Source organism: Strix uralensis, chromosome 2 (genome assembly GCF_047716275.1).
Source record: "Strix uralensis isolate ZFMK-TIS-50842 chromosome 2, bStrUra1, whole genome shotgun sequence".
NCBI classification, from domain to species: domain Eukaryota; kingdom Metazoa; phylum Chordata; class Aves; order Strigiformes; family Strigidae; genus Strix; species Strix uralensis.
The window spans coordinates 35,158,669-35,300,675 of NC_133973.1; the positions used below are offsets into that span (position 1 = coordinate 35,158,669).

The 142,007-nt window shown below is 40.5% G+C and overlaps 5 protein-coding genes across 15 annotated transcripts; 4 read left to right on the forward strand and 1 right to left on the reverse strand.

Moving 5' to 3' along the window:
- Nucleotides 1-1,660: 1,660 nt before the first annotated feature.
- SETD4 (SET domain containing 4) lies at nucleotides 1,661-13,548 on the reverse strand. Of its 5 annotated transcripts, none has more exons than XM_074858300.1 (11): nucleotides 13,391-13,548; nucleotides 12,407-12,509; nucleotides 11,858-11,953; nucleotides 10,868-10,905; nucleotides 9,245-9,333; nucleotides 8,287-8,716; nucleotides 7,387-7,561; nucleotides 6,647-6,728; nucleotides 6,324-6,404; nucleotides 5,195-5,318; nucleotides 1,661-4,268 (listed from the first exon to the last, which is right to left on the reverse strand). In XM_074858300.1, the coding sequence occupies exons 2-11, from the start codon at nucleotides 12,474-12,476 to the stop codon at nucleotides 4,134-4,136; spliced, it is 1,320 nt and encodes a 439-aa protein (XP_074714401.1). In that variant the 5' UTR covers nucleotides 12,477-12,509; nucleotides 13,391-13,548; the 3' UTR covers nucleotides 1,661-4,133. The 5 variants fall into 5 exon arrangements, with proteins under 5 accessions (XP_074714401.1, XP_074714400.1, XP_074714403.1 ...); XM_074858299.1 differs by having other exon boundaries at nucleotides 13,013-13,548; XM_074858302.1 differs by having other exon boundaries at nucleotides 13,496-13,531.
- A 25-nt stretch (nucleotides 13,549-13,573) lies between these two features.
- Nucleotides 13,574-21,588, forward strand: LOC141939142 (carbonyl reductase [NADPH] 1-like). Of its 2 annotated transcripts, none has more exons than XM_074858306.1 (4): nucleotides 13,574-13,712; nucleotides 14,606-14,925; nucleotides 18,071-18,178; nucleotides 20,320-21,588. In XM_074858306.1, exons 2-4 carry the CDS (start codon nucleotides 14,640-14,642, stop codon nucleotides 20,754-20,756), a joined length of 831 nt encoding a protein of 276 aa, XP_074714407.1. In that variant the 5' UTR covers nucleotides 13,574-13,712; nucleotides 14,606-14,639; the 3' UTR covers nucleotides 20,757-21,588. The 2 variants fall into 2 exon arrangements, with proteins under 2 accessions (XP_074714407.1, XP_074714406.1); XM_074858305.1 differs by having other exon boundaries at nucleotides 13,654-13,728.
- A 5,553-nt stretch (nucleotides 21,589-27,141) lies between these two features.
- Nucleotides 27,142-82,882, forward strand: DOP1B (DOP1 leucine zipper like protein B). Of its 5 annotated transcripts, XM_074858296.1 has the most exons (38): nucleotides 27,142-27,393; nucleotides 28,020-28,115; nucleotides 30,902-31,076; nucleotides 41,482-41,663; nucleotides 41,761-41,931; nucleotides 44,336-44,525; nucleotides 45,368-45,466; nucleotides 46,191-46,314; nucleotides 47,017-47,117; nucleotides 47,572-47,686; nucleotides 50,202-50,322; nucleotides 50,823-50,942; nucleotides 51,544-51,649; nucleotides 52,139-52,330; nucleotides 53,173-53,866; nucleotides 55,411-55,682; nucleotides 56,501-56,653; nucleotides 57,669-57,769; nucleotides 58,458-58,648; nucleotides 60,348-61,962; nucleotides 62,538-62,649; nucleotides 64,056-64,241; nucleotides 65,274-65,399; nucleotides 66,016-66,150; nucleotides 66,818-66,873; nucleotides 67,697-67,801; nucleotides 67,888-67,954; nucleotides 69,075-69,216; nucleotides 69,598-69,680; nucleotides 69,909-70,018; nucleotides 75,974-76,120; nucleotides 76,542-76,603; nucleotides 77,529-77,657; nucleotides 78,171-78,307; nucleotides 78,659-78,714; nucleotides 79,145-79,294; nucleotides 79,749-79,878; nucleotides 80,571-82,882. In XM_074858296.1, exons 3-38 carry the CDS (start codon nucleotides 30,939-30,941, stop codon nucleotides 80,826-80,828), a joined length of 6,876 nt encoding a protein of 2,291 aa, XP_074714397.1. In that variant the 5' UTR covers nucleotides 27,142-27,393; nucleotides 28,020-28,115; nucleotides 30,902-30,938; the 3' UTR covers nucleotides 80,829-82,882. The 5 variants fall into 5 exon arrangements, 4 of the variants coding, with proteins under 4 accessions (XP_074714397.1, XP_074714399.1, XP_074714398.1 ...); XM_074858297.1 differs by lacking the exon at nucleotides 27,142-27,393 and having other exon boundaries at nucleotides 27,846-28,115; nucleotides 55,414-55,682; XM_074858294.1 differs by lacking the exon at nucleotides 27,142-27,393 and having other exon boundaries at nucleotides 27,847-28,115.
- Nucleotides 82,883-86,091: 3,209 nt separating this feature from the next.
- MORC3 (MORC family CW-type zinc finger 3) lies at nucleotides 86,092-116,783 on the forward strand. The gene is made up of 17 exons (XM_074858307.1): nucleotides 86,092-86,233; nucleotides 91,195-91,267; nucleotides 94,969-95,101; nucleotides 96,225-96,439; nucleotides 96,714-96,861; nucleotides 99,769-99,916; nucleotides 100,870-101,001; nucleotides 101,263-101,382; nucleotides 101,811-101,908; nucleotides 106,196-106,300; nucleotides 106,411-106,533; nucleotides 106,667-106,741; nucleotides 107,579-107,621; nucleotides 108,896-109,083; nucleotides 109,672-110,503; nucleotides 110,961-111,124; nucleotides 114,277-116,783. The coding sequence occupies exons 1-17, from the start codon at nucleotides 86,195-86,197 to the stop codon at nucleotides 114,428-114,430; spliced, it is 2,790 nt and encodes a 929-aa protein (XP_074714408.1). The 5' UTR covers nucleotides 86,092-86,194; the 3' UTR covers nucleotides 114,431-116,783.
- Nucleotides 116,784-119,086: 2,303 nt separating this feature from the next.
- On the forward strand, nucleotides 119,087-140,566 carry CHAF1B (chromatin assembly factor 1 subunit B). 2 transcript variants are annotated; one of them, XM_074858308.1, is made up of 14 exons: nucleotides 119,087-119,136; nucleotides 119,967-120,097; nucleotides 124,761-124,893; nucleotides 125,009-125,126; nucleotides 126,660-126,763; nucleotides 128,964-129,060; nucleotides 130,757-130,841; nucleotides 131,872-131,965; nucleotides 132,596-132,665; nucleotides 132,754-132,845; nucleotides 134,328-134,487; nucleotides 135,647-136,069; nucleotides 137,451-137,542; nucleotides 138,052-140,566. In XM_074858308.1, the coding sequence occupies exons 2-14, from the start codon at nucleotides 119,972-119,974 to the stop codon at nucleotides 138,171-138,173; spliced, it is 1,716 nt and encodes a 571-aa protein (XP_074714409.1). In that variant the 5' UTR covers nucleotides 119,087-119,136; nucleotides 119,967-119,971; the 3' UTR covers nucleotides 138,174-140,566. The 2 variants fall into 2 exon arrangements, with proteins under 2 accessions (XP_074714409.1, XP_074714410.1); XM_074858309.1 differs by lacking the exon at nucleotides 119,087-119,136 and adding an exon at nucleotides 119,807-119,843.
- The last annotated feature ends 1,441 nt before the right edge of the window (nucleotides 140,567-142,007 follow it).

The window sequence follows — 142,007 nt, forward strand, 5'->3', positions numbered from 1 at the left end:
AAGTTCTGTTGGGACAATTTCCCTGTCCTACAGTTCATTATCTTCATCACTGTAGTCATAGATGTGCTGAGTGCAAACAAACACTTCAAATTATGCTGAAGTGTGGCACTTCTAAAGGGGTATTCTTTACCTTCTAGGTGGGGAGGGGCTACATACCCTGGCAGACATCACTTTTAAAAGCTCTTTCTTTGGGAATGTCATCTTTGAAATGTTTTCATAGTGTACCTAAAAGCTTTAATTATTAGGGTATGAGAGTTGATACTCCCTTATCTTGTCCTGAAACAGACAGGTCTAAAGGCACTTAGCAATGATGGATGATCTCCACACATTACAGCTGAAGAAAACTGTAAACTAGAAGCCACTCTCTGTAGAAGATCAAAGAAAATACATGTTGTATTTACATAAATTGACACAGGAAAGATACTGTCATGATGTTTCATGTTTACCATTTTTCAGTGACTTCAGACTGCACTGAATCAACTCCCCACTCTCAAAGAAGAAAAAAAAAAATCAAGCTGTGCTATTTGTGTCTCACACTGTTATCACAAGAAATAAAGCTTCCCTCATTACACCTACCCAAAGCCAGTGTCTTCACTGCAGTCACAGAATGCAGTCCTACTTTAGCTCTCTTTGAGTAATACTGCACAAGCTGGAAGAGAACCTAGCTCACTGCCATGATCTATATAAGGTTTGCATTGCTAACAGTAAAAAGATGGGGTTTATTGCTACTGTTGCTGAGATTTGCAGATACAATCTGAAAGGAAATTTATACGAAGAGGGAAATGCAGTCTTTCCACGCTAAGATCTCAGCTAAATCTCTTCTTAGAGTAACAGAGACAGAGCAAATGTTAACAGCACGTCACTAAAGCAAAGTGATTAAGATGTTTGCAGCTCAAAGGGACTCTAAAGCAGAGGCTGAAAGTCAGCATCTTTTCACTCTTTGAAAACTTGATTTAGTGTTCTGTAAGACAGCTGGAGAGCGCTCACAGAGCAGTTACTTCTTCTTACCCAAGCTCTCAGCCCAGCTTAGGATGCCCGATCTTGCACATAGTTTAGGTTTGATTCAAAAAAGAACTTAAGCTTTTGCTGACTAGGCATATATATAGATATATAAATGCTAAATCATGACCTGTATTACACTGTTTTATTCCTGTTAAAAATCTGTTGCTATTGATGTGTGCCACAAAAGCACTAGTTCCAATTCCATAGTTTATTCAGGCAGGATTTTGTCTCTGACATTAGACACATGGCTCTATTTAGAACACTTGCTACAGTGCTTAAGGTAAAGCTAGGGGCTTACTGCTGTGCTTACATGCAAGAGACAGACAAGCAATTCATACTGCCTACTCTCCTGCCCTGCCAGATCCCCCTCCTACACTCTCTGGAGGGTGTGTAGGAGTTACAGAAGGAGAGCCCATATTCAAACCACCTGGTATAAATGTGTAGTCCATAGTGCAATACTGAAGCAAATAAACTTCTGTCAACCTAGTATCCATCTTTGCAAGACACATCGTACAGAAGTTGTTTTTAAAATAGCCATCTCCAGAAAAAACAAATAAACAAACACCAAAAAAACCCCAAACAAACAAAACCATCCTTATCTTCTTTAACTCTGGTACCATCTCATTATAAAATTATAACATGAGAAACACATCTGTGCTTAGAGAATGAAAAAGTTTTTATTAAAAGAAAGAGATCAAACAGTTCAACTGTAATCATCAAAATTGCAGGACATGTTCAAAGCAAGAATCCCTCTAGCCCAGTACACTGTTTCCCACAGTGTCCACCAACACCCTGAAAGAGCAAGCACAGGGCGAATGTATACAGTACTTGCCATCAATACCCTCTCAACCTTCAAGTATCTTGAGATCGGGGGACTACGTAAGACCAAAGTTGTCTGGCTGGCTGGGAACTGCCGACAGCTCTGTCTTCCCTGTGTATGTGCTCTGCACCCATGTCAACTTTTGTATCCATATTCCTTAGTAACATCAATAGATTCATTACCATTTTCTGTTAGTTTCAAGCCTGACTTCTTCAAGTTTCCTTTCAAAGCCCTTCCTTCTTGCACTGTGAATGAATGCTCAGTCACCAGCCACCCTCTTCATGTCACCCATGACTTCTGTAGACCTTTTTGCAGTCCTGATCAAAATGAATGGGCTACAGCCACAGGGTCAGGGGCTCAGCCCCGCTTATCTCTGCTGTAGCCAGATTCAGCGGTACAGAAGGACCCTTACACGAGCTGATGAGAATTGCCCTTGGTGAGATGAGATTGCATTCCCAAATCCAGACAGTCATCTCATCCCAGGAGGTATTTCATAATGGAACTGACTAGAGTATAAAATATGGTGCCAAGTGACTTGCAAGGGTTAAAACCACAGTTTAGGCAAATATGAACGTAAGTTGGCACAAAGGTTGTAATAAATGTGCTTCTAGCTCCAGAAGGCACTTGCTCCTCTCCCACCCCATTCACCCTGCCCTCTGCTCTGAAATGTAGAGTAACCACACACTGTCAGCATCTCCACGTGAATAATACAGAAAGCCCAAGAGTACAAAAGTCTCAGTGCATTAGGGTAAACAAGGCAGAAAAAAAACTTATTTTCAGAATCTCCTAATCCTCGGAAGAGGTTATGAAGATGGCACCTCAAAACCAAGAATTTTTGTTTTTGGAAACTGTGTAACAACAGATACATTTCTCAGCTCCCCCAGTCTTTTGAACATAAACCAACATACCCTTCTGTGTAAGGAAGAGCCCTTCTCAGAGCTCCAGGTATCAAGACACTTCCTGCCCCAAATAGACTGAGGCAGAAAAAAAAAAAAAGAAAGCAGGAAAAAACCCTGGAATCCTCAAATCCAAGCCAGTTTACACAATAACATTCTTGTTCACAAGGTACCAAAGAAAGTCTGAAATTGCATTTGAGCTTGAATACTTCACGGTTTTCACTTGTTGCATTTTTTCCTTAAATTATAGCATTAGCTAGAATGCCTTTACTGCTGTATACATTTTCATTTATTTCAAAGAGAAGTCTTGTAGAACATGAAGCAATATGTTTACAAAAATAAACTTTTTAAAAATACAGTTCTTAAAAAATGCTAAAAATAGTAATGAAAAATTCTATGAAATGTGATTCCCTACAGAATGGAAAATAATCACAACACAATCACAATTAAGTTTGTAGAGCTTAAGTAAGGGTCCTGCCCTGAAATGCTCTTTGAAGAAGTCTCTCTCTTCTCTAAACAACAGAGAGAGCTCAAGCTCTGAACTTAAGTAGAACTAATACTGAAAGGCTGCTCATGAGACTATCCCCCTGTAGACAGGATAGGAACATTTCTCAATGTAATCACCAGAACTGAATGGAAACACAATTAATTGCCTGGGTAGTCTTCCAAACAAGAAACAGAGTTCAAAGTGATATATCCTTACAGCTCTCATTCCCACCAGGAGGAGTCAGAACACAAACTAGTGTGTCTGGAGGGAGCTTTGAGAGTAAAGGAGGGAAATTCACACTTCCTTACATTCAAGAAACACTTGGGCTGAAACTGCGAAGGGAATGATTTGGAGTTGGTCACAACAGGGCTGATCTGTGCTCTAGTCCGCATTTATTACTCCAACAATGAACAGGCATTACATGAACTGCTAAAACTTGGAGACATGTACAGATCTCAGGGAAAAAGAAAAGGATCGGTACAGGGCAAATACAAGCAGTTCTGTCCTCTTCCTCTCCACCAAGTGCCAGAGTTCAAATACATGCTGAGGAGTATCTGCTTGACCCTACAATTCACACTTTAGCCACACAGGTAGCTGTAAAGTCTAGGACTGCTGGAGCCCACAGTCCTGGGGCTGCTCAAATTACCCCAGAAGCTGTTTTGCTCACAGCAGTCATGGTTTCAGTGAGATGTGATGAAAGTCACCTGTGCTCCCCTCACCATTTGGGCTAACCTTTTGTATTACTGAAGAAGGTCAGCAAAGACCAAAATAAGACTCTGGGTCCTGGGTGACCCCATAAATAAAACAAGGCATATTCTGATGACTTTTTATATTATTCTTTGCTGTCAGGTCCACTAAAACAGTTGAGCAAGGCACATCCATGACAAAAGAGCTCCAATCCGCCACAGCTATCACAGCTCCAGATACATCAAGTTGTTGCGATATTCAAGTTGCAAACAATCTCAGCTGATTTTTGTAGTATCCTCAAATCTTCCAAGCGTAGTGCTTCTACCAAAGCCAGGTGTTTTTTGAGGTTCTCTTTGTTCCTTTTCAACTGGGAAATCTGAAGTGTACACAAGCAGGATGAAATTACTCAAAATTTAGATTATTTAATATAGGACGTGAACATAAAATTTGTGCAAAGCTTATCTGTGGTAGGGATTCCATGAACTATGTCAAAATACTATTTATTTTAATCTTCCACAAGAGAAACTGTAATTGTAAAAGAAAAAAAAAAAAAGGGGGGGGGGAGGGAAAAAAAGGAAAAAAATCATCATGTGGATAGGAAGGAGACCAAAAACAAGGAGAGGAAGGGTAGGGAAATGTTTACCTGATATCAGGCTCCTAAGTCTATATTATATGCAAGATGTTGCTCAAGACCAGATTCACCTCATACTCTGTGCATATATGTGTTTCCTTTGCAAAAGCGTGGGTTTAATAACCCTTTTCCATGATAGCTATTCAACTTGACATTAAGCACACATTTGCTTGCCAAAATTCAGAAAGAAAGGAGAGTTTGTTTTTCTAAGAGCACAGACCTCCCTCACAGGCAACTGGCTGACATGGGTAGTTCATTTGACTTGACTGGCTTTAATGAACACACAGAGTCAAGTGCCTTGTTCTTTCTGCAACAAGGCACTCATGGCAGGTCTGCAACATCTTATGCACCCACCTCATACAAATCTGCATTTTCTTTTAAGAGGTAACCTCAACAAACACATTGGTACTGTAGGCAGAGAAAGGTTAAATACTTCTCACTTGTTTACAGAGCTTCATATAAGCTCTGTAACATGGTTCCTTTCTTTGCTGCAGTCACAAATCCTGCTGAGCAATTCAGTGCTGTCAGTCACCCTTGAAAAAAATTCTACACCACCCCAGTGTAGTCAATTCCCTCCATCACTCTGTTCTCACCCCAGAAAATTACACTGCTGTACATTTATGCTAGGAGAGAAAGGAATCTGGGCCACCTTGTTCTTTCAGTCAAATTACCTGGAGAAGGACATGCTGTGTCTCCTCTATTAAAAAATGGCATATTTTTGCTGTTATATTCAAAGTCTGCTGTTCATTTCTGGCTGAAATTACATCTCCAAGCAGCGTTCTCCTCCAGCAAGTACTAGAACCAAAACGTTTGAACAACACACAATCATTTGCTGTATTGCCCAGCTGAATGATAAACATATGGTTACGCTAAGAATAACATCGGTGGTGTAAGGCAAGTAAGGTTAGCGTACGTGAAAAAGGCACAGGGCATTCAGACATGAGACTGATAAGGCAAGCAAAAGAGAAGAGAGATTTAATGGTCTGGAGCTCCAGACCTGCACCCCTACCCTTTCAGCCAAAGACACAGGCCACGCTTAGACCAATGCTTCTGCTCTTTACTGCTCTGCCATGCTGCCACCAACTTCAGCAGCACCAGTGAGGAGTAAAAGTTCACTCTGAACTTACTAGCATGGCTTCTGCTAAACGTCACCTCACCTGGGCTTGAAACCTGTATCATGGGGATTTATTTTTAGTTCTTATAATCAACTTATTCCACTCGGCAATGAATCTTCAAAGCATAAACAGCTTTGAAGAAGAGAAAACTTTTTTTTTTTTTAATTTACTATTACAAGCAAAGCCCAGGTAACCATTTTCTATTAATGCTGTTTGAGGTAGATTTGCCATTTGGAACAAATGATCAAACCTGTGTTGTCAGTCACTGAAGATGAATTTCAGCAACTTACTTGGCCCTAGAATTTCAGAAGCAGCCTGTGGAACACATGCTTCAAAGAAATCAACAAAGGTCAATAGCATTTAAAGTCCCATCAAACCAACAGGAAAAAGGTCTGGAGTCTGAATCTTAAAGTAATATCTGGTTCTTGAAATAGAAAGGGAAAACAGTGGGGTGTGTCTAGTGTTTAATACAAGAAAGCAAAAGACCAAAGCAGCAAATAGGCAATGACTTTACATTATATGGTGTTCTCTGCCTTTCTTCTTTTCACTTGTCAAGTGGACTCAATGAGATAGACACAGGAGATCCAAAATAATTATTCCAGTATCTCACACACAGCCAGCAAAGAGCAAATAAAGGAAAACAGCACATGCACACTGTCTAAATATTCAGAGGACTGAAACTTACAATTCATCTGCTCCAAGACTTAACAACTTGAGGGCTGTGAGGAGTCTCCACGATGGTCCATCCCATCCAAAGGTCAGGTTTCTAAAAAGTCAGAAGTGATGAGATGCAGAAAGTATAGGTGGTCTTTTACAGCGTGATAGCTTCCTGACAAGTGTCAACAAGGAAAGATCTGCTCTTTGGAACCAGAGCAAACAGCAAGCAAATCGGTTTGTTAAAAAAACAAATAATTACTTTATGCTGGTTTTGATACTAGAAGCAAAATCTGACTCTCAGAAAAACTGAAAAAAAAGCTCACAGGGAAACAAAAAACTCCATATACCTACTGTAAGAAATCATGATCCTTTAGAATGGAAAGTTTTGCATTCCTCTGCTTGTCCACTGGTGGAAAATATTTGAGGAGAGTATCTGCATAAAAACACATTTTAGATATTTAAATAAATGGTATGTAGAAGAAACTACAATCCTCAATTCCAAAATGACATTTCAACCAACTTTTCAAGTAGCTACAGGAGAAAGATAAATCCTGCCACATTTTGGTGAACTTTAATGTAATCAGAAATGCATCTACTTCTCAAAAGCTATCAGTAATCTCTAGGATTGTATCCTTATAATGGAAATTCTGACTCAAATTGAAGTCACGAACCACTCTTAGCAACGTCAGTTTGTGGGGATCAGGACTGCAAGCCTGAAGACAATGGTACAATCTAAGACATCCAGTTGGAATCTCTACATATATGCTGCTAAAAGAATCCCAATTTTACAAAAGGAAAAGTTATCAAAGAACACTGCCAAATTTAAACCTTAAATGCTATGCAATTCAAAGTTGTATCAAACCCTATTCCACTTCTTGGAAATACATACAAATGTTTTGATGGTACTAAAGAAAAAAATTATAATGCTTTAGTATGCATTTTGCATGCTGTGCATTGGGCATATATGTATATGCACGTGTGTGAACTTCTTCAGCATCCTTTAGTTATCCCTTTTACTGACATTAACATACTCAGATGTTCTGTTCTCTACTATTGTGCCTTTCAATGTCAAGACAATCTACAAATCCAACCTGATGAGACATAAACACTGCTGTGAGGGTTATCCATGGCAACAAATCCATATTCTAGTAGCAGTCGCTGATTATCATGAGGCCCATAGCAGATAAATACTTCTTCATATTTTCTGCACTGTGAATTTGTCCGAATTTCATAGCTTCTTGTCTGTTCATTAAATGCTGCTTTTACCTTCAAGAAGTTAAAAATGAAAAAAATTTTACTCTTGACAGGAAGACAGGGTGAAAAAGGAATCAGACCTTGAACATTAAAATCCAACAGTATTGAGCACTTCTTTAACACTGGAAGAAAACAGATAGTGTTACCGATGTCTGAAAAGGCAACCCATTAGTATGAAGAAGAACAAACATCAAAACCTTAGTCCACAGGATGTGCCACCCAGTGTGTAGACTTATTACAGAGGCCCCAAATCTGCCAATAAAGATGGCTTCATGCAGAGTTGGCTGCTTTTGTTCTGTCCCAGTTCTGTCTTGGCGAACTGCTCTACACACTTTCCTAAGGCTGTTCAGAAGTTTCAGCCAGAGGTGAAGTAACACAGGGAGCTGAGCCTTTCGGGAGAGCAAAGTATGTTTATATGTACAAGTGGCACTTGTAAATAGCTACCCTGGATACAAATCTCACCCAGCCATTGTGGGCCCTCCTTGTAACTTTGCTTTGCTACATAAACTGAAACATTTAAATCATCTTTACTCAGCTGCCTTGGGCTGAATAACAAGCTCCAGGATATATATGAACTGTGAGTACTTGGCCTGCACGTGTCCTCAATAGACATTTTTCCCACTATGGGATCTCTCACTGACTTCCAGACACTCCTAATCCATCACATAAATGCATACCGTATTGAGATAGTGCTTCCACAAATAAAGAAATTCAGTGATCTATTCTTAGTTTCTTACCTGAACATTTGGACTGTGGTTTAGCAGATCTAAATATGGTGCCAACGCATAAACATCTGGCTCAAGAGAAAAACATTCCCTCTGTGAATGTTTCATGTATATTGTCCTGGTATTAATAGTGCACCAAGCCCACTCTAGAGCACTGTAGTTAAAAATAGTTCCTGTGTTCTCAGCAAACACAGGTTGCAGGGAAGAGAAAAAAGCCTTGGAAGACATGTACAACTCATGGACCGTCGTTCTCTGCTCCTGAGACTTCTTTCTTAAAGGTTCAGGAAGAAAGCTTACTACATCGTGTTCCAAACAAACGGGGCAAGTGTATGTCTTGGGTAAAACATCAAGATATGGCTTCCACAGAGATTTCTCACCAGCATGCTTCTCTGCTATTAAAAATGTGCACATTGCTATCAAAGGAGATACAGGAGGCTTCCATCTATTAGAAAATAAAATAAAAATATCAACACAGCAGACACACAGAGGTGAGATAGGAAATGGATGTAGCAGTATTTTATCTCTCTTCTAGTTCTTTTAAATGTTATAAATAGCTTCTATTATAAACTTCTTTGTAGTTCATCTCCAAGTCCTTTTGATGATTTCAAAGGGGCTATAAAAGCTGGTTTGTGGTAACAACAGGCTCACCTCTTGGGTTGTTTTTTGAAGCATACTCACAAATTCCCAAGAAACCATTCATAACTCGCATTTAGGTCCAAGCTGACTCTAGACACAGGTCAAGTTCAAGCCTGTACCATCCTTCCAACTCAGCTTAGCTAAAAGAGGATGCACTGCATCCAAACCTTACTTATCTGAGCATTCTACATGCATCAAAGTCTACAAGAAATACTCATACAAGTTGGGGTTGTTTAACAGTTTAAAGCCCTACCACCACTTCAGATGATTAATGTACTAACAAGCAACCCACAGTAAATGCCAACATGCCCATAAAGTGTCACTTTTCACTCACTTCATAATGTATTCTCCCAAGTAGCTACTAAGGACAGTGCCCGTGGTGAGTAAGCATTTCTCAGGCAACGAAATAATCAGATCCCCTGCCTTTGAGGGAGGAAAAAAAAAACAATCACACACAAAGAATAGTAAAGGTCAAGTGTAAATGACTCATCTACTACACAATTTCTGAACAGAGAGACATTCCCCAGAGAACACTAATGTCAGGAAGCAAACAGATGTGATGTTGAACTTGATGGAAACTTGCATGGTTTTAAGACAGTCACAGTCTAGGGAATGAATACGATTGCAGTCATTAGGAACTGTGATCTACAGAAAGTTAGCTGTTCACGGAAAGTTTGGTGCCTGGCTACACACTTTGTACTGAGATATATTTCAGATTAGATCTCACAAATAGCTGAATTTCTATCATCATAGCAGTATGGGGTAGGGATATTTTAGGTCATGTCTATCCTGACCTTGTTTGCCAAGCTGCTCTGTGTGTAAATTAGCTTTTGTGCCTGGCTTGAGCCATATGTGTCCATGCCTGTAGGGAGAGGACATGAATCAAGTCAGTACTCTCCCCTTCCGACTCCTCTCATGAGTTTTCCTACCCTGCTCAAGTCCAGTTGAGACTACCTCTCATTTCACTTACTGCAGACTCCCAGCACTGTAGATAACCTGAGCCTCTGTCTTCCAACTGCTGGCTCTAACCCTGAACCAGCATGAGAACGTACACTGTTCTCTACACATGAGTTCTCCACTGCACCTCCTTCCTACCTCTTGTTCTACTCTATTTTACAAAAGGTTCTGGGTCTGATTCCCCATTATTTGATATACTATTCTCATACCAATTAGGAAACTTCTCCAACAAGGCTATTTTCTGAGAGGCACTTTTCAGTCAGAGTTCAGTCTTTCTGTGCCAATACCTGAAGGGTAAGGTATTTTTTCTATTATTCCCCTTTTCTGCTGGAAGTATCTGAGAAATTATGTTTCTATTAGCTGGTCTACCAACAAAGAAGGTGGCCACCAAAGTGAGGTTGAAGCTGTGGTTTCACATTATGGCTAAGATAATCGAAAGCCAAATGCTGCTTAAAAAGCCCCATCCCTTTCCTCCACCCCCCACATTGATATGCCATTCCTCCCTTTGTACCAGTACTGGTCTGACCAAGGCAGGAGATTTCAAGCAGCAAAGCTATCAAAGCTAATAATTTTTTTGAAGAGAGTTTTCTGTTAGTTTAGCTTCCCGATGCAACTTGCCACACGAATGGGGAAGACTGCTATAACCAGTGCAAAGGAAGCTGTGGGAGCCAGTGGCTGAGGGAGAAGGCAAACAGGAGGAAAGGGGCATGCTCCTTCTGGCTTCAGTTAGCCACTGATTGCCTTAAACTGAAACACGAGACTACATACTAAATCTCTATAAATGAGTACCAGAATGCCTTCATCCAACAAGCCCTCAGGGTTCATAGGACATCATCTTACAAATATGCCAACACTGAAAATTCTGGTATTAGAGCAGCAATTACATTCACAACAGGGACTGTGAAGACTTTGTCTGGAATTTTGAGCTTTGCTTGTTGCAAAAGTCATTATATCACAAAAGAACCTGAGGAGTTCTTGCATTAGAATCAACATTACTAACCTGAAGAGTTTTTGTCGTCATCAGTCCTCTTCCTGTATCTGAAGTAGGAACAAAGAGGATGCTTAAATACTTGTGTATATGTAAAATACAGGAGATTATGATAAGCTGCAATAAATCAACAGGCTAGCAAGGAAAAGTGCTAAAAGAACATACATTATCTCTTATAAATCACAAAAGCCAATTATGGATTTTTCCAGATATATACCTCATTTCTTTGTTCTCTGATTCTCTTTTTATTTTTCGGGACCCTGTGAAAGCCCTTCCCCCGTATCCCCTGCAATACTTGCTGTCCAGTTCTAGCAATTACTCAACTTCTTTTTCCCAGTTTTTTCTTTAAACACATCTTTCAACACTGGCTGCTCTCCTTGGTTTCAGAGTTTTAACTAAACTTTACAATTTCTATTCACAATATTTTCCTGATTCATCCTATTCTCTCTACTCTCTAATACTGCAAAAGTTTTTGAAACATAATCTACTTAAAGAGAAAAAATACAAGTATAAACCTTTACTGTAAAGAGTACTAAGTAAGTGAATCGCAGCTCTAAAAACTTTTACTTATCTGTATCACTAGAGCTACTGAACTTGCACAGGGAAAAAAAGATGAAGAAATGCTAACAAGGTTAGGTTCCAATACTAGGAACACTTATAGAGCTATTACTTTCTTCTTTAAAACTGTGCTACTAACACTTAAAATCTCGATTTCTACAAGGAATTCAGCATAGGTGTGCATATTTTGCAGCACACCAGAGTATTCTTATACAAGAGTTTTACATGAGATCATTTTTACATAAGAAACTGTTTACACTACTTCAGGCCGCCATATCTACTTGTTTATGTTAAATTACATTCACGTGCATTTGCCACAAGTCTTTAAAAGACTAACAGTAACTGGCTTTTTTTCTGATGTCAGCCGTGTGATTCAAAATGAAAGCAGGAATCAACATTCTTAGAAGAATCGGAAATTTGTACCACCAATAATTAAAACATTACCCCTGAACTCTGCTGGCCTTAAATTATTGTCTTCAAATCCTCTGTCTTTCAGCCACTTCTTAAGTTTAATGTATTCCAGCTTGTGACTGCAGTTTACTAAAAATAAAAAATAGGGGATTAATGCTATAAAATAACACTCTGTTGGAAAAGAAAGGAAATTGAAAAATTTTACTGTATAGTCAGAAAAAACTGTATTTTGGACATTTTAGTATAGCATAATAGAATAGCAAGAAAGGCTCCCCTTGAACTAGCTCACTAAATTCTGGGCCTCTGGGCACCAGGAGCTCTCAGAATTGCAGAAGTTATTCAGCATATTCACGGGTCAAGGAATTTAAGAATAACATAGTGATTCCCATTAGCCAGAAAAGAGAGTTTACAATAGTTCACCATGCTCTGCTTGGGACTGTAAAGTAAAGCTAGAATATTTGCATAGAAAAAGCTAACATTTATGAATGCTATTTTCAAAGCACAAAGGTGTTTGACAAATATACACAATAAAATGACATCTTGACAAACAATATTATCGAGCAATACTTCCAGGGATAGTACCTCCATCCATAAAACTCTGGAAATGTTTTCTTCTTCTCTTTCGACCTGTCCGACCTCTGCTTTTCTTCATATTAAGTAAAAGATTTTGCCTTATTTAGACAACCTGAATTTAAAAAAGAAAAAAAGTTACTTAAAAATATTTAAAGTCACTTTCAAATACTGCATGTTTATTTTATCTCAGCAAGAGAAATCAGAGCCTGTTTAACAAGCTGCCTCTTTAAAGTTTAGAAAATGTAGTACAAGCAAACCCCTAAACGAGGGTGGATGATAGGGATGAGGGAAGACAGGAAGCTTTGATCTGCAAATATCATCTTGGCCAAGGTATAGCCATAATCCTCTAAAGAAAATGAGACACTGGTGTTTACATGCACAGAACTAGAAGTTTTCAAACGGCAAATGTATAACAATTACAGAAAATTAACTGGCATGAACAGCCTCTGCAGTTTATTTCTTCCAATAACAAGAGCAGAATGGAGCTCTCTGATCACATATACCAGCAGAAAACAACCTTACCCCACACCAACACCACCAAAAACCCCATACCACACCGTGACGCTACACCTCAGCTCAACCCCCCACCGTGCATGAGAGAGAAACTGCATCAACCTTATTAGTCCTTCTACTTCAATCTGTCGTTGAAACGTGTATCTCACTTCCCCTCGCCCATACCGCCTTCAACTGAACCTCAGAAGCGCGGGCTTTGCCCGAAATGGGGGCGCGCCAAGGAAGCCCGGCACACCGGCACCTCCAGCCGAGGAACGCCCCGCCCTCAGCTGCCTGAGGGTGCTAGCCAGGAGGCTCACAAGCTCCCTGCCCCCACGGGCCGGGGAGGCTGTTTTCACATCACCTCCCTCTCCAGCTCGACATAAACTAGGCCGCTCCCCGCTTCCGGCCTGACAAACAAAACCCCGGCTCGCCCGAGCGAAGCGAACACGGCTTCGGACCGCCTGGGCCCCCTCGCATCTTCAGGCGGTCAAGACCAACCCCATCTCCCCCTGGGCAGCGGCTCCGGCTCCCGAGTCCCTCCCGGGCTGAAATCGCGGGAGAGGGCAAAGGCGGACACGGCCGCACAACCCGCCGCCAGCTCACCTGCCGGAGGGGCGGGAAGGGACGCAGGGACCGCCGCAGGGACCGCCACACCGCCGGCCCGCACCGCCCCTGCGCGCCGCGGGAGGCGGGGCTCCCCCGCCGCCATTTTAGGAGCGTTTGCGTCTCCCGCCCCTCTACTGTGCGTGATCGCCTGCGGCCGGCGGCGGCTCGTCCTCTCATCGCCGCGCCGCGCAGCGCTGGGGAGCGAGCGGGAAAGGTTCGTCGTGCTGGAGGTGGGTGGGTGAGGGGGAGCGGGGTGTCCCCTGAGGCGTCGGGCTTCGTCGTTTGCTTCACGTCCCCGTTAAAGAGAAGAACCGGCTCTGGGGAGGTCGTAGTAACGTGTGCCGGGTTGCAGCGGGGTGGCGCCTCGGCTCCTGGCCCTGGTGAAGTCGGTCAGTAGCTGGGCAGGCCTTTAGGAGCTCGGTAGGATTTCATCCTCGCTAGATGCCTGCTCGTGGTTACAAGCTAATTTGGAAGGGTAGTGGCAGTTAAATTTGCTTTTATGGGGGAAGTACACCTTTAAATATGCTATGTTTGCGGAAAAAAAACAGCAAGCAGGTTTTTTGTCTAGAGCTGACTGGTGTGTTAAACAGAAGAAGCATTGTGGTCAATCTATGGTCTGCTGTTTCCCTCTAAAAACGCTAGAATTGGTTCTCCTGCCTGACACTTGACGATCAAGCTGCTCCTTCCCCTTTTTTGAGCCTGAGTTTTTCCAACTTTGACTGCATCAGTGCTTGAACTGAACCAGTTGAATATCCTCAGAAGAAGAAAGTGGTATTCCTGTAAAGTGTTTGTGCAGAAGAGCTTAATCCCATCAAAAGTTAATTTAGTACTAAAGAGATTAGTCATTGACTAGCTTTCTTTTGGTTTTGTGGTTTTTTTACCCCAATCGCTGTTTGGACTTTCTTCAAAACATTAACACCAAACATGTATTTCTCTGCAAATACTTAATGCTACTTTATTAAGTTACAGTTAGTGTGCACTTTCATGTAGTTTACATAATTCAGAGTAAATTCTAAATAGGATTTTAAAGAAAAAACACTTTAATTCATTTTCAGATAGCTGTCTTTGTCCATCTGAGTGTGAAATTCTCTCATTTGGTGTTTGCAGTTACTGTCACTTTAGCATACATTCAGAGAGGACAATGTCCAACGTGCAGGTGGCTGTGGTGACCGGGTCCAACAAAGGGATTGGTTTTGCAATTGTGCGGGCTCTGTGCAAGCAGTTCCCAGGGGACGTGTACCTGACAGCCCGAGACCCCAGCCGTGGCCGGGAAGCAGTGGCAAAGCTCCAGGAGGAAGGGCTGCATGTACTCTTCCATCAGTTGGATATCGATGATCTGCAGAGCATCAGAGCTCTCCGTGACTTCCTAAAGGAGAAATATGGAGGGCTGAACGTGCTGGTTAACAACGCAGGGATTGCTTTCAAAGGTAGGAAGCAGACTGTCTGGCATAGTCCTATGTGCTACAAAGCTGTGTGGAGGAGGATAAAATCAGGGATTTTAGAGCTTCTTGTAGGGGACTTATGTGCCAATGACATGCTGCTTCTTTGGCTGGGCAAGCTGTCTACCTTCTTAAACATGACAAGAGGGCAATGTGAAATGGCATCTGTTGAGCTAACTGTGCATGTAAAGATGCTTCCCTGGAGTATTTTATTTGTATCACATACAGAGCATGAAAATATTCTAGGCACACAGTGCACGTGGGCAGAGTTGGGTTTACTGCCTCAGTGCCCCTGAGTTTCACCAGGGCCATGGGAGATCATCATCTGTGTGAAGATCAGCCATGTTCCTTGGGGATTTGTTTTCTCTTTTCTGCAAGCCTCATACATTGTTCTATGCATTACCTGCTCAAGGATTTCAGTTGATGAAAAAGAACCTTTGGCCCTGGGTGATTTTGTCATCTTTACTTACCTTTAAACCCTCTCAGGCCCTTCAGTTACCTATAGAACAGTTAACCTAAATCCTGCTCTGCTGAGCAAGAATTTAACCCTTTCATCTTCAAGTGGGAAGGAAGGTGGGGAAGAGAGGAAGACACAGCAGTTGTAAGGTAGAAAGTGCATTTTCATTGTAGTGTTTATAAAAACAAGTTGAGAATCATGTTAGCTCTAGATAGAGCAAATCGCAAGCATGACTACTAGTTCATTTCCCTGCCATACAAACTTGTTCTTCTCATATTTTCTGGGTTGTTGGTTTTGTGGAGTTTTCTTTTAATCTCTGTGCCTGATCTCCAGTTAGGATATGTAGCTGTTCAAGCACAGTGTTGTGCTGACTCCTCTGTTCACAGCATGAGTTAAGGAGGCCTGTCAGGTAGTATGAATCAAACTTCACCTGCTGCTGAAGATGAAGCTTCTCGTGAAGTGGTAGTGCAGCAACAGTGTTCTGAAATCCAATCACTGTATCTTTTGCATGGTACTTTGCAGGAAAATTGCTTGTGTTCAAGAACAGCTTAATAGGAGGCAACTCTTAATATAATTGTCTGAGCTTCAGGATGTGCTCAAGATAGGTGTTAAAACCTTGCAGTGACAGTTAAAAGGTTGTATCTCTGTCCACACTTATAAATTATAAAGCCTGCAGGTGCTCAGACCAGTATTGCTTCAATTCATAATCAGGGCCTTAGCTCAACCTACTAGTGACAGTGAGTTTGAGCAAGACTGGGCTGCAACTACAGCAGCTGAAGTGCAGTGTGTGTTTCCTGTGGCTGACTGTGCAGCAGCTGTAGCCTCCCTCAAGGTGGGTACCTGAGCAGGTGAAATAAAAACTCCTCAAATTGCAGCAAGATTTGCTAGAGGTCATCTGTGAGAGATCTTGGATTTATTATGGTGAAACCACTGAACAAATAAACAGCTGAAGTAGCATGAGCAGTGGAGTTTGTTACTTCCTTTACTACATCATAGATTTTTCTATTCAGAAGTTGCTTCCAGATGTTTAGCTTAGATTTTTTTCAAGCGGACAACTTATAGTCAGCAATAGGTAACACAATTAAGAAATGTGGTAAAGAAGCCAGCTGTAACTGTTGTACAAGTATCTAATGCAGAGGCTAGAGGGTTTAACACCTGTGTAAGAACTTGCTATGATGTTTATCTCATATTTTGGATTTTAATTCTTGCTTCTGAGATTGGCATTTCCACCCAACCTTGCTTCTTGCCTCGCCAGGTTTCTGCTACCCTCCTAGAATTTATGCTTTCCTTTCTTTATTGTAGTATTATGTGTTATGGCTCTCTGTCAAAGATTAGATTTGCCGTTAAATTTATTGTTCTGGTTTTGTGCTGCACTACAGAGAGTCCAGCAAAGTCCTTAGTCCACCAAAAACTGTTCATGTTTGAAATTATTATGTACCTGTGGGTTGCCTTCTAGATGAGCTTCTGTGAAAACATTTCTTCTAGTAATGCTTGTTAAATCAAGGGAACATGTATATATCAGATGTTACAAGTAATAGATCTTGTTAGACAAATGAACGGGCTTTGGGGTGTAGGGAAGCTTCTCTCTTGCAAGGTGTGTGTGGGAGCGGGAGTTTGGAGTTGTGTAGGTTTTCAGTTTCTTCTCTCACTGTCGTAACTCTTGCAATAGGTCATGATCTGGCTTGATGTCTCAGATTTAAATGCAAGTGATTTGCAAAACTTGATGTCATCGGTGCCCATTGCTTGAGAGTATAAATGAGTGAGTCACTAAAGCTGTGTTTTTCAATAAAAACACAACTACATTAAATACTAAATGACCTGTTATTGCTTCTCTTTTGAGCTGACATAGTTCTGGGCTATGGAAACAAGTGAAGACTTGCCTAACCTGTGTAGGTGGCCTTCATCACTGCAGAGGGAGAGCCTGTAGCAGAAGAGGAAGAATGCTGTTACTTAAACTCTTACTTCCCCCTCAAAGTGGAGGATGCATAACATATGGCTTATTGCTGAGCCAAATTGTCAGCTGATGGCACATCCTACCCCACTTTTGGTGGTGGCAAGCTGTCAATTCTGTCTAAAGAAATCATACCTTTACAGTGCAGTTCCATGGTCTGCTTATGCTTACCTACATCAGCTCCCTTTCCTAGCTGCTAATTCCCCCTCTTTTCCTTGTGTTAGCACAGATCTGTCAGTTCAGGGGGTGATTTATGACACAAGTATCTATCAGTTTTGGGGTCAATTGGGGTTTTTTGTTTTGCTTTTTTTCAGACTGCACCAAATCTTATCCCTGCATTCTTTATAGAAACTTTTACAGTGTTTGTTGCAGTTCAGCACTGCTCTGATTTCAAGCCCTAGCTAAGAACCCAAGACAGGACAACATAAGAGTCAGGATGTAGAAGCAGAAAACATAAACATATAGAAAACATAATTAGTGCATTATTAATGTAATATTGTAGAGATAAGTCTTTTCATTAATAAGAATGTGAGTCTTAATGATGTTGGGTTTTTTTCTTATATATTTTGATTGATCATATGCCTGTTTGCTAGTTATAAAAGGAAAAAATAAGTAAGATAAACTTCTGGGTTTTGGTAGTTTGGTAACTTCCTTTAAAACAGTAGTACTATTCTGATATTTTTTTATTTATTTTTCCCTCCCTCACTACCATCTCTTATGAAAAGTTCATGACACAACTCCATTTGCAGTCCAAGCAGAGGTTACACTGAAGACAAACTTTTTTGGAACAAGGAATGTTTGCACAGAATTGTTGCCTCTTGTGAAGCCTTATGGTGAGTGTGACACAACAAGTAGAGAAATACTTTCATATGAATTTTGATCCTCATTAAATGGGAAAATCCTGTCCAGCCTCAGATGTCCCATAGCAAGAGGTGTGTACCTTGCTGTACTGTAGGTAAGAGAACCCATGGCCTCTCTTGACCCTCAAAATGTCTCTGCTGTGTATATTTAAATCTACTTTCAAGCTGGTCACATTCTTCTATTACGGATTAAAGTGGTATTCTCATGGTGCCCTCAAGAAGACTTAGAAAATTTACCCACATTCTGTCCATGGTATCTGCCTACATAAATTGTTCTTGCTTCAGAAAGGATGTTTTGATGATACAACTAGGATAAGGAAGTACCTAAAAACAGTGTTTCAGTGGAGTTTGATGTGACATACCTGTTCTTGTTACTGCTGAAGAAACCTCAATAGGCTGTTCGTCTGTCTCTAGATGGATCACAGCCTTTGGTGTATTTGCAAGTGTCTAGTGATAATAGTTAAAAATAGCACTTGAAGATGTACATTAAGTTACTGTGATTTGGTGATGTTAGGAGGAGCTGGAAGAAAACACTTTACCAGAAAAGGGTAAATAGAATGGACAAGGGTCAAAGAAAATAGATACATTGATAATAAAGAGGTGTTAGCAACATGCAAATAATCTGTATGCCTTGGATGACTGTCCTGTGCAGAATGTGCCTGTTCTCAAAACCTGAAGCACTGAAAGTGCCCTGGAATGCTACTGACATATCATGGATGATTTGAAAGGAGGGTATTTGGATTTAATACCCACACCAAATCTAAGGGGTTTTTTAAATACAATTCTTTTCAAGACTTGTGATCACTAGAAGTTTTCATGGATATTTGAATGAAGCTTGCTGCTATAAATGAAATGTAGTCTATACTAACATTTAAATACATCCAGGGTTTTAAGAGAAAAGAAGTCAAGTAGATGAGAGAGAAGTTGGGAACTGTTAGTCCCTAGGGAGGAAGAAAAGGACAGAGTAAATGAATTTTGGGGGCAAATAAGGGAGAGAGTAAACAGTGCCAAAATTGGAATCTAGTCCTCTTGTACTGAGGGTGAAGGACAAGTGTGTTTTATTAAAGTCATTAACAGATCAATTTTTGTGGCTTTTAAGATCTAAAGTCTTATGTTGATTCCCTAGTTCAGGGGTTCTCAACCTTTCCTTCACCACGGATCCCCTTTAAATAACTTTTGTGGCTGTGGACCACCAAGACTTAATTCAAGATTTAAAGCACTAGACTGCATCAGATATTTATTTCAATTTTCTCATAAAGGGTCTTCAAATTTAGAGAGAAGGGGAAATAAATTAATCTGTAAATGCACACATTTATGGATTATAATATCTTTATTGCAATGATTCCATATAAATTTGAAATAATAGCATCAACACTCTTCCACTCCTGCTTTAAGTCTTCGCGGACCCCCTGTGATGACATCGCAGCCCACCCCAGGGGTCTGTGGACCACAGGTTGAGAACCACTGCTCTAGTTCATTGCCTGAATGGTTGTGAACTAGCAAGAAAGAGGGAAACAGTATAACATTATTTTGGAGAAAATGAGTGAATTAGTTATTCAGCTGACTTGTTCCTTGGTACTGAAGTGGTGGGAGATAAATTGTTTACTGCAGTTTTGTATGCTGGGATTTGTAAGTCTTCAGGTATTCTGTAAACAAGCTGATGGTATCAGTGCGTTGAGAACTAGATGGCTTTTGTTGAATTCTGTATTATTCTGGCTTTTAAGGTACATTCTCACGGTGCTTTAGCTGTTGCAGAAGTGAGAATGTTTTCCACCAGAACTTTGAGAGTAGAGTCTGGCTGCCATTACTGAGAAAACTACTTACTACTATGAATATGCCTACAGATTGTAACAGGCTATTTCCTGGAAGCATACCTGAAGTTTGATAGAGAGCTTTTGCAGGTTCACACCTTAAATTACCCTCTGTAATAGAATTCACTGGAAACACTTGACATTAAGTTAACTGTGATCTTCCAGAAACTCTGCAAAATAGCCTACACAAAATATTTTACAGGCATTCATCTAAGTAGTGGATAACTGTAGAGCAAGCCCACTTTGGTGTCTGGGCTTGTTTAAGTTGTGTAAAAGTAATCAGTCTTTATTTTCCTTCACCAGGTAGAGTGGTGAATGTCTCTAGTATGGTAAGTAGCTCAGCACTGGGAGGCTGCAGCCGAGAACTACAGGAAAAGTTTCGCAGTGACACTATCACCGAGGATGAGTTAGTGGAACTCATGACTAAATTTGTGGAAGATACCAAGAAAAGTGTGCATGAGAAAGAAGGCTGGCCAAATACTGCCTATGGGGTATCCAAAATTGGTGTCACGGTCTTGTCCAGGATTCAAGCCCGGATGTTAAATGAGAAAAGAAAAGGTGACCACATCCTCCTCAATGCCTGCTGTCCCGGATGGGTAAGAACAGACATGGCAGGTCCTAAAGCCACTAAATCACCAGATGAAGGGGCTGAGACCCCAGTTTATTTGGCCCTTTTGCCTTCTGATGCTGATGGTCCTCATGGCCAGTTTCTTAGTAACAAAACTGTTCGAACCTGGTGAGCTTATGTATGTGGAACCGTGCAAGCGGTAATCTGACTGTGGATTAGCCTGTGCCCTGGTAGGGCGTTTAGCCAGAGCAGTCTCATCCTGTCCACAGCAGCAGCAGGGTCCTTTGTCATTACAATAAGGGTTACAGTTATGGTACTACTCTAGGATTAAGTCTACACTAGAGTACACTTCTTAACAGTCTCCACTAGCCTGCTCACAGCATTGACTGTGTAGCCCAGAATCTGATTTGTGGGTGTTCTAACCCAGATGACACAGGCTAATTTGGTGGTGCCCTAATGTATAGGTGCCTGACCTTGTTTACCTGAATTTACTCTTAATTAAATCATTGCCAGCCCTTCTCCCACTCCCCTGAGACAGATCTCTGACATGGAGTTGGGATAAGGAAGCAGATGCCTTATGCTTTCTCAGCACAATAGATCTTTCTAGGGATCATAATTGCATCCTGAGGTTGTGCACCATTTCTTAAAGGGGAAGGGGGTTGTTCTGAGTTTCACAGTCTGACCAGTTTGGGGGGGAGGCTAGTAAGACCAGAACCAAATCACTGCTGCATAGAGATTCCTTATTATCAGTACAAAATGGAGTTAGGTGAAAATAAAATTAGCAGTGACATACCATCAATAGAACTTAATCAGTTGGCTTATATTCACATGTATGTCAATAATCATTACTGATTTGTATTCATCCAATGGGTTTATTCTGATACGAAAAAATTATAATTTTTAAAAATACACTTTCATTTTCTGCATCTAAGTTTGTAACTGGATTGTTTGAAGTTTGGACTATATAAAGAGAAAATAAACTACAAAACTGATACAGCAAACTATTCCTCAGGACTTCCAGTTCATTTATTGCACAGACAGAAGTTTCCCTATTAAAAACCTGGATTAAGTGCTCTCCATGTCATATAGAAAATGAACTGTAAGTGTTACGTACTATTACAGGATAGAACTGAAATACATAATTATCATGGTATCCAAAACAGGTCATCTGAGCAAAAAGAGGAAGCAGTGACATGGAGAACACCAAATTTGTTTACACATTTTAAATGTTTATTGCATTTCGAATGTCTGATCTTAAACGGTTGCCAGGGCGTTTCAAGCTGTAGAGGTGGAGCTGGGTGGCAGCAGAGGCAGCCCCAGGCTCTGGGGCAGCTGGCTGCAGGGGGCTGGAGTGCCGGGGTGGGGTTTGGTCACCCCCAGGCTCTAACCCTGCAGCTCTTCACCACCAGCAGGTCGTGCCAGCCAGCACAGAAGCAGTGGTGGGGGCTCAGGGGCCCTGCTCAGTCTTCTGTGGAGGGCAGGGTGTGCTCTGCAGGGGGAGGCTGCGGCCCTCTTCATAGTGCTGGGAGAAGCTGAAGGAGCTGGAAACAATTGACTATAATCAGGAGTCAGCAAGACAGTGCCAAAGGGGCTTAGGTGACTGGATTTGACATTGGCTCCCCTGGTACGGTTTGTGTTCAGGAAAGCCTTGGATCAAAAGACATTGGACACAAATAATACATGTGATTTTGGTAATCACTTATCAGCACAGAGCAAAGCTGTGATTATTTGTTGGTCTTTTAAGGATACAGTAGCTATTGTTTTTAGAAGATGCAAGTATTGCCAAATGAGTCATGCCCCAGAGCTCACTGAAGAGCAGGATGAGTGCTGGCCCAAAAGTTCTCATGTTAATCTATTCTCAGTGAAGAAAAAGATCTGAGGCCTTTAGTTTAAGGGCAACAGATCAGTTACAAAATACTTGTATAAAGTTTTTAATGCATTTTGTGTACTACTGACAGACTGCCTATGGTATGATAGCTCTAAAAGCCATCCAGTTAATACAGTAACTTGACTATTGTTCTGATGTGCAACAAAGAACCATGGTTTGTGTATGCTCTTCTAGTTGTGCTAATGGTATCTCAGCAAAATAAAACATGGCCATTCCAATTTAGTAATAATTTGCGTACAACTTTAAGGCATGTAATCCAACAGTGGAGAATTGTACCTAGTTCTTCATATGCAAAATGCTGCTTGAGTCATTAAGTTTCAAAAGTTGCGTGCCCTTCCAGTTGGCACGCACAAACTTTCCAAACAAACCTTGACCCAGGTTTCCTATGGTTTGTGCAAAGTCCTAGCTCTCTTTACTGTAGCTGGATAGTATCCATTGTTAAATACAGATTAGTTTCTAAGTATCCCCTTTGCTCCATAAAGCTCATTCTTAAATATCTAACTGAGGATCTGGGGGTTTTTTTACATTCAAGCCAAACAAATTATAAGTTTGAAAGTTTTGTAAAAGATGTATTTCAAAGTCTTGTATCAAGCTTTGTTAAACCTGCTTACCACATTGCAGGGTAAGGAAGCAAAGTGGAAGATGATGGCTAAGTAGTCATCATCAGAAATGTCATTTCTCGTGGTGAAATTGATTATAATACAGACAGTTTCTTCTTTCTGTTCATACCAGAAGAACAGAGGACAGATCTTTTCACAGGCTTTGCAGCTGTGGTGTGGTACTTGAGGAAGAAGAATCAGCTGCGTGGATGGATACAACCTCAGCTGTAGGAGGTGGAAACAGGAGGCAGAAAGCACTGGCTGTTCACAGGACCAGTCAGGGCCGGGAAGCTTGTGCAGGAGAAGCACATGCCCCAGTGACACTGGTGGGAGGACTGTGTCCCAGGAAGAGAGCTGGGACTGCCTGGGGCAGACTGCTAGGGCAGGGCTGCTCGCTGAGAGCAGAATCAGAGGACAGGCTGTACAGTGTGTGCGGCAGGCTGGATCTTTGAACAGGGCTTGCATTGTTCAAACAAATTTCCTTTTTATGTTTTTTTTTTTAAAGTTACCTCCCTGCTTATCTCCCATGTCCGCTGTATGTGAAGTATTTTGTTGCTTTCAGCTTCTGGCATGCTTGCTGAGTGGTTATTGTGTAAAGTTTAAGGGTTAGGAAAGGGATGAAATAATAATGATCTGTTCTACTGTATAAAACTTTCACGTGTGATTTACAGTTTTTCTTTTTACAGTGTGTCACTACCACTTTTACTTTGGAATTTATTAGGCAAAAAAAAATACCTGCCAATGCAGTAGCTCTGGTGACATGGGACAATAAAGAAATTGGATTCACAATTGTGAGAGCTCAGTGGAGGCAGGTTCTTGGGGATGCTGTAGCTTATGCAGGACACAGTCAGGCAGCAGTGGCAAAACTCTGGGAGTAGGAGCTGTACCTGCTGCTGCATCAGCTGGGTATAAACAATGTGCAGGGCCTCTGGGACTTTCTGAAGGAGAAGCTACAGACATCCCAGTGTGCTGGTTAACAATCACTTTCAAAGGCTGTAGCAGGCCAGCTGTTAGGCAGAGCTTTGCTTTGGAAATCCAGTGATCTGAAGGTATGGGTAAGGAGACTGGTCTGCTCTAAACCTTTTTGAAGGCGATTACAACCAGGTCATTTCTATCTGGATCCCCTGCAACGCTGATAACTATAGTGTGGGCCAGACTGTTGTATCCATGATGGTTCCAGTGCTGTGTAGTGCAGTGCATTTGGTTTTCAAAACTGCACCACAGGCATGCCTAGAGAGTTTGAGGTCAGTTTACCTAAAAAGATGAAGAGAATAGACATAACTTAACATGTTGTTTCCTTATATTTTCCATTTAAGTGTTTTCCTATATAAATAATGAAGATGACAAGAACTCTTGAGAATTCATTTATGTCCATAGATAATTTTAACTGAACCCATCTCTTACAGCAGTATAACCCAACATGTAGGCAATGTCCTGACTTTGAATGCTGGGGTGTTCCTCTCAGCCTAAAGATGTGTCAAGAAAATTTAGGTTATATATGCCACTCAGTATTACTTAAAACACTTAAATGCAGAATATAATTCAAACTCCTGTCTCATGTTAGTATAGGAATGTTTTTAGCTTTTTAATCTCAAATAATGAAAAAAGAGAAGGAAGAGCAATGATATTTTACAATGGAAATTCTTCAGCATTCATTTTTGTTCTGCAAAGACTTCATTTCGGAGCTGACAGTGAAGGAAACTGTCATCTGGACAAAGTTCTGGTCTTGGAGGCCAGTTTTCATCGTCTGTAGATCTCTTCACAAGGTTAGCTGTTCATAGCACTTGTATCTGAATGGACAATACCCAGCTTCACATGTCCCGGTTTGGATTGTTGTCTTGTCTTTGGACCCTGCTCACTGATACAGCGTTGTGGTTACTCAGCACTCTTAAAATCCTACATTCTCTTCAGGTATGTACCCACATACTCGGGCACCCTGATCTGTTGGGCATTGTCTGTTTTGTTTGATTGAAGTTACACAGTATTTAGAGGACATATGGCAGTAGTGGCTCTGGTGATGTTTTATTTGTGAATGTATTGTTTTAGACTCTACTAGGGAGATAAATTCTGAAAGCAAGCAACTTGTTAAACTTCCCTCAGTAAATTAGAAATGCTATATAGTTTCATGGTAGAAATTTTGTATTTTAAATTACAAGGGATATTTCTAAAAAATAATTTAAAAAAATAAAATCTGACAAGTGATATATGATTGGAGTAGACTCTTCCAGTACAAACCAAACAGATTTATGTCAACATCATGTGGAAGCTAATGTGAACATTCATTAGATTGAAGTGCAGCTTGGCTGCCTCCAGAAGTGATTACTTCAGTAAATCTATTACTTGATCCCATCCCGAGGGCCAGGATTTAGCATGGGCAGTGCTGCCATGGTGCACATAACAAACTGATTTATGGCCTTTCCTGAAAAGAATCCTGAATAGTTAGTATGATAGGCATGCTTTGAATTAGCATAACCTCTGATAGAAAAAACAGCCTTCAGAGTTCCTTTTTAAATGATAACCAGCAGATTTGTAAGCACCAGAGCAGAGGAAAGGGATTGGTCTGGAGGTTGGTTGGGTTTGGAGCATGTTCTGATCAAAGCTTCTTCGCAGACTGAGCACTTCCGTGGCCTCTCCATCGGGAGATGCTCTGGTGCCTGCCAGCACCTGACCTGGCACGGCGGGAGCCCAGGAGCATCTCTCTCCTCCACCTGACTGCCTGGTTCTTTGAAACGCTGGAGGAGCTCTGTCTAGTGGTAGAAATGGCAAGTGGGTTCAAAAGTTAGGTGGAAATTGGAATGAAACGACTATAGTTGGGCACCCACATGAAACTGGTGCAGTCAAGGAACACAAATTTGCAAGAAAAAGAACTTCTACAAAGACAGCAAACCCTCAGAAACTAATTTAAATATATCTTAAGTAACGTGCTATATTTTAGGACATAAATGTCTTGTGTTAAAGACATCATCAAAGATACGAGTTCTTTGCTCTGTCGGGCATGTATTCAGAAGAACTGACCTTCATTTCCAATAACTAAGCTACGCTACATTTGAAAGTTACAAAACTGTAAAATTTAGAAATTGAAACTTAAATTGATGGCATTCCAGTTTAGAAAGATAAGCTATGCTGATACCCGTGGTACTGAATATATACCTACAGCCATGTATACCTAAGGAAAAAATGTTATTTCAAATGATTAAATCTGTATTTACTGTATTAGGGAACAGCCCCATCTAAATTTAGAACCTGATTCACTGTGTGCTCTAATACCACCCCATTTCTGAAGATTTGACTTTCAAAATTATGACAGATCTGTAATAACGCTGTAAATCACTGCAAAATGTTTTAATATTTTGTCATACTAATTTCCCACATCTGTTACACATTTTTCTGAGGTTACCCAGCCTTTCAGGCATTCACGCTGACCTCAGCACTGCGGGCAGATGCTGACTTTCCCAAATGGATGGAATGTGCAAGAGCCACGTGGGCTGTATGAAAGCTTGTGAACAACTGCTCAGATTTTATAGTGAGGTAACACATGCTGCAGTTGGCCAGCAGTGCTTTTTTGGTACCTGGTCCAGATTTTGGAGATGTGTACAACTGGGGAGAGAAAGCATGTGTGGAAGCCTTCCTGCCTTCCGTCCTTCCAGCACGTGCTTCCATAAAGCAGTCTCATTAGCTGCCAGTAACCATAGCTTTTATTTGCTAGAAGAACAACATACCAAATTATACTGCTAAAGTCTAGCAAGGAAGGGGAAGGGCAGGTGGTCTCAAGAAAATGAAAGATTATATTAACATAAAACTTGCTGCAGATCATTGCTGAAACAGTATCCATCAAAATCTTTAACAGTTTTGATGCTCTCATCTTGAATAACTGAACAGGTGGATTTTCCTAGATTTTTTTCAGCTAATTTGAACTATTAGGATTATGTTCTGCCTGCATGTTAAAAAAAAAAATAAAAAGATGAGGTTAAATAATATGTCTTCACAGTGTATAAACCCTTGTCTGGCATGATCATGCATTTTACTTTCCTTGGGTATTTTGCTAGTTCCTTTTTTTTGTTTGGTTTTTTCTGTTAAGAGTACTAAAAATCTAGCACATTAACTTTCTTTCAAGCCTTTTGTAAAGAGCAGAGGGCTTCTTATATTGAACTTGAGCCTACTATAAACGCGACAACTGAACCCCCCGCGAAAGCTGTGTCTACAAAATTCGTCAAAAGCGCTTCGTGTCTAAAACCAGCTGGAACAGAAGCAAAACTGTTAAACGTGCCTTTACTGGCCTTGGCGAAGGGAGGCGTTGGAACTTGCTCTGCCTGCAGGAGCAGGTAACAGCCCTCACTGCCCAGCTCCGCGCAGGGACGCGCCCACCCGCGGCCGGCGGGGTAACGCCCCAGCGTTTGGAGAGGGGAGACGGGGACGGGACACACGCGGGGTTGCGGCTCCGCGCAGCCGCCGCCTTGTTTCCAGACCAGCCGAAGCTGCGGCACCAAGCGAAGGGAGCGGCCCGGGCGCGACCCGCCGGCCGGGCGCCGCCTCCCCGCCGGGCTGCCGGGCGGGGAACGGCTGCGGGGCTACGGAGCGCGGCGGGGGGAGCGCGGAGCCGCCCGACCCGCGCCGCCAGGGGGCGCTCGGCGCCCGGGCCCGGCCGCCGGGGTGTACCATGTCCCCGCGGAGGGGGGGGGGGGGCGCAGCGGTGACCCTCCCCGGGCCGTCGCGCTCACCGGCGCCGGCAGCCTCCTGCCGCGGCTCGGCAGCGGGTAAAGAGGAGAGCGGCCGCCGCTGGACGGGGACACCCGGAGCCCTCCTGCACCGGTCTGCGGGCATCCGCCCCCCCCGCGCTGTATTCAGTGGTATCGCCCCAGCTGCCGACTGCGGTGCGGCCGTCGCGGAGCGGGAGGGTTGTGGTTTTTTATTTTAATTTTTTTTTTCCCTCTCCCTCCGGTTGCCATAGAGACTGCGGGGTGCCGCCCCCCCTCCCGTTCCGTCCCGCGCCGGGCTGGGACACGTCGCCGCCGCCGGCCCAGGAGGTCTGCGGGGCCCTTCCCAGGTACGGGGGTGGCGGGGAGGAGAGTGCCGCCGCGGCCGGGGGGTGCGTGGGGTGGGGGGAGACGCGCGGGCATGGAGGGGTGACCCGCCGGGGGCCGTTTCGCGGCGGGGGCCGTTGGCGGCCCGGCCGGTGGGGAGCCCGCCCCGTCACCGCCGCTGCCGCAGCCGGCGCGGCCGCTGCCCGGCAGGTGAGGCTGGGGGGCAGCCGCGGCGGAGCCTCGCCGCGGAGGGGGGTGTCCGGGGGCGCCCGTCCCCGCAGGGCGGGCCCTGAGCGGGGCCCCGGTCCCGCCGCCGCCGGGCCTGGCGCGGGGCTGCGACCCCCCCCGCCGGCCTGCGGAGCCGCAGCCGGGCTCTGGAGCGGCCAGCAGCCGGCGGCGGGGCGCGGGCTGCCCGCGGAGGCCCCGCATCTCGGGGAGGCAGCGCCTCGTCCCCTGGGGTCGGCGGCGCAGCGCCCGCCTCGTTGCCCTGTCTTAAGGCGATGCTGAAGGTGGACGAGTAACCGTGAACGTCTCCACTGACTAAGGAAGTTCGTGAGCCGGCATTTGGAAGATGTGCCTGAAGGTCACCGGCAAGTGGCTTCTGATTTGACTTTTTTAATCTTCCTGCATTTTGTATAAGCACAAACATGCTCTATTGGCCATATTTAGATTATTGGGTTTTTTTCAAACCTTGCTGACCTCTAACAGCGTAGGTACGTGAACATCAATGCAAACTAAATCATGAAGTCCATCGCTGCTTTTCGGGGGGGGAATACACTATTCACCTGTCTTTTCACTGCAAAGTCCAAAGAAAGTGTCTTAAGAACTGAATAAGACGATTTTTCCCCCAGCTGAAGTTTTATTAGGTTGTTTTTTTCCTTGAGTAGTATGTTCTGTTTTACTTTTGGAAGCTAATCAGATTTTACTTAAATAGACCAGGTTTTAATGCTATGAGAATACTTTAAGACATGATTTTCATAGAATATTTAGAACATCTCTAAGTGCTGTTGGTAATTTGATTGATTCCTCTTCTCTAAGTGGATTCATGCGGGTATATTGCATTTGCAAATGAAGAAATTTGATGTGTTCTGTCAGCAAAACTGCTGCCCTGTTCTAAATGATCCAGACAAATCTCTTATTTATGGAAGCGGCAGCACTCTTGGCTTGGCAGAGAGCTGCTAGGATACTTCCTAGCTTGTGCTTTGTTCTAGGGAGTATGAATACAGTCCAGTAGTCCAGTGATTAAGGTACTTAAGTGAGATGAGGGAAAATTTCTTGCTCTGCTTGTTTTGAAGCAGTGTTTGTATCAGATTACTTGTAATTTTTGCTGACAGTACACTGCAAGTTTGCCACTTTGATAGGTTTTGTGGGAGTGTTGACGTTTTTTATTTTAAAAAATCTTTGTTGGAGCAAGGGTGGTTGTGTCTCCGATGAATGTTATGCCCGGCAAGGCGGTGGGGATTTTTTTACTCTGTCTGCTGTGAGAAGCACTACATACATTCTGGTGGCAACAGAAAATCAAACATTTACTGTAGCAAAACAAACAAACGAACCAACCATGGACCTGATGACACTGTGTGAGAATACTTTTTTTTTTTTTCTCCATAGAGGTGGATCTAGGTTGGATGGAGTGGTTGTATCTGCAATGGCTGAATCCTACTATCAGGGAGTGCCAAAGTGGCTTAAACCTGCCTTTAAAATCCTTTATCTTTTGTGGGTGCCTCCAGCATTTTTCTGTTTCTGAGAGTTTGCTACCAAAATCTTGATGTAGTTATTGTTGCTTATTAAAGTTAATGGACAATACACAGTTGCCCAGCTGGTTATTTTTTTCAAAGTGCTGTGAGAGATGAGCTGCTTTAAAAGAATATAGAATACCACTTAGAATTATTTTTGTGTCCTAACAGTAGGAAAATGAAAGCAGATGTCTTTTAGAAACATTTTATAATGTTTTGTTACAGGACTATGCTTTCTTTTCTGTATCAGTGATATAGTATGGATTAACCTAAACCTGGTATTCCTAAATCTAAGCATCTCTCTAGAATAATACTTATATATTAGCTAACAGGAGAACTAGTGTCATAGCCAGCATAGGAGTGAAGGTATGATTTTTCAGTACATAAAATCCAGCCATGCCTGTTTCCTGTTTTTCTAGAACAGGTGTGTTTTGCTTTTTTAATCTAAATGTGTTACAGAATATGAGAAAATCAGGTCTGAATAGCTTATTTTTCCTCGGTAAAAATAGATGGATACTTTTTGGTGAAATAAAGGAATATCTGAATGTGTGCCTTGAGGCTTTGGCACAGCAGCTTAGTCTTGTACTTCCACATCTGCTGCTGACAAGTTGAGATGCAGAGTTCTGAGGGCTCCTTCTGGCGTGGTCTGAGAGGCCCTTTAATGGGATTCCTCTGGAAAGCTGAATTTTGATATGAAATGTTTCACATTCCATGGCTACAGGTAACCTTTTGAAACACTGCACAGGTGATAAGTTATGAAAACTATTTACTTCTTCCTAACTCCTTGTCAGCACTTCAACTGTTTATGAGACTTTATATTCCTTTCCTTTCTTATTGTGGAAGGAAAAAACATCTTTCATAAACAGGAAAATGTGATTGCAAAACTTCTAAAATAGGCAGTGGGGAGTTGGAGTCATGCCTGTTAAATTATTTTTAACTTTGTGTTGAAACTTGATCAGATAACCTGTTTATTGTGATCTGTCAGTGCTTCTACATATTTATTGTTGTTTTACAGTACTTTAGGTTTGCCAGAATTTAAATGCAGGTTATCTTTTGTAACTGTGTGCATGTTTTAGTTTACCAGGAAATTTCACCTTGCTATGAGAACCAAAGATGGATCCAGAAGAGCAGGAGTTACTTGGCGATTACAGATACAGAAATTATTCTTCAGCAATTGAGAAAGCTTTGAGAAACTTCGAGTCGTCAAGTGAATGGGCAGATCTTATATCTTCCCTTGGCAAACTCAATAAGGTACAGTGTCACAGGAATATTTTTTTCATTTGTTTATTATCTTTGTATTATTAACTTTTCTGTAAGTTACAGTATTTAACAACATTGAAAATTCACTCAAAAATACTAGTTTCTAAAGGAGTGTTAATGGAAGCAACTAAGTCAGTATCTTTTATATAAATATGAGAAATTTTGGTAAAACCAACAGAGGTTACCTTCAAATGGTATTTGTTTATGCAGCTGAGTCAATTTTGGTTTTGCATCAAAGAAACACTCAGGATGCTGGTTACTCACTCTAGAGCAGATAAAAAAGTTTGTATAGAACAAGACGTCACAAGTTTTAGTGTATATTCTGAGTTTATATTTAAAGATCACATTTACTTGACCATGCCCTTCCCTTGTATTTGGGGAAATAATTGATTTGCTGCTGGTGGTGTCATTTGTATGACAATGGAAAATATGGCTGCATATAGGAAGAAAGAAGAAAACTTTTACAGGAAAACACCTAGGAAGTGTGTCCTCTCCTCCTGCACAAGAAACAAGGTGTACATTGTTTGTGTCCCACTTGGTCTCTTTTAACATAAAGCTCTTTGCGAGTGTGCGTGGGTCAAGAGTAGTTACAGTCATTAAGGAAATAGGGGTGGGAGGAGGCAACTCCTGCAGAATTCATAAGGAAACATCTGTTGTTACCCGATAGATACCTCACATGCCTTTGTTGTTGTTGCTAAGCCTCAATTCTATGAAGTTGTCAAAGGGAAAGAGAATCTATAGAATCACAGAGTATCTCAAGTTGGAAGGGACCTATAAGGGTCATCAAGTCCAACTCCCTGCTCCTTGCAGGACTACCTAAACTAAACCGTATGACTAAGAGCATCATCCAGACACTCCTTGAACTCTGACAGGCTTGATGCTGTGACCACTTCCCTGGGGAGCATTGCAGTGACCAACCACCCTGTCAGAAAAGAACCTTTTCCTAATGTCCTTGATGCAACTTCATTTCATTTCCTCCTGTTCTATTACTGGTCACCAGAGAGAAGAGATCAGCACCTCCTTCTCCGCTGCCCCCCTTGAGGAAGTTGTAGACTGCAGTGAGGTACCCCCTCAGCCTTCTCTTCTCCAAGCTGAACAAACCAAGTGACCTCAGCTGCTCCTTGGAAGTCTTGCCCTCGAGGCCTTTCATCACCTTGGTCACTCTCCTCTGGACACACTCTTGATGTCCTTCTTGCATTGAGGTGCCCAAAACTGCACACAGTGCTCGAGGTGGGGCTGCACCAGTGTGGTGTAGAGTGGGACAATCGCCTCCCTTGACCTGCTGGCTATGCTCTGCTTGGTGCACCCCAGGACACAGTTGACGCTTTTGGCTGCCAGGGCACACTGTTGACTCATACTCAACTTGCCATTAACCCAATACCCCAGATCTCTTTCTGTGGGGCTGCCCTTCAGCCTCTCATCCCCTAGTTTGTATGTGTAACCAGGATTACCCCGTCCCAGGTGGAGAATCTGGTACTTGCTCTTGTTAAATTTCATATGGTTGGCAGCTGCTCAGCTCTCTAGTCTATCCGGATCTCTCTGTAACTTCTCTCTACCCTTGAGGGAGTCCACAGCTTCTCCTAGTTTGGTATCATTGGCAAACTTACTTAATGTACTTTTGATTCCTGCATCCAGATCATTTATAAAAGCATTAAAGAGCGCTGGCCCTAAAATTGAGCAGTGAGGAACCCCACTGGTGACTGGCCACCAGCCTCATGTAACTCCATTTGCTATAACCCTTTGAGCCCAACCTGTTAGCCAGTTGCTCACCCAGCGTATTATGGATTTGTCTAGCTGTGTGCTGGACAGTTTATCCAGAAGGATGCTGTGAGAGACAATATCAAAAGCTTTGCTAAAGTCAAAAAACCCCACATCTACTGGTTTCCTTTGGTCAACGAGATAGGTGACCTTGTCATAAAAGGAAATTAAGTTGGTTATGCAGGACTTTCCCCTTGTGAACCTGTGCTGGCTATGACCAATGACTGCATTCTCTCAAGTGTTTTTCAGTAACTTCCAGAATAACTTCATCCATAATTTTACCAGACACTGAGGTGAGACTGACAGGCCTGTAATTACCAGGGTCTTCCTTCTTACCCTTCTTGAAAATTGGGATGTTTGCCAAATTGAGGGTTTTTTTAAGGGCAGCCATGTTCTTTCCTATTCAGAGGAGAAAAGATGGATATTGCTCTGGCGATAGGAGTTACACATTTCTGCCTTCACTGTTTATCCTGATTCCTGTTGAGTCAATAAGGAGAGCTAGAGGCCTTCAGAATCCTTCTCTCAAAAGGGAAAGTAAGAAATAATTAGTGAGAGATTTCCTACCTGTGACAAGAGGTAGGCTTTGATCTTTTGTCTTGACCTAGATTAACACATTAAACTGATTAACACCTATCTGAAACCCTTATTCAGGTACAGAATTGCCAGAATGTGTGGCAGCATAGTAGAAACCAAACAAAGAAGCTTTTAGCTGTTGCATCAGTTCATCTGCTGTGGTAGTTTATGGACTTACTCGTTTTAGGAGCTTAAGAATGGGTAGAGCAAATTATCCCCAGTGCTCATCTGCTTCTATCTGTTACATGAAAATAAGGATGATATGTCAGGGGAATGTGCCGCCAAAATGAAGATTGTGAAATAACATGTCAATAGCTATTCTCTTAACTCCTATGATTACTTGGTCTCTGACCTCCTAAAACATAAATATTGTTGTTGAGTTCTGTTAGTGTTGGAGGGAGGTGTTTCTAACATAAGAGCGTAATTTCTTCTCCAGTCAGTTCTGAGAGTGAATGAATGACCAGGAAGAGAATGGGTAGGAGGGAGGAGATCAACAGTATCTCAATGATAATAATGTTTTTAAACACTGCACATGGTTTTATTCAGTAATTCAGAGTGTCAGTAGTCATTGTGCGGTGATGTCTAGTAAGCAAACATGAAAATGCTGAGAAGGGGAGAGACAGAAGAGGATGAGTAAGTCAAGGAGTTTTGGAAGTACTTCTCATGCTTCTGGAGTAGCATGGAAGATCTCTCTTAAACATATGTTTCTTAAGGATCTTTGTATTGTTGACTTTAATTGTGGGTGTTCTTGCTTATATAGGTGTAATATTTTCTGGGGCTTTTTCTCCTGTAGGCAGTCTTCAGCAGTACTTTGCACTATTAAGTCCCCCAAGTTAACGCACACACATGCACTTCTTACAGAAGCTCGGTGGCATTTACCCTTTCAATACAAGGTCTGGGGGAAGGAAGCAGCACAGGCTCTTCCTGCTTAAAGACAGGGGAAAAGAATGGACAGAGCTGATCCAGATCCCTTTGACCTTCGCTGAAACAAGTGATCTTGGAACTCTTACTGCTGTTACTCCTTGTGAAAAGACAGCTCTGCTACTTCTTTCCATTACTTCTTAGCTACCAAGGTTAAACTGAAGGTTGTTTTTAACAGTTTCTCTGTTGCTTCCCTGGTTCTGATGTTTCACAGTGACTTGTAGAACCAGGGAAGCAACAGAGAAACCAGTTGACTAATCTGAATGGTCAGCCGAACGGGTCAGTTTGTAGATCCAGAAAGATTATTTTTTGGTGCTTAAGGGAGATGCGCCTCATCTAACTTCAGATGACTTTGGTGTGGACAGCTTCACCTCGACTCACTTTTAGGCAGGGAGTGCAATAAGGGGGTTTATTTTTTGTTGTTATTGTGACTCATCTCATGCTATTTAAAGTAGGTCAGATGAATGCTGTCCTAAAATTGCCTGTGTTCCTGACTGGTTTTGTAGGGAGCCTGAGGCGAGTTACTACAGTTTTGCCCATGGTTTTTAGCTGACCTAGGCTTCTAAGGTTAGGCAAGGTGAATCTCCCATGCAGTGAACAGAACTGCAGGTACCAGGTGTGAGCATGGGGAGAAACTACATTTTCTAACAAAAGCTAGAGTTGGCAGAATTTGCTAACTTATGATGTACACTGAGTTTGTAAGGGAAAGATTTTTGGGTTTTAATTTGTATAGTGTGGGTGTTATGCATCATCACGGTGAAAGAAAAACAGTGGAAAGTAATGTTTATAAATACTTATAGAAGAATATAAATGGACAGATGCAAACAGGTGAATTAAACAGGCAGTAAATACAGACATTTTAAAGAGGGGCTTCAGATTTGCCCTGAAACTTTCTCATATTCCACTTCTAAATCTCTCTCTCTCTCTTTCTCTCTCTGTGCTTTGCTTCTGTTCAAGCGCTAGTTACTATAACCAGTCGTTTAGTAGTTGCAGCATAGGCTGCTCCATGCTTCAAGAAACAGGATTGTTCTCTCCTCAGTACTGTTCATAGATACAGCTTTGAACCATGCTTTTATTGTTTTGCAAATCTGCATATATTCACTGTTTGGAAAGCACTGTTTTGTGATTAAGGTTTTCAGATGTTCGGTACAGATTGCTGCATCCAGAATACAGTAATCCTTTTCAATTGTCTTGGTGCTAAAATGTGCTTGTGCTATTGCAGATTTTTCCAGCTTGTTCCAGTGTTTTAAAAGAATACAACTCTGCGAAATCATTTCAATACTTTGACAGAAAAAAATGCTGGATGGGAGGAGTGTTGTCTTTTTAAACCTAGAAATAGGTGATGGTTCAGCATATGCGGGTTTGTCAGTGAAACAGGTGCTTTTAACATCATTTTCATATCCAAAATGCTTGTCAGTGTCTATTCAGAGTATAAACAGATATGTATATTATATAAAATATATATGAAAGTATTCATGTAGGGGGAACTTCAAGCAGGCTAAAAATATTATGAAATTAGGAAAATCCAAGTGCATAGTTTGCATTAGCATTTTTAATCCAGATTATAGGCATATATTTTCTAGAAATTTTAACTCTGGGTGCAGGCAAACATCAGATGAGTGACACAGTTTGCAAAATGAAGAACTGAGCAGTAGTAAATGCTAGATTCCACAGCCTGCTTTTGTAAGGAAACTATGAAAGGACGTTTTCAAAAAAGTCTCTGAAACCTACTGACTCACAGAAGAACACAAAATCTGACTGGGTTTTTGGCAAGTGAATATTTAAACTCCCCTGTTTGTTCATTTAATTCAGATATATTAACTAACAACAACAACAACAAACCCAAACAAAAAAACCCAGCCAACCTACCAAAAAAAACCCAACCTGCATCTGTTTGACAAGAATGATGGTCGGGATTTTGCCATGCATATTGGCAGAAATACCTCCATCAACAATTTTTCAACGTTATTTGGATATCAGTGGTATGGAACTTGCACAGAAGCTTTATCAGTGACTGTTGTCACTGAGCCTGGCTGGCAGGCAGTGTCCCTTTTCAGAGCAAGATGTTAATTTATAGTTATTGTTCAACATGAAAACAAAATATAACTATTGTGGTTTAACCCTAACCAGCAACCAAGCACCACACAGCTGCTCTCCCACTCCCCCTCCCTGTGGGATACAGGAGAAAATCGGAAGGGTAAAAGTGAGAGAACTTGTGGGTTGAGATAGACAGTAAAGCAAAAGCTGCACACACAGGCAAAGCAAAACAAGGAACTAATTCACCACTTCCCATTGGCAGGCAGGTGCTCAGCCATCTCCAGGAAAGCAGGGCTCTGTCATGTGTAACAGTGACTCGAGAAGACAAATGCCATCACTCCAATCATCCCCCCCTTCCTCCTTCTTCCCCCAGCTTTATATGCTGAGCATGACACCATATGATATGGGATATCCCTTTGGTCAGTTGGGGTCAGCTGTCCCGGCTGTGCCCCCTCACAGTTTCTTGTGCACCTCCAGCCTCCTCGCTGGTGGGGTGGGGTGAGGTGCAGAAAAGGCCTTGACTCTGTGTAAGTACTGTAGTAGCTAAAATGCCCCTGTATTATCAAGTATTTTCAGCACAAATCCAAAACATAGCCTCATACTGGCTACTACGAAGAAAATTAACTATCTCAGCCAAAACCAGCACATAACCTTTGGAAAACCAGTTGTTCTAGAGGGATTTATTTTATGCTTACAACATGGTTGAACTGCTCAGTAATTATAGCAATGTTTGCTCTAAAAGAGCACTTTCAAACTGCTTTTTATCCTTGGACATAACACAAGTGTGTAAATGCACAGATTATAAATTCTTACAATACTAGTTTTTAGTCTTTAGTCTGCAATTTCAAAGTATTTCTTTTAATTTGACTTTCAGTAGAAAATAAGTATGTTACTTTTTGTTTCTGTGGGCTTTTCCTGCTTCAAAAACTTGAAGGTGAATAAGATCTCAGCCAAACACTTGATCTGTTTAGAGGGGAAGGAGAAAGAGCACAAAAATCATTGCAGCTGCACAACTATTGTTTGCTTCAGTAGTAACACTTAATGTTACAATATGTCTGTTCTTGAGGGGAGAGAAGAGAAGGATTCTTCTGACATGATTTAATGAGCCATAGCCATTTACACCAGTTGCTTCGTAGCAGAACTCTGACTGCCACAGCTTTATAACTGTTGGCTGAATTACAAACACAAGCACCACTTGCCTTCTGTTGAAGGCAAGCCTTGTGTCTTTGCTTCCTAATTGCTTCGTGGAACTTCACCACACCCAATGCACAAATACAATGTGCAGGACTAGGGATATTTTATACATCTTCCCCCCCCCCCCCCCCTTTTTTTAATATAACTCCAGCTCCTAGTTTACAGTTTCCTCACAACTATCTTTGAACTTCATGATGCTATTTTTATGGAAGCTGGAGCTCTCTTTAGAATTTTTTTTACTTACTTGGAAAATGAATCAGTGGAAAATGGAATCACAGGCTCTCCTTCCTCTCTCCTCCCAACCACTGTGGTCTAAAACAAGAGTTATAGTATTTCCTAGTTGAAGATAATCTTACAAATTGATGTACACTCTGCATTTTTCTGAAATTCTAGTTGTGTAAATAAAAATATTTACTTGATTTGCTTGGGGTTTTTTATGTCTAAGCAAACTCTAGTGGTGCTATAAAGCAGTGCAGAATGACTTAAACCTGTAGCTGTGGAAATGCGAATATTCCTCTGTGTGTGTGTCTGTGTTTTGTTTTAAGGCACATGTACACACTGCTGCAAAGAATAGATAGTCTTCCCTTTCTACCCTTTGTAGTCCACATTCAAAGAAACTCTGAGCATGCTTATGCATTATAAAATGTTAAGTGTGTATAATGTGTTCTTTAGTCAGCCATAAAGAAGAATAACCTGTAAAAAGCTGAAAACTGGATGTGCACGTGGACACAAGTCATTAGCTTGCATGTCTCATTTCTTCCTGACTTACTGATTAAAGTCTCTATTTTAAAAGCCAGTGTTAGGTCAAATACTTTGTGGTTTTCTGGGATTGTTGATTTCTCACTGATCTGTGAAAACCAAACCCTGGGATGACGTATTAAGCGTGGAGTGCTTGCTGGCAGTTCAGGCTTCTCAAGCCAACCCCTTGCTAGGAGTTCCAGTGATATTTAACACTTCTGCCACCATAACTGCTCATGTGGAGAGCAGTTGGAGACAAAGGGGAAGAGTAGATCATGGGTGGACTTCAGCCCATATGTAACTGAAGGCAGTCAAATTAAGCTCACAAAAATCAAAAGAATGAGTAATTAATAGATGTCAAAACCTGTGAGTGGAGTTGTCCACTTGCAGTCATTAGTGTTGGATTCTGAATGTGGAAGCAATGGTTTGGGATGGGATCTTCATCTGCATACAGTGCCAGTGATACCATGCTTACTACCACAACATTTAACTACCTGTAACAGCTGACATTATAATGGCTTTTGAGCAGTCCAAGATCTCACAGACAACTGATTTTTTTTTTCAGTTGTGGGAGCTCAGGGTATTTAAAAATCAAGCTTCTAAGCTTTGCCTGTTGGCTCACAGAAACTAATTAGCATTTGGAAATATGTATATTATCATGTCACTTATTTCAGTGAACAGTTTTAGATCCATCAGTAATGAAAGTCTTTCAACTCTTTTAGAATTCTTTGAACCCTGCAATTCTGGGGAAGCTATTAAGAATCTGAAGGTTTCTGAAGTAGCAGCCAGCCCACCTCTGCTGGATTGGCTCTTGATGCAACCACAGTCTTCTAATATATTGCAGTGTGATTTAAAATCTCTTTCATTTTTTGGAAGATCAGAGACAACTGTTAACCAGGAACACCCACTCTTGAGACAAATTGTGTCCAACTGTGTATTTCTTCAACCCAAGTCAGAAAAATAGACTACATGCTTTTGAGAAGGGAGTTTCGTCTCCAAATTGTTCTGATGTGATGGGCAGAAAGTCTTCTCAGCTTGTGTATGAGGACCATAATAAATGTCTTCAAATCTTGCTTCCTGCACAGAGATGTCTTCAGATTCTTTAGGTGAAGCAGTATAGTTGGCACATGTATATGAATGTAGTCTTGTTTCAAGTTAGTCTCACCTGCTGGAATTTGGACATACGAAGATTTCAGAGTTACCCAGAAGAGATACTTAACAATGAGTTATCCCTGAATATCCACTAGTCAACTCCTAAGATGACTGGAGTGTTTTTTCCTCTCCTGACTAAATGTTTTGCTTAGCTATCTCTGATGTTTGGGGAAGGGGAGTTCTTATTTGCTGGTGGAGATTACTTTACATCCTTAGGAAATTAAATAAGCCAAACAAGACTTTTTTTATGAGATGGCATTATTTCTGTAATGGATCAGATTCTCTGTGTAATAAACAGTGAATGTTTTCATTTTCTACCTAGTTGATACCTAGATTTTAACTGATAGAATATTAAGATGGTATTTTTTCAATCTTAAAACTGAGGGGAAAAATATTTATCACTGACTTATTTTTTTATAATTGCCTTCTGTCATATAGAGAGAGGGTGTGGGCAAATAGATATCAACCAATATAAACAGTGTTTCAAAGTCCAGCTTTCAAGCAGTCTTCAAAGTTATGATGTGTATTAAAGATTTCAATTGTTAATATTAAAATGATACTACTCATGTAATATATGACTAGATGTCTCAAATATAAAAGATAACTCCACAAATATAACCTGATTTAGTTTCATGTGTGAAATATTGCTGTGTTCTTGGATTCTGTTTTTAGTAGCTATCAAAATGCAGATCTCATGCTCATAGTGGGGGAGGGAAGGAAGGAAATGAATTGTCTCTAAGTGGCATCTGTACTGTGTGTATTTAAGAATGGTGTGACCTTTCTATTTACTGTTGTTACAAACTCTCAGCCTTTTTCTTCTTGAGTAAATTTTATTTACTAGAAGCTCTTTACTAACAGCTGGTCTCTCAGTTTAGGCAGGGTAGCAAATGGGAGAAATAATGCAATAGTAGTCTGACAGATTCTAGCTTCTCATGCCCACCAACTGCATTCTTAAACGGTAAGATGTACATTCCTTTTGAAGATGATGGGTTTTGTCTCTTCCTTTTACTGCTGACAAGAGTATTCAGCATTGAAGTGAATGCCGTGATCATTGTGGAACTGTTTTGGGTTTTTTTCTTGAAAATGAGCAAGGAAAGGTTAGTTCATTTGTCTGCTGCTTTTTCAAAACCTTTTTTCAGGCAGGACAGAAGAACCTCAAATTTAAAACAATTATGTAGGATAAGACCATGACATAATCTTTGGGAGAGTCAAGAATTTGCCTAATCCTGAAAACATCCCAAATGTCAATCTGCAGTGAAAACATCTGTTTGCCTTACCAGAGAGTGATTAAAGGCTAAAGTGCCATTTACTTGCAACTGCTTTTTTTAATTGTCTCTGAATTGGAGAGACATACTTAATTACCCTGATGAAATGCATGCATGGTTCAAGGACAAGAGTAATCTTTCTAAAGAAATGTGCTACAGTTTGTTTTTTCCAGAGGCCTGGCCTGTCTGCAATACTTGGTTAACTGTTTTCTGTCCTGAAGATCTTTTACTTATGCATCAATACAGTGCGTATAGTTAATAAAGCTTACTGAATGTAGCCACACAGAATTACAAGTAACTTCTAAGATGTTATTGTCCCATTTAATCATGCCTGCTTTGGTTGAAAGGGGTTTTGTTTATATTTCAGCTATAGGTGAAATGAAAATTTTTGAAGAAAGATAGTTATTTAATTCTTACTTTATTCACTATCCTTAAAAGCTGAGACACTGCTCTTGTCACTTCCCTACTTCCACTGGAGATAGGGTAAGGGTACCCTGTCCCTGTCCTGTCCTTTTGAGTTCTATTTCCAGCCTCTAAGCAAAGTAGGACCACACTTTTCTAGATTGTTCATGGCTGATTCCATATGAAAATTCAGTTGCAGAATTCTGCTGTTTCAGTGTCACAAAATGCATTTATGAGAGAAAACTCCATGCAGTTAGTTCTTCTCAGTGTGCTAGTAGGAAACCTTTGACATGCTGTCATCATATACATCATCTTTTACATTACAGCTATTTATTCTCATCTCCTTTCTCCCACAGGCTCTTCAGAGTAACCTGAAGTATTCTCTATTGCCAAGACGGCTGATCATCAGTAAAAGATTATCTCAGTGTTTGCATCCAGCACTACCTAGTGGAGTGCATTTAAAGGCACTAGAAACCTATGAAATAATCTTTAAAATTATTGGGACAAAATGGCTTGCCAAGGATTTATTCTTATACAGGTAAACTTTTCTTTAAAGGTGCATGCATTTCACAGTCTATTGTAATTAACTAATTTTTTTTTCTTATCTTTTTTTTTCCTTCTTTTTTTAAAAAAAGCTCTGGTTTGTTTCCTCTTCTGGCAAATGCTGCAATGTCAGTGAGGCCTGTTCTCCTTGGTTTGTATGAGAAATACTTTCTTCCTCTCCAAAAGTCCCTCCTGCCTGGACTTCAAGCCTTCGTAATTGGACTGCTGCCTGGATTGGAAGAAGGATCAGAAATTTATGACAGGTGAGAACTAATATTAATTTAAAAGCAATATACAGTATTTTGCTTTCCTAGGGAGTTCTCAAGAAATTTCTGTCAGGTCTCTATATAGAAGGCTTGATAAAAGAACTGCTGAGGGTGGAAGAATGGTAAGTCCCTGAAAGATGCAACAAATAGTGCTAAAGTAGAAAAATCCTTTCCCCTTCTATTTTCATCTCAGGAGGAGAAGAGGAGAGAAGAGGAAAAGGAGGGTTAAAAATAGATGTACTGAGAGAAAGGAATAAAAACTCTTTCTTAAAGTTCCTCTGAATTCCTAAATCATTAACCTGACTCCCCAAACCACTGCTTTGTCAATAAATTCTCTTTAAATATTGTAACAAGAGAGAGCAGCTGAATTCTGTCCAGTCTTTCTATACAAGATATTTACCCTCAGGTTTTGAAAACATGAGCAAGAGCCAACTCATATAAAATCTATTGTGGAAAAAGGTATCTCTCACTCTTGGGTGCCCCTGGCAGTAATGGCAATGACATTCAGTATGATAAAGTCAGAATCAGGAAGTGTGCTGAGAAGAGCAGCTCAGCATCCATTTGTGTAGTGTTTTTACTTCAGTTACCAGAACTGTTTTGTAAGATCTTATAAGAACTCAACCACTGTAGGTTTCATCCAAATGTAGGTTTCTTTGCTTAAAGAGTCACTAAACATTGCATTGGTAATGTACTTCCTTCTGTGTTACCAGTCTGGATGAGTTAGCTGTTCTCTCTGCCCTTTTTAACTCTTAGATAGCTGCGTGTACACTTGGAGAAAAAGAAAAAAAAAAAAAAAAGTGAGTGAGATATGCTAGGCTGCATAGATTGCAGTTGATTAGCAAAATACTTCTACGTCTAATGCCTCTTTTAAAAAACAAGTATTAAATTGAAGGCTCATATCAATTGCTGGAGCAGCTAAGAGTAGATTGCCTGCATTCCCAACTTGGTGAGTAGCATTCAGTTGCCAATTCCAGAACATCAGGTCTGTGGACAAGTATTAACCTCTTATACATCTGCTGTAGAAACATGAATTTTAGTGTGTACTTTTTGTCAGGCAGGCTTAGAAGTGATGGTGTTTAGTTTTCTTTTTCCTATAGTACTACGTGCTGGGGACTTGGGGGAGAAAGGAGATCCCTTGGAACTAAATCTCATGTCTATCTGAAGACTTTTTAGGGAGACTGAACTTATTTTGAAACTGACTAAATTTGAAGTAGTGAGTTAATGGAAACAGCAGAATAACTTCCAAGATTTGGCTTCTGGTTTTACACCTTTTTTCCCTGTTCTTGATGACATTGTTTTCCTCTTTGCCTTGAACAAACAGGATCACAGACAGGAACTGACCATATATTTCACTGTGAAAGACTTATGCTAAAATTAATTGAATGCTATTTCATGAAATTAAAAAATTACATGAGAAAGACTCTCTTTAGTTTACTCATCGTAATGATTCTGGTGCAAGAAATACAGACCAAGATATCTTGTTGGAAGATGTGTTAGATCAGATTAATTTTAAATTCAGCTTCATGAGACACTGTCCACTGAATGTTTTCAGAATTTCAATATTGAGGACTAACACTAATACATCCCCTGCTGTTCCTGAAAGTGGCAGAAGTACTAGATCAGATTGTGCTTCACCCTAGAAACTATTTCCTTCTTAAACACACACGTATGCATGAGTTTTCACACACACACACGCAAAATGGAAAAGAAAAATGGTTTGAGGGCTACTTTACAAAGAAATGGAAAAGAACAGCAGACTGGGGGAGGGGAGGTGTCCCTCTTCTATGCTGGACGACTTCTTTTCTCACTTTTACATTCCTCATGTAAACTCTTAATTCCTACATTATAGTAAAATACCGGTGTACTGACAGAATTGCCAAAGCAGAGAACGTGCCTTCAGTCATAGTACCTCCAGTGTAATTGCTTTTAAACTAATTTCAGGGTACCAGTCCTGTGTGCAATAACTGACAGTGTGCCATTTTATTTTATGGGCTTTTTCATTGAATGACTTACAAATTGAGCCCATTGATTTGTAAGTACAAATATGTAGGATATCTTCCAGCTTCCAGACTGATAACATTGACTTTCAGAGTCTAGCATCAACTTAAATTATTTCCAATTATATATCCATATCTTCACTGGAGAAGTTTCCAAAGTATGCACAGACACTTTGTTTCAGTGAATGTGCACAATGACAAAGGATTGAATGTTGTTTGATTGTTTTCATACAATCAGATGCTAGCCATCTTCACATGAAAAGGACAATACTGATAATACAAAGATGAGGAAATTATATAAATAATGTCAACTACAATACTAATTCTATGTATAATTGCCTTTTTATGGTATAACTGAACTAGCAAAAAATCTATTTTCTCATACCAAATATATCTCTGTACAGAACAGATGCTCTGCTTGTGAAGCTCTCCTTATTGATGGGCCAAGAAATGTTCTATGGAGCACTCTGGGGCAGCGTCCTGGTCAGCCCATCCATCAGGCTGCCTGCTTCTCTTTTTGTTGTCAGCCATATCAACAGAGAGCTGTCTGGAAAACAGCAGAAGTACATGCTTGGCATTGATTATAAGCTCACAGTAAGTTCATCACACTCCTCGTAGAGCAGTCTTATCTACCATGATTCCTGCATACTAGCAGATTGTGCCTTCTCTGTATTTAGTTAGAATGACACACTCTTAAAAATATTTTGGAGAGAGAGAAAGAGAGTCTGATGGAATCGCTTAATACAGTTGCTTCATGGGAGCATCTTACCTGAAATATAGAAGAGAATCTCCCATACTGATTTTGGTTAGCCTGCAGAATGCATCTTCTGAAGCTTCTGCAGTTTTTGGTAATTGGTACTGCATGCAGTCTTAAAAGACTGACTCTGTTTCAAATCAGAAGATAAACCTGACGTCTTTTTTCTACTTGTTCTGAATTTGCATTTAAAGTTAAAGACCAGCTTTTCTATAGTACAGTATATACAAATGTTTAATGTGGATCTCTCAAAGTGCTTGCAGTCCTGGAAGACAATTCTGAAATTTAGTATCTTTCAGTAAAATGAAAATCTTCAGTAGGTAGTAATTTATGTTACACTTGAGTGATGGAATAACTATAATGCTAGTTAGAGTACTTTAGTATCTGCATTTTGTGAGCCTTCACATTCTGTCTGGTGATGTCACGCTGTGACATTCTGTATTGTTACAAAACCAAGTATTTTGTAAGTATTAACGATTCTTTTAACAGTATTCCACAAAAGTTTTTTAAGTCATTTTGGGGGCAGGAGTTAAATGGCTGAATAATTATCCTCTTATTTAAAAAGATATTGTTCACATGTAACCAAGTTTGCTTTCTTTCATTCTTGTGATTATTAACAGTGATTGTAGTTTAAATGTTATCATGAAGTAAAACACCATTGTGCTTTCTTTTCCTTTTACAGGTAAAGTCTTTGTGTGTATCAGTATTGGATTCAAATGTCCTTGTGCAAAGAAACACTCTAGAAGTGATTCTCTTCTTTTTCCCATTTTATACAGCTTTGGTAAGAGGACTATTTTGGTATTGTCACATGCACACTTTGTGCAGGACAGTGTCTTCTGTGAAATCCAGCTGCTACCTCTGTTATTGCCAAATGTCTGAATTTTGTACCTTCAAAATCAATGACCAGATTTTGCAGTTTCTTGTCCCCCCATCAATTTTAATAGTAGAGGAGACTCTGCTGCTTCTCAGACTACTTACAGCTTCAAATGAAGATGTGCTTTCACAGTGAATATTGCGTGAATTTTGAAATGTGTTTGGAAGTATTCAGGCCTGAGAAACTGCATATGGAAAAAATATCAAGCTCCTTTTTCAAATGGGATTTCAGCATTTCGAATTGTCTGCGCTAAATGAAGATGCTTCTATTAAAGACTAGGAAAGAAAATACTACTTGAAACAAGAGCTGTTCCCCATCATTTCCTAATTTACCCAGTAGTATAGTCAGTATTTTGAAAGTAGCAAGTAATTTTAAGTCTTAAGGTATAACATAATGTCATCTTTAGTATTTTTAGCTTAAATGTAGCTCTGTACCTTAAATATGAAAATGATCACAATTGTGCCAGATTCTCTTTCTTGAGATTTTCCGTATACAAAATATTTTGTTGTTGATGATTTGTTGCCTTTTTTTTTCAAAACATTAATATTACCAGTTAAAAAAACCCCTCATTACTAATTTGACTTGTTTCAGTGTTCATAAACAGCTAAAGTATCTTTGGTTTTCATCCTAGGACTGCAAGGAAAGCACTATTCTATTGCGCAGGACTGATTTAGTCTATATTCTGTCAGCAGCTACACAGACATTGTTGAGGAGAGACATGTCACTCAATAGAAGATTATACGCATGGTTGCTAGGTAATGTAAAACATACAGTGATACTGAATATTATGAATACCCAAGAGAAAAAAAAAAAAATCAGTGCTTGAAAATGTAATATGCTCTTTCAGCAGTTAATGAATGATGATAAAGTGTTGTTTAGTTGCCATTTATTAAGTACCTGTTTAATAAAATTAAGCATTCATTTGGTAAACAGTTCTTCTCTTCAGAGGTGAATTCATTGCACTGTCCATTGCACAGGGTATCTGATGAGTTATTTCTGGTCCCATCCACAGTTCATTCTGAAGTGGTTCAGTGGACCGAAAGGAGTGGAGTGCTATTTTAACCTTGTTCTTCTGGAAGTAATAGTGGGCTTAATTGTCAAGGAGGGGCTATAAGAGAGCTATAATTTCTCCCCATCTGCCTCGTTTTAACAGCATAAGAGGAGGCTAAAACTGACAGGGCAAGAGCTGCAGCTATGTAGTTTCATGAAGGCTGCTCTTCCTGACTCCATGTCTGGATCTGGCCTTGGTTTTGGTTTATGTTCAGTATAGCACATATGGGTGCCTCAAACTGTGATATGTGGGCTGTCCTTGGGCAGTACGTGAGCTAAGTTCAAGCAAAGTGTTGAAATGACAAAGGTTAAAAATGCAGCGTAATTTCAATATTTGTATAAATGACATGTGTGTAGTGCTCTGTACTGTAGTGTTTGTACTTCTGATGTCTCTGTTTATCTTGTAGGCTCTGATATTAAAGGTGGTACTTTTGCTCCAGACTCAACAACTTCTGAAGACCATGCTATTTATTTCTTTGCAAAATATTCTAAAGATCTTTTGGTTGAGGTTGGTGTTCATTGTATACAGATGTATTTATGATCCTTTTCAATGTTAGTGCAAACTGCATCTAGAATTGTTCACTGTGCCACTTGGTTTGTCCTTTGCTTTTTTTCCCTAAAAATAACATCCTTTTGGTGCTTATATTTTCACCTATCTGAATGCCTGCTGTGCTGTATTTATCCCAATATTGTATGTGCTTACAATACAAATGTAATCTAATGAAACCAAAGGGTAGTGTCTTTGATGAACTAGCTGAATTATTTAGAAATGCTTCCCTGAATAAGATCAGCTTTTCAGTACAGATGATGATAAGATGTCATTGCTTTGTCTACTCTGTATGGAAAATTAAAGTTCAGTTGTAGTCAGTACTAAACAAAATCAAATTTAGAAACACTTCAGGTCTTAATAAAATGGCAATCTCTCTTTTATGTATAACATTTTGATGTTTTCTTTTTACTAGAGTTTGACTGAAATTTTACATCAGAAATTCCCAGAGTCTGATACAGAGGAACAGCATCAAGCTTATTTGAAACCCTTCAGGATCCTAATCAGTCTCCTTGACAAACCTGAAATAGGTAATGTTGCTTGTCACTTCTATTACGAGTGCTAACAACTGTCACAACTTGGTGTTCATCGCCTTTGACAGTAGGACTCAAGACAACACCCTATACAGTTCTTCCTAATTCTGAATGTGTGTGTGTTGTGTATTAGTGTGCAGGGGGCTGTGTTCCTTGCCCTGGACATGGTTCAGAACAGTGCTCTGGAGCAAGCGCTCTCTCCAGGTTATCTCTGGCTCTTCTGCAGAGCACTCCACTGTGTAGCATGGACATATCCCAGTGAGGTTAACTCTCTTCCGTGCCCAGAACTGCAATCTGAGGGGTCAGTTAAAAAGAACCACTTCTGCCCTAGTCTCAGTATTCTGCTCAATTCATTCCTTGGAGTTCATTCTCTAAAATACTGTCAGCTCTCTTTTTGTTGTGTCTTAGAAAGCAGTTTCTATCTGGAAAACCACCGGTACTACTCTTGCCTGGGTTTGTTTCCAGTGCTTGGCTGTGCTTGCAGGCCTTCCTATATACTTGAATCGGATTCTCATGACCATGCTGCTTTTCCAGACACTGTAGTCCTACAGGCAGCCAGCCTGTGGTAGTACTGCTGCCAGAGTGGGCAGTACCCCTTACCTGCAGGTGCTCCAGCTGGAAATAACCTGTTACGGGTGTGGGGAGGTAGGGGTGCCTCTGTCAGAGGCACTTCCAGCCTGTGCTGGCCTGACACTGCTGTGGGAGCTATAGTTTGAGACTTTGTGACTGAGCCGTGAATAATTTCCTCCTCTTCCCTGACTGTCATATGTTTATTCTGTTGTATACATGAAGTTGCCAGCACCAGAAGGGTGAGGCCCTGCCAGCCCTTATTTTAAAGAGCAAGTTCTCCTTTCTGCATCAAAAAATAAGCCAAAGTAACTTGACAGATTTTTAGGATTTAATAGTATTCTGTAAGAACCATGTACAGATAAATCTTTGAAATTATGTTCTGTTAATCTGACAGGTATGAGAAGCCTATGGACTGGTTAACTGGTATTTGTTAGCAGCTATTAGAGTCTTAATGGCTGACTCTCCCAAAGTGTTGTTCTAGGTACTATCCTGGGTAGGAGAGTGATGTTACCATTGAGCAAGCCTGCAGACTTAGAATAAAACTCATGTACTAAGACTAAACACTTGGGTGACAGTTGGTTTTGCAGGCTCCTGTATTCTGGTAAGCTTATCCTCTTTCATGGGTCAGGAGTCCTTTTAAGCACATTTCCTGTGAAAGAATTATCGAAGCACTGCCAGGAAAACTGAGGATTCTATATTGCTTGTCTAACAAATAAATGCTACCTTAGTAGAAGCAGTTGTTAGTCTGTTTATAGAACAGTGGTGCTAATGTTTCCTTCTACTGGTTTTAGCTGGTTTTTAGCTGGTTTTAAAAAAACTGTCATGATTAAAGCCTCTTATATAAAGCATTTTTATTTCCTGACAGAAAGGCTGAAGAAGGGACAGTTGACTAAGGTGGTTACATTATAAATTTCTTCATTAAATCTAATTTAGAAAGTAGATGACAGGTACTACCCTATTGTATGTTTTATTTGGCTGACAATCAGTCTTAATCTGGACTACAATAAGTTATTTAGCTGAACTGCATTATTCAGATTAATCTTTCTGTTCCAGTCAGCACCCAAATATAACTTCTTGAGCCTTAAGCCAATATGATTTTCATTTCCTTTTGAAATAAATTCAGCAATGCAACTTTTTTTTTAAAGTTAGCAATCTAAAATGTAACAAGAATCTTTGACCTTCTTTGCTACTTTTAGTGGCTTTAACTTTTTTTTTCCTACTTTTTAGAAGCATTCATTGAAATGCTTTATACACTACTTTTTTAAAAACAGTTCCATGTTTAGGGTGTTGTACTTATTATTTGTTTGCCTCCTCTATAGACAATTTTAGCTAAAACAAAAAAGTGCTATTGTGCAGTTGTCAGCACACATCTAATTTACATTTACTTCTTAAAACTGTTTATAAATTATGCATTTTTAAAATATATTTAGGCAGTTGAACTTTTCAATTTGAAGATTTTTCCAGTTTCTGTCCCTCAAAATTTAATCAAGGCTACTATGTTAAATGTGTATTGGGAAACGGCTTGTTTTCCTTATGGATCCAGACATGGTGATTATTTCTGGCATGTGAACTGCAGGTCCATGGTTATGATTATGCCCATATATAAATTATTGCGGTGTAGGTGCCTTATGGGAGTGACTTAAGTAAATGTAGAGCCAGTGCTATGGCTTTCCAAGTACTACGTAAAATGAACAACAGGTGGTATTTAACTTGATTTTTAAAAAAACAAGCAAAAAAAAAACCCAAACAAATATTTAACTACATATTTAATCTTATTTTAACTGGAAAATCTGACATTTTAAAAAGCCACATAAGCATTTTCTTCCTACTTGGATGATTGTGGTTTTTTTAGTCTAGCTACCCCTAACTTAAGTCTATACAAGTCTGTAACTGAGCTGCCTTTGGTGCAACTACTGGAGTCTTTTTTTCCTTCAAATTGCAGGTCCACAGGTTGTTGGGGATCTATTCCTTGAAGTTATTAGAGCCTTTTATTCCCACTGCAAAGATGCACTTGGTTCTGATCTCAAACTTAGCTATAATCAAAGTGGCAACACTCTTGCAAGGTATAACTACAAGTTTTCAACTATGAACTGAAACTGTATCTTTTATATTGAGATAATTTATTAAAATCTAACCAATTTAAGGAAGGTTAGGTTTTTAATAAAGTGACCTTCTGTATAGAAGACACGATTTTCCCTTTTCTCCACACATGCTTGATTTCTCTTTGATTGGCAGAGAAGAAAATGAAGTACACTGGATATGATTGGTGTTGATTAAATTCAGTTATATTGGCCAAGAATCAGTCTGGTCGGAGAACTCTTAGCCTTTTTTGATTTTCAAATTTGAAGGCTCAGTTTCTTTAATCTGGGAGAAAGATGCTCAAACTCTAGCTATTCCAGAATGACTTAATGCTTGACTCAAAACAATCAATGTCTTTTAGCTTGTAGAGAAAAGGAGAAAAGGATTTTAGAACTCATCAGTTAACACTGTGATGTGCATGCTTTCAGAATCTTCACTGATATCTGTTTCTTTTTTTTTTTCCTTTTTTTCCCCTTTCACGCAGTGCAATCAAAGAGAACAAAAATGCTTCGGAAATTGTCAAAACAGTCAATTTGTTGATCACATCCTTAAGCACGGATTTTCTTTGGGATTACATGACCAAATGTTTTGAAGATTGTTTCAGGTGTTTATGTTGTTAAACAATAGTGCTCCTCTTAAAAATACCGCTTAAGAGCTATCTGTGTAAGATAATAAAGTTTACTGAAGCATTTAAATTCTAGAAGGGACATAATATATGTTAGAATCAGACAGATATGTAAGTTGCATCATAAAATAATTCAAGAACGCAAACAGATAAACAATTAGATGGAAACTAGCAACATGAGAACGAAAGAAATTACTTTCAAAATGACAGCTGAAGGAGGAAGGGGCTTGGGAGGGGAGGTGAAGAAGTCTTCCTTGGAAGAACAAATGTTTGTTGAAGAAGAATAAAGAACTCTATCATTTTATCTCTTTCTAAATGTAAGAGAGAAGATTATACTTTAAGTAGTAAGATCATGTACAGAGATTCAATCTGAAATTTAGAAGCACTTTAGCATCCTACATGCTACAGTTTAGGTGGTTTTGACAGAATGTTTTATCCTGCTGTATTAGAAGTCCCATTTTACTTGGCTTCAGAAAGCCTAACTGTTCAGTATTTTGTGCTGGTTTTCATGAAGCTTTTTTATTGTAACAAGAATTTTGACAGGAAAAAAGCTTACAAAATAATGTTTCTCTCAATCCAGAAACAAATCCACACAGATGAGATATCCTCTTGAAAATATTAGCACTCCTCCTACAATTTCAGAGCTCTGCACACTATTGGTGTTTCTTCTTGATGTGATTCCTTTGGTAAGGCAAGCTGAAGTTAACTGTTTCAAAGTCTTAAGAAACTTAAAGTCAAATAATACATATTGTGATTACCTAAAAAGAAAACAGACAAATTGACATACATGTGCATATGCACGATATGTCCTGCAAAGTATAGTTTTATGTGCTGACTCATATATGGATGGCTACCCCTGCTATTGCCTAGCAAAATAAAAATTGTTTGCCTTTTGAAATATGGTGATTCTATCAAAGGAATGAAAAAGTGTACCTTTTTCTCCTTGGGTAAATAATTTCCTAGAAATTTTTGGTCTCTTAGTAGCTGGCTGACTATCATAAGATTTTTAGGGTATGACTCAGTGTTCATCATGTAGAATGAAGAAAGAAGGAATAGCACTGAAGGAAGTTTGTACAGCTTAAACATTTGTGAATTGACTTTATCAGTCATTGAGCAGTGTTGCTAGACAGCTGAATAATAATATAACTATTTTAAAAAATTCTTATTTATTTTAGGAACTCTACTCTGAAGTGCAGACTCAGTATCTTCCACAGATGCTCAGTTATATGGTGCAGTCTCTCCTGGAAAATATGGAAGTATTAGGTTTACCAGAACTCACTCATGCCTTAAAGACCTGTTTTAAGGTGCTTAGCAAAGTGCAAATGCCCCCTTCCTATTTGGACATTGAGACAGGAAGTGGAAATGGGGTAGGTGTTTTTCAACTCCTCATAGATGTTTAAAGTTGTTAGTGACATAAGTTATTTTAAAATGCTAATTCTCCTACCTTAAACCTAGATGATAACTAGCAATAAAGATATTGGAAACTTATCTTCTTTGGCCCATTCCAGAGCTGCCTGATGCCTTGTTATTCTCACTGAGTATTCAGTTCTGACTTGTTTGAATTATTTGTGACAGTGAAAGAGTATAGTCTTGTTTGAATCTGGGGAATTCTACCTCTGGGGAAGAATGGGATCTTAATGGTTTTGAAAAGGCACTCAGGATCATGCAGTTGCTAAAGATTTGAGGTGCCAAATCAAGCCTCACTTTACAGCTGGTTAGGTCTGCAAGGATTTCAATTAATATTTTAGTTTAATACAATGTGGTATTATTTGTGTGCAAGAGACCATGACAGGGAATGAGGAATCGATGGCATAAAGCAATCACACAAGCACAGCCTGCCAGAGTTTTGCAGTAGAACAAATGCATGCATTTGACTAGAAATAATCCAGCATAAGTAATACTGTTCTAGTGGTGAACTGATTTTAAGGAAACATTTCCATTTGCTAAGTACCTGTAGCTATGGACCTGTTGGTATTTGATGAGTCAAGGTGTGAGGATTATACAAATGTGTTGGGTTTTAAATGCAATTGAATTGGTCTGCTTAGAAATAACTATGTCTCATGATTTTGTAAAAGTAATCTCTATCTGAAAATGGCAAATACTAGGGGGTTTTTCTGTCATTGCTGTTCCCCAGTGCCTGCCACAGTTCTACATAGTTTAAAATTATCTACACAATGTCACATTAACCACATTAACATTTCTGTTTTAGAGCCCAGTGAAAAAGGAAAATGTGGACATAACCTTGGAGACTAAGTCTGTGCTGCAGGAGGAGGATGAGACTCCCTTCCCTCCCCTGAAGTCAGAAGACAGTGGCATTGGTCTAAGTGCTTCCTCCCCAGAACTCTCTCAGCACTTGGGGGTGCCAACTGTGACCCTTGAGAGAGATGATGTCTGGAAGAAAGGGGGGAGCATTCAGAAGACTTTGTATTGCATCCAAGAGCTGGTTGCCAAGTTTTCCAGTAAATACATTTTTGGGGTGCAATTTCAAGAAACAAGTAACGAAAGCATCTCAGCAATGAATATGAGCGGAAAAGAGAAAAAAGAGAATGGCTACAGGTTACCTGAAAGTGCTAGCAAGAAAAAGAGCCCATGGGATGCAAAGCAAATCACTGTACCTCAGTTTAAACAAATGCTTTCAGACTTGTTCTCAGTTCGAGGGTCACCATTCAAGAACAAGAGCTCTAATCCTCTTCCTTCTGACCACAACTCTGGTAATAAAAAGGAAAAGGAGGAAGAAGAGTGGGACTTAGAACAAGTGATGCTTGTCTTGGGACCCCTTAGAGGTGACTGCAAGGAAGCGTTTGCTGCAGCTTGTCACCTTTTGTTGGATTGTACCACATTCCCAGTCTATCTTTCAGAGGAAGAAATGGAACAGTTGTATCTCTCTCTGTTTCAAGTCCCTGGTAAGAAAAGATTCCTTTACTGGGCAACTTGAGCATTTGAGAATGCAAATAGCCGTGTGATCTTGGCTATTTGCAAGACCTGTGACCAGGGCTGGTAGCAATGCCTTTTGACAGGGCTGAAGGCAAGTTCCATGTGAGTTAAAGACTTTACCCACATCAGCATGTGTTTTGTGTCTTGTAGCTGAGGGACAATTTTTACCACACTTTTCAAATTCACATTCTTTTGAAAGCTTTCACTACAAAACTTGTAGTTGAAGGGATGAAAAGACCTTCTGGCCTGTAGAGCCTTGTGGAATGGTTCAGGATTTTCAGGAAATCTGTCCCCCTGACATCCATGTGTACATCCCCCCCCATCCTCCCCACCCCCCCCCCCCCCCCCCCAAAAAAAAAAAAGGATGTGTTAGAGGAAGGTGGGTGTAGATGGAAAACTGGAGCTCTAAACCGTAACAGAAGCAAAACCAGCTCTTTTCATAACCCTCAGAATTCAAAGGAGTTCAATATAAGCTAACATACAATAATAATCTTGTATAATTAGAGGGCCTGTTTGTTCTGGGAATTCAAGTTCATTAGCTTTAGCAGGAGCAGTTATTGGCCTGAAGGCTAATTGACAAGATAGGTTTGTGAATGGAGAGGTGAGAAACTGGAAAATTGGGTTCTTTTCCTCACTTCAGTACCAATTTCTGCTATCTTCCTTAGCAAAGTGATGATATGCCCATCATCTACATGGGTGAGCTGTCTGCTTGACATGGACGCTTCCACATATTCTGTGTGGTCAGCAATGTAGCTGAACTTAGAAGGGTTGTGTTTATAATTGTGTTTCTTTGGAATATCAGTCTAGGATTATAGAAGTTTATTTTCAAATTCTTTTAAACTGCACACCCTGGAGAATACAGGCAGGTTTAAAGCCGAAAGGAGAACCTCTGTTAATGAAGGTCTAGGTTGCCTGTGATGCAGAAGTTATCTGATGCGGAGAAGTAAAAGTCATTTTGTTGGGGTAGTAAAGCAGTTAAAACATTTGGTTTTGAAGCCAGAGATGTGAACTCAAACTTCAGACTGAATTCCAGTCAAGCCTTAATAAAAGTTTATCTGATTATTCAGTCAAGAGAGGCAAAGATGGCTTGACTTGATGTTAGTCATATCAGTTCCTTGTGTGCTTCATGGTTTCTGAAATTATATGCCTCAGTGCTACCCAAAAGAGCATCCTTGGATCAGCAGACCTCTGTTGTTGTTTTTGATAACGACAGCTGGAAAACAGCAGCTTTGAAAACTAGTTATGAATAAACATAAACTGGAAAGCAGGAATCCACTAGTTACTGGGTTACTGAGGTCCTGCAAGAGCTTTCTGCTGGGAGAAACAGGGAAGAGAATGTAACTTGCTTTGAAGCAAGTTCTTTCTGAAGTAAGGGACTTGATGATAGCATGACAGTTGGATTTGGGCAGTCATTTTTGTCTCTTTGTCCTGTGAGCTTGATTGAAGAATTCTTGAAAATATGGCTATAACCTTGGGATTATTCCAAAACTTTTTTTCTCATTTATCTTCTGAGGAGGTTGTGATGCCACCTTCCCTCTGTGGCTGAAGTCCTTAATGACAATATGCTGTTGTGTGAATGACTGCTATGTTCAGAACGTCTCCATCTTCACGCTGCTGGAGGTGATCAACCATTCCCAGTCACTGGCACTTGTGATAGAAGACAGAATGAAGCGGTACAAAGTATCTGGCCACAACCCCTTCTTTGGAAAGCTACAGATGGTCACCCTGCCTCCCATTGCTCCTGGAGTTCTAAAGATCATCTCAGAGAAAACAGATTTCTACCAGGTGTCAATTTCCTTTTTCTTTTTACTGCCTAACCTACACTGAACCTCTAAGGATGGGGAAATGCTACTTGAAGGGATGTTTGGGGGCAGCATGTTTGTGTTACAATGACACACTGCTGTTTCTTGCTTCCACAAGCATTTGAAAGCAATCACATTCTTCTTTGTGTGCTTCCCAACAGGATGTTCAAAAGTGGCAGATTATTTTCAAATTGCTAGTTGGTTTTGTGCCCAAATTCTTGGGTAGGTATAGTTGATTTCTGACATGAAGGGTTTGGTATCATTAGTTTGAAAGCTACACTTATAGAGAACTTTGATACCACTTTAAGTTTTCAGATAAGAGAAAATGTTAGTGGGTGAATAATAATGAAAACATTTCATCCCCTTTGTTTTGAGTATATTTCAAAGATGCTTTCCTTTTCCTGACCATTTATTGATATTAGTGTTGGTATGAGGGTTGGTTACAAGATCTTCTTCTTAATTACTGTGTTTCCAATTGCTGTGCCTGACACATGTAAAATCTGTTGAGTTCTGACCCAGAAAATAAAAGCAGAAATGCTTTTCTTAACTTCTGGTGCACGTATATTTCAATTACATGTCCTACTAGGGTAGGAAAGTTGCATTCCTTTAGGTCTGAGGTATGACCTGAATTCTTGCTCTTTGCTAAACTAAGACAATTTGGAAATCCATTTTGGTAATATTGCATTTATGCAATATGCAATATGCAATGGAAAGCTTTTAAGTCAGGGAAGAAATGGCACTACATCATTATTATTATTGTTGTTGTTGTTATTATTGTTATTATTTGCTATTTTTCCCTAGAGAGTAGCCTGTGTTCTCTGGAATCAGCTGAACAAAGAGACACGGGAGCATCATATTGCCTGTGTGGAACTGTTCTACAGGCTGCACTGCTTAGCACCATCAGCAAATATCTGTGAAGACATTATCTGCCACGCACTTTTGGATCGTGATAAAGTAAGTCCTGTATTCACTGAAGTCCCTTCATCACTGTAGAGTTGTTCCAGTGCTTCCCAGAGTGCCTTCAGTTCCCTTCCACCCCACATCTTCACTCCCATGGTCCCTCTGGCTTCCAAGAGTCTGACAGACTCTGTCTGTGCCTTTACAATAACCTGGGATTTATTCATCATGGGACTACTGCTAAACTTAGTCCCTGGATACAAGGTCTATCAGTCAATGCTGGAGCTTTTCTAGTTTTAGCCCAAATCATGTAGTATCTAAAAACTTGTTGTCAGTATTTCCAAACTGACCCAGCTCCACCAATAACTCTAAAATCATTTTACTTTGTGTTGATTTTGTAAACTTCATATTCCAACAAAAGACTTTATTACTTTGTAAGTAAGTGTATGTCAACATAATGTTGACCCTGTGTTCACCTTACTATTTAGATCTCATAATAAGTAAGCTGTATTATAAGTGAGCCACTTCTAGTTTAATGACAGAACAGTTCTTTAATAACTTGCAGTATATTTGTGAGAAGTGCCTTGCACAATAAAACTTAAAACAGCCACCTTCAGTCTTTGGTACTGTTTTCATATCTTTGCTCTTGCAATTTTGAAACTTAGAAGTTTGGAAATCTTTTAAAAGCTTTCAAACAAAATTACCCAATAATAAACACTACCTAACATACCAATGTCTTCCTGTTCATCTTCAACTTGTAAACCTCCATAATACCAAACCAAGACTAAAATATTTATACACAAGAGCCCTGCAATACATTTTTGGTGTATTGGCACATCTTATCTTGCTCCTACAAACACTGTGGCTGTTAAGTTTTGGTTGTGCATGCATGGATACATGGCATTTTGGTTTAGTCTATTGCAAAATAGAAAAATGCTCTCAAACTATCTGAGAAGGATTAGCAGTCATTTACACAATAACTGTTGTTCTGCTAGAGATTTAAAAATCACTAAAAGTTAACTTGGAGACAAATGCTGCAAAAAATATGTATCTGTCTTGTTTCCTTGCAAAGGGGACAAGGCTGGAAGCACTGTTCAGATTCTCTGTCATGTGGCATCTGACCAGAGAGATCCAAGGCAGCAGAGTGACTTCTCACAATCGGTCCTTTGATAGGTATTTTCCATTTCCACTGGCTTAGACTTACATTTATATATTTAACTATACCATGCTTTGTTCTGTTCTTTTTTCTTGAAGTGGGAAAAAGTTCTCTGTAGAGAGAACAAAAAAATGAGCAAGAGGAAGATCTTCAACTTTCTCGCACTATTACCTTTGCAAAGCACTCAGTGTGCATGGTGCATTTCCTTTGTGAAGGAAGTTTCTGTAAAAATAGAAAGAGCTTCATATATGAAGAATAGCTTGAAGACAAATTTCTGCATGTCAGACATTTTTTTATCTTGGAGCTGGTTAGATATTTTTCCAAAGAAAATAGAACCAGCTACTTGTGCAAAAAAACCAATTACCTTATTCTAGTTTTACTTCCTATTAAGAGATCATAACCTTTGTATAAAATGAGACAAAAGCATTAAGAGTCTTTCTAAATAAATATGTGAAAGAACTTTAAAGTATGCTGCTCTTCTAGAGTGTGAGTATACATATGGCCTTGCTTCTACAAACGCATGTGTACTTGACCTCAACTTGGGAAAATGTGCATGATCAAGATATTGTTAGCAGACGTGAGCTATTGGCTGGTGCTTACTTAAACATGCACTGTGTCTGGTGCCACCCTGCCGCTATTTTGTTGTTTGCATTAACTTTTTTAGGGATTTCAATTGTACTTCTTCATTCTGATTTCTCCACTCAGGTCTCTGTTTGTGGTACTGGACAGTCTCAATTGTTCAGATGGTGCAATTGGTGCTGCAGCACAGGGCTGGCTGATCCGTGCTCTTTCACTTAATGATGTTGCAAGGATTCTTGAACCAGTCCTGCTGCTGTTGCTTCATCCAAAGACACAACGCACGTCCATCCACTACATCAAACAGAAAAATTCAGCAGGTAAAACTGTTCTTGGACTGAAACTGTAAGTGCTAACAGCATTGCATACCCCTGAACACCTACTGAAGTTAGTCTCTGAAGTGCAATGGTATCCTATTACCCTAAGTTGTATCAGTTCCATAGATTCCTCCTCATCCAGGTACCTCTAGTGATGCCTAAAACAGAGTCATGCTAGTTGAAGGCTTAGTGATAATTTCTATTACAGTGACTGCACCTACATTGTTGGTTTGGATTGCTCCCTGCTTTGCTCTGGGATCTTGTCCCACGCTTCTCATTGCCATTCCTGGATGATCCACACCGCATGTGTGTTCACTGTTCACAGGATCCCTACTTGAGCAAAACTAGGTCTGCAACCAAATGAAATCAGGAGCAGTTTGGTGATGATGTCAGTCCAGGAACTGTTCAAGTAGGCAGGATGGACGGGCAAATCTCACGCTCTCCACCCAGTCTTGCCCCAGCACACCATGCACCCTCATATTAGGCTTCTTTATTCAGAATATTTTTTGTTAATGATTCCTTCAGCGTCATCTTAAAATAATCGGACGGGTTGTGAGGAACATCTTACTGTTTAGGGCACACCACACTAAAAAATTCCTAATTCTGCTAAATTCTAAAAACTAAAATGTGTTTTTCAAAAAAAGATCTGTCTTGATTCAAGAGGAGAGCTGAGCCCTTGTAGCACACAACTTGAGGTATCCCAGAGCTAGGATGTAGAAGCAAAGAGAGCTGTTTGGAATTGAAGATGACCTCCAGCCACCCAAATTTAGGAATGTGGTGGAGCGTCTTTACCTTGACAGGCTAAATTTGACAGCTGCAAGATGTCCATTTTAAGACCTGTAATGAGAACCATTGTGAACCACATGTGATCTGTGAGTCAAATGTGGAACAGACAAGTGTGATAGAGACTTGTGGGGAGCAGCTGAGGAAGACTGAGACAGGGATGGAGCCAGGGTTCGCTCCAAGTGTGGAGTCCTGCGAAGGCTGGCTGGCAGTCTGTTCAGGTTTGGCGTTGCTGGGAGTGGTATGGATATGAGGCACTCTGCACCATTTGGCCCAAGTAGCCAAGGTTGTTTCCTGGAGCAGAGCAGGAAGACAGTGGAGAAGTGTCTGGTAGTTTTGTGTTAAGAAACTTCCGTGTCACCTGTCTGTCTCACTACTGTTAGCTGTAGGCTTGCATAATTGTTTTTCTGTCTTGATTGGCAAATAGTTAGATGGCAGACATTTATAGCATCCAAAGGGACCTGTTTATTAGATGCTATACAAACACAGAGCTAATCTATTCCTTCCTTGTTCCACAGCATGTGATCAAGTAAAATATTAGCTCTTCAAAAAAAAAAGAAATCCTCTGTTGTTATCCTTCTCATTTCCCTCCTGATCTCAACAAACATTTTATGCTCAGGAAGCATAAAAAAAAAAATTGTCACATCCCAGGAGTTATAGCATAAGAGAAACAGCATGTTCTTTATGTTTTGATCCTATTCTCTTGTGCTTCCAGTAGATTAGGACTGCTCTACTACTTTAAAAAAAAGATAATTCTTGCCTTAACCCAGGTTTTTTTTAGCTCCACTTGTTACAATTAATAGTAGACTAGAGAAGAGTAACTTTTTAACCTTTTTTTTCTTACAATGAATTGTTCAGTATAAAGCATGTTGTATGAAATAGATGATTATGCGCTCTTTTTTAATTTTTTTTTTTTCAGAAGATATACATGATTGGCTTTGCAAGAAAAAGACCTCTTTGAAAGAGTCTGGCATCTCTGAGAGCAATTCTGAGGAAAACCTTCCATTGAGCCAGTTTACTACTGTGGATAGAGAAGCAATTTGGGCAGAAGTGGAAAAAGATCCAGAGAAGCTGGAGTTAAAAACAGAACAGTCTGAAAATGATGACTCTTGTAATCCAGTAACATCACATGAAGCAGATGGTGACCAAGATAATAGTGAGCACACAGAATCAGCAGACACCAGCACAGGCCATGACAGTGAAAATACATCCTCTTTTTCTCCTTCTTTGGAGCTGCAAGAAGTGAGCAATGAGGACAATGACAGTGCTGCAACTGATGGCAAAGAAACCACAAACCATGTGAGTTGTCTCAATGCATTCCTTCCTGAAAGCTCCAAATCCAGCGTAGCACTAAACCTTGTGCGTGCTGATTCTGAGAGGACTCAAGCATCAGAGTCTCTGTCAAGTGATGAAGAGGTGGACTTGGAGCTCCAGGAAATTACCCATTCTAAGTTGCTCAAGCAGCAGAAGGAAAAACAGGAGATGATTGAGGCTCTGTTCAAACACATGCTGCTATATTTGCAGCCTTATGATTCTAAGAGGGTATTGTATGCTTTTTCTGTTCTGGAGGCAGTGCTTAAAACAAACCCTAAAGAATTTATTGAAGCTGTAGCTAGTACAAGCATGGATACCAGCTCCACAGCACATTTGAATCTTATTTACAATCTCTTAGCTCGCCATCAGGAAGCTCTTGTAGGGCAGAGTTTTTATGGCAAGCTTCAGACTCAGTCCCCAACCATGTGTCCCCATTCTCTTCTAATAGAATTGCTCACTTACCTCTGTCTCAGTTTTCTGCGTTCATATTATCCATGCTACTTGAAGGTCACACACAGAGATGTGCTTGGCAACAGAGATGTTCAGGTAAAAAGTGTGGAAGTCCTGATTAGAATGATGACCCAGCTAGCTACCATGGCAAAGGCAGCAGAGAATAAGAACGTAGAGTTCATACGCAATTTGCTAGGAAGATGCAAAATTCAGGAGTTTGTTCTTCTTTCTTTGTCTGCATCTATGTATACAAGTCAGAAACGGTATGAACTGCTTATGGCAGATGGAGTTAATAATGTTCCTGAAGAAGAGCTCTTTGAAGAGAGCCTAATCAATTTTGGGCATGATCAAATATGGAGCGAACACCCACTCCAGATTGAGTTGCTGAAGCTCTTGCAGGTATTGATTGTCTTGGAGCACCATCTTGGACAGACTCATGAGGAGCAGGAGAATCAGCCAGACCTCTCTAAGGAATGGCAGCAGGCTCTTAATTTCCAGCAGGCTATTGGTGCAATGCAATATGTCTATCCACACCCAATAACTTCACAGGGATTATTCGTCTCTGCTGTGGTTAGAGGTCTGCAACCAGAGTATGGCTATGGGATGCATCCCACTTGGGTAGGCTTAGTCACATGTTCTCTGCCCTATTTTGGGAAGTCTTTAGGCTGGACTGTGGCACCATTTGTTGTACAGATATGTAAAAACCTCGATGAGCTTGTCAAGCAGTATGAAAATGAAGCTGTGAAGACACCTGCAAAAACATATGCAAGGTAAGAAGAGTCTGCAGGGTGCTGAAAATTTTTAGAGTTCCTCTTACTAGAGTGTAGTGCATAGTAATTTACTGTTTTAGCACTGTGGCTCCCAGAGTCTGATCCTCAAACCTAGCTGCACATGCAGGCATCTGTCCCTTGAGCCCAGGTGCAGTGGAGGCAGTATTGTTGCAGCAGGGCTCACTGCGGTTACAAGAATGACCAGCAGCTGTGATACTTCCTGTTCCCCTCTGCCTGCCATCCAAGTAAAAGGAAGTTCCCAGTTTTGAAAAAAACTGAGGATTTTGGAGGACTAATTGGGGAGAGACACCCTGGAGAAGAAAAATACAGTGATACTGTTCAGAACAGGCAGTAAGTGAAAGGACTGGTGGGGAATAATAGTCTAAAAGATCTAGACAAGGAAACAGGGTTGTCCAAGCATAGTCTGTGAATCCTTTGATTTGATATTCCTGTCTGGTTGTTCCAGTGTTCTTTTAACCACTGAATAGAAACAGATTTCTACTGGAATTTTTAATTAAGGAAATACTACTTGGCCTGTTAACCTTTTTTTCTTTTCTTTTTTTCTTCCTCCAAAGCTTAACTTCTAAAAGAGAAAATGTTACACCTGATTACCCGCTAACCCTTTTGGAAGGTCTGACAACCATTGGTCACTACTGCCTTCTGGATCACCCCAACCAAACCAAAAAGGTAAGTGCTTAATGCCTACCACTCACTTGATGCCTCTGTTGCTGATTTACTACTAAATTAAGTTGATTAAATTGATAAATATTGAAATCAATAGATAGATATATGAATCAAGAGTTATGAAGAATGATAATCAAATATTTTAAGAAATTGTAATATTTTTATAGTAGAGTCAAATGTTTACATTTGCATTTGCACATTACACAGCAACCAATGCTACTACGAACTCCTCTGTACAGACCCATACCAGGGCCGAAGAATTGGTCAGTAATCATCTACTAGATACACCTAGGTACTGCTTAGCTAATTAGATTTATGATTAAAAAAATGATTTTGTTTGAAGTTACTATAGAAATGTCTAAACAAAGAGTAGTTTATTACCTAGAATACATTGTTAGGAACGTCCAGAGATGTCAGAATTTAGAATTAATGAGAACTGGGGAAAACAAACTGTAACAACTTGCAATTCTCTGCCAAGAAACAGTGAAACTAGGTAAAAGGTAATTCCAGCAGGGGGAGATCGCGACCACTGACTCATTGACCACCTACTCACAGTATACCCCAGACTCATTTCTATACATTTCTAAACTCTAGTACGCAGAATCGGAAGTAGGTGGGAATATGGAAATGATTTCCAGGAATTATTATGTTTATGTATGAGCATTTAATTAATATCTATGATTGAATCCTATATAATCTGTATGATTTTTGAGCTTGGTGTGCGTCGTTGGTGAGAGCACTCACCCGCGCACCCGGCCGTCAATGAAGTGTCTGCTTATCTGCATCAAATTGGTGTCGATAAGTTTCTTATCCTGCTTTTCGGTGACACCTCAGCACCAGTTTGTCAAAGTATGCATCCCTTTTTCATTCAGAGGTGACTATAAGTGGTGAAGTGGTGCTTGTACGAGAAGATAACCTTAGAGAAACCTCAGAGCACACCAGAAGTGAACTAACTAAAAGTGCAATGGAGGGAAATTGAACTTAATTTCTCTATTTGAAGACAGGAAGGTTAATTTCAAGCAATGTTCATGATGATCTTGGCTATGCAAATGTTAGTCCTGTGTAGCTTGTCTACAGTTGCTCTGTCATTAACAAAGTCTTCTATTTTCTTTTGCATTGATAACATGCTAATGTGTTCTCTACAATTTTTATTCCTATAACATTTATCAGAAGAGGATATTATCCTAACAATTTCCTAGACAAATCAATTCTCTCTGTGCCAAAATAGTGAACACCAAATTCAGTAGACTCTCATAGCAGCAATATATTTCAGAAATAGAATGGTTGAATTATTTTTAAAGTTTTCATTACAAAAGTTGACTATAACTCTCCTAATTACTGAATAAGAGCAGTCACTCTGTGGTGCATAATATAGTGTAATTTAATAATCATATTTTTTGTTTTTCTAGTCATCTTTAGCTGAACCTGCAAACCTGAGAAATGCTAGGAATGCCATTTTGGAAGAATTGCCTCGCATTATTAATACCATGTCCCTTCTTTGGAGCATTATAAAGAGGGAAGACTCTCAAAAAAGACCAACAGACTTCTTTGGAACGACTAAAGGCTCTTCTTCAGTCTACTTTAAAGCAACCAAAGTAGGAGTTCTTTTAAACTGCTGTGTATCTCTTCATCCTTATCATCCCCTTCCTCAGCAGTGTATTGCACATAGAGTTCATAGGAATAGTTTGCCATTCCCAGAATTATACTGGGCCACAAAAAATTTAAGAACTCTCATGAGCTACAGACTTGCACAGTACCTACCTACAAAAGTAGATTTTTTCCTGTTCTTTTGCCCACCTGCACCCTTACCTGATCTGTTTAATGTTTTGCTTTTTCTGTGAGCTTCTGTTAATAGCTTATGGTGGTTTAGCCCCTGCCGGGGTCTGAGACCACGCGGCCACTGCCCCTCTCCCACAAAGGGAGTGAAATACAAAGCCCCAAGACTGAAATAAGGAAAGGTTTAATACAATAATGCAATAGCAACACAACCAACAACAACAATAACAATAACAGTAATAGTGATAGCAATGAACAGAGCAAAATAGCTACCAAATACAGCAGTTTGAAGCACGATGTACAAAACCACGAGTGCACCACGCTCCTGCGCCAGGAAAAAATGTGACCTGCCAGGATGTGACGTCCACATGGTATCTGAATAACCCGGCTAGAGCTCCCCCCCACTGCTGGGGAAACTTAACCCTATCCTGGTTAAACCAGGACATAGCTTCTGTAGAGCCAACTGCCCCTGAATTGTCTGCACCTTCCGCAGGCAGTAGAACGTGTACCTGAAGAAATAGAAATACTAGACTTTTCCCTTCTTCTGTGGATACTGGTGAATCACAGTAGTGAAAAATATCTGTAGGAGAAGAGAGAATGTAACACAAGAAGTTATTTTTTTCTATTTTGCAATCTGTTTTCCAACAAATGTGCCTTCCATCTGTAAGAAGGATACACTAACTCATAAATAAATTATCAAAACTAGTCTGACAGCCAAGTATATAAAGAGATTATTTTGTTGTTGTGTATTTTCTGAACATCTTGGGAAAAGGAAGAATGTTTTACAGACTATGCAAGGCAAAGGCTATCTCAAAGTTTAGCATTGACAGTTACTTTTCTCCCCTCTGTAGACATTAAGAACTAAAATACTAGACTTCATGAATCCATTGACAGCACAACTTGGAATCCAGTTGATGGCAGCAATTGCAGCAGTATGGAATAGCAAGAAACCTCATAGGAATCAAAGTAAAATCAAGGTGAAACTAAAGAAAGGCACCTTTACTTTTCCAGTGTAAAGGCAATTACATGTGTATGATCAGTTCTAAACTCTGGGCTTGTTTATAGATTCTTTGGGATTCTTTACATATGACAATGTCAAGCCACTGAAAAATCTGAAATGCTCTTATTTATATGTAATTCCACAAAGCATCAGGACTACGATTAAACCTAATTAAGTCATCAAATAAAAAGGGATGTGTGGCAGTTTAAGACTTATAGTAATAGCCATTTTTTATTCAATATTGGATTGTAATCTTAGGATTGCAACTTGCCAATTATATTTTAAAAAACTTGGATCAGCACCATTTCCAGAGAAAGGTTAGAGTTATTGTCTGGAACAAAGCATTTATTCTCAGTAGAACACCTCTTTCTTTTCTGCTTTCATTTAAGCATGATGAAGCTGATTTCATGAAGGTGTTAGGAGAAGATCTGTGTATGACAATTGTTGCATGCTTGATTTAACTTGTCTACTTTATGCTTTGTATAAATATTGATACTTGAATAATCACACAAAAAAGCTGTTTTTTCAACTTCATGTTTTGCCTGGTACAGTGATCTGAGGGGCGTGTCTTTTGTTTTGGTTTGGTTTTTCAGATTCTTCCAGTGGCTAGTGCATCTCAGCTTATTCTTGTGGACTTAACATGTGCGCTTAACACATTGAAAATTGACACTATACTACACCTAGTCAAAGAGGTAGTCAAGAAACCATCACAAATCAAGGGCGAAGAGGTAACCATGAAGATAATTCAATTTTCTTAATATATTCTATTCAGGATCTATTCCAATGTGTTTTCTAAATATTGTTAGAAGGAAAGTTTGGGGTTTTTTTTAAAGAGCATGATTCTCTTTTGCTCCTGAATAAGTTATGTTTTTAGAATGTGGGTTTCTGTGTTTTGAGCCAACAATGTAAGTAAGTTCTTCAGAATATTTTGCTAGAGAAGTTGCTGGTAATGAAAAGGTATGAGGTCCTCCAGTACCAAAGGTGATGACAATTTTTGTAAAGCTGCTGCAGATATACAACATAGTGATGCATTTCTCTCTCTCCCCTTACCTGATCAGTTAGAAATAGTTCACACTGAGTCTACTATCTTCCAACTGGCTTTCAAGGAAACCAGTTTTGCTACCATGCACACCATTGTAGGAGCTCCTACAGCTCTGAATAAACCGTAGCAGATATTCCAAAGTAATGTGCCTGCTTCTGGACAAGAGTCCTGTACTAGAATTCCCTCATACTGCTGTATAGATAGTTTTGTCATAGTTGGTCACCTGTTTGAGTACAGGAGTACCTATTGGCTTCTAAGAAGGGTGTGCTAACCATTGAACACAAGTGTTCAACAGCTTGGATCTTCTTTTTTTTCTGATGGCAGATAATGGCCGTTTTGCTTTTATTTTTCAGAAATCTTCTCTTGTAGATATTCCAGTGCTGCAGTTCAGTTATGCTTTCATTCAAAGGTAATTCAGTCATTATAAAAGAGAATTTTCTGTTTGACTCTAGGATAACAGCCAGCATCACTATTTCTGCTTTACTTTGATCTTCATGTCACAATGTCACAGAACATCTTCATGTAGGAAATGGTTATTGCCACTTTGTTGTTAAGTAACAGATAGACACAAAATAACTGGGCTATGACATTATGTTCCATTGATCTGTTGATAATGCCAGTCTGAAAGCCTTATTTTATACTAATAGCGCAACATACTTCAGGCATCTCATGAGCAAGATACTTACATAATTTCTTATGATCTTTCTCTGTATCTGTTCTGTGTTGCCAGATGAATGGATAGAGAAGTTCTAAATTAATAAACTGCTATGGCTGCAGTCTGTGCTGGACAGGCAGTGGTCAGGCAGCTGATTAGAAATATTCCTTTGATCAAAACTCTTCTTCACATACTTGGCTTTTCTCATATGGAAGCCTTATATGAGACTGTACAATATACTGTATGTGATAAGCTATGGAGATAAAGTAAGCTGGCATGCAGTGGAGTGGTTAGCTAAACTATTCCTTTACATCCCCTTAAGACCCAGCACTCTTACAGTGCTGGCTGGCATACTGCATGTGCTGCTGGCATTTACTGCTGTATGCACATTGCTTGTGCTGCCGGATATTTATACCATGTTGTTGGATCAGTTAGGACGGGGCAGGTTCTAAAGGACTGATCTCGGTGGAAGCTTTTAGGCCACTAAGTTACCCATGTATGGGGTTTTTTTTGTTTCTTCCTTAACTCTAACTTCAGACTTGGGTGTGTTGTGGGTTGGGTTTTTTTTTTTTGGCAGACTGCCTGTCTCAGCCTTGCAGGAGAACTTCCAGTCCTTATTAGGACTTCTCAAAGAGTCTGTGCAGTTGAACTTGGCTCCTCCTGGACACTTTCTCCTTCTCAGGTACTGCATAAGAAAGAAGAAGGTTTATAGAGTCATTGAGTAGACCTGTCCAATTACTAACTTGGAGTGAATTCATTTTTCCACAGTACTCTGAATGACTTTGTGACTAGGACACCTACTATAGAAAACAAAAAAGACCAAAAAGACTTACAGGTACGGTATATACATGTATACCTTTTAGTTCATAAATATGGCACTGTACATCTAAGTAAAAGTGGAGATGGCCTGATCTATACTTTGTATCTGAATTTACCTGTGCTTTTAGAATGTGTAAATGTGCATCCACACATTGTGGCCTAGGCCTGGTAAATATGGGAGACTCAAATATGAGAGACATGATGCACAGAATGTCTCTAACAAAATTTTGTCAAAAATGCATGAAATCACAGTGGTAACTATGGACTTTTCAAAGCTGTTTTCCTTGGGTAATTTTATGATTTTTCTCAGAATTTAAATCATAACACAAGTGTGATGTCATGAGTTCATATCATGTGTGTAAGTATTGAAATCTCAAAGCTATCTAGGAAAATTAGTAGCTTAATTACCCTTGAAGCTCATAGCTGCATTTGGCAACATAAATTACTGTCAGCTCACCTTTTGGGTAAAGAAGGGGTGGAGTAGAGCAGGATTCTCTTCCTATGCTGACTGTGATTTCACCAGAACAGTTTAAGCACTACCCACATGGGTGGTTTTGGCTCTGAGCCAATGTAATTGCTACCTATGAGGTGAGACAGTGTTATGGTTACTTTAGTGTACCAACAGAGAAATTAAGTCTTCACTTCTGCTTCAGAGACTGGCCAGCAAAATTATAATAATAATAATTAAAAGACAGTTTTGCCATGTTATCACCTTACAGCCTCTTCACAAGTGTCTTCTGCTTTGCTTTGGATACTTGGGGTTTGGTTTCCTTAGAGTGACTGGCTGATCGTGTCTTTGACAGATGACAGCTTATGTGTAAAGTGTGGCAGGACTGATGCCCAATTGACACTCTGTTAACAGTAATGGCTTACATGGGAAATCATGACTAAAACCTCTATGATAAGCTAATTTAAAGTTTTTCCTTCTCATTCTCTTGTCTGTTCTTATTTGAAGTGAGCAGTAGTTGGTTATCTTGAGAGCACAGATAGTTAAATCAGAGAAGTATTTATGTTTCTAAGAGATAGAAGCGCCTACTTCTGATCCTCCTGACATGTTCCATATAAAGAGGACTTCGGTGTATTGGCTGAGTGGTGATGGCTTTCAACTGATGCCACATTGTCTTGTTATGTTATAGGAGGTGACTCAAAAAATCTTGGAGGCTGTAGGGACTATTGCTGGTTCTTCTCTGGAACAGACTAGCTGGCTGAGCCGGAACTTAGAAGTGAAAGCTCAGCCTCAGATTTTACCAGATGACTTCAGCATTGAAGATGTGAACGGTAATGTGGTTTTGTCTGACTTTCCACCGCTTTTTCTCTTCTGCTTAAGTCAGTGAGGATTACAAGGTGTTTGATAGTGTGTGGTTTGCATAAGAAGGGAGTAATACAGACAAAATGTAAAACCGAAAGTGTGCATTATCCTCCAATGTCAACCTAAGCAGGTTGTGTATAATACAGAGGAAAACATATTGCAGGTGCATGCAATACATGCGACAGAACAGCATGGGGCATGAGGTATGTCATTGTGGCAACATGCCCAGAAGCATTTCACTGTAATACCAATATGCAAATAACAGTTCTGTTTGGAAAGAAAATTAGCAAACAGCAAAATTTAAACATGTCTTGTCCAAAGGGAAAACTAAATGATTTTGCCTCTTTTAGATACCTCAGTGGCGCCATCCTCAATGGTTTCTGCCTCTGCTCCTTCAATATACAGTGTCCAAGCTCTTTCTCTCCTTGCGGAAGTAAGTAGGAACAGTTTTGTAGTTGTTGCTCTCATCTGTGAGATGGTTGTTTATTGATATTATTGAGCAGAGTAATACATAGGTTTGTCTGGTAGATTAAATGGGAGCTTATATCTTTATTGAGGCATCCCATGTGCACACATATTCTAGCCTGAAGTATGGCATGCTTTCCCCTTTTGTCAGAAATACCAACTAAAGGTTGTAAGAGACATTCTTTTCATTTTTAAGGTTCTTGCTTCTCTTTTGGACATGGTTTACCGGAGCGACGAGAAGGAGAAAGCTGTGCCATTGATTTCACGTTTGCTTTATTATGTGTTTCCTTATCTACGCAATCACAGGTGACTTCTCTCTCTGCACATGTTCTTTTTCTTACATCTGATTTTTTTGACCACACTGTAAGACTTTTGTTTTTTCTTCTTCTCAGGAGTGCTTAATAGCCAAGGGGAATTGTAAGAGTTGGAGACCTGAGATACAAAATCTCACATAAATAATTTTCTAATTTAGTTGCTAACTGTATAGGACAGAGAAGTATGTTCTCCCCTTCCTGTACCATACAGTTGATCTTTTGCCCTAGGAAAAAAGTCTCATTTTATTCTCATTAACAAGTGAAATTTTCCTCAAGGAAGGGCAACTTCCTTTACAAACCTTAGCCCTGTAAAGCTCCTGTGCTCAGACACTGCTGTCCTGAATCACACAACAGAAGAGCTTCTCTCTCCACTCACTGTGGAAGACCTAAGGAGTGAGGCACAGTTAGTTAAAATAAACCTCTGGAATATGTTTCACCACCCTCTTCCTGCTGTTCACACACACATGCCTCCCAACTGGAAGAGCACAGGTAATGAGCATAACTAATTGGTATTTGGGCCGGTAGGATTTTGTAACAATTATTTTGCCAAGTCGCTAGCTGAAGAGTCACTGAGCCTGTCAGCTGTTCTAAATTCTCTGTGCCTTAGTTTTCTGGTGATCTTACAGCTTGAATGATGACCCGTCCTCCGCAGTAGGGTAATACAAAACTTCCCTTTTGGGAGGATTATCTTACATTTCCAATAAGTTTATGCTAATAATGCTAAATCCCTTCTTATCATAGACATCTAAGAGTAGTCTGTCAACCCTGCCATACCACATGTTTGCAGCATTAGAGACATTGCCATGTTCTGCATTAAATTGTGGTTTTGTGCTTTTAGAGTGTTTTTCCTGACCATTCTTTTTCCTGCAATGGATGATCAGAATTCAGGATAATACTTGGTGACTACGTTAACATTAGCAATTTGATTAGAGCAGTAGTGTAGTTTTGAAGCGAATCTCTTGATTTGTCTCCATTTATGAAAAGCTGGATCGGTATGCCAAGCAGTTTTAGTGCATGAACTAAATTCCTTTTGGAGGAAACTAATAGAAGCTGCTATACAAAAGTGACCCATCAAGGCTCGCTAATTCCTGACTGCACTGCTGTGAGGAGATCTTGCTCATACATACCAGATGTGCCAGCAGAAGGCTGTCAAACTTGGGACATCCTGAAGCTGTTCTTGTGAGCCAAGTTATCCTGCCCTACTGCTTCTGTCTACTGCGGGCCCTTAGCTGTTCACTGCAACTGATACCTGTCTTTCTGTTGCTTCTTCCTTATCCTTCTGGGTTTCTTCTGACATGTCATCCCTTGCTATTTTATCTGCCCTGTTGCCTTTCTCCACTGCTGAATGCTATTACTTTTATTGTCCTTTACTATCATTGCTTTTCAATTTCTGCCAATTCTGCCAACCTTTTCTGCCTGTTGGGGAAGAAAGGTGACAAGGAAACAGTGCCACTGCTGAGTCTTTCCTGTGAAGTGATCAAAAGTTTGTTGGTAGTCTGGATGAAGACCAGAACAGCAATCAGAGATGAGGAACAGCACAGCAGACATGTGTCCACTGCAGAAAGCTGGAAGAAATCTTCGAGTACCTGCTCACCGCCAAGCCTGCAGCCCATTTCAACTCAAGTCTGAGGATCACCATGCAGTAGTATCTAGAGGGGTGCATACTGTCCCTGAACCCTACAGGACAATCTGGCCAGGGGCACATCCGTGGACCCTTTTCATCCACAGACTCCTTTCCACACCACAGCTGGCTTCAGGAGAGCTGTTGGTTAAAACCCAGGTATGTGTACAGATGTTCATTTTAATGGTGACTTTGTGAGTGAATTAATTAATGCTTTCATTTTTGGTGGAAATTAAGGTATTTTGTTCAGACCAGTAGCGTAGCTCTATGAATCATTGCTTTGACCGCAAAGGTTGCTTTGTCTTTAGAAGAAGTTGCCCTGGAACCATGAGATGTGATATAAATCTTCCATGTATCAGTCACCTGTGTCAGAAACTGTGGGTTCTGCCCGTGGGCCTGTCTCGGGCCAGGCTGGGGCTCAGCTGTGTGCACAGCACCTGGGGATAATGCAGCCCCCTCCAGGCTCCTGCGGTAAGAGCATGCTGCCAGGGTCTTTTCCCCACCAGGCAGGGCAGGCTGATGGTCTGGTGCCGGCAGCGTTTATTCAGAGCATAAAGCAGTCTCTTAACTGAGGAGCCATGGAGTGTTGTGGTGACACTCAATTTGCTTTGCATACAAATAAGCCACAAATATCACTGTCTGTCCCACCGTTGCCCAGGCACTGGCAGTGGGCATCAGTAATGCAGCCTCACCTGCGAGGCTTCGACTCCACAGGGCACAAAGCATGGTACTGCCCTTGTCCCTGGTTGTGGCAGACAGCCTGCTGCGGGCACTCAGCTGGGGCCATGCATCTCCCATGGTTTTAGGAGTAAAAGGGACACTGTCACGTCTGCTGACATGTCATTGCTGCTCACAGAGCTCTGAATCCATGGCATGTCCTAACCTTATCCAGCAAACTTCTGTGTTGAGGATTCTGAGTATTGATTGCAGGTAGAGGGACATCCCATACTGTTGCATGTCCCCTCAAGCACACAGCCCTAGGTTATTCCTTGGTCTGGGCAGGCAGGAGCATGGCATGGAGCACATTGAGAGCACACACTGACAGGAGGTCCTCTCTGTGCTCAAAAGCCTTAATCTTGGCTCCTTGAAGAAAACCAGAAGCTAGGAGGAGGAAGGCCACAGACAAGAAACTATCATGTATCCTAAAAGGCACTCGGGGACTGATGAGTTTGCTCTTCTCTCCTCCACAGAGTCCTGCGAGGAGGGAGTTGCAGTGGATGTCACTCCTCCTTGTTCCCATGCCACTGTGGGCAGGAGGCAGTACGCACCCCACGGGGCTACCTTTGAGCACCCAGAGGCCAAGATGGTGCTGCAGAGAGAGGAAGATGATGGAAGCTGTAGTGGAAAGGCATCTGCAGGATGCTGAGCATGACTGACATGGCTCACATGATACCAGACTGGCAAAAGCCTGGGAGCAGGAGGCTCTGAAGAGATGGGAGAAGGACAGCCCCAGCAGGAGGACCACTGAACTATCTTCCCTGGCAGTGGTGGTTGTTGGGCACTTGCTGGAAGAAGCAGCTCTGCCTGCTGCATGGCTGATGCCTGGGCGGACAGCAGAGCCCCCATCCATGTGTACAAGTCAGGTTGGAAGGGTGAGATCTAGTAAGAGGCATGGAGACTATAAGGCCCTTTCCTGCCCTCTCCATTCCCACCAGCATTGTGCTAGTTTGGCCTTGTTGGCCGAATTCTGTTAATTATGTGTCTGTATGGACCCTGTTGGCCCACAGGGGAACATACATGGTTGTGTTTGTCCTCTCCTCTTTTTCCATTCTGGTAAGGTATGAGCTGTATTTCCCCCAGGAACTGAAATCTGTTGTTTGGGCTTTGTGACAGCTGTTTCTGTTTAGCTATAGGTGTTTCTCCCATCTAGGTTTTTGGCCTTAACTTAAAGCTCCCCTTTCTGTGTATGTTAGGTAATGGAAAGAGGCTGTGGGATGGGGCCGCAGAACACTGGACAGGTCACAGGACCCATCATGAAGTAGAAAGAGTACAATATCTCCCTACACTCTGCAATTTTTTTCAGCCAAAAGCATAGGTATGGGAGAGATGGATGATATCCTCTGTCAGCTGAACAGTATAACCCCTTTCCCACAGGGACAGGAGGAGGGAGAGGAGAATGTTTCCTTTCTGTGCGGGTTTCCTTCTATCTTCCAGGGCCTTATCAGCTGGTCCTGCTTCCTCAGCCTTTCTCAGGCATTCCCCCCCACCTTCCCACCCCGTTTCTCCTAGTGCTATTCACAGATCTCTTAGAAGGCAAATCCTCCTTTGTGGCAGGAAGCAACCCTCTCCTTCCCTTCCCTGCTTGCCCCCAGTTCTGCTTATCTGAGTTGCAGCTGCTCCTGCTGTAGCAGGTATCAGGCTTCCCCTCCTCCTGGCTGCCACCTTTTGGCTACTACGTTTTTCTGAGCAGACCAATCTATACTGAGGTGTGGGAGAGCATCACCCACAGCTCGCAGGGATCAGGGAGGGAAGGGAGATTGTCTCAAGCGTTATTAGGTCACAATCAAAACCATGAGCTGATATACAGCAAAGAGAAAAAAAAAGGTGTAGAGAGTCAGGGAAGATATAACCAGAGTAATCAAGCATGCCTAAATGGGATGATGGGTTGAGTGTCGCTGGGAACTGAGCAAGTAAAGTCAGCAAGCCTCAGGGTGCAGCAGGGGTGGAAGACATTTCCATGCTCCCTCTCAAGGGGGATTGATTAAAAATGATGCAGAGAAATTCTGGGAAGCTATTCTTTTCTATTCATTATATTTGTGCATTTTTCATTGTATCTACTGCAATGTCTTCTACCTACTTCAACCCTAACCAAGTCAGTCAGATTCTTGATCTATTGAGTGTATGTCACTCTTGTTGACCAGGGCATATACCATCATGCACACATATCTGATACCCTCACCATTTGCAGAAGATATTGAAAAGACTGCATACAGACACCACTGAAACTGTTTCTGGAATGCTGTTGTCACCCTGCTGTGCTGGGCCTGCTGTGAGCCAGCGGCTGCAAGCCAAACACTCGTTCCATCTCTGCCCTGTGTGTGGAAATGCACAGTTAAAATTGGCATGGACAGCACTGCTGTCAGGATGTGAACTGGTACAGGGGATAAATAATGACTTCTGCAATGCAAATGGAGATCTGAACGCCAGGAGTCAGCTGGCTTTTTTTTTTTTTAACTTGAAAGGATTATACTACCATCCCCTTTGATCTGACAGATGGTTCAAAAGGCATAAGCCTCAGAGTCCTGATGAAGTTGCTGAGATGCCTACAGATGTCCCTTGATGATTCTCCAGTGTCAGCCTGGCAAGGCCAGCAGTCCATCTCAGCTGTATAGCCATAACCATAGTGAGATGGTTACTAGTTAAGAATGTGAAGCCTCCATCAGGCCCAAAGATGTGCTGGATGATTTTCATGTTACTCTTATGTGTTGCTCAGCAGTTGGACTATAACCTCCAAGACTGTCTTCATGCCCCTGTCCTCCCCAGCTTGGCAGGAGCTTGGTTGCAGGGCTCCACAAAAAACCAATAGCCTCCCCCTTGAAAACACAGGGGCTGCTGAAGCCTTCTGTGAAGGTGTGGTGCCACCTCACAACAGAGGACCTTGACAGCATCCCTTCTCAACCAAAAGTCACATTCCTGCCAGTTTGAGCACCACCTCACCAATCCGAAACCTTTTTTCAGCTGTGGGCAAAGCAGTTACCGTAGCAAGGATTTGTAGCAGGATGCTGCTTGGCATCTGTGTCTTCAGTGAAATTGAGGTGCCAGAGGACAAGCAACAGTTCATGCAGTCTCTTCACCTTGCTCCTACCAGTTTCGACTTGAGCCCCATGCTCCTTTCCTACTGCGCCTTGTAGAGCATGGTGTCCAGATTTGTGGTGGCATGGTGCATAGGGCAGCAGAAGGAGCAAAAGGCTTATGTGTGAGATTTTTATACAGGTGATGACATGAGAACTGATGCATGTTACCTGGGTGACAGATGAAGTCTAGTGTAGTACCTTCCAAAGGGGGCTGCTGACAAGAATTCAAAGCTTATTGGAAACTTTTGGGGAAGTTTTGAACCACGTCTGTAGTGGAGACAGGCAGTACTGTGATACATCTAATCTGAAAATATCTCTCCAAACCAGGTACACTGGAAATGGGAGGAGTTTCTGCACAAACGCTTTTGATCTACTGCTCTGCTGCTGCTCCAAGTTATGAGCTAATGTTGACATAGCCTGTTACTGAGAGAATTTGGTTAGAAGTTCTGGGGAACCCCAGAGTTAATTTTCTGGTTACATAAACTTCACTTAAAAAATATATATATTTATCACTATTGTTCTCTTCCCCCAGTGCCTACAACATTCCAAGTTTTCGTGCTGGTGCTCAGTTGCTCAGCTCATTGAGTGGATATGCCTATACCAAGCGAGCGTGGAAAAAGGAAGTTGTCGAGTTGTATATGGATCCAGCTTTCTTCCAGATGGACACTTCATGCACTCAGTAAGACATGAGATTGCAGCACTCCAAGATTCTATTCTTAATTTGCAAAGAGAGGCTTTAAAGGAGAATGGCTAATATTGGAAAGAAAATTCTGTTTAGCACTTTCTTACAGAATGTAATAATGATAAAAATGGGTCTCAACAACTAACTCTACTAATGCATTATAAGCACTGAAGTTTTCATTATACTGCAGAAGAATAAACTTGTCTCATGCTGATATTCCCTTTAGTGGTTAGGGAGCTGCATACAGTAGAGCTGGAGGACCTAGAATGCAGTGTGAGTTAAACCAGATAAGAGTCTGCATATTGAATACCATTTGGAAACTGTTTCCTTGTACGAAATGTTTGACCAAAATATTTTTTGAGGTGAATCTATACCAAAGCTTTCTCTGGTTACCTAATTCCTTCTATATCTTATTCAGTTGGAGATCCATTATTGATCATCTTCTAACACACGAGAAAACTATGTTTAAAGATTTGATGAGTAAGTATCAGCTACTGATAACTTATTTCTACATTAATTTGAAATCTATTTGCATTTGAGCTATTGGGTACATTTTTAATATACTAAAGTATCAATAAAATGCAGACAATGTATTTGCATAATTGAGTATGTTGTCAACTTTATTCACAGCTAAAAGCTGTGCTAAGTTAATTCTGTATTTTGGTCACATCTAAAACACCCCATAAGTATTTTTGTTCTAGAAATGCTAATTGAACTCCTGCATTCACATTTTGCTATAATTTTAAGTTACTGAATTGTGACCTTTTGCAGCTGTTCCCTGTTAGAAAGCAAGGAGACTTTGGCTAACTTTTCAGGTGTGTGTATATTGGCATCGAGGTGTAGGAATGTGATGCACCAGTACAGCAAACCTTTGAGCAACATGCTTTGGCCTCTAATTCAGGCTTGAGGAGAGTATAGAAGAAAGTGGGTGAAGGGGTAGGATAGAGCCCCTTAAATTTGTATGAAGCTTCAAAAGAAAAAGCAGCTTTAGTCTCTTTTTCAGATCTTTTAAAACAATATTTGAAGGGTTACAGTGCAAGATTAATTCATAATGCACTTTATTTTAACAATATGTATTTTTAAACTTTCTCCTTTTTTTTTCTCAGTAAGTCTTAAAGCTCTGAGATCTATGGATTTAGGAGACTGAAAAGAGGGGAAGATTCATGAACATAAGGGCAGAAACAGGGGTTCAAAATACTGGATGGCCTCATTGGAGCTGCAGTGCTTCTTTCATATATAATTTTTCTGCTAGTGTGAGCAGATCTGGATCAACACCAATTTATTATTCCAATTAGTAGACCTAAAGAGAGTTTTTCTTTTCAAAATATTTCTGAACATAGGAATTGTTTTCAGCCCAAAACACAAGAAGTCTTTATAGGGTAGGTAATACTTATCTCTGTTACAGATATGCAGAGCAGCGCCTTAAAACTGTACCCAAGTTTTGAGCAAAAAGCAATGTTGTTAAAGCGGCAAGCTTTTGCTGTCTTTAGTGGAGAGATTGATCAGTATCATCTCTATCTTCCCTTAATACAAGGTAAGATTTTTAATTTCACCTATTTTTTTTTCAGCTGTAACACATACATAAATTGTGTAAGAAAGGAATGTCACCGATTTTCCAACACATACTTCAATTTTTAAAAAGTTTTTAACAAAATTTACGATGCTGTGAATCTCTGAATTCTAACAAATAAATAATCTCATTAAGAGGGAGACAGGAATCCAGGTTTCAAAGCCTTTGGTCTGGAAATATAACTGGAAACATGATTATTTTGTGGCAATCTTCCAGACACTCTTGGACTGTTGTTGTTCTCCTTAAATGTCAGTTTTGACAAAATTTTGCCCAGTATAAAACCACCATGTCTACGGACTTTTTCTGAATCACAGTTTTGTTAATAGAGTGCAAGGGACTCAACCCCAAACTGGTGATAAAGCACAAATTTTGTTTTGCCAGCTTCTACATTTTTTATTTTCTGAAACAACACATGTTTAGGAAAATACTACTCTTTTTTGGTTGGTTGGTTTTTTACCTTTTTAATGTTTATTTCAGAACGACTGACCGAGAACCTCCGTGTTGGGCAGACTTCTATAGTTGCTGCACAGATGTTTCTCTTCTTCAGGGTTCTTTTGTTAAGGATTTCTCCTCAGCATCTAACCTCATTGTGGCCAATTATGGTAACTGAATTGGTAAGGAATAAATAGTTATTTGAAACTAATTAGTTTGTGTTTTGTCCCTTTTCACCTTTTTCTTCCTCCCAAATACACCCCTTGTTTGAAAAAGGAAATGTTTTCATAGTTTCGCAGTAGGCTTATAATTTGGGAAAAGAATTAACATTGTCATTAGGAAATACCTTGTTGATTAACTTTGTTGTTGTTGCTACTGTAATCTCTTGCATGATTTGTTAATTTGTAGCAAGTCATAAGAGTACATTAAGAGTCCTTATGTATTGAGTTCCTTATACTACATGAAGCATATCTTTTTTGTGATTGAGTTGTATGAACATTTCAGCATCCCATAAATAATTTATTTCTTTAAAGATTCAGACATTTCTACAGCTGGAAGAAGATTTAACTGAGGAAGATGAACCATCAAAGTAAGAATTACCATTTGTCTGATCGAAAACTTGGGAAACCTGATAATGATTGTGCTTGTTCACTATCTGCAATTTTTTAATTAATTAATTAATTCTCTGGGATAGGGAGGAGACAACAGGATAGCTAAAATAGCAATATGTTCAAAAAACTTAAGTACCACTTATTAGTTGCATACAAAAATAGAAGAGGTGCTAAGTCAGCATTTGAATATTTTAACATGTTGCCATTTTTAAAAAATATTTTAGATTACTTTTTCTTCTAACAGCCTTTTATATTAATCATAGTACTCATGCAGAATAAAAATAGGTTTTCTTGTGCATAAGTGCAAGTGCTCATTTGTGTAAATGTGTACATTTCTCTTTTGCTGAATGAAAAACATTTAGTGGTTTTATGTTTTAATGGTATGTTTCTTAATTGTAACTAACACAGGAGCAACAGCAAAATAAGCAAACAGAAAGTTTCAGGTGATGGCAGTGGATCTGACATACAGCAGAATGAGCTTTCCTTGTACTTATCAGCTTGTAAGTTTTTGGACACAGCACTTTCATTTCCACCTGACAGGATGCAGTTGTTTCAAATGTAAGTCCTCTAATTACTTACCTGTTCTCCAGGTTGTTACCATTCTTATCCTTTAAAGTAATTCCAGATTGATTTTCTTCTAGACTTAATTTTGCCATCAGAAGTGCAAATGTTGATACTTAGACAAATGTAATTTGGGGCATTTGTCAGTGTAGGAGGATTTCACCATCCTCATTAGGAGGTTCTCTAACCTGGAGAAACTGGGAGAAGAGGAAGATGGAGACTGTTCTTTGTTTTCCTTTTGCACACACTCGGGATTATTTTGGAGCCAGCTGCACTGAAATACTGACATGATAGTAACGTCCTTGTTCATTAAGTTTGGCTCTGGTAGTAGCATAAAATTATAGTTATGACAGCTCTTTCTGTAAACAAACCAGAGCTCTACTAAACTTTGTATGATCCAAACAAGGATTTTTATTCCCTGTCTTCCTATCAAGTAATCCATTTGTTTCAGGTACAAATGGGCATTTGTCCCAGAGGTGGACACAGAGTCATCTACTGTGACCTCTCATCTGGTAGAAAATCACCAGGAATGCAAACCACACATTATAAGAATCATGGATCTGCTGAAGATGAGATATGGGGTAAAGAAAGAATGCTTCACTTGAATCTTTTTTTTTTTTTAATCCATTAACTTACTTTTCTAAACAAGTGACAAGATATTAAGTTAGGCAAGAGGTTTTTAGATATTCTAATAAAATTAATGAGGCTTTTAGAAATTAGAGGCTTTTAGAAATTATCTGCCTGCTTTCACATATATGTCTTGAAGGTGTCAGATTGCTTTTGAGTGCAAGGGAACAACAGACAGTTTTCCTGTTGTTCCCTTAAATCTGCCCACAACCACCCAGTGAAAACAATTTATCTCAGACAGGACCAGTATTTATAAAAAAGAGCATGCTTGCTTCGTCAAAAAAGTTTACCATAATAGCATTTTAAATTACCATTAAAGTTTCATATTAATTCTTCCAGAAAAGGAAATAGGGGCATTAGTGTTTATCAGAGATATCTCTGTATTCTGTTGTTGTTTGATATCTAATTCTGAAGGCTAGTTCAAATTTGCAGTGTTCTGAACTTCTGAGACTTTCATTTAATGGAACCTTGAATCCAAATATGGAAGTAACTCAGTATACGATCTCTACCATTTATATTGTGATACCGTTGTAGGTTGTGGATCTCTTAGTATGAAAAAAGTGTATAGTACAGGGTTCAGACAAGCCATAACAACATTGTTTCTTCATGCAAAACCTTCAGTAAATCCCTGTTTGTTTGTTTACAGGAAACAAACAACACTGAGGGAATTTCCAAGAAGCACAAATTTCCTCTTTTGAACTTCCGCTCTGTATCTAGCATCACCCAGCTTATGCCCTTCTTCAAGACTCTCTGTTGCGCGTTTACAACAAGCAGGAATGAATCCCAGAATTCACATACTTCTGCATCTCTCTCTGTGGACTATGTTGGCAGTAATGGCATAAAGATCTTGCAACAGCTTGAAGAGAGTGTTGAATGTGACTTCCTTGAAAACATGGAAAGTTAAGCCACACATTGGACACTTGGCTCGCGGTGAATAAATAGCGAAAAAAGGGAAAACTTTACTGAAATTCTCTTCTTTTTTCCCCAGTTTTGAAACTACATTTTGGGTTTTCTTCCTGCAGTTGTGGAGTGCTCTTCAATAATCCAAGCTTCTGAGTTGGTGTTAAAAAGCAGGATTCTTCAGTTCCTGTGGGAGAAACAAAAAAGTACAGTTTAGTGGTAATTTATCATAGTTACTGTATTCTTTTACTTGTTTTCAATGTGAAGGATTAAAGAGATTTTGTAAATAAAGGAAGAATATTTTTGACTTGGTGAAAGTAGCAACTGTACCATTTATCCAGTAACTTCTCAAGTATGTATTTTAAACTGCTTTTGGAACTATGTTCTAAAAGTAAATTTAAGAAAAAGCTAATATTGCATGTCAGTGTACAGTCAGTTTGCACATAAGCCATTTCCTGAGGTTAAAGCCTGCTTCTACTTCTCCTTTCTTTAACTTGTCCTAAAACTTACCAACTTCTATACAAATCACCTAAATTTCAAACAGATGTATTTTATAAGTCTTAGCATTGTGCAAATAACTGCAGACTTACCATGTTTGTAATTTCAACTCTGTACTATAACAGCATTCTTCAGGATTAGTGATTCCTAAATAAAAGACAAACATGCATAAAAGATATACCTATGCACTAACATTTTGTAATTTACATTATTTGAGGGGTTCTTATTTTAATTAATTGACTAAAAATACTCTAATTGATTTTTTTTTAATTTAAAAAACTTCTTTCAGTGACTAAGGTCACTTTGCAACTTCTGAAATGCAACTAAATGAAGATAATTCTGTAAAGATATAAATTACTGTATACCAACAGCCCAATTAAAATGAAAATAAAATTCTTTTTTTTAAAGAACACTTTTTATAGAAAATAATATATTTGGCTGTTCCAAGGTGTTAAAAGAGGTAGGGAGATCATCACAGCGCCATGACTACAGTAATGCTCAAGGTGCAGCTTATTTCAGAACGGCACTGCTACCACCGCCCAGGAGGTGGGAGACAGGGATTAATTAGTTCTACCACCAAACAGCACAGCTGCATGTCTGAAGGAGGCTTCTTGATGGCCAGCGGTTAAGCACCATCGTAGCAACACATACAACAAAAGGCATAGTAGAATGTTTTTTAAATGAGGAGATGGACTCCATTGAATTTTCATATTTAGTGGATTATCTGACTGAATTTGCAATGCCGATTTGTCTGGGAGGGGAGGTTTATCTTATTTTTCATGGTAAAAAGTTTTGTCTGTTCTGGTTTTTCTTAAACACCTTTGCCTCCAGAAAAATTGGTTTTGTAAGATATACCTGTAGGCTGGTATGTGCTTGAGTTATGGAACATCACAACTGAGGTAAATGTTCTGGGTACTGGAATTCACCACTCTTGTTTTTTGCTAATTAAAAAGGACATACAAAATGTGTGGTTTAATGTCACCAGGTTGCAAGGTCAGGGATTAATTTTTTTCAAAACTCACACGACAAACATGGAAGGCTACTCTGCAGTGGTTTTTACCTACAGATATATGAAGTTTTCATCTTTGCATTATAAACTAAAATAATGAAACACTGAAAAATTGCTTTATTATGATAGTACTGTAATGCTCTATGAAGGTAATAGTATAATAGTTATGCTAAACTTAAATAGCTTCTCTGCATTTTTACAGTTAAGGAAAGTGATAGACTGAAGTGTAATATTGTGTAGTCACTAAGAATTATTTGTATTGATATACTTTATTAATGATCTCTAATGCTGTTGGAATGAGCATAAGTGAAAAGTTATCCTTTTAGAGCATTACTGGAAGACTGAAACAGGATATTTTTAAAATGTTTGTGTTCATTACTTATATATCTTCAGTAATTTTTAAAGAGAGTATTGCTATACTCAAGATGATTTGGTAGTTTTACTTTCAGTTTTCTGGTGGTTGCATTCCATACTTGGTTATTTCCCTTAAAATCCTGATGATATGCTGTCAAACAGGCTATTAAAATCTAAGACAACTTTTGGACATCAAACCTTTTGTTTTACATTCTCCCACAAGCTACAAACCTGTGTCTTCACATAGGTTCATCGCTAACTGGAGGTGGTGAACCAGTTATTTAGATTGAGGGTTTTGTCATCCTTCCCCTTGAAAAAGGGTATGTCCCATTCTGGCTGCCTGTACGTCAGATGTGCGGGGGATCGGACATCAGTCACTTCCTCCTCAGCTGTGGTGGTGAACTTTAAAAACAGAAATCTGTAACTTAGATCTGTATAAGTCTCTAAGATGATCTTACCTTCTACAAAAATACCACTTGCTTCTAACTTCTGCCTTCATACACTTACCTTTGTCCTGTGGTTCTGCAGATGGCTGCTTGAAATGGCCTCGGATATTTATGACTTGCAGAATCTAAATCTTAAGAAGAAAAAAGTTCTTTAAAATTTAGTATATAAGCAGATCTATCATTATAAATAGCATGTGAATAAGGAGGTAAAGGGCTCTAACTAAAAAAAATCCTACTTGGGTGGTGGAGGGGCACAGTTACATAGGCCTAATGGTACCTCTAGCAATGTAGCTTTATTCCTTTTCTATATGGGGCTAACTGTAGTCATTTTACTTACGCTACTGCTGTTAAATCCACATGAAGGAGGATTGTACTGCTCTAACACTGGTACTGCCAAAGCAGAGTAAGTTAACTGTAGATGAATCTGACAAACTTTTACCTAGAACTCAGTATCAAAAACAAGAGAGAAAATGCCTTTGCTTTACTGTATAGTTCTTTGCTTGTTTTCAAAATAACCAAGCTTAGTTTTCTCTTTTGAATACTTCACCTTTGAGATAGCATAGTCACAGTGAATGATACACAGAGGGAGACATATTTAAATACTCAGAAGGATTTCATTTTCCTGAAGGAAAATCATAGTAGGTGCAACCAAGATAACTGCCAAAGAACAGCAGAACTTAAAATACGGGGCATTAAGTAATGATTACGTGTATTCGATACTATATTTGAATGCAATTCTAATGATATTAAATGTTATTTTGAAATACCTTTTAACATGCAATTATCATTTTTCAGACTACCTTTACTGCTCACTCACCAACTGTAATTTTTACCTGATTCTGTAAAAGCTCTCAAATTCACTTTCAATGGGTGAGGGCACTGTACAGAACTCCATAGACCTCAGTTTCGATCCCAGCAGCAGCGGCTCAGTGCTAGTCTGTGCTAGCTCCTACACACGCCTAGGGAACAACTGCGCCACCACCTCACTAACCCCCTCCTCACCAGCCCCTATTGCTCCAGCTCTTACGTCCCTATCTTTTGCATTCCTAAACTTTCCACCCTGAGATCCCAGTCCTGTGGTCTTGGGAAAACTTTTCTGGATTTGTGTGTCTAGAAGAACCACATGGAGCAGATGGAGGAAGCTGCTGCTGCAGTGTCAGGAGATCTCTGATGGACCGATAGGCACTGATCCCCTTATGGAGAAGGCACCTCTCCCCAGCAAATTAGGGAGTGCTGTTGCATAATGCTTCCTCTGTGTACCAGAGCTTTCCAAACTTCAGTCTGTACATTTTTATGTTCAGGGCAAATGCCCTGAAAGTACTACCTTTTTAGTTGGGAGGAAGAAAAATTCCGTACAACTGAGCTTGAACATCTAAAGTGAGAGAAGTATGGCTTCATAGAATCATAGAATGGTTTGGGTTGGAAGGGGCCTTGTGGGAATACAAAGGAAGATTGGCAAGGAGGATTGTAAACACGCTGAAGTAACTTGCAGCTGGGATGTCAAAAAACACATATATCATACTAATTGTTGTTCAGCTTTGTGTGCTTGATGGGTAGAATGTCTGCGTTTAGATAACCTAGGCCTGTGATAGACTCAGAGGCACCTTATCAAACATCCTTGAGATTCCTGGCCTGCTGTGGGAAAGATCAAAGCACGGTGGAAAACTACTCATGTGAAAATCCCCGATACATACAGGCGAAAGCAGCAGGTTCAAGATCTTTTCTTTCTTCTCCTCTTCCTGGCTAGCAAGGACCAAACTCTGTGGTGCCTGTGTCCCTGCTTTGCATGCCTCTGCCCAGGTGCTGCTGCAGGGATTCCCCAAGTCGTGAGGTAACAAGAATAAATTTACTCTTTGCATTTCATCCGTGGTTATGTGGTAATTCCTGCATCCTGCCTGTGTTGGCTCACACAGACCTTAACAATCACCTAGTTCCAACCCCCCTGCCATGGGCAAGGACACCTTCCACTAGACCAGGTTGCTCAAAGCCCCGTCCAACCTGGCCTTGAACACTGTCAGGGCGGGGGCAGCCACAGCTTCTCTGGGCAACCTGTGCCAGTGTCTGACCACCTTCACAGGAAAAAATTTCTTCCTTATATCTAATGTAAATCTATGCTCTGTCATCTTAAAGCTGTTGCCCCTCGTCCTATCCCTACACTCCCTGATAACGTGTCCCTCCCCACCTTTCCTGTAGCCCCCTTTAAGTACTGGAAGGTGCTATAAGGTCTCCCCGGATCCTTCTCTTCTCCAGGCTGAACAACCCCAACTCTCTCAGCCTGTCCTCATAAGGGAGGTGCTCCAGCTCCCTGATCATCTTCGTGGCCTCCTCTGGACCTGTTCCAGCAGGTCCATGTCCTTCTTATGTTGGGGGCCCCAGAGCTGGACACAGCACTGCAGGTGGGGTCTCACCAGAGCGGAGCAGATGGAGAGAATCCCCTCCCTCGACCTGCTGGCCACACTTCTCTTGATGCAGCCCAGGATACGGTTGGCTTTCTGGGCTGTGAGTGCACATTGCTGGGTCACAGCCAGTTTTCCACCCACTAATACCCCCAAGTCTTTCTCCACAGGGCTGCTCTCAACCCACTCTTTGCCCAGCCTGTATTTGTGCTTGGGATTGCCCCGACCCACGGTTTCAATGACTTTGTGAGAGCCGCTTTCCAGATTTCATCCCTTCTCTGTGGTCTGCCCGTCCTTTGCGATGCTGTGTGCTGTACCCTGCACCTCAGAAGCTGCTCACGTTTGATTACACGGCGTGTGTGGAAAATCACGGGCACCTGCTGCACCTGTGCTGGGACATACCGCGGCACGGCAGCCAGCACCACGAAAGCGCTGCCTGTCCCCCGGGGGGCTGCCCCTTCAGGTTTGGCGATGGCAGCAAACCCCCGCCTCCGGTCCGCCGGCGCCTCCTCCTCCCCGCGCCGCCGCCGGGGGCGCGGCCTGGGCGCCAAGGCCCGCCCCTCCCCGGGAGCGGGCGCGCTCGGCGCCGGAAGCGTGCGGGGAGGGGGCGAGGCGGAAGTACGGGCGCTCCGCGCTCCCCGCTCCGGCGCTCGCTGCGGCACAAAAGATGGCGGCGAAAACACAGGGCGGCATCCGCCTCAGCGCGGTGAGTGGCGGCGGGTTCCCGCGCGGCGGCGGGGGAGCCCCTGAGGGGATGTTCGCTCTCTCTGTCCCACCATGCCCGCCCTCCGCCCCCCCGGCGGGGGCGGCGCGGGGTGGGCGCTGCCTGGCAGCTGAGTGGAGCGGGGGTGCCTGCCTGTGCGAGGCCCGCGGCAGCTGAGGGGCAGGCAGCGGCCTGGGGGCAGGGGACGCGGGAGCTGCCGTGCCGCCGCCGCCCCTTGAACCGCTCGTTGCTTTCCCTCAGTGAAAGCGGGGAGCGGAGCCTGCCCGGGCTGGGGGCGACGCCTCGCCGGTCCGTGGGTAAAAAAAAGTTGTTGGCCGAGCGTTGGGAGGGGCGGGCTCCGGAGCCCTTCGCCTAAAATAAACCAGCACCCCCTTCCTGGCCTCAGACTTTTCTCTCGTCGTGTGCTGTGTCCGGCAGCGCCCTTAGCCAGCCCTGGGCGCGCCGCGCCTTGGCCGCTCTCCTGAGGGGAGAAGCCGCGGGTACCGGCAGCCGCCGGCCGTGCGGGGCGGGAAGAGCAGGAGCCCCCGGGGGGCCGCGGTCACCAGCTCCAGGGTGGGGTGGGTGGCGGGCCGTGGGGGCTCCCCGTCGTCGATCTGGGCACAAAAGCAGTAGCTAGTTTGGCTCAGGCTGCGCGGGAGGGGAAGTTACAGTCTGTGGGTGGGTTGGGTTGGTTGTTGGGGGAGGGGAATTTCACAGTCTGTTGTGGTGATGGAGCTATTTGATAAGGTAGTGACCTCTAATTGGAAGCTTGTAACTCAGAATCTTGACTACTTTTTGCAAGAGGCCTAATTACGTTTTAACAAGGGTGATGAATGTGTATGCAGTTAAATCCACTGCTGCATTGTGCTTTTCAGTCACAGTATTGCCCGCAGTTGCTGTCCTTTTGTTGTAATTAATTGGTCGTTTCCTTGTTTGTGGTAATACAAATGATGTTTTTTTAAGCCTTTCTGACTTCAGCTATCTAAGTCACACTTATAGTTACAAACAGCTGGTTCTAACGTTACTTATAGAATAGTGGAAAGAAGCTGAATCATTACAGCAAGTAACTTATAAAACATTTGAGTGAAAAGCATGTTAGTATATTCTCAGCACTGCTTAAATTACCTTAATGTAAATTGCCATGATTGTAGGGGTTAGGTATAAATGTCATCTACTTGAAGTTCAAGAATTACACTTTCATTTCAGGTCTTTAATTCTTGTGTTTGAAATCCACAGTTTGATATATTTTATTAGAGAAGTGTTTTCGTTCTTTAGATAACAGTGTTTTTTTTTAAAAAAAGGAGGGAGGTCTCCCTTTGGTTTTATTGCGTTATTAGTCTTCTTGAGGGGAAAAAATACATCAGTGTTAATAATCAGCCTTTGCAAAAAACCTGCATATCACAAGTCAGACTGCGGAGTTTAAAATTATTCTCAAGTTGAAATCACGTTGACAAGCTGAACTCTTACAGATACAAAGAATGCACTGATACAGATACATGGTCATAGTCTCTTCTGTCAGCAGCTGTTCTTTGGAAATATGTTGGGTTTCACCAAAATATTTCTATGAGTTTCAGAAGCATGTATAAACAACACAGGCAGTATGAGCAGGCCTGGTAACTCATCCCACACTGGCATTCATCTCCTTCTGTTGCTCTGGTACAATTTTTGCTCAGTTGCATGATGAGACAGATCAGGGAAGTGATCCAGGTTAAAAATAAGATTTTAAAAATGGTTGTTAATTTGGATCAGCTCCCTGATGTGGTTCATGACAGACGTGTAACTGGACTAGCATAACTGGGAGGGAGAGGAGGGAAATGGCAGTGGGGTTGTTCCCTAAGAAGTTGTGAAATACTTTTTTAAGATAAGACAGATTGTTCAGTGGTAATTCAATTTGTGCATGCCTTATGATCTGCAAGGGGTGGAAGAGTTCTGCTTTTCTTGGAAAACTTGAATTCCCGAAGCTGTTTGTCATTTTTGAGGGATAAGCTGCTTTATTCTTAAATATTTGCTGGTCATAATTGTAGGAGATGCTTCTCTTAATGCAGTTTAGTACTCCGAAGGAGCGGGAGGTTTGGTTGTATCTCCAAAAGGAATTTGGCTACACTTGGTCTCAGGAGAAAAAATGAAACTGCTCGGCAAAACCCACTTAGTAACAAAATATATTAGGCCCAGTGAACAAAGCAACTGGATCGTCTCAGCTACAGTCATGCTAACGTAGCCAAAAGTGGCTGTTCACCAGGGGACTAACTCTTTCTTACTGTACTTAGTGAACCTCAATTATTCATGAGCCAATTAAAGTGGTGCTTGGATGAAATGAAGTGTAAGGGGACAAAATGGGCTTAAATATTCCCTGATGAGGTCATTGGGAAGTGATGAGTTGTTGTTGACAGCTGGGTAAGCTCTGAAGCAAAAGGTAATGGCCTTAAACCACTATTCTCCATTTTTTAATCTGGTTTTGTTGTGTGCCCTTGTTTCAATGCCTTACAGGAGCATGGTGCTGTCTGCTCTGAGGTACTGTCCCGTCAGCTACCCTGCGGGATACTCGCTTGCCTTTTGCTGTGGGGGGAGATATTAGAGCCAAGGACCAATTTGTTACAGTCCCTATGTTCCGACCCATATCTTCTCATTTGATATACCTGTTCACAAGTTCCCGGTTCTGTGTACCACCTTCCAGCCTGTCTCAAAACCTTACCACTTGAAACAGTGATCCAGAGAAGGTCAGCGTAATTCTGGTGTTTGTTTTTAGAAGATGCTGTTTCTTTAAGATGCTGTTTTCAAAGTTAATCACTAGTATGCAGCAGTGAAATGAAGGATGGAGAAGCGTTGCTTTACACAGGCAACACCTGAAGAGATTTTCTTGCTGTGCACGTGTACGCTTTGTTTCGCAGAAAAAAGGACGTTATTTGTGATTATGTCAGTGTTGGGTGATGCTGAGGTTCCTTCCTTCATCAGCATTGTCTGGTGATCAGGGGAGGCTCACAACTGTGAGTTTATGCCTTTATCAAAACTACAGTCAGGACTTTTTGCCAAGTCTGTATTACTGAGATTACAATGCCAGCAGTAGCTCCAGAGATCCCAGTCTACCTTGTGTATGGTTGGAGTTTTTCACAGGCTAGCAGCAGAGAAATATTTTAGCAGTGAGCTGAGCAGATGCTGAATGCTTGAATGTGCATCTGTGTGGTGGGGTTTTTCTTAAGTGTTAGTGTTTGTGTTTTGACAAGGAGGGATTTCAGGCAGAAAAAAACCCCCAGTTGTTTCTTGTGTATTTTTTAATCATGAAGCTTAGGAAGCAAAGGAGCAAATGCTGCCAGCACTGTAAAAGGTTGAAATGAAGAGAATGATACAGACCTTAAGATCCACTGAGTTACTGTATGGCAGAGGAAGAAACCGAAAGAACCTTTTAACTGTGTGCCATGGAATATGTGAGGTTTCCATTAATAGGCTTGATGTAATTTTCTTCTTGGATTCTAAATTATTTGTAGGTATCTGCTAGGAATTTGAAAGGGACACAGTGACTTAGCTTGACTCAATTTACCAGATTTTATAAAATTGGATTTGTAAAGCACAGATGGCAATGAAGAATGTGATGCCTATTCATACTTGTACTCTAGCTTGATGGAGAAATGGAGGATTAAGTTGCAGTCAGAAACTGTGTCCTGTGTTGTTATGACCTCAGAATCAAGGTGAGGTTTCTTGACAATTTATTTTGATCTGAACTAGGGCGGCTGCTGCTGCCACTGCCTTACTCCCTCTCTGGTACCTGGCTCACCACTCTCGAACTTGCTCAAAGCGTTATTCGTTTTCGCTGATAAATGAACTTGGAGACTTGAAGTGATTGCTTCCTTTTATTTGGACTTTACTAACTATATAAAAGTGCTTGTCAGTGTAGTAGTTCTGTAAAATTTTTGAAGTATGGCTATACTTCATAAGTATGGATATACACTACTCAAATGTTTTTCTGCTTTTATGTATATAATAATGTGGATTATATTGTGTTTTTTGATATAACTGCACTGTATGAGGACTGTTTCCAGCGTTATGTACTCATAGGTGCTGCTTTTTATGCCATCAGCATAACTGTGCTAGCAAGGTTTTGTGTTAAAGGCCTTGTAAAAGTATAATTGCAGATATTCTCTGTGGTAATGCAAATACAGCTGTATCAGTTTCAGCAGTTAAATTTCGCCAAACATTGCATTGACAAATCCTTAAGTTACATGGATATATAGTTCTGGTCTTCCTAGTCTTTTGATCTAGGTGAATATATAGGAACCCAGGCTTTCATAAATTACTTGAAAATACTTTTGTGCTGACATCTATAAGATAATGTCCCATAAATAGGTACTTTATTTGCATGTTCTCAGCTAATCCTAGTAGTGGCTACGTTCATCTGGTTACATCTTACCATAAGTGAGGATACAATGTATGAGATGAAATTGCTAAAAGCACAAATCACTAGTTGAGAGAATCTGACATGTGATTTTGATCAATATGGGCAAAAGAAGCAATGACATCAGACAGTAAGCCACGGAGTATATTAGGTGCTGCTCACTTTTTGGATGAAGTTTAATACTCATGGTTTAAGATGTATGTTTTTAACATTTGAGAGTGTGTGCTTCTGTTTCTAGATTTGAACTAAGGCTTTGATGGGTTCTGTAACCTCTAGCATCAGTATATAGCAATAGTTCCTTACATTTTTATAGAGTTTGATAGGATGACAATATAACCCATGCTCAGAATATAGTATGATACTGTGCTGAATTCTGTATTGCTCTTTTGTCTTCAATAGCTGTATTAATGTTCCCTGTAAAAGGTGTTAGTATGCCAATATCTGAAAGTAAATTACAGCCTTTTGGTAGTGTTGTACAAAACAGCTTCATTTAATGTTACTTTATTTAACATACTGTTTTCTGGCTTGGTATCATTGAAAAGCGCAAACTAATGCCATTGTTTGTGGTTTATTTCAGCTTTGTCCAAAGTTCTTGCATACCAACTCTACCAGTCACACCTGGCCTTTCAGTGCAATTGCAGAACTTATAGGTATGTCGATCCATAGTTTGCCTGAGTACTTGATTGTAATAGTTTTTTCTTGTTATAAAACTACCATTCAGAATCTTACAATGTATTTTTTTGGTTCAGTCACATTGACTTTTTCCTTTCTTAACAGCATATATACTACCTGACATCAGTTGCAGGGGCCTTGTAGGATTTGCTGGTTTCTTTTTACTAGTTTATTAAGGTTTCCCAAATATAGAAGACTGTGGGACCAAGTGAATTCCTTCTCTTCTCATCCATCAAATGCAAGTCTACTGCTTTTTGCTGTTCCCAGGCCCAAAGAGTTGTAAGGCTGAGTGCGTGCACATTCCAAAGACGTGCATGCACACTTGCATCCTGTACAGACACAGCTGGCCACAGCCAGATTAGCACAGACAGGAGGACAGTGACTTTGTAAGAACCCGCATAAGCACAAGCAGTGCTCGAAACGTGAACAGCACAAATTGCCTTACCCTATTCCTGCTTCCTGGCTAACCAGGTTTAAAGTTCAGTAGTGGCACGTACGCGTACTCTCACTCACTTATCATGTGTGCTTACACATGTTTCTGGGTGTTTTGCCAAGACCTGGGAGCCCTTCCAGTACCTGTGTCCTGGGCTTTTTACTAGTCTCTGTCTTAGACCTTGGATCTCAACAGTTGCTTGTTTCTTCCAACTTGTTGGCTTGTCCAACTTGAGTTTGCTAGCAGAACAAATGGGTACAGGCACACACTGAGAATAGAGAGCACACTCACACAGGAAATCATTAGAAATAGTGTTTAATAAGAATAGTGTTTACAACAGAGTGGCACAGGGTCCAACCATACAAGCATACTGACTAGCAGCCAGCTTGCACACAATCAGCCTGTGTTATTCCCCCCCTCCCCGCCCATTATACCATTCTTCTCCCATCCACTTTGACCTTTCCCTTTTCTTCAATACTTCCTCAAAACATCCAATGGTAATTTTTGCACATTATCACAATACTCCTCAAACATCCTAATTTTCTTCTTTTGAATTACCAAGTTTCTGGCTGAAGATCTTCAGGGTTATGCTTGAGTGGTTCCTTTTAATGGTCCATCCATCAGTGTCCTAAGAGTTCTGCTCTTTGTTAGTGTCTGTTAGCTGGGCCTTGTGTATCTGTTTAATTTATTAGCTCCTGTTGATCATCTTGCCTTTGATTTTGAATAGCGGTTAAGTGGGTATCTTCAGAGTTGCTTGTTTCCCGAGTTAGGTAATGATTAGCAGACTTTCCTTAACTGGTTCCTCAAAATAAAGGTGTGGTTTGGAAAGACTTGCCAAGCTTACCTCGTAGTTTGCTGCTGCCAAAGGGAGCAACTCTTCTGGTCACGCATTCCTTCACTTCCTGTGCACAAGTTTTGCTATTGCTAATCCAGAAAATTAGCCTAACAAAAGAAAATAGGAACTTTTCAGCTAGATAAGGCCAGAGCTGTCATTAAAGGAGGAAACCAGAACCACATGGCTGCAGGAAGGGCTGGCTGTTTTGGGGGTAACAGTGTGTTAAGTCATTTCAGCTGTTTTATCACCCCATGCCATACTTGTCTGGAATGATGTATATGTGCTGTGCAAGGCATGCAGACTTGTCGTCTTCTTTTGCCTCTGGTTTGTTATATGTGTTGCTTTAACAAAGCTTCAAAAGCATAGTAGCAACATGTTGTAAAGGCTTCAAGTTAGTCATGTTGATTTAAATAAGTTTTGTAATCTTTTGCATGCTGTGGAAGGCTATACCATATACAAAATATCAAATAATGTAACCAGGGTTATATTATGGAGGCCTGACTTTTAGTTTATGCGAATTTACCAAAAACTTTAATGGTCTGTATGCTAAAATTTGCCTTAGGAGCTCTGGTCCCTCCTGCCAACTTTTTGGTGGTTATATTGCTGGCTTCTCCCCTTAGTCCTTAATCAGATTGAATTTAGGTGAACTAATGGTGACGCTTGAGAGAGGATAAATGAGACATCTAAAGAGAATTGGTGAGCTAGCAAATCTGAAGACTTCCACAAATCCTGGCCTTAGAAGAATATTTCCAAACTCTCAATTGTACTTGAAATGTCCTCTTTTGTTGGTGCTGAAATATATTTTATGGACTTTTTCACTGTGGATGCAATTTATACTTTATGCTTATAGAAAGCAAGCTACCAGGCTGTGATTCCTTTTTATAGGCTGCGATGTTGGCTTGAGCTATTTATTTATGGCCCTCAGTTGAACCTGCAAAACAGGCAGTGAAGCAGGGGCACTGCCTCCTGCTGTGCCATCACATCCCACCCCTCCTCCTCCCTGTGCTTTCCCCCCTGACAAACTCCATGAGTAGCACAGTGCTGGGGAAGGGGGGAAAAGAGATGTGAGAAAGTGGTGTTAGGGCAGATGAGGTTTAAACTAGCTTTGCTGCCAAGAAATGTTTGTGGAGCCATGGTTTCCCTTTCACTTGCAGTAACGTATGCTGCAAGCTCTTTCAAATCCTGTAAATAGAAAGTTTAATCTAAAGCATTTTGAACTTCCATTCTGTGAAAGTCATGCCTTCTTAGATTTGAACAACTTTTGCACTAGCAAAATATGTATTTGTGACACTTAGCTCTGTTAATATGGAAGTGATGTGGTGGCAGAGCAGCAACAATTTTTTCACCTAAATCTCCTGCACCTGTAGAGTCAACATTCTATATTTCACAGAACTGTCTGGGATGTGAGGAGCTGGGCTTCAGTTTTTTTGCTTGCTTTTTTTTAATATCTTAAATTTTATTTTCTGAAATTGTGATAGTATTTCAAATCTGATTTCCTAATTAGAAAACCCACAGGCCTGCAGCAGGTAAGATACTGTTGCAGCTGTGTACATTGGTGATGTGTCATTGTCTGCATTGTAGACAATAGCCTAGCCTCCTGAGAGCCAGTCAGAAGAGATGTTTGCATGGCTGGGAGAAAGTAAATACTGATTTTTTTTTTTTTTTTTTTAAAGTAAACAGCTGCTTGGGAGACAGGAAATGAAAGTAGAAACTTGTCTTTGTTTTGTTTTCTATTCTCAAGTTTGAGCCACTCATCTCCACCTAACTTCTTGCCTATATATTACTGTCATCTGTAATAACTGGAAAATTGTGTAATGTTTTCAGGCAAGGTTTGCCAGGTTTTGATGCAGCTGTTTCATTGTAATATTTTGATTTAGTGTTGTCATCTATAAAAAAGATAATGTTTTAGGAGACTTGGGTTTTAGCATAACACTTACTTTATTTAAAAACTATGGTTTCTTACTTCTGTGCAAAAGTTGACTAATATTCAGTGACTTAGCTGAGAAATTTATATCTGTGCCAGCACAAAATTTCTGCAACTATATTAAATACCTAACTGTGGAGCTGAAAAATGTCTGCAATTTTAGAGCTCCATTACTTTAGCATGTGACTCTTCAGGGTCATAGGCCCATTATTAGGGACCTACCTTAAGCTGCCATATTCACCAAATAAACATATGTGCAAGCATAGCACCGTGATAAAGTTAGGAACAGCTATTCCTTATAGCTTGATTGATTATATATGTATTTCTGCTGGCTAAGGCTTTGTTGCCTGCTGCATATGGATTTAAGTAACTTTGGAAGATTTACTATCTGATATCTTCACTGGAATTAAACACTTTATGTTCACACCTAAACTGTTTAATTTTTGATTTTTAGTATCCCACCCTTGTTTGCTTTCTTTCTCTTCAGATAATGCTTATGATCCAGATGTGAGTGCTAAACAGATATGGATAGACAAAACGGTGATAAACGACAATATATGCTTGACGTTCACTGATAATGGAAATGGTATGAACACAGAGAAGCTGCACAAAATGCTAAGGTGGATAACCTCTCTTGCAACTTTTTTCTTGTAAAAATTCCAGCTTCTAGTTCTGTTATTGCTCAGCTTATTCCTTTTTCTTAAATGTACCTGACTAATTTTGTTCATAAACTTAACATTTCTGAAAGTGAGAAATTATGCAAGTGAAACTCTAGAATAGACAGATACTAGTAAAACTTTCACAAAACTTTGTCAGTGTATTTTTTTATCTTGTAATTTCCTTTTATCGTTTCTGTCAACCTTCCCATTTAACTTTCTGTGCAGTGGTTGTGCTGTGTAAACTCTCTGTAGTGCTCTTTAGGGGAGCTAAGGAGAATTTATTTTTTTTTAATTCACGATTGCTTTAGTTTAAGTTAGCAAGCAAGAGGAAAAGGGATGTTTAGTTCAAACCCTTTGGAATGCTGAAAATAGAAGGTATTGAGGGAAACTTAAGGGAATGATATTTATATTGGTGTGGTTTGTCTATTTATCTTTATAGGGTCTGAACTGATCTTTCTGCAACTTTTATTTCTACAGTTAGCAAAGAGCTTGCTGTTCTGTTGCTCTTTTAGTATGAAAGATTGCTCTGCCTGCAGATAAATCTCTGGGTTTAATCTTGAGCAAACTTGAATTCAAACTTGTTATTTTTCTTTGTCTGTTAGATACCATAATTAATAGCTTGCTTGCTAAATTCTGTGTTCCATATACAGTTACCTGGTTTACTTCAGAAGTAATGTGTAGTTGCTAATGGAGAATCTGTAGGTCACGCATTTTCAAGCAAGTAAAGGGGGGAAAAAAAAAGCTTTAGGGGCTTTTCTTAGTATTTATTGTGAAGCCACAGGATAACTATTACAATCCTGTAAAAATGCTTACTGCATAATTCCAGATGGATGGTATTTCTTTTCCATACTTAAAGATGAAACTAAATTTCCCTGAATTCTTGCAGTGTGGTTTTAGCAATGTTACACGGGTAACTTTCAGCATTTGCTTAACTGTACATTAATTGTACCGTAGTCCCTGGTCTCTAAAACGAGAGATTAACTCATTGTGTTTAAGTCTAATTTGGCAAGTCTTGCATGCAGCTTTTGGGTTTTCAAGTTTTATAGGGCTTTTTACACTCTTCTAATGTTTTCCTATGTTTCAGCTTCGGCTTCAGTGAGAAATCTGTGATGAATGGCCGTGTTCCAGTGGGACTGTATGGAAATGGGTTTAAATCGGGGTCCATGCGCCTGGGAAAAGATGCAATAGTCTTCACCAAGAATGGAGAAACCATGAGTGTGGGCCTGTTATCTCAGACTTTCCTTGAAGTCACAAAAGCAGAACATGTCATGGTTCCTATAGTGACATTCGACAACCAACATATCCTTTCAACAACTTCTGAGTGAAAAGTTGTGGGTACGTGCAAAATTTGGATGATAATATCAGTAAAGGAAATCTCCTTTCTAGTCTTATGGATACACTAAATAAATTGTAAAGTCCAAGGAAGGCTATAATTTGTTAAAGCCTTTAAATTTGTAGGAGCTCTTGAGATGTACAATAGGAATCTGTGAAGTCAGTAAAACTGTTGCAGAAGTTTCCTCATCTTCTGAAAGCTTACTTCATTCAAAGTTACACTCCTTAACGTAATGCTTACGGCACATAAGTGATCCAACAGAATCCAAAAACAGCCTGAAGGCCATACTAACACATTCTTTGTTTACTACTGAGGAGAAATTACTGGCAGAGCTAGATGCTATAATAGCAAAAAAAGGAACAAGAATTATCATTTGGAATCTTAGAAGGTAAGATGAAGTCCAGTCTCTTATATCTCTCATTTAGTTTCTGTTACCTTTTGGTGTATGCTAACATGCAAAGTGGGTTTTTTTTGTGGAATAATTCCAAAAGACTGTGGGCAGTTAGCTGTAATGGGGAAACTAGACTCAAACTCGCATGATTGAAGGGCTGTAATGTTGCATGAGAACTGTTACTAATAAGTAACAAAGCAGAGGGAAGGAGAATGTAAAGGCCTTCATATTTTCCTTTGATAAGATACTATTGCTTTTGCCAGAAGGAAAATTGAAATAGATAAATTATAAATTTCAGACTTAAAAATTCTGAATGTGAAAATTCAAACAAAGAGTGTTTGTATGTACAGATAAGTATTACAGACTTTTTAAGTTTGGAGTTGGCAGTATCCTTCTAGAGGGATCTAGACCTTTCTAAACTTCTTGTTTTTTGTAAAATAAAGAAACATCCAAGTAAATAAATACAGTTGTTTGTATTTATCTTATTTATCTACTTGCCTCTGTGGGATAGTTTGGTGTTTTTCTTTTAAAACAGCTGTTGCAGTGGCAGATGGGTGTCATTACTTCCCATGTTCTTTCCCTTGCCTTCACACCTTTGCTGCTGCTTTACTAGCAGGGAACCTGTCTGATGGTCTGTCCAGAAAAGCTTTACCATGCCTTTAACTGTGATGGCACTAATTGGTTGGGAAGATGTTGCCTTGTACTATGTTCTTAAGTGTTTAGCTTATTGTAGTTTAAAATACCTGAAATAACAAGGTATCCACAGGAAGCAGTTTTGAACTGTTTCAGTCCTGTGGATTTGGCAAGGAACTATCTTGGTTTTCGGTTTCTTACCTTTATTGTTGCCCATCAGAAAAAGGGCCAGGGAGAGGCAGAAAAACACACCTGGATGCATATGGCTTAAATGTTACAGGACAAAAAACATCTCAGTTATAGCAGGTGAAAAGTTTGGGGGGTATTTATTTCGTTAATTTCCTGTGAGTATTAGAGCCCTGAATCACTTTTAGCTTAGGAGATTTTAATACAAGAAAGCTGGAGGTAACAAATATATTACTGATTCTGGTTGTTTCCCCTTGCCACCTGCTCCATAAGAAAAACTTCACCTCCTTTACACTTCAGAAACTAATTTGCATTACACAGGTAGACTTTAATTTATTTTTAGGTATGAATATTTTTAGGAGTGTGCATCACTTCCATTGCTTGAGCAAAAAAAAAATACAGTGACCTCAGCTGACTGGGCAGGATAACTTTCATGTCCTGAATTTTGGTGTGTATTCATGGGAAGTTGTGGGAGAGAACACTTTGGGGGGTGTTCATGTTGTTTCTGATATGTTATAATCAAATCTACTTTAAAAAAAAACACAACAGAGCTGTTTCAGTATTAAAAAACTTTATTATTTCTGGGATATTTTTACCAACTTTGATATATCTCAGTGTTGTGCAAACATATTGCAAACATCTGGTGGGTTGTCCAATAAGAAATTGTGATAATTGAGTCAGAAAGCTGTGGTGAGTGTCATTTTTGCACCATTAAAAATCTTAGGACAGCAATTTGTAGGGTTCAGATTTTTACATTTAGAAGTGTGCTGGGTTTGTGTGGTGGGTTTTTGGTAGCTGGGGGGGGGGCTACCACGGTGGCCCTCTGTGAGAAGCTTCTTGAAGCTCCCTTAGCTCCAAGTCAGACCCACATCTGGCCAAGGCTGAGCCAGTCATCAACGGTGTCTGTGCCTCTGTGATAATATATTTAAGAAGTGAAACCTGAAAGGAGGAGTGGGAGTTGTGAGGAGAACACCTATGTGAACACCAAGGTCAGTGGAAGAAAGGAGGAGGAAGGGGGGAAGCGTGTGCCAGTGCACCCCCCTTGCAGTCCGTGGCGAGATGGCAGGGCTGACCCCTGCCACCCATGGAGGTCACTGCTGGAGCAGAGGCCACCCTGTGGCCTGTGGGGGCCCCCACACTGGAGCAGGTGGCTGTGCCCGAAGAAGGCCAGGACTCTGAGGGAAGAAGCAGCCCCCACTGTTGTAGTTCGGCGCTGGGAGGACCACAACCTGTAGGGGTGACCCATACCGGATCATCTCGAGAAGAATGCATCCCGTGGGGAGCACTCATGATGGAGAAAGTCCATGAAGGACTGTCTCCTGCGAGAGAGATGCCATGTGGAGCAGGGGGAAGAATGCAGAAGACTGTTTTCCCCCCCCTCCTCTTTGCAGGAAGAAGTGGCAGACTGACTGCACCCCCCACTCCCTGCCTCTGTGCCAAGGAGGTAGAGATATCGGGAACAAAACTGAGCTGTGAAAGAAAGGAGGGGTGGGGGAAGGTGGGTGTTTTTTTTTTTTAAGATGTGGTAACGCTTCTCACTGTCCCATTCTGTCTGTTAAGTGTTGGGTTTTGTTAGTGTTTGAATTAGCAATGTGCTTTTCTTCCCCTAACGAGTCTGTCCTCTGCTTGTGGCCATAATGGGTGAGCCACCTCTCACTGTCCTCATCTCCATTCCTGAGCCTTTTGATTCATTTTCTCCTTCCCCGCGCTGGAGGGGGAAGGGGTGAGTGAAGGGCTGGGTGGCGCTCAGTTGCCCACTGGGCAAAAACCAGGACAAAAAGTAATGCATGTGTCTTGGTCTATCCAGAATTTAAAGCTGATACTGACTGCTTTTATTTTTGAAGTGTGACCTGTTTAGAATTAAGTTGGAATTCGTGAGTGCTATCACTTCTCTTGTACTCCTTGGATATCAGAAAGGAACTGGTAAACTTTGTTTATGTGAATTCTAGTAAATCTGTGAGGAAAACCAGCATGGCTGTTGCATCTTTGTGATACCTGATGGGTCTACCACAATATCTTTATCTTGTGTTGGCTTTTTCTTCCCCCATAATTAGGTTTGGTTTTTTTAAAAATCTTATTTCACAGAGATAAAAATGAAAAAACAGAGTTTGACTTTGACAAGGATAAATATGACATCAGAATTCCAGAAGACTTAGATGAAACAGGCAAAAGGGGATATAAAAAACAGGAGAGACTGGACCAGATTGTTCCAGAAAGTGACTATTCACTTCGAGTATGTATAACTTTTTAATTTGTTTATTTTTGGAAGCTGAAGGGTGTATGTTTTTGTTTTAATATAATGTGCTATACTGCAGAAGGATTGATGGTGGGGAGGATGAATGTCAGAATTTAAATGTTAGGCCAATATGTCAACATTAATTTTAAAAATTGAAAGTGGAATGTATTTGTGAACTTGTGTGACCATTTGCTGTTTATTGAGAAGAAAATTACTGGGTTTTATGTAGTCTTGCAAATAACTTTTCCTGTTAAATGCAGCCACCAGTATCCACTAAGGAGGAAGAAGGAAATGCAATCAGTAGTTTCAGAAATTAAATAGGCATGTGTGTGGTTGTCAGAGTAAACATTTCATTGTAGTGCAGGTATACATGCATATAGTACTGATGCTACGCCCATGGGGATCTTTTAAAACAGATGGGTTTCGGTTGGCAAAGTGTCATTTCTAGGTTTCAAAAAAAGGTAAAGGAATTGGGAAGCAGCAAATTAAATGCAAATTAAAATTCATAGATCTATACTTTCATAAGAAGATTGCATAGCAATTGTCAAGCTATGATAGTATGCAGTCGTTTAGAACAAAGTTAACACACTTGCTTTTGTTATTTTGAAGTTTGTAGTAGAGTTTTGAAGCTCTCAATGGGGGATAAGAAGAGAGGCTTGTGTGTTTGAGACCGCTTAGTGGTGAAACTGCATCTTCAGACACCTGATTAACTTGTCATATTCACAAAAGTTGTTTCTCAATTGCTGTTCATTTAATTTGTGATATATGTATGCTTATTATGCACACCTGCATTTCCTATTTTTCTGGATTCAAGTTGGAAAAAAAACACGTTTCATAAAATTTAATTAAAACTTGTGTTTGTCTTCCTAAACATAATGTATATTGTGCAATGCTCATATCTTGAGGTTTTGGGATTTTTTTAATAACAGGAGTTACTGTATGTTTTGTAGGCTTATTGCAGTATTTTGTATCTGAAGCCAACAATGCAGATCATTCTGCGAGGACAAAAAGTGAAAACACAGCTGGTTTCCAAAAGCCTTGCCTTCATTGAACATGATATATATAGGCCAAAATTTTTGAATGTATCCTTTGCTAATATTTACATCACTACACGATGAATTTATTGATGTGAATTTTCATGTAAGCTGTCTGGATTCTTCAAGATATGTTGCAGTTATACTCGTGTGATTAAATTTTTTTTTTGTGAAGAAGTACTGAAGGAATTATATTAATATAAAAAAGAAGAAAGTTCCAGGACCCAGTTTAGTAACTATTTTTTCAAAGTAACTGTATTTTTGTGTTACATGAGATTAACCAGATTTTTCCTTAATATCTGGTAAAAGGCTAAAGCAGTAAGAATTACTTTTGGATTTAACTGCAGAAACAAAGATCATTATGGGATAATGATGTACCATAAAAACAGACTCATCAAAGCTTATGAAAGAGTTGGCTGTCAGTTAAAGGTAAGAAATTAAAGCTCAAAAATATTTTAACATCTTTAGAAATCATTGTCACTCCAGTGCTGATTTTAAAAAAGAATATGGATGGAAACTAGGATATTGATGTATCCTATATAAAACCCCCTTTTTTTAGTTTGTGCGGCAGTTAAAAATTGTTTTAAATTGTATGCAGTTGTTTTAATGTTTGTTTTTGAAACTAAGCTTGATACGCAAAACACGGGTTTGGGCATATCTTTTAGCACAAAGAGGGATGGAACAGAGGATTGTTTTATTTAGGGGGTTTGTGTTGAGAGTTTCTTTTTGGAGAGGAGTTGTAAGCCAGAAAATTGTTCTTATCTAGTATATATGGCTTATAATTAGCTCTGACAAACTCTTGCAGTATTGCCATAGAATATATATTGTTTTTCCTGATAGATCTTATTTTCTTACAGGCGAACAACATGGGTGTTGGTGTAATTGGGATTATTGAATGCAACTTCCTAAAACCAACTCATAACAAACAAGATTTTGACTACACAAACGAATACAGGTAAGTGTATATTTTTATGTAGACTTTCTGTCAAATAGCATTGCTCACTGTGAAATGCTTGACAATAAAAGGCTGCTTCTTTTCTAAGTAGTAAGAATTAAAGCTTATGTTCCACGGTTAAACTGCATGACTGTTCTGAACAGTAGGGGTGGGATGTTTACATCTGCATTGGTCATACTCTAGACTTCACTGACTGCACAATGAATGCAGTATCCTACACGTCATTTTAAAGCAAGTGCCCTAAAAGTGATTGGTTGCAGTTCTGCCCCTCACTGATTGTAAAATGAGTACAAAATAACTCGCTGAGATGTGAATATTTGTATGGCACACTAAAACTGTGATACATGAATCCCACACTATTAACTTTTTTCATAACAATTTTTGTTTGGGCTTTTTTGGAAAAGCTTTGTTGGATATTTTTGAGCCCTTCTTTTCAACTTCTTCCCTAAGAGTGGACTTGAATGCCCTCGAATCCTCTGCTACCTGATAGAGCATTTTTAATACCTGACATCCTGAAAGTAGCAGTGATTTGAGACATTGCTTTGTTTCAGTTTTTATTTCTAACTCAGGGTTGCCACTTTTTCACATATCTGCATCCATCCCATCAATCAGTATCTAGTGTGATATTTCCTGTAGTTAAACTGTGAATCAGATTGGGAATCTAATTCTGATTTTCAGAGATGATAATTGTTTTTAAGGCAAGTGAATTTCCTAGTCTGTTTACACTGCTTTGCTATGAATCAGTTGTGTTAGCATTGTGGAAGGAGGCATGTAGCGGATGAAAGGCTAGAGGGGGATGAGTTACCTAAGCAATTTGCAGGCTGAGGTGGAAAAACCGTCCAGGAAAAATTACAATACAAACCTTGAGAATTATGCCATTCTGTATTACTTTATTTCCTTTTGTGATGACAAGGCTGTTTTCTGTGCTGCTTCGTGTTAAGGGGTGTTAGGAGTGGCCACCTCCTCCAGCAGCTCTGTCCCAGGACTCCCTTCTGCCCGACCCGGGGACCCAGGCTTTCTGCCCAGGCTGAGGGACGTGACTGCCAGCCTCCAGTTTGCAGGTTCAACCAGTAGCAAAGCTGAGCACGTGTCCCAGGGGCACAGACCCAGGACACTGACATGACTGGTTACACAGACTGCCACAGACAGGGTGCACCCGCGTACAGGACTCTCATAAAGTGTAGACAGCCAAGTCCTCTTCCTCCTTGTTGGCTGGCAGAGATAGAAGCTCACTAGTGAAGACACACGTGACACTAGGTTTACAAGTGCACATACATTTGTGGATCCCCTGGGTACTGGCACGGCCTCTCTTGTCGTCTTGGTACCCCTGCCTGGATCCCAGGCCCTCTTACCTGCCTCACAGGTCCCCTACGTGTGGGCTAGTGCAGCTTCATGCAAACATGCGCACTCTCACACTCGTACCACAGACACTCCATATTCGCAAGTCCCCCTGGGTATACCAGCACAAACCCTTGCCTGCCTGATACCCCTGCCCCAGACCTGCGGCCTGCTATTCACTGCTGAGTCTACTTTGGAGTTTGCTAGGAAATAACATGTGCACGCTCCATGCACACCAGGACACCGGCACTGGGGAAGATGCAGACACTTGTTCCCCCATCAGCAGCCAGCACCAGGCACCCACAGTCCTGCTCCAGCTGCCAGCACCAAGCCCCTCACTCATGCTGGTCCACCCCAGGAGCTGGTTTTTGGGAGACACCATTCCTGCCTCAGTTGGTGGCAGCTGTTAACACCCACTTGCTCCAGTAGCTCACACCACACATCCTGTCTTGACTCCAGGATCTGGCACCAAATCCACTCTCACACGCAGAGCTCTCACCAGTAGCTAGCACTTAGTCATTGCCATACACATACACATGGGATAGAGAGTGAGATTATGTAGGGAGTTAAGAAATTATTAAATAAGAAGATAGAAGAAGATAGGACAGACTGCAGTGATCGGGCACAGGGCTCAGCCAGACAACTGTACTGACCAAACCTGTTTTACATGCAGCCAGCTCCCTTTGTACCCTTTTGTATCTAACCCCCTCTTTGTTCTTCCCTGCTTCCCGCTTTCCCAGGCACCTTGCCTCATCCATTGGCACAGTTCCACTGACCCCCTCCAAACATCTTGGACCCTCAGTTTTGCATCCTTATCAGTTGCAAAATCCTAGTTTGCCTGCAGTTTCTTGATAGCCCATCAATTAGTGTGACTGACCAGGTTTGTTTCTGATTATTGTCTTTAACACTAATTGGTCAGGTTTTATGACTCTCTGTGTTTGTCTTCCTCCCTTTCCTTATCCTCCCAACTGAAAAAATAAACCTTCTCACGCTCCATGTCTCCTTACCAATTAGTGTGACTGACCAGGTTTGTTGTTATCGCTACCTCCCTTGTCAGTCAGGTTTGTCTCTATGTTCTTGTTTATGGCTTCTTTGACCACATGCCTTTAAAGGAGTAGGCACTTTCCTTCTCTGCCCTAACCCTTACTTTCAGTGTAGACTTAGAAATTCAGGGTATTGACTTGCAAACATAGGTGGGGTAAACTTTGGCAGGAGAAGTCATTACCTTTTTCAAGCTGCATGTTTTGCCCTTCAGCCAGTTATGGTTCAGCTTCCACTGGCAACCTGAACTGTTCACAGTGTCTTTCCTGAATTGCTGATTTATACGCAGCTCTGCATATAAAGATAACCCAGAAACCACACCAGAGTGCTATAATAAACAGAGCTGTTAATTGCAACAATTGAGAGGCTATAGCAAGATAGATCTGGTTGTTCCTGCTGTTGAAACAGCACTCCTTGGGAGGAGAAGCAGCAAGCCTGATAGCTGCTACGCCACTACAGTTCAATCTACCTGTGTCTTTAAATGGTACCTGCAGTTTGTCCTGCTCTTTGCAGTGATACTGCCAGCTTTAAGCAGTTCCCCTGTTTCTACCACCATGGTGCTAGCAAAACCATTAATGAGAACACATGGTAAAGCAGATAAGGGAATCAGTCAGAGTGGAAGGTAGCTCATGTTTAGTTCTTTTAATAGAGATGTTCCCTGAACCATTTCCTGTGCAGTGGCACTAACAGTTCCCTTAGCAGTGGGAAAAGAACTAGGAATGCCATAGGATAGTCATTTGTGTGGACCAAGGTTTACACTATGTTCCCACAGGCTGGCACAGTGAGCACTGAATGCTTTTTACTTGTTCCTTTTTAAAAACACTTGTAAAATGGGCACAGAGGTACTACACTCGACAGATCTTTTATAAAGGTTTTTCTGCAACGAGTGCTACAGTTTTCAAAAGGTAACTTTCCAGCCCAAAACAGAAACGTAAAACTGATGCTGTATTTTCATTAGTGTAAGCTGACCTCCCTTCTTCCCTCTCCAGAAGAGAGATGTGATCCCATACATGCATTGCTGCCCATTTCTGCCCTTGTGGTACTTCATTTCTTTGGCACAGAAATTAATGACTTGGGTTCAGAGGTGATCTCGATCAAAACTCTCTAGGTCAAACTAGTTCACAGCACAAACATTTGTTAGTTCAAGGGACAGGGTGGTGTAGGCATTACAATAAGCCAGGCAGGGAGGGACTGACTTTCAGGCTCTGGTTACCCAGCCACTTTACTCTGATGTAAATTCAGCATGCTGACAAGAGGCAGTCTTACCTCTCCCTCTCCTGTAGGGCTTGTTGTTGTTCTTCCACACCACTCCCTCCTGTGTGTGACAGCTCTAGTAGTCATTGAGCTGCACGATGATCCCTGATCAGGAATCTAATCCAGCTAAAAATTAACCTAGAGTAAGACTAGCCTGCTCTTCTTAGCAGCGTGTAGACTTTATACTACGTTAAAGTGATCATACGTTTGCAATCTCCATGTTAGTATTGTTGTATGTCAATGTAGAGTAGTCATGAACCTGCAGTTAATGGATGTACAGAAACATCAGCCAAATACACAGCTAGGTACTGGTTTGACGGAAGTGGGTTTGTACTAGTTTCTTCTATGATTGAGGTTGAACTGGTGAGGTAGCTTCAGGGCTTGCACTGTACATTCATAGTGCTTCTGAATTGAACACTCTTGATTTCAATCTTTGTGCTCCAACTCGTATTTCCAGTAATTTCTTTGCTGACGAATGTGGCTTCACACAATTGCTAATTTCTAGGGTTTTCCAAAAATAAAAAACTTAGTGTTGTGCAAGTAGAAATATTAGAGTGGTTCATATGTCTGTTCTTTCACTGTAGTTTATAAAGGTTCTTTTTCTGCTAGGATTTTACTATTTAAGGTGGTCTTTCAAAAAAACTTTCTTTTTAGACTTACAATAGCAGCATTAGGAGAAAAGCTTAATGATTACTGGAATGAAATGAAAACGAAGAAGAATGAAGAATATCCATTAGCTTTGCCAGTTGAGGAGATACAGTGAGTATCACTTCTAAATAGAAGAATTTTACATACTGTTATTACCGTTTTACACTCAGTCATGAAAATGAGTTTTTCATGTGAAAGTTCTGATATTTTTCCCATTACAGAAAACAGCCTGATCAGACATGGGTACAATGTGATGCATGTCTGAAATGGCGGAAGCTGCCAGATGGAATAGAGCACTTGCCAGAAAAGTGGTACTGCTCACTGAACCCTGACCCACAATTCCGGTAAAATTAGATTTCGATGAATATCTAAATACTGCTTTTAGTTCTTATTTTATCACCTGTTACAAACATGGATATTAAGATCTTTCTGTTGCCTTTTTGTTTTGTTTTTTTTTTTTCCCCCTGCTTAACTCAGGAATTGTAATGTGCCAGAAGAACCAGAAGACGATGACTTAATACATCCTACATATGAGAAAACTTACAAGAAAAAGTGAGTACTAGAGACTTTCTTACAAGTGTCTCAACACTAGAAAAGGAATGTGAAAAGTAAATGCCCTTTTCTCTCACCTATGGTATAATTCCAACTCTTCTGGGAACATATCCAGCCGGAAAATAGTGCCTTGAAATCAAAACTTGATCGTAGCAGTGAATAGATGAATAGCACTGTCCTTTTCTCTGTTATTAGCATGTTGGCATTACATTCAAGTTTCTCATTTTGACTTAATACCCGTTTTGCCCTCCTAAATCAAAATTAGGAACATCATAACAAAAGGGGCCTCTCTCATTTAATAATTATTGAGGAGAGCGGTGCAGCAGTTGGTGTTCAAGTACAGCTGTTTCACAGTAGCAAGCAGTGTGAGGATAGTTTGGGATGTTAGAGAAGCAAGCTACTAGGACTGTTAGGAGACCTTCTCTAGGTAACTTATTCTCACAGTCCACGTTGAAGCAGCTGAATACCTCGATACATTTATTTAAGTATAGGAGGATTCTTAGCTAAGGTGTATGGAAAAAAATCGATGTGGGTAATCTTAACTAATGCTGGCTAGCATACTAGAAGTGGGAGTTTGGGTTTTTTTCAGTTTTTAAAAATAAATCTTAATCTGAGAACTTGTTTGAAGTAAAGCTAACTTTAAGCTATACTAGCTTCTGAGTTCATGCAGAAAATTTCCATTCAATAAACCAGAATATGTTCATTAGAACTTAATTGTATCTAGCTGATATAAGGAGTAATGTGTTTGCCTTTAGATTTTGAGACTGTTTTGGTTTATAATGAATTAACATTTTGAATCTAAGCTCTTAATTTTTTTATTTCCTTGCTGCTGTGCAGAGACAAGGAAAAACTGAAGAAACGACTAGAGTACAGCCACCAGGTAACTCTTGAAGTTGATAGGAAACTGAGCTTGGTAGCAGAGTTGTTCTTGGTGGCAACAGTACTATGCAGTTTGATCGAACAGGCCAGGCTCTGAGTTAGAGTTCGCTTTAGCTGGTGGCCAACTGGTTCGACATCCTGTTTTGTTTTGATGGCTGAACAGGTTATGCTCACTATTAGTAAACCAAAAATCGCCCATCTTTGCTGTCCAGTGATGGAAAATACACCATTGCTTTCTATGTAATACTTAAGAGTTTGAGGGACAAAGCCCTCCCACAAAATAGTACTAGAAAATATGTCAGTCGCTCATACCTGTTTTTATGGCATGACATCTAATTATTGAAAGTAGATTTGTTGTAGAGCGATGCAATGAGGATATGAAAGTAAAGATGCCCGTAAAACTGAGGCAGGGGGTGGGGATGGACAGACTTGCAGTAGCTGCACTTTTGCAAGGAGGCATTCAAATTCAGATCCAGATCAATGTGGCTGAGTGATCTGAATGTGTAGATTGTAACTCAGAATCTAATTTCCCAAGTGTGATATAGCTTAAGTTGCTCTCAAAGTAAAGGGCCAACCTAGGATCACTCTATTTCTAAAGAGATTTTGCATTTGCTGTTTTAACCTATATACTTCATTGTATTAATTTTTCATCCATTACCCAAGTACAAAAGTAATTCTAGAAGTATTATTCATTTTAGACAAAGTGGCTAAATTATGAGCAGCTTTAACAGAGATGGCGCTCTCATACTTTGTGTATGATGGTCAGACTTCAGACAGAGATACAGCTTGGGAAAAGCTCTTGCCTGAGATTCTACACAGTTCTTTAAAATAGCTGCATTTAGAGAAAGACTTGTAAGATCAGAAAGCTGCTTTCTGAGAACAATAAATCTGTGCATGGAGAGGAGTGTGCAGCTGGTGCAGAGCATTCAGAGAGTCCTATGAGAAATCTGCCAGAAGCCTGTAATTGCAATATAGAACTTTCTAGTATGTTGTGTGTCTTCAGCCAACATGAAGGAAATATTTCATGTGCATCAGTAGGGTTTGGGAGGGCTTGTGTGATCATTAAGTTAAGAAAACTGGAGTTTGCAACGTGGAGTCTACTTAGCCTTTCTTATTGCAAAATACTGAGCCTTGGTTCAAGGAGGTCCTTGTACGATACGTAAGAAATGTCGGTCAGAATTCTAGGCGTTGGCAGATAGGATAACTGCTTAAACCTATTCTGAAAAATCTACTAATGTCTGTTTCTTTTCATTCTTAACTAATATTATCTTGTAGATCAATAATGAAATGTTTTTAAAAACACCTGTTTCTTCAAGTAAAGACTTCAAAACATTCTCAGCTGTGAGTGGAAAGGAAGCTGTTCCAAGATCACTTTTAGCAGAAACATCAAATGCTTCTGTCAAAAGACCTCTGCTTATTTTAAATAGATCAGTATCTTCACCTCATTCTGATTCTGATAACAGGTTAGTGAACCTGTACAAAGTAGATACCTGTTTATTTCTAAAATTAATAACTTGTTAATGAAAATGATGTGTTGGGTGTAGTCCCATCTTCAGGTTATAGCTGCCAAAATTCATATGTTGCTTCTTGGAGCATAGGAAGTAGCAGGTTGATTAAAGGTACCTAGAAACCTTGTGAATTACAAAAGTGAATGCAGCAAAAGATACTGTGTGCTGGCAAGGAAAATTGCTTAGTGGTTTGCCTGTTTAGGAAAAGCCTGTATTGTGTTAACCGCATTCCGCAGTATGTTTTCCTTAACCTCTGTTGGTTAAGGAACAGGTGTGGGGCACTGTTCCCGCAAATGCTGAGTCTGTTTCAAAATAATGTGTGAAGGTAATAATTTAGTGTGTGGATGTTAGCCCCTTGGTTTTTACAGGAAAAGGATTTTACTCGGGTTGCACATCTTAAAATACTATGGAGGGAGACATCCCTTTCTAGTTATTGAGTGGTAGTTTTTAATAGTACTTACAGAAACACTAAACGTAGTTTGAAACAAATGACTTCGTAGTATTTGAGCAATACAATAATGAGTTTAATATTTTGCTTCTCAGTCTTAAACGGAAGACACTTAGTTGCTTGACACCTGTGTCTTTAAAGACACCTCGATTAAATGACAAAACATTCAACAACCATGATGATGATGATGACGAAGATGTCATTATTTTAGAGGAGAGCAGTACTCCAAAGCCTTCAGCAGATTCTGATGTTCCTGTAGTAAAAACTGAATGTATTAATTTGGATCAAGAGGACAAGCAGGAAGAAAACTGTGATGTCGGAGAACCTCGCAGTGCAGCTACTTCAGAATCAAGAAGTGAACAGTTGACCTCAGCCACACAGACAGAGCTCCCAAACTTGGTTGTTAAAAAGGAAGAGGTGGAAGATGACACTGATATTCAAGTTCCCGGGGCAGAGATGGAAACTAAACAACACAGCGTTAATGGCGTTTCTGAAACATCTGTAGATCTTGGAAATGAACTGAAAAATCAGCTGCAATTATTAAATAAAGAAAAAGAAATGTACCAAAACAAATGTGAAGTATTAACCAAACATGTAGAAACACTGGAACAGAGGATTTTAGAAATGAATAATAAGTGTGTAAAAAAAGAAATGTGCCATCAGTCAACTGAGACAGTTTCTTCATTTGAAGAAGAAAACATTCATGAAAGAAGTTTGGCAGAAGTGACCATTCTCTATGAACAGGCCTTAGAAGAAATAGCAAAACTAAAGGAACAATGCAGTACCCTGCAGAACTTAAAAACTGAATGCAACAAGTGTGCTGATGGCGAAAATAAGAGTGAAGTAGATGAAATTGCTGTGCAGCTGGATGATGTTTTCAGGCAACTGGACAAGTGCAGCATTGAGAGAGACAGATACAAAAGTGAGGTATGTTTGTTAAGTTAACAACTAATTAACAATTAGATTACTTCTTTAATGGGTGTTTCATAGCAGTTCTAGTACACAATGTGTTGTATATATAGTTCAGTCCACTAACTAATCAAGCCACCTAAAAGGAGGAAGAAATACTAAATTAGCCTAGGAGTTTCTGGGTTTTTGCTTCCATAGATAGAAATAAGCAAACTTGAGAGACACTGCAAGGCTCTGAGTGGCTCTGACTGCAAGATGAGAGACTGAGCAGGCTTAGAGGGAGCACACATACAGTGGTTCAGCTGACAGCTGGCTATTTTAAAGCAGTTTGTTTAGGTTGTCATAGCTTAAAATCGAACTGAAATGTTAATTAAAAGCAGTCAAAGTTAAATGATTTAAATTTGTGTAAGTTGTCTTTATTTTAATCCACCACAATTTTATTTGATACATAAAACTATTTTTATTTACTTGCCAGATTGAACTGCTAGAAGTGGAAAAAAGTCAAATTGCCTGTCAATGTGAAGAACTCAAAGCAGAAATCGCACAGTTAAAAGCTTCAATTCCAGAAGCAGTAGCACGTGCAAATGATTCTACCACCAGTAATGTAGAAGACTCTGTAAATTTTTCTGATGGAGAAAGGTATCAATTTTGTTCTTTCTAGCAAAATTTTGGCTGGCTGATTGTATCTGAAGCATGTTGATGAAGGTCATGTCTGATAATCATATAATAAAATGTGATTTTTTTTGAATTCTTTTCTACTGACTCTTGTGACTCCTAACTAAGTAACATTTTCCTTTATCAAGTAAGTTATTTAATTTTTTTTATTATTTAGGTATTTGTGAGAGCAGGATTGGCCACTGCACAATAGAATGCCATACTGACACTTCTTAAAATATCAAAAATGTTATATAATTTCTAGACACGACTTGCAGAACAAGGAGAGAGAAAGGAGGCAGGAAAGAGAGTGATCATTAGCTTATGCTGTGTAGATGAACTGCACTTCTGCATTCTATTTCTCTTTCTTGGATCAGTAGTACTCTACTGAAAAGAGTTTGCGTTTGGTTTTGAAAGTTACCTTTCCTTTAAAAGCTTCTTGCTGCGGACCCATCCTATGGAACTAGGTTGTGTCCAGAGTGTATCTTTGAACTAAATGAGGATTTAAACTTACAAATAGAGAGCTTGCAGCTCTCAGTTAATCGAAATAGCAGACACAGAAAAAAAGTACACATACCAGATGGAAGCAAGAATGAGCAGTCCAGCGGGAGTATAGGCACACTGCCTGGGTTTGTAGGATGGAATTGAAGGCCAGAGCTCAGCTGGAGGTTAAACTGGCAAGGCCTGTGAAGAGCAACCAGAAGGGCTTCTGTAAGCACAGCAGCAACAACAGGAGAACCAAGAAAAAAGTGGGCCTGCTGCTCAGTGGGACAGGTGCTTAGTAGCAAAGGACATGAGGTGCATGAGGCACAAATTACTGAGGTACCCAGTATCATCTTTACCTTGATTTTCACTGGTAAAGGTCTGCCCTCTGGCCGCACAGGTCTCTGAGCCAAGTAGTAATCTTAGGGAGTGAAACATTACCTGTAATAAAAGGTGACTGAATGAAGGGACCATTTAAGCAAATTCAACATACGCAAGCCCACGGGACCAGATGAGATGCATCAGAGGGAGCTGGCCGGTTGATGGAGAGTTGACCTTGCAATGGTATCTCCAAAAGATTGAGGCAGTCCTGATGTTCCTGATGCCTGGAAAAGGGCATGCCCATATTTAGGACAGACAGAACTACAGGCTGGCAGTGTAGCCTCAGTCCCTGGGAAGACCATGAAGCAAATCTACCTGGAAGCCACCTGAAGCGCCATGATAGTCAAGGTGATTAGGAACAACCAGCATAGACTTACTGAAGGCAAATCCTGCCTTCGCAGCCTCACTGCCGTTTACAATGAGATGAGTAACTCTGTGGACCTTCATTTTAGCAAAACTTCAATGTGGGCTGCTGTAATACCATGATAGTGAAGTTTGTGAAGTATGGTTTGGATAGGTGGACTAGAAGGTGGGTTGTAAAATTGGCCAGACTGCTGAGCTCATGGATCAAAATCGAAGCCAGTGATGGTTAAGGTCTTCATTAATGGCCTAGGTGACAGAGCAAAATTAACTTTGTAGATTCACGATGACATCGAATTGGAGGGAATCACTAGTACTCTGGAGGGTAGGGCTCTTGAGGGACCCTGACAAATTGGAAGAATGGGCTGAAAGAAACCTGGAAATTCTACAAAGGCAACTGCAAAGTTCTGCACCTGTGTTGGAAATACCCCATGCAGCTGAACAAGCTGAAAACTACTCATAGGAAAGCAGCTTGGAAGAAGATGGCCTGTGATGCTGGTGGACTAAAAGTTGAATGTGAGTCAGCAGTGCACTCTTGTGGTGGGAGAACCCAGTGCCTACTGGGCTGTATTGGCAAGAGTTCAGCCAGCAGTTTTGAGAGAAATCAGTCTTCCCTACTATTGGGCATTATGAAACATGGAGTATTGTGTCCAGTTTTGGACTCTCCAGTGTATGAATGACACTGGCATATTGGAGCAAGTCTACTGAAGGGCCACCAAGATGGGTAGGGGCCTGGAGCATCTGATATAGAAGGGAAAGCTGAAGGAAATCCCCTTACAAAGAGTGGGTTACCTTGAAATCCTTTTGCTCTCTGCTGCTGCCTAATGAGAGGGTGTAGAAAAGATGGAGCCAGTCTCTTCTCATGAGCACAGCGATTGGATGAGAGGCAATAGACACAAGTTGCAATAAGGGAAATTCTGTTTAAATATTAGAGGAAAAAAATGTGTTCACAGCAAGGGTAGTCAAACCCTGAAACCCAGGGACATTGTGGAATCTCCATCTTCAGAGATTTTCAAAACACAAGAAGGTCCTAAGCAACCTGACCTGAGTTAGCCCTGCTTTGAATGTGTGTTGGGCGGGCAGGGGACAATGGACTGGATGATTTCCAGAGACCCCCTTCAATATAATTTTTTTCTGTGGTTAAATCTCCCCTTTATCTGTCAGCGTTTCATTTTCTTACAGCATCTGACGTGCTAGCAAATACATGCAGGACTTCTAAGTAACTTCCACGAGTCCTGTTGGATATGATGGCACTGTGAAGACTGGCTACTGAAGATGATAAAGGAACTGATGGTAGAAATAAATGCTCAAGAGAAGGGATGGGTGATTTGGAAATAATTCGATCAGGAAGGGGATCCAGGAAAGAAAGCAAAAGGAGGAGGCATAGCATTTTCCCTGTACTATAACTGTTACCTTCTTTTCTCTTTGTATCTTAAAGCCTTTGGACAAATTACTCTTTCTTGCCTTTTCTTCTCTCTTCTTTTTCCCTTTTGTTCCCACAGACGGTAGCAGTTTGTGCTTCTAAAAGTGTTGGGGCTTAATATTGTTTTGAGAAATAAAAAGGTGTTGTCAGATAAAGAATTTTGCCAGTGCTTATTTGCTAACTAAAAGCATTCAGAAATATTTCTGATCTGTTTTGGGAAAGGCAGAATTCAGTTTAGCCCTTAGTATTTGTTTGAAACTAAGGGAATATACACCTTCAAAATTAGAAGGTCAGAGGCTCAGCCTTGAAAAACTGGTAGATTATGAAGTTATCTTGATGCAGCTTTAACTGCACCAGTTTTTTGTTGGTTTATGGAGGTCATGTATGGAGCCTTTCCAGTATAGAGTAGTAGTCCAGCTTTGTTAAATAAAGTACTGTATATTTAAATGTAAAACTTCATCTAATCGTATCTAATTTAATTTCTTCACAGCCTGAAACTACGCTCTCTTCGAGTGAATGTTGGACAACTTCTGGCTACAATCATGCCTGATCTAGACTTGCAGCAAGTAAATTATGATATTGATGTAGTAGATGAAATTTTAGGACAAGTTGTAGAACAAATGCATGAAATCAGTAGTACTTAATATCTTAAGATTTTAGCAGACTCTTACTTGATCTTCCATTATAACCTTTGAGTAGGTTCAAAAATGTATATACTGCTTCTTCACTTTATATATTTGACATAGTTTGATCAATAAGTGTATATACTCTACACGTTTAGGTGTTCCCACAGATGCAGTGGGTGTTATCTTCACTTCCTCTTAAAGGAACACTGTCAATATTGACCAACCCTGATGTACTTAATTAAGGATTTTGCTTTTAAAATGTATTTGTAATTAAATTTGCAAATATTTTTATTATTAGGAATCTTAATACTTTTCTACAAAAGCTTTTTTTGTTGACTTTTGATCTTATATAAGCATTAATACTTGTAATTACTTCCTCTTCTAAAATCTAAGTAGTGGAATATATTCAAAATGCAGAGAAGAACCTTCCTTGATTTCCTTCTCAGAACAAACTTTAGTAGTGTTGTTGTATACTACAGTATTGTTTCATTGCTATCAGCAAACTTGTATGTTGCATTAATAGGATAGAAATGTAACTAGTAGATTAAAATTTTGGCCATATGGGTAATATTTGTGTTTTACTACCAAAAGAAGAAAAACTCTTTTAAGGGTTTTATCCTGGAAACTGATGATCTTTTACTCCCTCTTGGTTGTTTTTTTTGTCACTAAAGAACATTATCTGTACATAGTTTTGCAGCATAAACATCTTCTAGGCTAGGATATTTCAGCCTTTTCAGTGATGGAAACTACATGCCTGTTGGTATCCTGCCCTTGCTACTTGACTGTTGTTTCTTATGTCCAAGAACCTGTCTGTATTTTAGCGCAGTAAGAGGGATCTTCAGTTCTACTCAACAGTTCCCATTTGAACACAGCAGTGCTGGTTTACAAGTCCAGGTATGTGCCAGTACACGGCTTCAGTGGTCAGATTTCACACACAGCTCTTTACTTTTTTCCAAGTCAAAGGCATCCGGTGGAATGAGAAAGGTCCTGGTGGACCATTGGAGCGAACAAGCTGGGATGGTATATCCAAAGCAAACCTCTGCTCTGCATCAAACACCACCTCTTGAGACCTGAAGGCCTTTTTTCAGGGAAGCGCAGTGCTGAGCAGGATCAGCGTAGAGGTTCCGTGATGCATACAAATGCTTATATACATAATCTCAAAAAACCAAATCGTTGCTGTATTAAACATATAGTCTGCCTTGGAATCTTCCAGACTGAGATGCGAGGGTGGTGAGATTCATCTCTGAAACTTACCTTCCTGTCAGAATGTACCATGCTGAGTATGAATGAGTCAGACTACTAAGTCCTTGATTAACTAGTTGAATGGAAGTACTTTGAAAAGGAGGCGTGTTTGCTTATCTGTGGTGTTAACTACTACAGAGCAAGCTAAAGCTGAAAATGTTCAAATATAACTTTATGCTATCTTAAAGTTTAGACATCTTTTATTATAGGCAAGACAGGGGAGCCCTGCTTTTCCCTGCTCTTTTTTTGGGGGGGGAGAGGGGGGAGTGGATGTTTTATAGTGACTCTTAAGCCACTGGTTCTGTGCTCTAATGCTCATGCAAAAACTTCCTGGAAGAAATGGTACCGAGAGAAATTGTTGTTACAGTGATGACAGTATTCTCAGCCAATTGCATGCTTTTCTTTTGAAGTCATCAGGAGTGAGAAGAGAGGTGGCAAAGATGGCAAATCCACCTTTTACTCTGGGGTGGTATTTGTCATCCAAACAGTCATCAAGAAAAATGGTTCTTGCTTTTAAAAAATCATGAAATAGCATTCAATATGTTCATTCCTAGAAAGTGTCTTTTTTTTATAAAGCCAGCATTTTTGGCTTTTGCACTGCTACTGTCCTGATTTAATTAGATGATGCTCCTTTTAGTTGTAGTTCAGTCAGTTTCTTTCGATGGACAGAATTTCAGTTTTAGGATGCTATCTATTCTAGTATGCCAATAAGGGTAATGCAATACTGTTGTACTTTGTAATGGATAAATTGAATGTTTGATTTTTGAAGAGGTGGCTGTAATATAACTGTATGACTTTTAAAAAGTTTATATTTTCCATTTATTGTTGTGTAGTTTTCCATTTCTTAATCATTATTTATTATGTTTCATCAGACTCTGTAGTTGAATTTCTTATGGACAACTGGCAAAATATAGCATATGTCTATATTAAAAATGGCAAATTTACCCTGTACATTTACACTTTGGAGAACAGTGAACTAATGGAAATGGTTTTTATTTACTTGTTAAAATGTATTTTTTGTAAAAAATAAAAATAAACAAAATATAAATCTGAGTTTGCTGGATCAAAACTTGTATGTGATCAAATGCAATGTTTTTGTTTATAAATAAATACTATGCAGAATGGCTAATGTTTCTGGCTTATTTTAAGTATTTGGTCTTAAAAGAAAGCTGGCTCAGTCTGGTTTTGAGCAGAAGACGTGGCAGACCAAGCATGCCCTCAGACCGGGTAGGCATCCTGTAAGCCCCAGACCAGCTGGCTGGCCGTGCTTCTTCAGACGGTTGGTTTCATACGGGGAATTCTGCAACCCAATTACAAGACTGTTACTATAATAGGATTTGGGACAAAACTGTTTTTCAAGGCCTTGTTAGAGAGCTGTTGTCCTTGTGGTGTTCTGGCAGAAGGGACAGGAATGCAAAGGCAAGAGTTAGGGCGATGGGACCACCTACGGGCGGCAAGCTCTTGGATCAGATCAGATCAGTTCTTCTTGTGAAAACTAGCCCTTAGGCTACTCGATCGGTTCCCCAGGATGACAGGCTCAAGTTTTCAGATATTTTTGGGGCTGAGACAGACTGTTCTTCCCTGACCAGTACTTCATTGTCCAATAGAGATGACAAAGAGATGGCAGTGTTACTGATTTGTTATTAATTTGAACTGATTTTAATGATTTTTGGTGATTTTTATTTAAATAAGGAATGATTAGGCCCAATCAATTAAATGGAATTTTACAGGAGTATCAGTTTTATAATAGAAAAAGATAGTTGTGTAATGGTTTAAGTAGCCATAGAAACAGTGTATTAGAGTAACCATACAACCAGTCGTGCTGCTACAAAGTCCTTGTCCCAGGCTAAGGCAGTGTAGGTCTGTAATAATCTTTAACCAGATTTCTATTGAAAGAGTAAGATTCATGACCAGGTACTATTGTTAGGCTGTTTGGTAAGGACAATTTATTGACTTGTTGACCAGGATGTTCTAAAGGATACATTGTGTAGGGAGCTTGAGGCATGTTAAAATTGTAATGTGAGCAAAAGTCCTTGAGACAAGGACATTGGAGGGTCTTTCTTTTGAGTCGGTGGTCCGTGGTACTCATAAAAGCAGACCTTCGACTTAATTTAAAAACAAAATGCACATGACCAGAAAGGGGTGGGATTAAGGAAATTAATTACAAGAATTGATATGACTGTGTATGAGAATCTGTTCATTATGCATCATTATATCCTATATACTCAGCACACTACACGAGTTAGGTGTGCGTTGTTGGTGAGACGTCTCCCCTACGCACCCAGCCATTAATAAAGAAGTGTCTGCTTATCTACATCACATTGGTGTTGATAAGGTCTTTTTATCCCATTTGGTGACAGCAGTGCTCAAGGTATTTTTGTGGAGAGGGTTGCAGCTGGTATGGAAATGTTCTGGATACAGAAGAAGCAGCGCTCGTATAAGCCCAGGGTATGTGTTAACTGAATTTCATGGAAGTTATAATACACAGGTGTACTTCTGTGCTTTCTGCTGCGCGAGTGTCATTTCAAATCAAGCACAAGGACTTACACTGTCCTTTCTAAGCCTAGTCATACTAGCATGGAAATCCTCGTTGCCCTCTACTTAGATGTCCTCTTTCTTTTTAAAAAATAAAATTAATTTTCATTTGTTCTCACCTATTGTGTCAGGCAGTGTAGCAACTGTAAAGTCTTAAGAGTAAAAATTTTGGCTTTAACCACACGGCCAGCAGTGGTTTTGCCTGTTGGTGTTGGGGAGAGGGCGAGAGGCAGCATGGCCATAGGTGGGGTGGGAAGAAGGAAAAGCAGATGCCAGTTTCTACGATGTAAGTTCTTAACTGTGATTTCAAAGGGAAAGGTTTGCATTTGAAAGAAAGTGGAATTTGGGGGATTGGTTGCCCTTTGATCAGGCTAAATGTAAAAACATCTCAAGCACTGCAAGGCCTTTTTTCTTTGGGGAAGTGGGAGAGCATTGGGCTTTCTTAGGTTTGGTTTTGTTGGCTCTGTGAGGTTTTTTAATTGGAAGCAAGCTTAGGGCAGGCAAGGCAAACACCTCCTAGCCAGCAGCAAACGCAGGCGAACATCCTAGCCAAGAGGGCAACACGGCAGAGCTCGGGCGCTTCCCCTCACGACCCCCCAGGACCCGTTTTTGCTGTTCCGGGGAGGGGAGGCGGGCTGCCAGGTGCTTCTCTGGCGGCGCAGGCACCTTCACCAACCACCCGCCTGCAACAAACCGAGACCCGAAACCGGGGGGGGAAGGGGGGGGAAGGGAACGAGTCCGCTGGTCCCGGTCCCACCGGGCTGCCCCTGGCGGGGGGGCCGACTCGGGAACCGCCTGTGGCCACTCCCGCCTCCGGCAGGGGGCGCTGCCGCGTCGCCGGTCGCGCCTCAGCGGGAGGCGGGGAGGCCGCGCGCAGGCGCGGGGGCGGGCCGGGGCGGGAAACGGGCGCCCGCGCTGGAGCCGGGCCAGGCCGCACGGCGCCCCAGGTAGGGGCTGGGGGGCGCCCCCCGGCCGTTAGTGGGGGCGGGCGGGGCCCCGCCGTGCCGCGGGGAGAGGAGCCGCAGCGGGAGCCGGCCGGTCGGTCGGTCTGTCTGTCTGTCTGTCTGTCTGTGGGCGGGAAGGGAGGGTACGAAGTGGCGGGGAGCTCGCTTCGGGGCTGGCGGGGCTGTCGCTAGCGAGCGCGTTGGGGTTCGCGTGGCTGGTCCTCTCGGGGCGTCGGGCATCGCCGGGCCGCTGCGGCCCGGGGGCGGTTTTCGGGGCCCCCGGGGCTTTGGGGCAGCGGGCCCCGGTAGCGGTGCCGTCCCGGGGGCGGCTGCGGGCAGCGGCGCCTCTGCCTTCCTCCTGCCCCCGCCGGGGCCTTCGTGCCTTTCTGTTGTTCCGGCTTCCCGGCGCCTCGCCGTTGGTACGGCAGCAGCCGCTGTCCCGAGGGCTGGGGGATGCGGGTCGCGCCGGTGTGGCGCGGCCCGGCGGGGGCTCGTCCCGTCAGGAGCTGGGCCGGGACAGGGCCGGGGGGGCCAAGGCGGTGCAGGCGCCCCCCGGGGGCTGGGAGGGAAAAGCTGCGGCGTCTGCCCCCCGGGATTTGCTGTTTATCGTAACCTGTCCTGTGCTTCTGTCACGACATTTAATTCCACTGAGAGACGTTTCAGCCATAATAAATCATAGTGTTTAGAAGTGGTCTTCCTTAAACCATCCGGTCAGTTTCTGCAGTGAAGTTGTTCTGGGATCTGTCTGCGGTGCTTGTGAAATCTGCATTTACTTTGATTGCCTTTGTCATAAGAAACAAGAATTTATCTGGTATTTGCTCTTTTTTCTTCAGCAAACATGAAGGTCATCACTTGTGAAATAGCGTGGCATAATAAGGAGCCTGTGTACAGCTTAGACTTCCAACATGGAGCTGATGAGAAGATCAATCGACTGGCCTCAGCAGGTGTGGACACAGCTGTTAGAGTAAGTGTCAAACCTGTTTGTTTTGGTTTTGTAGCACTGTGCAGAGCATGGAATGGCCTGTTATCCACGGTATTAGACTATTGGCCAGTCAGTACATGACGCTTGTGGTGGATGGTTTAGGGAAAGAGTATGAGATTGTACAGCTATACACAGAATGACTGTTCTTCTTGCATACTGTCCTTGAGTCCTGCTGCTGAGTGTTGAACTGTTATTTTTAGGAAATTATCTTCATTGACTGTTGGGTGATATTCCTGAGTAGTAACTGCTAATTTAGGGCACAGTCTCGTGGGTTAGTGAGAAACAACTGGGTTTAGTTTCTTTATGTTTATCAAAGTTGAATTTTACCTGCCATTTCATAAGTAGTCACTCAACAGTATGAGGTCTTCCTACAGTCCTTTTCACTCAGCTTCAGATACATCTCTCCTAAGCAATTTTGTATTGGTGCTAGCAAACTTTGTTAATCAGTTGCTCATCCTTTTGAGAGTCACTTATGAAAATGTTGAATAGCACAAGCCCCAAAAGATGCAGCTGTAGGATTCACCTTTGCAAAATCAGGCAGTTGTTTACTATCTTCTAAGTTCGTAACATACGTGAGGACCGTCCCCATTGTTCAGTGATCTCTTGGTTTCTCTAAAAGCCTTAGCCTTAGTTGTAAAGCTCTGGGAAATTGAGTGCACTGGGTGAACCGTATTCTTTTTATCTGGATATTAGTCAAATAAAGTTAACGACCGAGTGAGGCACAATTTCCTTTGCAGAGAAATAAAGTGAATTTATTTATTTATTTATTTAACAGCTTCTCTGTATGGAAGGTAGACATGGGGGTCAGAGTTTTCCTGGGTCACCATTAGAGCACTTCTGAAAAACTGACACATTTACCTCCCCTGTTTTTTGGAGGTGAGAGTGAAACAGAGTAGCTTACCCATCACTGCTGGGCTGTCCTTTTTATCTTTGAGTTCCTGTAGGTTGCTTCAGTATATCGGCCTGGTCATTTCCTCTAAAAAGCTTTTTTTGCTTGTTTACTAAAATATCTACAATGTGAGACAGTTCCTCAAACTTATCCTGCAATAAAGAAGGGTTCCAACCTGGGATCCTCCTTGTGCTCCTTAGTAATGAACTCCAATGCAAAGAATTCATGTAGGTTCTCTGCTATGTGTGTATGCATCTGTCTGTCTATTTATCTGTCTTTGCATGGTAATCTTACATTTTAATTATCTTTTCAGCCTGCTTATGTCCTGTCAGGCTTCCATCATCTATTTGAAGAAGAAATAAATATTGTAATAAGGTTTTACTACCAGTGCAATAGGCACAGAAAAAGAATAAGGTTTTCTTTTGTATTACTGCTGCATTTTCTTCTGAATAGGGAAATGCTCCGTTTTAGCAGATAATTGAGTTGTAAAGCTCAGATTTATACTTAAATTTGGAATGCTTGGATTGGATTCAGATTTCCTCAGGATTCTCAGCGCAGTATTTTGTGAAATATGACAATATTTCTTAATGTATTAGCAAATTATTATGAATGGTAGCTGCTGTTATATGTGCAGGGTTAGAATACCTCTTTCTTTTGGAGATGGTGAATGGGATAAACGTCATATAAAAATGAGGGGTTTATTCCAGTAGCCTCAGCCAAAACTTTTCCCTTCCTTACTGGCAAATTGTCTTCTTACCTGATGGTGTATGCATTTCAGGGATTTTGGCTGTATATATAGGTTACTGAATATATATTTAAGTCATATTTATACATACACATATTTTAGGACCAGAAAAATTTCATTCATCTTTGACATAAGAGAACAGATTATTGAAACACTGTATTTGGTTTGTGTGTGGCAGGGTTTTGGTAGCAGGGGAGGGGGCTATGGGGGTGGCTCCTGTAAGAAGCTTCTCGAAGCTCCCTGGCTCCAAGTCAGACCTGCCTCTGGCCAAGGCTGAGCCAGTTAGCAACAGTGGCTGTGCCTCTGTGATAACATTTAAGAAGGGGAACTGAGAGGAGGAGGAGTGGTGAGGGAGATACCTATGCTAACACCCAGGTCAGTTGAAGAAGAGGAAAAGGAGGAGGGGAGGGAGGTGTGCCAGAGCAGAGACCCCCCCTGCAGCCCGTGGCGAGAGGGCAGGCTGTCCCCTGCAGCCCTTGGAGGTCACCGGTGGAGCAGATGCCCACCTGCAGCCCATGAAGGACCCCACACAGGAGCAGGTGGCTGTGCCCAAAGAAGGCCGGGACTGTGAGGGAATTTCATGCTGGAGCAGTCAGTTGCTGGGAGGACTGCAGCCTGCGGCAGGGACCCACGCTGGAGCAGTTTGGGGAGAGCTGCAGCCCGTGGGAAGGACTCATGTTGGAGAAGTTCATGGAGGACTGGCTCCCATGAGAGGGACCCCATGGTGGAGCAGGGGAAGAGTGTGAGGAGTCCTCCCCTAAGAAGGAAGGAGCAGCAGAGACAACATGTGATGAACTGACCACTACCACCATCCCCTGCACCCTTGCGGGCAGGAGGTAGAGAAATCGGGAGCAAAACCGGACTCAGGAAGAAGGGAGGAGTAGGGGAAGGTGTTTTTAAGACATGGTTGTATTTCTCAGTGTCCTACTCTGATTGATGAATTGGTGGTGGTGGTGTTCAAATTAAACTGATATTCTTTCTTCCCAAGTCAAGTCGGTCTTTTGCCCATGACCATAACAGGTAAGTCATCCCTCCCTGTCCTTGTTTCGATCCCTGAGCCTTTTGTTATATTTTTCCCCCATCCCACTGGGAGGGGAGGAGTGAGCGAGCAGCTGCATGGTGCTCAGTTGCCCTTTGGGCTTAAACCACAGCAAACATATAATGGGAGTTAGCTATCTTGTGGCATTAGTCCTGCTATATAGGGACATAACAGTGCTGTTCTCATGGCTGAACCAGTGTACAAGTAGAGCAGTAGTAGTGGCATCATTAAGCGCTGAAAAATCAAGAACAAGTGGGATCAGGAATTCCTTAAGCCAGCATTTCTGGAAAAATATCCATACCATGCAACTATCTTAATGCCATGGTTATGATCAGTGGGGAACTGGAGTTGTTATAATTCTTGCTCATACCATCTGTTTGAAATGAGTAAATCTATTGATGTTTAGGGTATACTGCAAAACTCTTCAAATTGCTCAGACTTCTGAAGAGAGCTAATACGTTTTTTTTTTCTCCTATAGTTATCACTGTTACAGTTTTTGGTTGACAGATTTGCTAACAAGATACTGTTAATTCCATGCTATTGAATAATTGTATTTATAGGCTTGTTGAATACCTTTGAAGCTAGAGGTTGTCAGTGAATGAAGAGAGAAGTGTTATGTGTTTGGTTGAGGTTTTTTTAATTTATTGGAAATACTCAGTAATATATTTCATCAGACTAAAAAAATACTGCCGTATGATTACAACTTGTGGTGAGTTGACCTTGGCTGGCCACCAGGTGCCCACCAAGCTGCTCTATCACTCCCCCTCTTCAGCTGGATGGGGAGAAAATACAATGGAAAAGCTCATGGGTCGAGGGGTAGGGAGATCACTTACTAATTACTGTCATGGGCAAAACAGACTCAACTTAGGGAAATTAATTTAATTTATTGCCGGTTAATAACAGAGTAGGATAGTGCGAAATAAGAACAAAACTAAAACCAGCTTCCTCTCATCCCTCCCTTCCTCCCAGGCTCAACTTTACTCCTGACTCTTCTACCTCCTCCCATCCAGTGGCGCGGGCAATAGGGAATGGGGGTTGTGGTCAGTTCATCACACATTGTCTCTGCCACTCCTTCCGCCTCACGCTCTGCCCCTGCTGCAGTGTGGCGTCCCTCCCACAGCAGACAGTCTTTTACAAGCTTCTCCAATATGGTCCTTCCCACAGGCTGCAGTTCTTCACGAACTGCTCCACCATGGGTCTTTTCCATGGCGTGCAGTCCTTCAGGAATGGACTGCTCTAGTGTGGGTTCCCCACTGGGTCACAGTTCCTGCCAGAAAACTGCTTCTGCATGGGCTCCTCTTCACAGGTCCTGCCAGGAGCTTGTTCCAGCATGGACTGTCCACAGGCTGCAGCCTCCTTTGGGCACATCCACCTACTCCAGCATGGGGTCCTCCACAGGCTGCAGTGTAGATGTCTGCTCCAGCATGGACTTCCATTGGCTCAGAGGGACAACCTGTGTCACCATGATCTTCTCCAGGGGCTGCAGGGGAATCTCAGCTCCAGCACCTGGAGACCTTCTTCCTTCCTTCATTGCCCTTGGTGTCTGCAGGGCTGTTTCTCTCACGTTTTTCTTACTCCTCTCTCACAGCTGCCATGCAGTGTTTTTTACCTTTACTTAAATAAGTTATCACAGAGGCGCCATGAGCATCACTGATGGGCTCACATTTGGCCCGCAGCAGGACAGCCTTGGAGCTGGCTGGAACTGGCTCTGTCCAACATGGGGGCAGCTTCTGGTGTCTTCTCAGAGAAGCCACCCCTGAAGCTTCCCCCAGCTACCAAAACCTTGCCACATAGACCCAGTACACAGCTGTACCTCACAGAGGGAGTTGGGGTGCAACTGCAGCTTTAGCTCTGAAAGTTTCAGATAATAAGTTCAGAATGACAGCCCAAGGAGCAAATTGTATATTACCGAAGTGGTGCATATATATTACATCTTGGTCCTGAAAACTGTCTGTAATGCTTTTGTAACTAGATATGGAAAGTGGAAAAAGGACCAGATGGAAAAGCAATTGTGGAATTTTTGTCCAACCTCGCCCGCCATACCAAAGCAGTAAATGTTGTGCGCTTCTCTCCAAGTGGTGAGATCCTAGCATCTGGAGGAGATGGTGAGAACTGCTTTTCTTGCGTCTTACACAAGATAATTATAATGTTGAACTAAATGTAATGCATTAACAAAACAGTGATGGGAAAGAAAGAAGCTTCATATGATTTCTTCTACAGATGCTGTTATTTTATTGTGGAAGCTGAATGACAGCAAAGAGTTGGAACCGTTAGTTTTTCAGGATGAAGATGAAGCTCAGCTCAACAAGGAGAACTGGACAGTCGTTAAAACTCTAAGGTAGCTTAATATTTTATGAGTTTGTTTTCTGTTCAGTGTTTTTGGTTCCCCGGTGGCTTTTATCATCTGGTACAGTCTTCTGTTCAGTGTATGTAAAACTTCAATGCTCTCTAAAATTTGTTTGCTTTGATACTCATCCGTTTATTGTATTTAACTTTTTTTTGATACAGTGCCAACTTACATCTTCTGTTAAGGCAGAAGATTGGGCATTTATGTCACATAACTGATGTGCATTGAAATTGGTTCCTAGATTTGCAGTCACTTAAAGTTTAGCACAGAGATATATAAAGTAAATGTGATGTTTTATTTACTAGGTTTATAGTGGAAATTTTGATCATTATTAAAGGAAAAAGCATCAGTAGATAAAATGATTTAGGCACTTTTGCCAGATGATAGCTGTGAGGCTTGACCAATCTTTTTCAACTAGTGCGTTTTAATAGTCAAAAAGCTACCACATTATACAGCTTTTGTTTCAAGTGTAAGATAAAATATGCATACTGTGCCTGCTAAGACGAAGTAAGTATTAGCTGATAGTGGCTGAGGCATCAAACCACCGCTGGCAGTTGAACTACAACAGTGTTCTGTTCTCACTCTCAGCTGAAGACTGAAAGAAATTAGTGGTTCTGGACTCGGAAATGCATTTTGAATGTGCAGTATATATAACTGCCTCACCTTCTGTGTAGTATCTGTTAAAAGTTTTGGTCTCTGTCTGTATGCTAATAAAAACATCAAGAATTTAAATTTGTTTACAAAAAGAATAAGTCTGTCTGTAACTGATATATTCCTTTCAGCTGCTGAGGTTTGTGAGAACAGTTTCAAAAGTGCTAGGGGATTTCTTGAAGAACCAGCATGATCCTTTAGGAACATTTAGAGTTAATCTCTTAAAGCAAACAAACAAACCTGATCACCCTTCCCTAAACTAGATGTTGCAAATATTTATTATTAAAGTTACCACACTGTATGCGAAGTCTTCAAATGACAAACAATAAAAATTTTTTTGATGAAGCCCTTCTAGGTGATTCTGAATATCTTGCAGTGTTTGTTCAACTGTATCTAAATCCACCTTAATTTTCTGTGTTTCATGTGGTTCTGCTGAGTATGCATGTTTGTTTACTGCTTTCATGAAACCCATAAATATGCAAGAAAGTTTTCTTGAATAGTGACACTTCCTAATTACTTTGGTGTAGTGTTTTATTTTCTGTTTCTACAAATCCTAGAAATGTTGGTTTCCGGATCTCTGGATACTAATTCATAAATGACTTCAAATGTGGGGTTTTCATTGTCTGAAAAAGACCTGTTGAAAAGGCAGGCTTATTTTAAATATAAGCAGGATGTCCTTTTTTAAAATGTTCTACCATCTTCTGAACATGAAAGGTTTTTTTTAAATGCTGAAATTCATGCTGTTCATTTTACTTCGGTGATACTGTATTTGCCTCTTTTTTTTTTTTTAACCTAAGAATGCAGAAAACTTGTGTTTACATGTAGCTGTTAATTTTTAAATTAATAATTGGTTTCTTCTCTTCTGGCTTCTAGAGGCCACTTAGAAGATGTCTATGATATTTGTTGGACCTCAGATGGAAATTACATGGCATCTGCTTCTGTAGATAACACAGCTATAATGTGGGATGTCAATAAAGGTAAATGCTATGTTTATCACTTGTGTCTCCAGCCCTGGTGGAAGTGCCTCATGGTGTTTGCCAACAGAGTTGAAAGCATTTTTTGTTGGTGATGGCTAGATTTCTGGGATTGTGAGGCAAATAGCCCAGCATATAAAGATACCCTCAGGCCAGCAAAATTTACACATAAGTAATCCCTTCACCTTGGAATATTCAGGTAATAAACTTCACCCAACTTTTTTTCCCTCAAACTCCTGCACAAGCAGCTTGCATATGACTTACTCCACCCTACACCCCAGCAAACAAACAAAACTTGACTGGTATCACGTAACTGACTACCTAGGTAAAAAATGGGAAGCAAGTATGGGATACAGGCTCTGTTTTGCAAGATGTGACCTTTCTTTAGGCTCCATTAGTCAAAACACTTGTGTTCATTCTCATCCCACTGCAGTGGGATTGCTTGCATTCTCCAAGAAAGGCGCATCTATAGAAGTTCTCATAGTAACCAGTAGGTTAGGTTGCTTTACAATGGCTTGATGTTTTCTTATTAGCAGTGTAATCATTACTTTCACTTTTAATTTAATGTGGAAGTACCTAACTTTGTCTAAAGTTAACCTTTTATCTCACATTTCTAATATTTAGTGTCTAATTAAAAAAAATAAGGTAGAATCTAGGTTAATTTTTCAGTGCACGCACACACAAAAATACAAATGTTCTGCTGCTGACATTTTTTGTGTTCTTGGTTTGGGTGCTTAATGCCTCTCCCACCCGAACTGTCACATATACTCATTCCAAAAGGCTTTACCATAAATACATGAATGTTCAATTAAGAGTGTGTGTGCTTAGAGCGTAAGTATGTATAGGGGCATTGTGACCAAATGTCTCTTGCATCTCGGACTGCTTGTAACGGCTTTAGAGGGATGTATCTATTAGAATTATTACTAAAAAAACCTGTATGGCCTCTTAAGGTGATATGTTACTTATGTGTAATGTCTCCCATTCTCACTGCTTGCTTTTAGCAAACAATTCCATAGAGGGCATTTTGTGTCTTCTAGGCAGAGACACAACTAGTAAATTGGAAGTAAGAAGCTATTACTGGAAAATACAGGCTCTGTGATCGAAGTTGTAGGTACATGAGAGGAAAGAGTTTCAAGGATAGCTTACAGTAATAGCCAGGCTAAAAGTTTGCATGTTTTTTTAAAAAATGGCTGGAAGAATATGAATAGTAAAAATCCATAGGGCTGTTCAGTACAAAGAGAACATCAATGGCTTAAGTCCTTGAGGTACAAACTGTTGGCAGCTTACAGGGTATCCTGTAGAAATATCATTATGCGTTTGGTCTGTTCTTACACACTTCCTTAGGTGTCTGTTCTTGGCCACAGTCAGAGACAGAATACTGCACCAGAAGGACTTTTCGGTATTATGCATCATGGCCTTGTATAATCCTTTCGAAGAGTGATTGTCTTTGAAACTTGTAATCTTATATAGTGTTTCTTTACAACAAAACAACACTTAACTAATAGGAAAAAGCCCATCTGTCACTAGTATTCAAAAGAGAGTATCTAATGAGAATTATCTGTAACTTTGCCTCATCACAATACTTTGAATCTGAGACATCCAACTGTGGAACATCAGAGAGCTCCTGCCTTTGAGGGATCTTCATGACAGAATAAGCTGTGGAAGAACATGAGTTAGCACTGCTATAGAATTGTTTGTGAAAGCTGCCCATGTGTAAGCGTCACTCAGCATGTGTAGTGTATTTTTTTCAGTGCCTGCTCAGCAGAGTAGGTGAGTTTATGCAGCTGGAAGTTATGTTTTAACACTGGAATTTCTGGCTCAGTATTCAGCCAAATTCAGTTAGCTGTTGAACAGTATTCTAGACCTGCCTGAAAAGTTGTTTCTAAATCACAAAGGTTTTGAAATACTTCTGTTTTGAAATATACTCATCTTGCATGTTTGATGCCTAAGCCAAGCTGCTTATCAGAGTTAGTTTGTAGGGAAACAAGCCTTAAATTGGCATGTCACTATTTCCTGTACTTGTGAAGATTCTAAAAATAAAGCAACTATTTCTGATATTCTTACCGGTACCATCAATGTAACAGTTTGTATGTTTAAAAAAACTATTTCTCTACATTTTGAAACGCTTTGTCTTTATTTCTGAAATGAAGAAATGTTTTAAAGCACATTTGAATTTACAATCTGAAAACTGTTGTAATTGTAGGACAGAAGGTTTCAATATTAAATGAACACAAGAGTTACGTCCAAGGAATAACCTGGGATCCTCTAGGCCAGTACATTGCAACTCTGAGTTGTGATAGGTGAGCTGTTGGTTTAAGTGTTTTGCCTTAGTATTCATCTGTACTTGAGGATGAATTAAAAACAAGTGTACAGGATAAATGTGACTTTTCTTTTAGTTTTATTCTGATTGTTGTGTAAGAAGGTTGATGTGAAAGTAAAATGATACTTTAGTTAATCTTTTGCTTGTGGTAAATGTTTCCTGAAGTCTGAGTGTCCTCTCTAAGCATCAAATAAGCTTACATAAACTTTTGTAGAAATTTTTCTTCAGGAAATAAGTTTTCATGGTATTGGTCATTAGAGATACCAAATACATCTTAAGAGAGTGCTGCATGCTCTGGTTGTTAATGAGCTAATAAGTTCATCCTTGTCATTTTACAGAAAGTTATAAACAGGTTAAGAAATCAGTTAAAATGTGTTTCCACTAATATCTTCCTTTTACCCTCTTGCTCCCTCCATCTCCAACAGTTTTGTAAGTGATGTCATTGGGAAAGCTAAACACACACTTCATAAACTTGGCCCTTGTCAGAACTTTGAGTGAGCTTAAACTGTTTAGGGCATGTGTGCTGCTCTGAAGGGGTTTGCAGATGGCTAATAAATGCATGTCATCTGGCACCCACTGCAAAGAAAATTGCTGTAATAGTGGAAAAGTAGTTTTGATTTAAGATTTGCAATAGTCTCAGAAAAATGCTAAGTTATTGGTGACTAGGTCATTATGAGCCTCCGTCTTCTGATAATCGGTTATGAGAGATTTTTGTGATTTTATTAAAATGAACCACTGAAACACAAGTAATAGAATGATGCACAAGTTTTTCTTGGAGTGAAGTCACAAGCAAGAGCATGAACTAATCTGAAGAGGGGAAATATCCCACCCCCTCAGGTTTCAGATGTTTTACTGCAAGGTTAGTGAATAGCATCAGATCAGTGAGGGTCTAACAGGAGCCAGGCCAGTTGCCGGGACTGGGCAGTTGCCAGCCCGGGATGGGGAGACCTCTTTCCCATTTTGGCAGACCAGCTTAGCTGTGTGACATCCAGAGCCAGAAGTTCCACAACTGTCTCAAACTGTCTGCAACAGCATCACTTTCTATTTTCTCTTCCTAGCTCTGTCCAGGATTCTTTGTGGAGCTGTTTTAGCACATTAAATCATCAGAAGGCTGTCTGGTTTTTGTGTTAGGTTGGTTTTCTGCCAACCTAACAAACCAACATAACTCAGTGAAGGTTAGAGGTGACAGAAAGGAGGAGGTGGTGGGACAAGCAGTTGAGTTTGCTTCAGCTATCTGCTTTTTTAGTGAGATGAAGTCAGGGAAGTTCCAAAGTTCTGTACAGAGGTGTTCTCCAGTTTTCATTTATTCCAAAGAAAACCAAAGCATAGAGATGTAGTGAATTGTCTTTGAGGTGAGTTCCCACTCCGCAGGAACATGCTGGCTACTACAGCACAGGTAGGAATGGTGTGGCCATTTGCTGTCCACTAATTCCTCCATGAATGCATATGCTGGTACTTCACAAACCTTATTGAGTCAAATAATTATCAGTGATTCATTGGTTATTTAGCCATCAAAACATGTTCTCCCGGTGGGGTGTCATGAAGAGAGTTATAATTAAGGTGTAATTGTCATTTATATTTGGCGGTCCTGACTCAGAAGTGAGGTCATGTCGTGTTATGTGAAACTTGGGGTGAAAGGAAGCTGTTCATAGCTAACTGTGCTCTCCACCATGTAGGATCCTGCGGGTATACAACACACAAACTAAGCGTGTAGCATTCAATGTTACCAAAATGCCATCTGGATCAGGAGCCGAAGGAGAGGTATGTTGTTCTGCTACTAATGGTACTGGGGAATGTGCTGGATGCTATTTAATATGAGTTGTTCTATTCTATAAAACCAAATGGGCAAATATTTTCCATTCAAGTAATCTGTATATCAGATAGTTTTGTCTCTATCTCATTTTTGCATTTTGTAAATACAGACCACTTCAGGTTTCCTTGAACGTGACAGTAGTGACTAAGAACGAACACTGCCTGCTACTGTTGATCTCTTGCAAGTTCAGCTGATTAAAGTAGTAGCACAATGTCTTTGGTTGTAAATGTTAAAAATAGTGTGGAAAAAATAGTATGTATAGTGAATTCTTAATAGGAAAAACTTCAGACATGTCTGTCAGTAGCTGTAAGTTTATTAATGAATATGACATAGCAATAATATTTTAAAGTCAGCAGCCTGAAATTTTCAAAAAGGTTGCCTGAATTTTAGGAAAAATAGGAAATAGGGAAAATTTAGGAAATTCCAACCCTAAGAGGGAAAACAAAGAGTTTTTTTTTTTTTTCCCCCAAACAGTTCTGAGTGATAGTAAAATAACACCTCCAAGCTGGCTATAACCTTTTTAATTCTTTCTATTCCTTTTCTTTTTTTATGAAAACATTTGTAACAGTTTTGTAGAGACTAAAGAACAGGCCTGAGAGAGGGTGTTTTGCCATTATAGAAGTTCTCTTTAAACCTCTAATACTAGAGTTAAAATTAAATGCCTAAGGAACAGGCTTTATGTTGACTGTTAAATAATGTTCTCCAGGTTATTACTATTTTTTGGTTACTGGTCTAATGTGACTGCTCTCGGAGTGTTTTGATTAGTAGCTGAAGAGGGATCAAGGACTATTTTTCTTAGCTGTGAAGAATTTATAGCACAGCAGAAAGTGGGTTTGAAGGAGCCATGGTTTTTAAAACATTTACATTTTATTTTAAAAGTTCCATCAGGTTGGATTGTACAACTGGATGTTTTTTCTCCCTTGAATCTCAGTTGACATATTCATGGCACTTTACACAATCACATTTTCAATGTTACAGGCTAGGAGCTATCGGATGTTTCATGATGACAGCATGAAGTCATTTTTCCGCAGGCTCAGTTTTACTCCTGATGGCTCCTATTTACTCACTCCAGGTATGTAAGAATGTGTACTATAACTTACATTGTATCTGTTAAGCTCTGGTTTGATTGTGCATCAGGATTGCTTTCAAACTGCTGAGGGATGCTTATTTATCTTAATTGTGCCATTCCTTTTTCTTCCTGTTGAAGAAAATAGAGACTCCACAATACTCTTCCGTTAGCAGTCCAGAACATCAACTTTCTTCTGTGATAAAAATTATATTAATGGCACTTTTCTGACCTGAAACATGTAAATTGCAACAATACAGCTCTGTTAAAATAGAACTGAAGAAGAATGAGTGGTTTCTTTTGCCTGGTCTCTCTTTGTTTGTATCCTTTCTTAAGAACATTCTGCAGTCATAGTAAAAATAACATTGCAAGGAGGGGATCAGTTTGCCCATATAAGCACTGCTTTTATAGATGTCTGGCAACATCAAAAAGAAGCTTTGAGGGGAAAATATATAAGGGAAACAAAACCAGTGCTAAATAAATATTTGGGATGCCTTTTTAGGTTGTGTTCAGGTTGCACAGCTCTTGCCCAGCTGACAAGCCTAATTCCTGAGAAATAGAATGTTTATGGATATAAAGTGTGTACTCAGTACCTTTTTGAGTTGATGAGTAATGTTTTAACCTTTATTTTTGCAGCTGGCTGTGTTGAATCAGGAGAAAACGTAACAAACACGACGTATGTTTTCTCCAGAAACAATCTTAAAAGGTAGAGTTTAATATTAAAGATCAAAATATCTTTTTATTTAAAAAAAAAAATAAATGCTGTTTTCTGAAATACTGATTCTTTATAAAAGGCCTGTGGGTCACCTGCCATGTCCTGGAAAGGCAACTCTTGCTGTTCGCTGCTGCCCAGTCTACTTTGAGTTGAGACGAGCATTTAATAAAGGTACTGTAAATCCTTCAGGGAGTATGATTTTACAGCAAATATGTGAAAAGGCCAATGTGGCTGTTGACTGTTTTATGCCCTAGCCTTTTAACATTCCATTAAGATAGTGTTGTACCACATCTTAGAAGCTGTTTCCTGATTCTAAAACCCTGAATTCACCTTAAGTATCTTGTGAGTAGCTTTTGATATAACGGATAAATGTTCTTATTTGGCCTTTTAGGCTACAGAAACACCATTTAATATCTTTCTTTAACTTTTAATCGTTTTGTGTGAGTAAGAGTAAGTAAAGCCTAAAAAAAAACCGTAAAAGTAAATAAACTTGGCTTGGCACTAAAGGAGCAACCCAGTGAAATATTTTCTGTTAGTCTCAACTACCCACATCACAGAAGCACCAGAGTTGGTGTAGTTTGCAACAACTGTTGATGTTTATTCAAGGAAGCCACACCTGAAGCAGTGCTGGCCAGAACAGGAGTTCTGAGGTGGGGAAGGGATTGTATGAAATTGCATGAGAACTTACCTGGAGATTGAAATCCAGCCTTACTGTGATCCTAGTGGGTCTGCGAGTGTTTATATTTTAACAAGACTGGTCTTACTCTGGTGAAGAGGCAGAGCTTTGCTCCTTTCTTTAGAGGGTCAATTTGTAGTATTCTTTACAGGATTTAGAAATTACCTGTTGTGTTCTGTATTTTTATCATAATCTTCAGATCCATTGTAATCCAGAGTAAGGAGATGAGTGTCTGCTGTTGGTCTCTGTAGCTCCTCTAAACTGAGTGTTTAGTTTCTGCAACATACATCTAGAAAAGTGAAAATCTAGGATAGTCTAGAAATCTATAAATGTGAGTACCTCACATTATGTTAATGGCCTGTCAGTTTGAGTGCACAGCTTTCATAATCATAGAACTGGAGCTCTATATGCTAGGAATTTCAGAAAGCAGCTAGCTAGCACTCAGCTTCCAGTGAAAGTTGGAATAATCTGCCCTTACTAAGAGCTAATGATGCAATGGAAAGACTAGCTAGGAGCTGAACCCAAGATAACACAAATGGAGCTGAATCCATTATTTTGACTGAGTAATACAGAATATAACATGGTGGTATAAATTTGTCGTGACCTTGATTTACACTGTATCCTAAGGTGTGTGTGTTTGGACTTCAATACTAAAGTTCATATAAATATGCTGAAAAATTTCAACTGGAGAATATATGACAAACTTTACAAAACAAAATAACAGCAATCCAGATGGACAAAGCTTCTGCCAATTTTTCTCTACAGCTAATACAATAGAGGGCAGACTTTAGGCAACAGAAATGTTAGTGCTTGACATTAAACTTTACGTTTTATAGAAGTGCTATCTTCTTAGCCGTTATCTTGATACTGATTGATAATGTAATCTTTATTTAGATTCATGACTAAGCTGGTGCAGTTATTACCTTCCAGTGAATGCAAGGGAGAATTCTCAATGTGTTCACTTCTTTGCATTCTAGATGAAATCAGTCAGAAATCATCTGCTCTATTTAATCTGCCCTATCGATTGGTGTTTGCTGTTGCTTCAGAAGATTCTGTGCTTTTTTATGATACTGAGCAGTCCTTCCCCTTCGGTTATGTTTCTAACATACATTATCACACCCTGAGTGACATTTCGTGGTAGGTGATTGTTACTTTCTTAAGATTTGTTGTGATGGGGGAAATGTCCTTTTTACATGTTGAAGTTCTGCACAAAATCTTGTGTCTTGGTTTATTTTTTTTATGTTCTGTTTTTGACACACATGTGGTCACTGTCATCATAGTGTCTGAACAGCAAGCCACCTCTTTTTTGCCCTGTAAACCGGAGAATTATGGTTCTTTATTGGTTGGGAAACAAGGTGCAAGCACCCTGGGGACAAGCAGATGGAAATTTTTGTGAAAACTAATGTATTAGATGCCCATGAAAATTACTTATTGTTCAGGCAGTGTAACTGGTAATAATGAAGATATTTGGAGGTTTTGGAAGTCATCTTTCTGAATTCAGGTGTCTGTATCCTGGCCAAATTCTGCTTTATCTGCACAATTCTGATTAGTGTTTTTTTTATATATGGGACAAAGTAATTTATCTGACTTGATGTGGGGAGTCAGAAGTGGAGTGGAAAATTAAACCCAAGTCTTGCAATCAGGATACAATCCTCTGGTGGACAAGGCTTCTTCTCTCATGCCTTTCTAGCCAGTATACCTAAGCTAAGGACCACATGGAGGCCTCTTTCAGAAGTTATAATTGATGCTGAGTCACTGGGGAAAAAACCATTGTGTGTCAGGAGGAGGGGAGTGGAAGAGAACAGAAAATCAAGAGAGATAGACATTACTTGGTGAAATGAGCATGAAGAGCCTGTTCAGGTGAGCACCACAGTGATTCTGAGCATTGCCTCTACTTAGCACAAGGAGCGCAGTCAGAGAGCTTGAAGTGCTCTGCTGGTCTGAATGAGGAGAGTTCAGCAGTATTTCAGAAACTGTGGCTGAAGGTTTGTGTACCTGCAATTGAACCATACTTTGTGCCAGCTTAAATGCATGCAGGTGCTGGCAGCAGCATATTCAAGTGATCACAGACAACACCAGAGAGATTAAATCAGATGCAAAGGCCATAATTGAAGATCTTTTGTTCATTTGATTTGGATGTCTTTCACTTGACTGCAGTTTTATTTAAAGGTATACATGTACTTGGGGAAGGGAGGAGGAAAAGACAGGTACAGCATGTGTTATAGATGGACAGGGTGAGGGTTGAAGAAAAGTTCTGACCTTTACTCTTAATGGAAAAAAAAAATATCACAAATAGGTCCAGCGATGGAGCCTTTCTTGCTATTTCTTCCACCGATGGATACTGTTCATTTGTTACCTTTGAGAAGGACGAACTGGGAATGCCACTCAAGGAGAAGCCACAGATAAATGTCAGGACTTCTGGTGCAACAGAGAAGAAAGTGAAAAAGAGCCAGTCGCACAAAGTCATTTCCCCAGGCTCTAGGCTGGCAGAGGGGACTCCTCCCAGCAGGGTCACTGATCCCAGCACTCCTACCCTCCAACCTAGAACACCCACAGCTGCAAATAAGGACTTGCCTTCCACACCTGTTGGCATAAAAAATGTTCCAGTCTCATCCACAGATGAGAGGAAAATCAGCCAGCCAGCCAGCCAGCAAACTAAAGTAAACCAGCCCAGGAGGATTACTTTCAACACTTTACAAGCATGGAGCATGACGCCAAGGTGAGATTTATGTTGCCATTTCCAGTCATAAATATGAAGGCCAAGACAAGCTATGCTTTTGCTACATTGAAAGGTTGAGGTTTAGACATAAATTCCCAGCCCTGTGTCTTGGTGGTAGCTGTCTTGACATGAAACTTTTTGTTCCAGTTGTACTGCAACTGAAAGGTCAAAATTTACATTTGGGATTCAGGAGATAGCTTTTGTATTTCTGTCTGAAATGTGAGGCAGTAGCAGAGTTAACCTGACCATTATACCTTGTCCATAGGGCAGCAACGGGTGTCTGTCTTCAGGTCCCATCTTCTGTACGTGAAGCCTTCAGCTGACAAGAACTGTTTAAAGCCCCTTCTGACAAGAAATATTTTAAGAAGAGTGCAATTCTAGACAGACCCTCAGTGTGCATAGCCATGAGTGTGGGAGTTAATGCATTGATTGAGGTTATTTCCTAAGGTGAAGATCAAGATTTTTAGAAATTGCCTGTAATCCATGTATTGATTGTCAAATAACCTTCAATAGAAGACCCTGAGCTGGTGTGTAACAGTAAGCAGACAACCATGCAATTAGAGGAGATCTAGACCTTGTTAGCAAAACAAGGCTATTAACTTCTTGTATGACTGTTTTATTTAGTAGGTGGCTAGGGAGGAAGTGGTGAATAAGAAGGCAAGGTAGTGGATTTCATCAACAACAGCAGAGAAAAATCTTGGAGATGACAGCTTTCTACACACCAGTGTTCATCTGTACTGGAACTAACAAGTCAAAGGGTTGTAGGTAGTTGAAAGTGACTTCTGCCTGGAGGGTGGAGTGACTGATGGAACTAATTAATCTTTTTATTTTTGAGAATGAGAGAAACTGTATTAATCATATCAACTGATTAGGTCATGAGTGTTATCCTGTAGTATCATGCATGGTGCTACTTGTAAGACTATTTTTATGGTTCAATCCTCTGTCACTTTAAGTGCAATCCAGAGGAGAGCAGAAGAAAATAGATGTACAGTAATAGTTAGTGGACCTCAGTGGGCAAAAGAATTCACTAGAGTTTTATGAATCTGAAGTGTTAACGTGGATGGGGCTAGGGAATAGCAAGTGCAGCCAGTCTTAATTTTAAAATACTTGACCCAGATATTGTGCTCTGAAGGTGGATATCAAGCATTGTGCCACATACAACATACACAAAAGTACTTTCTAGTGGAAAAGATCGCTAGTGGTATTTAAAGTACTTCTAAAAAATGCTCTATTCAATATATAACAAGAAGAAAAAATGCACAGTAAAATATATCTGAACTACATTTAAATTTAACTGATTCTATCTGAAGTAAATCTTTAAATAAATTGTTTGTGGAAATGATGGCTATAAAGCAATTGAATGGTTTCTGCTCTTTTAAAGGAGAGTAAACTTGGTTCCACTGAAGCCAGATACACCAACCTCTCCATATACAGATACAGTTCCTATATCTCCTTCCTCAGAACAGGAACATGGTAAGCTTTTGTGGCTATTAATATCCAGCAAAGTCTTTTGCCAATCAGTCCTTTCCATCATAGACTTCTGTTATAAGCTTATAACACAAGCACAACCAAGCACAAACCTAAACCTAGTTGCAGATTCTAAAACTGCTTCTTTGTCTTGGTGTGTTTGAAAGGTATTTTTGACAGTATGAAATGTGTTCTCACTGTGGTGGCTCTTGGACAGGTGCTTATTTGACAATATGTCACTACAGTTTTTATAGTTATGGGTGCATTAGCTGACACTGTAATGAAGAAGAGTAAATTCACTTGGATGTAATGTTCTCCAGGTCCTACAGGTGGGTTTTAAAGACCCTTGTACTTTCAGAACATCATTGTTTCAGATGTTGGAGTCTCTCAAACCAGGGTTTTTGGTGGTTTTTTTTTTCAGTGAGTGCCGAATTGTTTGTGAATTCAGCAAACCGATTTACTTTCTTAATCTGGATTTATTTATCTTAAATGATATTCCTATCTGTGTGTTTCAGAGAGGCCGTTACCATCTGATGACAGTCTTCAAAATCCCCCAGCATCAAAACGTCCTAGAACTGAGGAAATGTCTCTTTCTACATCTGGTGAAGATCAAATCAGCTGTGATTCAAACAAATAAAGGCTAAGCTTTTAGTAGACTCTTCACAGTCTGAAGGTGATGCAGCTGTATCTGAGCGCATTTCTTTCTGCAAATGTTAAATCCTCAATTCCTGATTAAAGTACCATATGCGTATTTGATGTAGTGCTATGAAGAAAGAAACTGGCAGTAGAAGACACAGATTTCAGGAATGTAGCTTTGCAGAAGAGGAAATAGCTGTGAAGTGACTTCTAAGTGCATTTCTACTTCTTAAAGACCACATTCTTCAAAAAATGCCACAGCTTAAGGAAATCAGGGAAGTCTGGGTATTGAACAGCCATACGGTAACGTAAGAGTCTCCATCAGAATCCCAAAGTTGTTGTTTATAAAGTATTAATGTCTTCAAGTAACCTGTCTGGCAAAAGAATAGAATTTCTGAGGACTTAAATGCATTCATAATGATATGATGTGGTTTAAGACCACAAAAAAAAGAGAAACCATTTCATTTGAGCATCTTGACTTATATATTTAGCAATGTGCAAAGTAATTCATGCTCTCCAGTACATGTGGAATGGAAGCTGATGTTCACGTGATGTGAATACAGCATCTTACAATGTGACTTATGTGATTGAAATATAAATCAGAACTTGTAACTGCAAGAAACAGAAAGCAAAAGGAAGAAACCCTCTGACCTGTTACAAGCATTAAACAGCAGAAGAAAGTTCTTAATTGTTTAGTTTCTGTATTTTTTAGAAAAAATGCAGAGATTTTCCTGGGGCATCAGGATTCGAGCATATACATTAGAAGTTTCTCCCATCTCTCCAATTCTTAACTCCTTTAGCCAATAAAATATAATACAAATCCAGATTATGTTAAACTTCTAAAAGTTGATTTCTTTTTAGCATTTAATACTTGCACTAAGCATTTAACATTTAATAATTTATCTAAGACCTGCAGATAGAAAACAATGAGACCAAAATACTTGAAAATCACTACACTGGATTTGCTATGGTGTGCAGGCTTAGCCTCCAAAAGTAGAATGCTCAGCCACAGTATTCTGAGCTCTCCACTTCATTTTGTTCAACATCATGGACTTGATTTTTAGAAGTAAGATAATTCTTAAAATGTGAATAGTTGTTCTAGCAGATGATAACATACAGAAGTTTTAAAGAGAATTTTTCTCTCATGATTCAGGCTAGTCTATCCTGTGAAGTTCCACAGCACACAGGAGCGTAAAGCTGCAATTCATATTAAAACTCTTTGACCTTCATTCTTCCCTGGATTTAGTTGTTTTTAAGGTGTGTAATTTACTTAGTATTTGTTTTCTGCCAGTTTCTAAGAAAGTGAACTAATACGTAGAAAAGCAGAAATACAGATGTTTCACAAGTGATGCATAAAAATTTCATAGGAAATATTAACAATACCTATGTCAATGTTTCAGGCAAATGAAGTATGTTGCCTACAATTAAATTTCAACATAAATCAATAAGCAAAGAGTTGTAGGAAACTAACTGCATCTTTGCTTTCAACCACTGAGATGAGGATGGTGCTTCATTAGACTTACCCAAGGCTGGGTTTTTTTCTAGTAAGGAGTATAAAGACTTAATTACCAAGCAAAGGCACATCTAAAACTGTTTTTTCCCCAGAAGTTTACTGAGGTATCTAAACTAAACTTTGTAGAGATTTGAGTTGATAGCTAAAGCAGATATCTGTAACTAACACGCATTGCTGGACTTGCTATTTTATGTTTTGTCCAGTTTGAGCTATAATAATATTGGTATTTCATCCTTCTGTGAGACAGTGACCCACTTAGTACAGCACTGCAGTGTTTTGTTTTGGGCACTGCAAAGGATCCTTTCAATTCAAACTTACACTTCTAAATACTAATAGCAAAGCTATCCTGATGGGTGTTTTTAACTCTTTTTTTTGGTTTTTACACAGTGTATTGCAATGTAAGCTACTCTTTCTGTTGAAAACTGGTAGGTTGGGTGTATTATTTTAGTGTTATTGACATACCTGGTCTCTGTGGTCTTCAGTCTTCAGATGCAATTAATTGCTAGAGTATTCATCTTTATTTCATACCATAACCATTCCGGTGACATCCACATTGGTTTATATGGTTCCTCAACTTATTTTCACTCTCTTACAATCTAATTGGAGCTGCAAAGTTAATGTGGCCTTCACTGCTGCCATTTGGAGACTATTTTCACATCATGAACTCTGTCAGAACACTCTACCTGATATTTTTGTCTTCCCTAATAGGAATTTTTTTCCCTTTAGTTCTAGTTGTCTATTGTCACTATGGTTTCCTACTTCTCTTTTGTTGATTCTGTTCCATACTACTTTGTCAAATTTATATGGCACTAGGTTTTTTACCTTTTTCTTTACATGGATGTCATCATTTGTATAATAAATTACTATCTTAAACACTGACAGTCAGAACTGTAGATTCCTGCCTTTTGTGATCCCTGTTAAAGTTTCTAAGGGGCCATCCCCATATAACATTCATACTTAAGACACAAAAAGTATTGTCACACTGTTTATAGAAAGTGGATTCATGTTTTGTTCGGTCATGTGCTAGACTGCTCCAAGGCAGAACATGCCCAGTGCTATTTCAGTTCTTTCTTGACTACTTTATAAGGTGATGTATTGCATAGACATAATTCTTTTAAGGGTACCCTGTAGTCCAGGTTTGACTTAAATGTTATTTTTAAATTGCCAGCTGAATTGTTTGTACTTCAAATGGACCCTGAGTTCATACTCCAGCTGTGAATGTGGTGTAGCTGTTGTCTTCTTAAGTCACATTCTGTTTGGTGCCTTATGTAAGGTTCTTGTCCAGTCTTAAGGACTGTTATCCTGCTTCTACTGTTTTGATGAGATAGCATTATGGAAAAATGCCCTATCTACATCTTTTTACCTTGTGGCGGTAAGAAGAGGGAGCTGAACTCATAGAATTAACTTCTGTAAGAGGCGGCAAATTACTGTCACATTCAGGGAACCATGGAATTCTTCATTTGGGGTGTCCAAGTCCTGCTCCCATCAGCACATTTAGTACTGGTGTGTGTCAATGTCCCACAGGCCCATCCCCGGAAAAAACAAACAAGTCACACGAAGTCCTTTCCCCAGGTTCTAGGCTGGCACAAGGGACTGCTTGAGCAGGGCGGTTGGACCAGATGACCTCCAGAGGTCCCGTCCAACCTCACTCATTTTGTGATTCTGCTGCCATTTCCAGTTTGGCGTAGTTTGAACAAACAAGTGGTTTCACACTTAAGATGGAGAAGTTACCAGTCATAGGAATCCATTGAGATATGTGGTCTTCATGTGCCATTTCTTCCCATCTTCCTCAGAATCACATGGGTTTTGTATAGGTAGCACGCATCATAATGAAAGATGGGGAATAAACATATGCACTATGGTTACTGCACAGATAAAGTCTTCTGCTCTGTCTCACAGTGTAAATATGTATGTGGGCTGTGTATCTCAGAGTTCAAGTTACAGGCAAGTGATCTCCCTTTTTCAGATTGATTTTCTTGCATGCCTTAGATGTATTACACATGTACTTCTCTGGCTTGATGATAGATCTTTTAAAAGATCATCTTTATGTCCCCATTCTGCATACTCTCTTATTTAAGTATGTGCCTGTCTGTATGCATAATCATTTTTCCATGTCAGAAAAATGGTTTGTTCGTTTCCTTAAACCATGTGCCATTTTTTATAAGTTCAGTGAAGGGCTGAAAAAGCCCTGGCTGCAGAAGCGCGAAGCGTGAGACTTCTGTGTTTAAAACAAAGTGTAGAGGCACCGCTGGATGTCACTCTTCTAACAGGATTCCTCCTCCTGGGGCTATGGGGGAAAAATGCTACAGCAGTGAGGAGTAG

Excerpts from the sequence above, each read along its gene's own strand:
- MORC3 (XM_074858307.1), top strand. The coding sequence starts at position 86,195 with ATGGCGGCGAAAACACAGGGCGGCATCCGCCTCAGCGCG. Across the intron at positions 106,301-106,410 it reads TTGCCAGTTGAGGAGATACA|AAAACAGCCTGATCAGACAT; the intron begins GTGAGTATCACT and ends TTCCCATTACAG. Across the intron at positions 110,504-110,960 it reads GAGACAGATACAAAAGTGAG|ATTGAACTGCTAGAAGTGGA; the intron begins GTATGTTTGTTA and ends TTTACTTGCCAG.
- DOP1B (XM_074858296.1), top strand. The coding sequence starts at position 30,939 with ATGGATCCAGAAGAGCAGGAGTTACTTGGCGATTACAGATACAGAAAT. Across the intron at positions 47,118-47,571 it reads CTAAAGATCTTTTGGTTGAG|AGTTTGACTGAAATTTTACA; the intron begins GTTGGTGTTCAT and ends TCTTTTTACTAG. Across the intron at positions 76,604-77,528 it reads TATGTTTAAAGATTTGATGA|ATATGCAGAGCAGCGCCTTA; the intron begins GTAAGTATCAGC and ends TCTCTGTTACAG.
- SETD4 (XM_074858300.1), bottom strand. The coding sequence starts at position 12,476 with ATGAAGAAAAGCAGAGGTCGGACAGGTCGAAAGAGAAGAAGAAAACAT. Across the intron at positions 6,405-6,646 it reads AAGGATCATGATTTCTTACA|AAACCTGACCTTTGGATGGG; the intron begins GTAGGTATATGG and ends CTGACTTTTTAG. Across the intron at positions 4,269-5,194 it reads CACAGCATGTCCTTCTCCAG|ATTTCCCAGTTGAAAAGGAA; the intron begins GTAATTTGACTG and ends TGTACACTTCAG.
- LOC141939142 (XM_074858306.1), top strand. The coding sequence starts at position 14,640 with ATGTCCAACGTGCAGGTGGCTGTGGTGACCGGGTCCAACAAAGGGATT. Across the intron at positions 14,926-18,070 it reads CGCAGGGATTGCTTTCAAAG|TTCATGACACAACTCCATTT; the intron begins GTAGGAAGCAGA and ends TCTTATGAAAAG. Across the intron at positions 18,179-20,319 it reads GCCTCTTGTGAAGCCTTATG|GTAGAGTGGTGAATGTCTCT; the intron begins GTGAGTGTGACA and ends TTCCTTCACCAG.
- CHAF1B (XM_074858308.1), top strand. The coding sequence starts at position 119,972 with ATGAAGGTCATCACTTGTGAAATAGCGTGGCATAATAAGGAGCCTGTG. Across the intron at positions 130,842-131,871 it reads GATCAGGAGCCGAAGGAGAG|GCTAGGAGCTATCGGATGTT; the intron begins GTATGTTGTTCT and ends TCAATGTTACAG. Across the intron at positions 132,666-132,753 it reads TCCAGAAACAATCTTAAAAG|GCCTGTGGGTCACCTGCCAT; the intron begins GTAGAGTTTAAT and ends TCTTTATAAAAG.